Source organism: Sinohyriopsis cumingii, chromosome 13 (assembly GCF_028554795.1).
Source record: "Sinohyriopsis cumingii isolate HCF-2022 chromosome 13, ASM2855479v2, whole genome shotgun sequence".
Taxonomy (NCBI): Eukaryota; Metazoa; Mollusca; class Bivalvia; order Unionida; family Unionidae; genus Sinohyriopsis; species Sinohyriopsis cumingii.
The window spans coordinates 45,094,697-45,216,592 of NC_142973.1; the positions used below are offsets into that span (position 1 = coordinate 45,094,697).

The 121,896-nt window shown below is 36.2% G+C and overlaps 1 protein-coding gene across 1 annotated transcript; it reads right to left on the reverse strand.

The window, feature by feature from the left end:
* Positions 1 to 14,157: 14,157 nt before the first annotated feature.
* LOC149785334 (uncharacterized) lies at positions 14,158 to 118,899 on the reverse strand. The gene is made up of 9 exons (XM_089979228.1): positions 117,858 to 118,899; positions 101,880 to 102,001; positions 65,710 to 65,834; positions 64,153 to 64,610; positions 21,484 to 21,537; positions 19,395 to 19,533; positions 17,349 to 17,464; positions 16,986 to 17,058; positions 14,158 to 16,329 (listed from the first exon to the last, which is right to left on the reverse strand). The coding sequence occupies exons 1-9, from the start codon at positions 117,927 to 117,929 to the stop codon at positions 15,668 to 15,670; spliced, it is 1,821 nt and encodes a 606-aa protein (XP_089835354.1). The 5' UTR covers positions 117,930 to 118,899; the 3' UTR covers positions 14,158 to 15,667.
* Between the last annotated feature and the right edge of the window lie 2,997 nt (positions 118,900 to 121,896).

Genomic DNA, 121,896 nt, shown 5'->3' on the forward strand with positions numbered 1-121,896 from the left:
AAAAGCAAGACGATAATCCTTCCTAATTAAATCTTTCAACAAAAAAGAAAAACAAATAAAAGTGATTAATTTTAAAGGGCCAGCAATTTATTATAGTTATTGCTTAAGACTGCATTGGGATTGCACTAGGAGAATTGATATCGGTCAGCAGCCAGTCATTCAAATGATACTATTTTGTTAGTATAGTACATTCGCAGTGTATCATCTTTCGGTGTTAAAAGAAAATATCGGAAAATCCTCGTTTCAGTGTTTGTGATTTTATGGATTTTTAACGTAGCTTTAACAATTTAGTCATATCGCTACGATGTCTGCAGTGTGGCTGTTTATAGGGATGTCTAGCACTGGAGTATCATGCCGCAGACATGTAGCATCATCTCCCACCCATACACATTATTCCGACAACAAGCAAACCAGCCACAACTCTGACCTCTTAATGCTGAATGCCGAGAGAGGCAGCTTCTAGTACCATTTTTATAAATCTTTGGTATAATTTGGCCAGGGTTCGAATCCGCGACCAGCCGCGTCCAAGGCAGACCCTCTAACCACTTAGATCTCGTTTCTGAGTGCCCATGCTCATGTCTGTTTCGAGATAATAATAATAATATTCCACTTTTTATTATAAGCACTACCGTCTAACACGAACGTTGCATCGGTCAATGTGTGAACATATCCAGTATCTTTTAAATTAGAGATTTAAACTTGAGACACGCAGACAAAAGTAACATGTGAGTGATTTATAAAGGCAAGAGTCTTTGACCACTCAGCCACCCGAGGTACATTATTTAAATTTCCCTGTAGCTAAATAAACCACACGTGTCGATCTGCTGGCCAACAATAAACTATCTCAAAACTTATAAATTTGAAAATTTCTTTTCGCATTTAGAACTCGGAATCATACATCTAATAAATCAGGGGGATTGCAAAAAACGAATATTATGTTTGCCATTTCTGTCATCGAGGCATAGAAGACAAAAATAAATATCTTTGCTAATGCAAAGAATTGAGAACTACAAGAAAATAGTGTATTACTCGTTCTAGTATGCATAGATTTAAAGAATTGATGAATACGTCTAATTCAATACTTAAATTCTTCGTTCCAATTAATGATTTGTAATAGTTTCGATCTGCATTTGAAACGTATTTAGCTGCACCTAAGAACCACCTGAACCTTTTTCTCGTTTTATTTTATATGCTTGAATAACGTATCCTGCTTTCTTCAGTTTGCTTTAATCTGCAGTTCTATGGACAATCGATTCGTTAATATTTCCTCACATTGCGATTTCTTTTTTTTTTCTTCCACGTTTATCAATTTCTGATGGTTTCGCGAAAATTGTCTTTCTCGGTGGTGCTTAAATTTATGGATTGGGAAGGGGTCCTATTATTTTAACAAATGATCGTTGAACTTTAAATTCTTTCAAATTTACAGCAAATACGAAAAACAACAAATAAGCTGTATACTGCATAGCACGTAGTCTGAGAGAAATTAGTTGAAGACGGTGAAACGTCCAGCATGCTTAGCACTAAGCCAACGCCATTCCATCGCATGAGCGTAATCAATGTTTTGCTCATTTATTCACTTCCGGCCGTCAATTTCTCTTTCCGCTTGCATCACATGACTCATGTTCCAATGGTGACTCATTGTTAATGTGTCTTGCTCCTATTACAAGGACATCACCAACACCAACACCAACAGCTGCAGAAGCACTTGCAACAACCACAGCAGCATAATAATAATAATAGACTACTATGAAATGGCTTAATATATTTAGTATGTGGATATATCGAGCATAATTCGTAGATTCATAAGGCGGTTATATTACACGACCAATTCGAATGTTCTCTCTCTCTCTCGCTCTCTCTCGCTCTCTCTCGCACAATAATGGCTGCATTACATTAGAGAACATTGTTGTGCGTTTTGGCCGAAAAATCCAAACTTATGCAAGCAGCAACAATTCTCAAAGTGTGAAAAACGCACAACTTAATATAAATTCACTAAATCGAGTGCCACGTTGTAAACACCTAATTTAATGTTGCCAACTAAGGAATCACGCTTATTACACTAGAAAACTCGTTATGTAATATTGGTTCAATTAATCCTCCCTTTCTGCAAGGACACTTGAAATAAGCATTTATCAGTCATGCCAAAAGTACAATTTTAATTTAAATGAGACCAATGTAAAATAGCGATCCATTGGTGTTCGTTATTTTCTATTTCACATTTCAATTTGTATAGATGGTTTTACGTTGAGCAGAATTTCCCATCATTCCAGGAGACAGTTGCCATACTGTATGGCGGAAACCCTGTAGTTAACAGTCATCCGCTAGTTGCTATTACTCTCAATGGATACAGAGAAGGAAAATAACTCTCGGGTTGAGAAAAAAAAATGTATCGCGATATGTTGGATAAAGTTTCTAAGGTCAGATATATGGAGACAATTCAATTACTGGACGACAAGGACCCGTACGACATAGAGAAAGCAAATGGAATAAAGATTTAACACCATGGCTGAAGGTCACATATCCCGACATTGTGAACTATTTAGTATATACGCAGAGTGCCTACACCTTACAAGAACTTAGAGCTTCAAAATCTTTGGAAGCATATACTTATTTTGTTTGTGGCTGGGTTGTGGATATTGGACAAGTCACTATCAATGGCTGATGTGTTGTGGCAGGAAAGGTAAAACACTCCCAGAGGATAAATTACGCCTGTTTTACAACCGTGAGTAATTTGCGAGAAGAATGGAACAATTATTTCTGGTCATTGTACATGTATGGCAGGTGAAGGAGAAGTCTGCTGTCACATCGGGGCACTTCTGTTTGCAGTGGAGGCTGCTGTAATGCTGTAAAACTACGAAATTCTAAGACAGTAACAGAAGAAAAATCGTACTGATTGCCCTCTCCTGTCCAAATGGTAAGTACTTGTGAACGCTAAAAAGTGAAAAACCACTTAACATTGTTATGTCAATTAAGTTTTTTCCCAAAACTCAGTAAAAGGTCCATTAACCAATCTACTTGGCATGAACTTGAGAGATTGATAAACATGTTCAAGCTTTCTAACATTACATGTCTATTCATAACTCACTTTCGTCCCAAACAAAATAATTAAAAGTAAAGTATAATGTAATGCTTATACTGAAAAATTAAACAATCAGCCACATTTTTACACAGATTTGGAACATAATATTCAGTAAAAAAAATACTAAACAATGACCGCATATAATAAAGTCCATTTGAAATGACAATTGTTAATTCTCATCTTTGAATTTAAATGTGGCTTAAACTTACATCCAGATATCTTAATTTGTCTTCAGGTTCAATCTAAGACCATCCGTGAGATCGACTTCACTTCAGCTAGAACAAAGCAGTCTCTGGGATTCAGGAACAGAACTAACAAGTGAAGAATTGTCAGAACACTTTGCATCTCTTGATTTGATAGGTAACAGGCCTGTAGTTTTGTCTCTTGTACCGGGGTATGCACACAAGTATAGACCAAAAGCCATGGCTAAAAATATCCCACAGTCCTAACTGAACTTTATCAGGAAAAATTTCTTAATGCGAAAAAGGAAGATTTAATGCAATGATGTGAAGCAGTACTTTAGACTTTATGCGTGACACCAGAAGAAAATACCAATTGTGAGTATGACACCAGAGGTCAAAGCAGTAATAAACAGTGGTTTAACTTCAGGGCTGGTCGGGTGACAGCTTCAAGAATCAAATCTGTATTCCATAATACATCAACCAACAATCCATCAAAAAAGTATGATTAGGCAGATGTGCTACCCATCTGCAAAAGGATTCACTTCAGAACAGACAAGATGGGGATGTAACCATCAAAAAACTGCAAAATGCTTATACGTTGAAACCATGAATAACAACCACGAGAATTTTAGTTTGCGTGAGAGTGGACTCGTTATTCATCCCTCTTATCCATTTATGGGAGCCACACCGGATGGTGTATGGGAGCCACACCAGATGATATAGCATCATGTGATATTGCTGCGGTGAAATGTTAGTAGAGATTAAGTGTACATTTTGTGCAAAAGATTCTCCTGTTTCAGATTCCGTTAATTGTTTAGAGACTGTAGATGGACAACTTAAACTTAAAACAACACATGCATACTATTACCAGATTCAGTGTCAATTACTTCTTTGTGAAAAGGAATATTGAGATTTTATGGTATGGACAAATGTTGACACTTTTCTACAAAGAATTTCATTTTATGCTGATTTCTGTAAGATCATGGTGAAAAAATCCAAGACTTTTTTCGGTCAGTAATTTTGCCAGAGTTGGTGGAAAGATCCTATTTCACACCCTTGGCCAGTGCAGAGTCATCAAATATAGTAAAGGGCAACAATCAAGCAACAAGCTTGAATACCACTCAAGCACATAACTGATACGTGTATGTCAAAAGGTTTATGCTGAAGATGAAGATGTAATTGGCTGTGACAACAGTAACTGTCCATATGTTTGGCGACACTTCAAATGTGTGAAGCTTAAGAGAGTTCCAAATGGAGATTGGTATAGCCCAGTTTGCAGAAAACTGCCACAATTTAAGACAAAATAATTTTTCCCAATTTGTCGCAGATAGATAATTATTTTCAGAATTGTAAAAACAAGGACAGAATGTTACCTGACATTATCTGAGCTGCTACAGGACAAAATAATGATACATTATCGTATCAAAGGTTTTACAGTAGTTAAATCATGCTTTGATTATTGTGTATTCACTAATGGAAAATGTCTTCATATTGAAATGTAAATAAAAATATTCTCATTATATAAACTTGTTTTATTGAAAAGGTTCCCAACTTCATTACTTTCTCCGCATACATCGTTGTGATATATATATATATATATATATATATATATATATATATATATATATATATATATATATATATATATATATAAGCAATGCTTTGCTGCACAAAAAATCATATAAAAGGCTATATAAAAGCCCCAATGCTAGGCATCACTATAAACTCACACTGCAGACATCGTAGCCATATGACTGAAATTTATTTTAAACTATCTTAAAAATCCAAACCTCTCACACACGCACACAAACACTAAAGCATCTAAAGTCATGTACAGAAAATTTCTATAACAGCTTCATTTTGACCTTTGAACTTTGAGGGACCAAGGCTGAAATTTCCATGCAGCCCTCTGCCAGTCGAGATGTATTCTTGAGCATTATAAATAAACTAAACTTATGGCCAATGAAGGGTACCAATGATGGAAACTTGTACACAATATGAAACCTTGAGTGACTTGGAGGAAGGAAATAGTGTGATACACAAAATAAATGCAATATATTTATCATTTGTTTAATAAACTAGTCAAAAGGCACAACTGATTCACATAAATTGGTCAATGCACAACATATTGTCACAATTTTATCAATTTTTGGAGTTCTGTCACTTCTGCAATGGACATATTCAGCTGGTATTGTAGTTTGTAAAATGGTGTACATGTTTCTGACAAGACCAATTACTCTTTCCATGTGTATTATGTTGTGTTCAATTTTCCTTGTTGCCTCTAACTCAACGGGTGAGAGCTGAGTGTTTCCTTTTGCGAACGCGGGTATTTTCCCTTCTGCACACATTAATCCCACACTTTCTTGAATATTGAATCCCTTATCGGCAAGTACTAAATCTTCTGGCACAAGGTTTTTTTAAAGAGACCCCAGTTCGCAACTATATATTTGTCTGATACTCTTCCCACCCATCCACTAGAGAGAAAAGAAACTGCACCCTGTGCTGTAATTCCAATCAGAAATTTCACTGTGTTGTGGTGTTTGTAATTTGACCAGGTTTCTGCTCTTGCCAATACATTGGATGGTCTCTCAAGAAATACCCCAAAGCAGTCAATCACTATTGATACTCGGACACCAAAATGTTTTCTGAATTAAATCGGCATTGACATCTGTAACTCCTCTCTCTGGCCACAGAATCAAGGGCTTCATCTAAATATACATTATATGAATGATGTCTGAAAATGCTTTGCTTGCACAGCTGAGAGAAATGTGAAGTCTGTACCCACGGTCCTGCAAACTGAGATTTAGTCAGGGCTTCAATATTACCAACATGAACTTTTCAAACTTACTTAGAGCACTTTTAGAAGTCTCGGGAATATTTGGAGACAGAAACTGGAAAAGTGCCATCAATACAGTGTAATTTAGTCTTGTAAAGTGGTTAGCTTTCTCTGGATCAGGTTCTAACGACTCTGGTGAAATTCTAATTTTATTCAGCTTCTCTTTCAATGCCATATTCTCCAAATGCAAACGATTCAGTTCATCACGCATCAGACGTGTAATGTCAGATTCATTCTGCACCTGTTCTGTCAATAGCCTTTCAAGAGAACCTTTCAAGAGAAATGAACACAGAGGAGCATTATCTGTTTCTTTGTCTGAATCTGGTATACAATGTAATTCATTTAATTGCGGTCGGTTTTGCAAATCTATTAAATATTAAGGAGGGTGCCCAATCTGGATTTGTACAATCGTACAGGCCAGCCATCTTACCTGAAACAATAATATGGTGCATAGAGTACATGTACATTTTGATAACAAAATTTGTGTATCTGATCTTAAATAAATACATTTAAAAGCTTTGGCCTACTTGACTATTTATCTGGTTCTGCCACATGCTCATTACCAGCTGATTAATCAAGACAATTTTTTTTAAATTTCATGGAACAAATATGACTGATTAATATGTGCATTAACTTTGTCATTGCATAATTTTGATCAATCACAGATGTAGATGCATCAAATATGTAAGAACTGTTACAAGTTAGTGCATTTAAAACATTTAGAGTTTACTGATTACAAACATTATTTTTTTTAAATCTCACCCCAACATCTCGATCGATCGATTAGCCGTGTCCAAAGCCAAAGCTGTGTTAACCTAGAATAAAACAAAAATAATGTTTTGTTCAATAATAATTTGCAAGCAATGATATATTTTCCAACACCTACCAGTAATAAAATGACCCGAGCACACCTTATGATGTCGTTTACATGGGTCTGGGTTATATCCTTCGCGATTGATTTGGGCGAGCCAAGTGCACGTCTCTGGGTTGATAACTGTTTTGTTTTTGGTCCCTGATTATAAATGACTCTTGGAATGTCAAAGAAGTGCTGTTGAACGCTTTTTTTATCAACATGGTTTGCGCAACCCCAAACAACACATGAGTTCACCATTGTTAACGCGATTTCGTCTTTCCACTACAAAAGCTCGCCATACATCATGGCGGACTGCGGATTTATGGGTAGTTGTGTGACGTCATCGGAAGCCATCTATACATATATTAGTTTGACCACCATTAGATTCTGCTGGAAAATAAGTTAGGTACAATCAGTGGCGTTAGTAAGGGTAAATAGCCCCCGGGGCGACGATGATTGCCCAAAAGAGGTTTTGGCGTTTCAAGACCTCTGGCGCCCAGGCTTTGTCGCCGCAACAGCTATTGCGGACCCTTACGCCATCCACCCCACACCCACCCCGTTAGTACGCTACTGGCTATATCATGGACGCATTGGATACAGGAATTAGAACTGAGCTGCAAAATGTTCGTGTTATAAAGAGTCAGCTTCAAAGCATTCAAATAAACGTTGTTCTGAAATTCACAGAAAGGTAGCATATGCATACTTCGTTCCAAAATCAGTGGCACAGATTCATTCCAAAACATTTCTTTGCAAGGACATGGGGTCTTATTCGTAATGATAATCAATGCAAGAATCATCGCCACTGTTTGGAATTCGAAAGCGGTCGCCTCTGTCAGGTCGTATGTTATGCACGGTTCCATTTTGTCTGTTCAGTACCAGACCGCTATTCGCTTTCCTCATCGGATTTATGATTATAGTATCACGAAAATAGATGAGCTGCGTGATATGCTACTGAGAAATAGAATCATTTTTTTTAAATCAACAGTTTCCACTGAATCGTTGCAAAGCAGTATCTTATTTAGAACAAAACAAAATACAAAAGACATAAAAACATTCAATCTAATTAAAATCAGATCTCCGCTGTCCTAAGCGAAGATCTGACGACGACCGCTTAAGGGCCATGTTCTGGTGACCTTTGAATTAGCCAATGGAAATGCAGCTTTCAAAAATCTGAAAGTGAATCAAATCGTTCGGTACGATTCTATGCTTTTCATCCACACTGCTCAGTCTCCAAACGCGAAAATACAAGACTTAATCTGGTTGGTTGATAAAATAAACGACTATAGTAATAACACAAGTTACCAGAAAATCACCCCTAAGCTATCGCTGTAAGATATTCATGTATAACAAGTGGAGATCTCATTTTAATCAGATACGAAAATGGGACTTTTCAATGTTATTTATGTCTTGAAATAAAGAATTTAGTTTTGTACGGTTGTATGCATAAAAATAATCATTTGGATTGAAAAAAACAACCAAATATCCATCAAAAAGCAGCCAAAGTGTAAATAACATATCATTTCTTTAAAATTATGCAAAAGTTTGGTTGGCGTGTATTTTTATTCGTTAATAATTTAAGCTGGCACGCTTCATGAACAGTCTTTATGGTGTTATCAGATTCGACGGTAAATATAGAAGATGTGCTTTAACCACGATATGGCGACAGTTATTAAATATAAAAGACAGTTTATATTAGTGAACGGAAAATGCAGCTCATATTCGCATCGCATTAACAAAAAGGCGCTAACCATTAGTACCTATAAGGGCCAGTATATTCGCAATTTTTATCTCGATACGCGATATATAATATAATCAAAGTTTTATGTTTTAACTTATTGACGAAGATGACACTTAGGACCAATCGACATTTTCCATTTATTGACACCTCTTTATTCTACAGAGCTTACAGTGGGAAGTTTAAGTATAATTTTCAGAGATACGTCTGTGTAAAATCAGTTATTCGTGCATAATTGTATTGTCAGCCATCTTTGGTATTCACATAGTCGCCGTACACATCGTTCATCGTCTGTGGGTTCATTATCACAGAAAAAAACATTATGGCTATTTCTGTCCCGGTCATCAGCTGATTATCATTCCGCGATAACAGAGGTGGATAAAAACTATCAATGCAAAGAAAGAAAGACAAAAAGAAAGAAGACAAAAAACTAAAGTTTAGTATCAGTTAACGTGCTAGTTATCATCCAGCATGACGCAAATTAATACACATAAAGGGTTACCGCCCTTTGATCACGATTTTCAAAAATTGCGTTTAACAATACTCACGTGTAACACCAAAGAATGTAAGCTACAGGAGTGTTTCACTTAGAGAAGATCTTTCGAAGTCACGTGAGAGTATAAACTATATTGCTAGTCTGTTGATGAAAATATTTTGTGATTCTGTTTTGAAATTTACTGCAGATGTTTAATAACAAGTTCTATTAGCTGCTGAAAAATCTGTGAAGGCTCCACATTTAATTCATATAGTCTGATTTCAAATAAAAAAAAGAAATATTAGTAGTGGACAGTAGACACGGGTAGGGTAACTTATTTTCAGTCAGTATTATTCATTTCATGTTGAGCAGCTGTGGGATTACTTTAAGGTGAGAATGAAAGCAAAAAAACCAACTCTTAACAAATACATGCATAACTAAAGAAAGGTGTAATAAAACGGACTAATGTTTTTTTCTTCCTTAACGTGCCAACAAGCCTTATTGGATTTGATTATTTTTGTCAGTCTGGCGGATATTTATAATACTTGACTGGGGCACTGGAACATGAGTTGCATACGGTACAAGTGGCTTTTATTTTTCAAGGTAAGGTGTGAAATGCCACTTCCAGTACTGGTCCATGCATATTTTGACAGTGGACCATTTCAAGAGGATATACCATCAGAAAAATACTTCACAACATGTTTTCTCTTTCATATTATGTTTCACATACATCTGGACAAATGAGACACAGGAAGAAGATGTTTTTTTCTTTCATTTTTTATTTTGAAATATTTTATATGATGACATCGAGAAGATTAATATACCTGCACGAGGCCGTAATTTAGACTTGTTAGTTCTGTCGATGATGCCTTGCTCTTAACTTTGACGTCACATGCCTAGCAGGTAATAACTTTCCAAAAGCTGGACGGCGGGTCTGTATTTAATCATTGTTTGGTTTTGAAAGAAACACATTTAAGAAAAAATAAAATAGTATCAGTGGGCATGAGAAGCATGTCGGGAAATCTATTGGAAGCATGGATATTCCTTTCGTGCCGAGCGTCACGTTTGCTAAGACCAGGTATTAAGACATGTATAATTGCAGCGGCCATGTGTTTGATGTCTAAATATTGCCGCGTGCTATAGTTAATACCTTACACAAGGTTACCGTGACACACCAGAGAGCGGAATCTTGAATCGACACATGCGTAGATCGTGCCAACTTGCAGTATCACACCTACATGTTAAACGTTTGTTCAGATATCAAGGGAAGCCCACGGATGAACAGGGCGTGTTCTCATCCGTCCCCACGTGAACAGACAGCGAGAAGGACATTGTCCGATAAGTTTGATTGTATGGGTTCACAGCGACATCCAATCGGAGTTGAGATAGAGGGTGTGATTACAATTTAGATCCGAATGATAACTTAATTTACTCGCAAGCAAAAGGTTATTAGTCGCCTAAACAGATCACTGAGCAAATAGGGCTACTCCGCAAGAGCCACTCGCAATTTGGCGGTAAAACATAGAAGCAGATTCTAAGGAAAGACAAAGGTTCAAAAAAGTCAGTAAGTTATTTGCTCGATTTTTGCAGAATATTATGGCATCATAATTGTAATTATTTGTAGCATATATACTTAATTGTTAACATCATTTCGTATGTATAATTAATTACCTTTGTAGTGTTTCATTTGCATGCGTATTTGAGAAATGGGCTTGAGTGTTACATAGAGAATTATGTAGATTGTTAGCCTGTGGTCAGAATTAATTGTGTAAGTCGCTGTTAGGTTACTTCGTAGAAAACCAGTACATTTATTAATTCATTATGTTAGAATTTATGCACGCCTGAATTGTGAGTTTGGAAAATTGTTTAAGTATGTAAGATTAGTTACCATGGACGTATGGATATATCAGAGCATGGATATTTGAATATTTGTGTACTTTGTATGAGTTGTAATGTAAATAAATGCGTCTGATTGTTGTGATATTGTTTAGTATAATGGGATTAGGAATATGTACTGATGTGACGCAATTTATTGATATATGTATGAGAAGTAATTGATACCGTGCTTTTATTGCAACGTTGTTTTACCATACAATAACGTATGAGCATTTCGATGTGAATGAACGCGTGACCGAAGAAATTTAATAGCCCTTATCTGGTGATAGGATGTGTTTAGTGTGAGATGAGAGGGCTAAGGAAAAAGATTGTACTGTCCTTGTGTTTTCACATGATGCTTTTTAGGGGACACAGAACTTCGGGTTCAGTTGAGTCTCGAGTCTCCAATCGGAGTCCACCAAAGTCTAGTCGGTGGGGAGAAGGTGCATAGAAGGTGGAGGATGGGGAAAAGGAGTCGAGCAGGAGAAAGTGTAGAAGGAGGAGGAGTATAGAGAAGTCGAGGAGAATGAATTTGGAGAACAACGGGAGGAAGAGCATACGGAATTGGGAGGAATAGGAGAGAAGAATGCACAGATGAGTAGAATACAAGGACTGGTGGAAACCTATCTCACACTACTAATCAAGTGAATCAGTAGGCTATTACAGGGTCGAGCGGAAGGAAAGTACTTGGGAATTTTGAATCATTTGACCATTGAATTGTTATTAAATCGTTATTGGTTAAATTTTACTTTTTTGTATTTTCAGTCATTTAACCGTCGGCATTGCTGACTGGGGGTTCGGGGCTGTACATCTATATTTCACTAATTTAACTTCCAACCAAAATCGAGCCTTGGTGGGACTTCCATAATAGTTTGGATAAAATCTTGGGAGCACCCTACCGCAATCCAGCCATAACAACCCTCACACTGAGTATGTGTGGAAATACTACAAAATGAGATATTTATTGTCTTGTCCTTGTTCAGTGGGAACATTTCTCCGTCTTTTCCGTCGAGTTGAGAAGGAGACCACGGATGTAATTTGCCGACATTGAGAACTATATCCTGAACTATTTTCGTTCACATGGAACAATGAAGTGGTAGAAGGTATCACGGTACCAAATGTTTTTCCGTATACCTCAATGCTGATGTTTTGTGAAATATTTATACTTTCTATACTACCTCAGGGTGCATGTCACACACTGTCATAGAGAACAATGTTAGATTGTCAATTTGACAAGGACAAAACCAGGTACTCCATTTCATTTAAGAGATAACTCTTCTGGAACTAGACAGGTGTAAGAGTTATCTAGTCACAACGTACAAATTTTCAAACTGTGTACCACATTTAAAAAAAATATACAAAATATGATCTAGATATGAATCAACATAATCTCACATGTTGGCAAGAGGCTCAACTTTTTTTTTAAAGCCTAACAGAAAGTACAATTCTTACATAATGCACCAATCACAGCTAGCGTTATTCTTTATTTTTGAATGCAATGTTCCCTACACCTTATGTTCCGCCCACCTGGACTTGCGCAATCGGTACCGTTTTACCAGAAGGAAACAAAGTCACAATGGGAGCAATCTCAGCCTTTGCTGCAGTAACATATATGGTGAACTCCTCTTTACGGGAATCACCAAACATCAAATTGATGTGAATTCCATCAACCCCCTCCAATGTTATTTTACGTCCAGACGGAAATGGCTTGTCGATGTTGCGATCGGTCTTGTTGAATGTAGTTGAATCTATTGGGCATGTGACAAGTTAGTTCTGTACCTGTATGTGAGTCACTTAGACCAATCAGGTGTCTTTTTATATATGTAAGTCGAATATAAAAGAGGCTGAACTACTTTCCATAATCAATATATCCCGCGTCTAGCCGCAAAAAAATTAAACGCCACGCGTTCATTAGAATTAGGGCATCATTCATTCAGTGCTGCTCTAAACTACTAGGTCACCTTATGAAAGGATGCATTCCATCAGGCAACCTCTATCACTTCCATGATACGCCAAGAATAAACTCCTAAAACAAACATAGAAAACGCAGAGTTTCAAATAAATACTTCTTAATGATTAAATAATGAGTTTATATTAAAGACGGTGACAACTGGAGCAAGTATTTGGGTAATCTATCGTTTCGTTAAATATATTCATTTGAAAATCGAAACCCCGACACATGTAGAATGAAAGAGAGTTCACCCTAGCTGTATATGGGTCGTCGACCTAATTTATTTTTGGCTTGCGATGACGACGAAAAGCGGCATGATTTTGTTGTCCGAATGGTAAACACAGCTGAATTGGTCACATAACTGGGGACATATTATGGTAAATAAAGCTGAATTGGTTACCCAAATGGGACATATTGTGATAAATAAAGTTGAATTGATTATACAAATGGGGATATATCGTAATAAATAAAGCTGAATTAATTATACAGATGGGGACATATTGTGATAAATAAAGCTGAATTGATTATACAAATGGGGACATACTGTGAATACAACAAAATGTTAATAATTTCATTACGGCATATACCAGAAGGAAACAAAGTCACAATGGGAGCAATCTCAGCCTTTGCTGCAGTAACATAGATGGTGAACTCCTCTTTACGAGAATCACCAAACATCAAATTGATGTGAATTCCTACAACCCCCTCCAATGTTATTTTACGTCCAGACGGAAATGGTCTCCATTCTTGCCATTCAAGTTTCTCTCCAGAGCGTATTTGTAACATATGGTTATGTTTCACACAAATGTTGTAACAGTTGTTGTATTTAAATATACACAACATGTCTCACATTCAATGCGTCTGGATCTTATTCCGGTGTGCTTTTCTACCTACAGGGTGATAGCAAGGACATAAATTATGCTGTTTCGCCGGAGTCATGGCAAACAAATATTTTGTGACGGACTGCTTATTGTCTTCACAACCTTAACATCGCTTTCCGTTTTTTTCTGAGATTCATTTTGCTTTGAAAGACTGCGTTGGATGAATGTTAAACAATAATTTGCAATGGTTGACTCCACAAAATTGAAGTCATGGTTTTGTACAAAGATTCAATATGCAAAACATCACTTTGAAACTAAAGACAGGGATAAATACAAGAGGCAGACAGACAAATGGCAACATAGAGATATATCATAGTCAGTTAAATCTAAAATGGCAGCCATACATAAAAGTGCGTTTTTCATTACTCTGTTTTATCAGTCACGACGTTCCACCTGCTGTATATGTAAGGGTTAATACTTCTAATTGAACCATAACTTTCCCCAACGAATTACATTATTGACACTCGGTTATTTACAGTATTTCGGTTGGATTTCTGGACAATTATACAAAAATTATCATTGATAAATATGAATGCAAACTACCTCCTACATGATGTGATGTTTCCCATACTGGACTTTTATAAGCATGTGAAGTCAAAGAAAGAAAACTTTGAAAATCTTGTTCCTGATTAATGCCACACACACACACACACACACACACACACACACACACACACACACACACACACATATATTCTTTTATAAATCAAACCCACAACTGCAGTCTGCTTAGACCCATATCTAAACTCGCCTAACGAGCACCAGATCTGGGTTCATGTAATTTTGTTAGGACGAATCAGTACAAGAAGAAACATGGTATTTGCAGTTGGATGCTACTAATATGGGAGCATAGACGGTATTTTAGAATTATCACATTTTAACTACAAAATACAGTTTCACAGGCTCGAGTACGGCTTTGTTAAAATCATGTCTTCCAGCATGAGTTGTGTGTGTGTGTGTGTGTGTGTGTAAATATATATATATGAAATGTATGAATTCTTACCAAAATACTTATGTTTTCAAGAGAGACAGCTTTTCATATTGGAAATGTACTCATTTAATTTGGCACTGTACATATATAAAGCTCAGACGTTTCACTTTGCGTTCTAATTGCTTTTTGTATATTCTTAGGATGTTTCATATTATTTAGTGTCATTGAATATATTATTTTTATAACATGAACAATATCAAGAATAATTAATAACAATCTCAGACTTCAATGAATATTTTGAAATCTAGTTGTAACATGAAATTCTATATCCTTAAAACAATACACAAAAAACACATACTTGTGAAATGAAAATTACCATTCAATTCAGCAGTTATTCTAGTTATTCTCTTCTCTTAAACTACTCATATAATTATTTAATGGGACCAAAACCTTAGTCTATTAAACGTAATAGTGATATTTGCATAGTCAGCCTTATTTCCTTATTTTATATCCATTTAAATACCTCTGTGTTTTTTATTATAAAATATAATTCATATTTGTATCTAAGATACAAACTCATTGGAATAAACAAATAATAATGTAACTCATTCATACTCGAACTATTCGAAGATAAATGTCGACGGGTCACAACAAGTAGATGGACAATATCCTTTAACTCGATATAAACTTTCTATAAGAACTTAAATCCATTGCTTAATTTTCAATGTATTCTTGCCTCAGAAAACTTCGAATCTGACTTAAATCTTGCACTTATATTCCACCCGATTCAAAACTGTATTGAGGAAAGAATCGTCCTTTGTATCACAGCCGATATTTTAATTGTCTCCGTGTCATCGTCAAAATTTTCCTCACCCGTCGTTTTTGATTTCGACTTCTTCCGAAGTTTGTGGAGTGACGGAAGTGTCTGAAGTCATTATTACTGTCACAGAATTTCTTGTTCCATGCTTGAAGTGTATCAAAGGTGGGCTACGTTTGTCTTCTTCACTTCTAGTCCTTTCTATGGTAAGCCTCGTTTCCAACCTTACAGATCCATTTCTGTCCTCTTCAAATACACTCGAGTCATTGGTATCCTGTCGGGACATGCCGTTGTTTCCGTTACACATCCTCCTTATGGGGTCACCATGACCTTCATTCGAGGTATCCGTTGAAACAGTATCGATGGTTTCCGTACGTTGCAATTTTCTGTTGTTATTTCCATTCGAATTCTTAAACATGGCGAAAGCGAAAGTTGGATCACAATCCAGTGACAATTGCTTGCCATTTTTAGACTTTCCCCTAAAAAAATCAGTGGAAGATCCCAGAAAGCTTAGTATTCTTCCTTTGTGTTGTTCCATCTTTCCTTCTGGTTTCACTTTTTTATTCTCAAGAATGTCCATGGATTTACCTCGGCGAAGTCTCGGAGTGCCAAGAACTGACCAAAAGCTGCCAGACTTACTAGGGCCAAGGGCTCCAAATGCTAGACTCGCAAACGATCCCATGATGCCTTTCCCGGGCTGCAGTGGTTGGCGCGCTGAATAGAAGAAACATATGTATTTAATTTACAGGATCTATATAATAGTAATGTTAATAAATAAAAATTCTGCAAAAAACCTCATTTGAAATTGAAATTAATTGTTTTCTTTTGAAAATACATACAAGTGGAAACAAAATTGCAGCTATTTCAGCGTGTAATTTGTGTAAATTCGCTGATAGGATGCGCCATATCAATTAGCTATTTGTCATAATTTAAATACTGAAGTGGCAAATATTAGGACAACTAAAAATTACGTACGTTAAAAGGAACGAAACATAAAAATATAAGAACAGGAGACCCTATCTCTTTTGAGAAAATTAGGGTGATGATAAACAGTATTTTAAATAGAACTCTTCTCTACTAGAAGCAATATTCCTTTAATGTCTCATACAGGGACCAAGAAGGGCATTCACTGTCCCCTGGAATTTGCAAAGACAATATTCATAACAGAGCGAATGATTGTTGAATAAGGACCGAACGGTGAATTATAGATTTTCAGATTTTATTTGCCAAATTGTTCGCATCATACATAAAATCCTCTTTAATGAGCAGTATTATTTGCCTTTCATAAATTAAATCTGTCCAAATGTGTAACTTTTTCTCAAATTTCGGGTCTTACAAAATATGCGAATGCACTAATAAAATTTACTTACTTATGGCTTGAAATATTTTCCAATCATCTATGTTTTCGTCAATGCAAAGTTTCTTTAAAGATTCAACTTGCTCCTGAAAAATAACATCATAATTACATTTTACTGAGTATAATGGTTCTCAGCCACCTCCTTCTCATCTGCTGCAGCTAGAACACTATCACTATTGTCGCTACTGCTGCTGGCAGAATTCATTAGTAAAACTAGTCTGGCAACGTGCATGTCTGTTGTCAGCGTAATTTTTCCATAATTTATTCCATCATATCTACAAGGAGGTTATGATTTATAGAGGGATTCAAAAAGTTGATAACATATACAGTCAGAAAAGATATATGAAACTACCATATTTGTGTGGATTAAATTTACCCTGTAATTATCCCGATCACTTTTGAGCATCTTGTTTTCGCTTTCCACTTTCTTTTTTTGTTGGAACAATAGCTTCAACCGGAAATGTTCGTGATCTCGCACCGCCACGACGAGACCTGAATAATGAAAGAGGAAATAATAAGATGTATGGATGAATGGATTCTCGTATGTATGTATGTATGTATGTATGTATGTATGTATGTATGTATGTAACGCTCTAGAGGCCTAAGTGTTAAGACCGTCCGGTATGATGCAGACATCGCAGCGATATCACTCAAATTGTTTATAAGCTACATGACAAATCCAAAACACATGCGTACATACATACATACATACATACATACATACATACATACACACACACCACACACACATACATTCATACATACATACATACACACACACACCACACACACATACATACATACATACATACATACATACATACATACATACATACATACATACAGACATACATACATACATACATACATACATACATACATACATACATACATACACCACTATCTATGGGTATGGTTGATGTTTGTCAGTTTCATTTATAAGATATAATACTGGCATTGCCCATCATACACTTGCTCACGTGAAAATAAAGAAAATAGACACATAGGCAAGACATATGTAGATACAGAGGCAATTGATAATAGATACATAGAAAAGAGATACATATTTTAACATAGTTAATAAATAGATAAATCAGTAAGGTATAAATAGCTACATAGACAAGAGATTAATAAATGCACAGACACGAAATAAACAGATACATAGACAATCGGTACATTTTATAAACACAAGTAGTGAATTCGAATAAAGCGACTTCCGCTAGGACACACCAGATCAGGCGACCAGCAACGTGTCTAAGTTGTAAATTTAGCCGATGATCTCGGAGGTGGAGGACAGGCGCGAGATTTAATAAAGACTGAATGGGTGACTAAGAACAAGACGATTTGGTGAAATTTCATTCTGGATTGGAACAATGGCTGTCTGGAAGTGTTGATCTGGCAAACATTGCATTCTGGATTTGAATGATAACTGCATGGAAGGGAAGATGGATGATCATACTAACTATAAATTTGATATTGTAAACGGAGCTAAGCTCTGGAAATCAGTTGCAACCAAGAAGCTGGCAATTATTTTTTTGGCACATGATTTATCGACATCAGGCTTTTTCATGGAAATGGAAACTAACAGCCAGATAATAAAACAATTTCAAAGAGAGAGAGGACATTCAGTCTAACAGAGTATACGCAGAAGCTGAAGGAGCCGATACAAGTCTCTGAATATAGAATTAATGAAAAATACTCCACACTGATATGATGACAAATTTCCCGGACCGCTCCGGTGTCCTAAGTAGTTAGAGCGTCCATCTCGGATGCGGGAGGTCGCGGGTTCGAAACCCGGCCGAGTAATACCAAAGACTAAAAAATTGGTACTAACAGCTGCCTACCTTGACGCTCAGCATTTAGAGGTTAGTGTTAGGACGTTGTTGTTGTTGTTGTAGGGTTTACCGCCGTTTTTCAGCACAAGATAGGCTATACATGGTGGCCAGTATAAATAGTAGAGGAAGAACCCGGGAAAACCACAAAAAGAACCCATGAGAAGCTACTGGCAAGCTTCCTCACATACCCACATTTACCGAACCTAGACTCGAATCCACGCAGACAGAGGTGAGATGGCGGTGATCCGTAACGGTGAGCGCTTTAGGCCACTCGGCCACTAAGATCCCCTGTAAGGACTGGTCGGCCTGGTGTCAGGATACTGTGAAGGGGGGGGGGAGGGCATCATGTAACGTGTCCTCGGTATGATGTCCCATGTGCTAGACATCACTATAAACTGCCACACTGTAGATATCGTAGCGATCTGACTGAAAAATTGTTAAAATTACGTTAAAAATCAAAATCACACACACACACACACACACTCACACATAAATGGCCGGATCTCAGATATTTTGTACAATGTCAAATGTCTCGCTACTTCGAAACTGGTAACGTGCTCAGTTAAGAAGCCCTAAGAATGACTTACTATTCGATACACGTATAACTCGCCATGGAAGCATGAACGCCAGGATGAACACAAATTCCTGTATGCTGTATATGGACATTTCCTTCAGGAACACCAAATCGACGATAAAGGACACCATCACAACGAAGGCATCAAACACCTGAAACGTAACAAAATGTACAAAGAGACGCGTTAAATTTGCACAAGGCACACTCTCATGAAAAACTGTTAAAATATTTCCTTGAAGATGTCCATTCAAATCAAACTTTTAATTATACAAGTATTGTCTTTCAATATCGTTTCTCACTCCATTTTTTTCTGATACAACTTGAACGTCATATTCTTGACCTGATTCAGATGTATTTTGTGCATAGATTCGTACAGTGACCTAGGTAATTGCACATATTCGGACAACGGCCTAAGTAATTGTATAGATTCGGACAATGACCTAGGTAATTGCATATATTCGGACAACGACCAAAGTAATTGCATAGATTCGTACAGTGACCTAGGTAATTGCACATATTCGGACAACGGCCTAAGTAATTATACAGATTCGTACAATGACCTAAGTAATTGCACATATTCGGACAACGGCCTAAGTAATTATATAGATTCGGACAATGACCTAAGTAATTGCACATATTCGCACAACGGCCTAAGTAATTATATAGATTCGGACAATGACCTAGGTAATTGCATATATTCGGACAGCGACCAAAGTAATTGCATAGATTCGTACAATGACCTAGGCAATTGCATATATTCGGACAATGAATAGAAAATTGCATATATTCGGACAATCACTAAGTAATTGCATAGATTCAATCAGTGACAGTGTAACTGAATCTATTTGGACAATGACCTAACTGATTGCATATATTCGAACAATGACTTAAATAACTTGATATAATCGGACAGTGGCCTATGTAATTGCATTTATTCGGACAATGACATAAGTAGCTGCATTTCGTGTGAATGCTGCTAAAACTATCAGTGGAACAATTATAATTTTGTGATATTTCATTATTTTTTTCTTAATTTGTAATGGGGACCTGTTGCAAAAGGCGATCCAATTTTTGTTAAGCAATAGTTTGGACATATCAAATTTCATAGTGACTAATACGATATATTATGGAATGAAAAGTTTCATTTCAAAGAATTTACCTGATATTTTAGTAATAGCTACCTATCAGAAACATACACATAAATCAATCAGGTATTGATTGATTTGTGTGTATGTGTGTATGTCCGTGTGAGTGCGTGCGTCATTATTCTTTCTGGGACTGAATATATGCCTAGAAGGCTATATTAATATGTATGTATGTGTGTATGTGTGTGTGTTTGTTATCAATTAAAGGAAAGGACTTTCCGTTTGTGGGCAGGAATTTTGCATTAAATATTACTAAATACGTTCCTTTGTCATGGAGGACAAATTAGAAAAGCAATCGTGTTTTTTTTTAAATTCTTTTTTTTTAAAATCGCATTTTGGTTTAATTTTAAGAGTGTGGCGTAAGACTTCATGTGAAAGGTTTCTCACTCAATACAACCAGCAAATAGGCATTTTCTCGGGCAATACCGACTGTACTGCTCAGTCATTATTTCGATTACGTAACTTTGTTTAATAGCTATCAATGACACCAATATCAAAGACAACTAACACAGACGGAGTTAAAGAACACAGAATGTAATTGTTCATCCTGCTCGTTGACATCTGACTACTCCTAATCGTTATGTAAGGAAACAACACACTCGACTGGTAATTTCCGAAGTATTATGATAACTGTAGTATGTGTTACTATTTCGGAGCCGTTTTGAAAATAAGTCTTGGAAAATAAATATACGTCACCCGCTTCTCAAAGCGAGTGTAAAGGAAACGGTACGCCTAGGTCATGCCGTCAAGTAGAAGCAAATATCTCATAGCGAGTGTCGAGGTAAAGGTACACCGATGACACTGAGTCAAGTGGAAGTAAATATCTCATAGCGATTGCAGAGATAAAGGTACACTGAGTCAAGTGGAAGTAAATATCTCATAGCAAGTGTATAGATAATGGTACACCGATGACATTCAGTCAAGTAGAAGTAAATATCTCCACGTAGGCAGCCCTACCTCCAGTTTCCTCTCCAGAAGCTCCTTGCCGAAGCAGACGACTTTCAACACAATCTGCAGAGAGAAAGGCGCCAAAAATCAGAGAAATCAGAACGATACGTAATACAACTCGGTATTCGGCCGTTGAATAATTATGAAATTTAAAAAAAAGAAGAATGTTTATATGTTTATAGTTCTACTAAGTGTCAGTTTAGAAGCATATTTTTTCACTTGTAAAAATTGGCTGTCATAATATTAACATCCAGGGGTGAATTATGGAAAACGGAATTTGAAGAAACGTTGAATTATGGTGGCTGAATCCTCAGGTTGTTTTTCTTTACACAGGTACATATGAAATAGCTGAACACGTTTAATATTTTCTAACACTGTGAAAATGAAACTTGAAGTTCAGGCTGAAAGTTCGAAAACTCGGTAATTTTTAATGAGATTAAAGTTAGAACATTAGACATTTTATGATATTCTGAACTTTTATTACTCTACTTGCTTGCTATTCTTACCAACGCAGATTTACTCCGAATATCACATCTTAATTTGTAGCCAAGAGTATAATCTTGGCCATGACTTTCAAGAATTCGGTCAGGAATATTTGTTCAATAAAAGTGTCCTATACTCTTCCATAAGAGGAAACGTGTGCCCATAGCCCCTACCAGTGACTTTTCTAGTCAACAGTCAGCGATGTATGTCAAACTGGATTGTGAAATTTTTGCAATTTGTGTGTGACTTTTCAGATATCTAACATATAGATTTACACTAATTCACTTATGATATTATTGTAGTTATATTATTATAGTCACTTATGATATTATTGTAGTTATATTATTATAGTCACTTATGATATTATTGTAGTTATATTATTATAGTCACTTATAATATTATTGTAGTTATATTATTATAGTCACTTATGATATTATTGTAGTTATATTATTATAGTCACTTATGATATTATTGTAGTTATATTATTATAGTTCACTTATGATATTTTTGCATTTCACTTTAACCAGAATATTAACATTTATGTATGCAACCCCCAATTTGCTGAGAAAATAAACATCATATATATATAAAGTGCCGTATGAGTGTGAATTTAACAAAGTATGCAAACATGAGTCACTGTTCAAAATACTGGTTATGCTGTCTATGTGTTTAAAATAGCCACCGTCGACTGATCTTTACCACCTTCAGCTCCCGGATTTAGTTCTAAGGGTACATGATATGGGGTACAACGAAACAAGTGAAGTAGTCTTTAAATTTCTCGTCAGGCAAAACATAAAAAGGTGAATTGTTGCCGATTACAAAGAAATTTAGCAGGGCGATTTTAAATTCTGACCAAAAGATTCACAATAGACTGGCAATAAACTAATCAGTATTTTAAAACTACAGTTCCGCCGTTATTATTACAGTACTAAAAGTATAGCAGAAGGAATCCGAATGCTCTCTCTCTCTCTCGAATGATGAGACATTTAGTATGCAAACGTCAACATAAAGCAATATTGCAACAGTACATGTCAAGATGGTACAGAACCAGATGATTCCGAATAGCGTTCTGTCAGTCGATCCCATTACTTACTTGATCGTAGTATAATGCGCACCCGCCAGAGAGCAATATAAACCAAAATCTGTAGTCGCGTAATGCGCAGGGATATCAAGGTCAATGTGGTTATTTCTATCGTACAAATGTCACGATCGACCCAACCCTATCCCTTCACACATCAGCGTTCTCAAATGGCGAATATCAACATTTTCACATTTCCAGGCTGCTGTCGGGATAAAAGAAAGAGCCGTCTTAGTCAGTGGAGCTTCTCTGTATTAATGGAATGACACAGGAGTTGCCTAAATGCAGTTGTTTGAATTTTTTTCGTTTCCTGCTAGGTGCTATAATGTAATGGAAGAAGCCAATCAATCTTAAAGTTCGCCAAGAGTTTTCACTTCTAAACTGTAAGCGAATCGTAAATGTCGTTTATATATGCCAGTGGGAAGAGAAAAATTAATCATATTTCATGCGTTTTAACAACTTTGAAAGTTTAGTTACAATTTTCTTAGACAGATCTTCCATAAATTAGAATAAATTCCATAAACAAGTCGGTCAAAGTAATTGAAAGTTTGATTTATATCTCTAAACTGAATGGGATAGTATGTTAAATCTACAAAACCAGAAATTACTTGCCGTTCCATTATAAATAAAACTGTATCGAGTATTTCAATATCTGAGGATGCTTGTAAATGAAATCACACTTTTCGTTTAAATGCTTCCCCCAGAAAGTATAAAACGAAGTTTGCCGCTTTTCCCTTTAACGAAAAAATTTATACAATGAACGATATATCAAAGATACAGCGTACATAATAAACATATATTTCATTTGTACGTCAAAGCTAATTTATAAAGTGTTGGTATACTATTGGTATATTAAATTGTGATCCGTCCATGGCGCATTAATACGCATACAAAAACATAGTTTCAGCAGTAAACTATTAGTTCTATACTCTCCAGATCAATGATAAATTTCCACTTCTTAATTATTAACATTAAAAAATAAGAAGAAGAAAAAAAGAAGAAATATTTATAATCTCCTATTTCTAAATTACATAAACCTCATCCTTCGAAATCATGAGCTAATTAAACACGACACACAGTTTCATCAAAATCACCCTGCTTTTCCTCCCACACACACTCCCTAAGTTCTGTCTGTCTGTCTGACTCTCTCATGCCTAAAGAAAAAAATACTTGGAAATTTGTGGAGTGAGAGAGAAAAAGAATTTGAGCTAGATGAAAACATTGAACCGAGACCATACAGCAAGTAGCCTACAAGAACATGGGTCGACGTAATGGCATGTGTACACATACTCTCTCTCCCTCTCTCCCTCTCTCTCTCTCTCTCTCTCTTTATTGCAATCGTCGCAAGCTACAGCTGTGTCATTATACATGTTGATGGCCCTATGAATGATGGTAAATGTACAGACAAAGCGAACAAGAGAGGAACGAAGGATATAAATCATCTTATGGTCGCTAGCAATGTTACTTAAAGCATATTAATAACTTCGATCAACTTCAGATAAATTTAAATTTTTGAATTACATCTTCTTAGTTCATGATTTCGCTTTTCCCACTCGTTTCAATATACTTGCCGTTGACTGAATATCTGCGCGTTGTGTGTGTGTGTGTGTGTGTGTCTGTGTGTGTGTGTGTGTGTGTGTGTTTCATTTAGAATTTTAAAGTAGTTTTTAAAAAAATTCAGTCATATCGCTACGATGTCTGCAGTGTGGCAGCTTACAGCGATGTCTAGCACTGGGGCATCCTGCCACAGACATGTAGCATCATGTCCCACCCAGTTTCAACATAGCTTTAACAATTTTTTAGTCAGATCGCTATAATATCTGCAGTGTGGCAGTTTATAATGATATCTAGCACAGGTGCATCAGAGAACCGTTTCACGATGTAGACAAGTTGTACCCAGACAAAAATAAATAATAACACGATCGCATCATGTTTGGAATCATTTGACTACGTTAAAGTAATGAGAATATAAATTAAAGTATAACCTTTTGTGCCAATCATTTCGGCGCTGACATATGTGCCGTATAGTTTACCTGTTTTGAAAATAGAGTCGCTTGTTTACGATGTGTGCAGTGGAGAAGACAATGTCTAATTCTTGCATGGAATAGGATTCCCAAAGTTGAATCGAGTTAATGGTAAGTAAAAACTTTTTTTGCATCTACCACTGTTCTGTAATTAAAGAAGGGATGTATTGTAGAGTCGCAAACATGAGATATTTTCATAGCTATTTTTATAGCTCTTTTCACAGGTTGCACATGAGCTGGGACTTGTCTCAGCAGTCAAAAGTCGCAAAAATCACACGTTTCGGAGCCCATAACTTCATTTTGGTTTAACGCAGAAAAGTCAATGATGGTTTGATGAATAGAAAAATATCTCAGGAGTAAAACAAGCTATAGAGTTTGGTCGTGTGCATTTAAAGACAGAAATAGCAGAAGGAAATCGAGGGTCATGTGTGGAACCAAGTATTTGGAAGTTACGTACCTCCTCTCTTATATAGTATAATAGAGAGTGTACTATGTCAGAACGGGTCATGGGGGTAATATAAGGTATTTTTGTCACTCTGTGTGATTTATTTCCCTTCAGTTATTTTTTTTCTTTTCTTCTCAACATCAAGCTCGTGTTGAGCACCTGTGATATCTAGCACTGGGGTATCATGCCACAGACATGTAGCATCATGTCCCGCCCAGTTTCAACATAGCTTTAAAACTTTTCCAGCTATATCGCTACGATGTCTGCAGTGTGTAGTTTATAGTGATGTCTAGCACATGGGCATCATGCAGCAGACATTTAGCATGATGTCCCACCCAGTCACATTATCCTGACACCAGGCCGACCACTCCTAACACTAACTTCTTAATGCTGATCGCCAAGCAGGCAGCTGCTAATACCATTTTATAGGTCTTTGGTATGACTGCGCCGAAGTTCGAACCCACGACATCCCGCATCCGACGCGGACATTCTAGCCACTTAGGCCGCCGGAGCGGTCTGGATGCAGGTTTTGTGTTCAAGACGCTAACGATGCTGTGTCTATAGATCTCTACTTTCACCATTCAAATCATCTTTAATGTTTGAATTATAAAGGTGTCTTTCTTCTTTTTTTTCATCAATAAAAATGAAAATAGAAGATCAAAACCGGAAAAGAAACAATTTGTCAATCTGCAAAATTGAATGTGAATGGCTGAAATAGGTACATTTTGTAGCGAACACACTGGGCAAGAATGTGAAGAGCTCACCCACTACGTCAATACAGTTTCCTGTAGTAAATCTTAACTCCATTGGAAATACGGCAAGACTGGGGTATGTACATGACGTGTGTGTGTGTGTGTGTGTGTGTGTGTGTGTGTGTGTAAATTGCATCGAGCAAAGATTTGGTATTAAGAAAAACAACTGAATTCTTCGGGCCGAAAAAGTAACGGAAACAATTAATCGGACTGACACGCAACGACTGCAGTCTTGATAACACTTGGATTAATCATTTACCTTTGTTGTGGATGCATTATATGTATTATGTTCCGTAACTCGGCTGGGGATGTTCATGCTGAATACTATCCATCACAATTAAGTAATCTGCAGGTAAATAACTTATAAAGACCATTGGTTTTCAATGGCGTAGTTTTTTATTTCCTTCTGACTGCGTCCAGAGCAACCACACACAGATCAACCTTACATTTAGTAAAAGTCGTGAAAAGAGAGGGTTAAATTCGGCCAAAGTCGTGACCAGACAAAGGTTAAATGTGTCTATCTCTCTATTACTAAAACAATGTTACAGTTCACTTACAGCTGTGTAATCCATATAAAGTTCATAACCTTTTAATGACGCATTGAAAAGAAGGCCATTCTGTATCAATTTGTTATGTCGAAATTCAATAAAATACGTAAAACGCCCTTTAAATTAGTTTCCTATCTTAAAACACAGCTGCACTGATTGTGAGATGATGAAGTCTTATTTGAAAAAAGGTATGTATGTATGTATGTATGCATGTATGATAGATAGGTAGATAGATGGATGGATGGATGACAGGATGGACAAGGTTTAACGGCACATCAATACAATCCTGGATATATCGCATCAAAAAGATAACACAGTAAAGGCAAAAAGTTCCTTGTGTCCTTGTGTTTGGATCAAGTATTACATGGCAACATATCTCCTAATGTGAAGACAGTTATTATTTGTGTCATTGTCTAAGCAACTATATAAGAAATCAGTTATTCTTCGTGTCATTTTCTAAGCAACTATATAAGAAATCAGTTATTCTTCGTGTCATTGTCTAAGCAACTATATAAGAAATCAGTTATTCTTCGTGTCATTTTCTAGGCAACTATATATGAAATATGAAATCAGTTAATTTTCGTGTCATTGTCTAGGCAATTGTAGTTTTCTGTGATTACTTCCATATCATATTGTTGCAACTGCAAATCTGTAATTTCCAACCTAATTTTACTGGCAAAAGTAACAGAATCACACACACACACACACACATATATATATATATATATATATATATATATATATATATATATATATATATATATATATATATATATATATATATATATATATATATACACGTATCACGTAAACACAATCTATATTATATAGCGCACATTACAAGAAGTGTTCGAAAAATATTAAGGAAAAATTGCAAAAGAAATGATATACAGTAGTAAAAATGTTTACATGTAGTCCTTTAAGATAAAATGCAAAGATCTTAAAAACTTAAATATTTGAAGGTTAAAAATTGATAAACTATTCAGGAAGAGCAACTCTTCCAAATAAAGATAATATTTATTCTCACATGTTACAGGGTAAAGAATGGCAATGTCTGTAAAAAGTATTTAAAATAAAAACTAAACGTAAAGGTCCTTAAAATATATAGTCAATTTAAAAAGATATAAGCGCATTCATTTAGAATGTGGAAGATTTAGCAAGCCTAACATCAACAAAAAAAAGGCAGCCAGAGAAGTCGATATCATAACTTGTCAGTCTCGCACATTGAAAGTCGACAAACTTGGCAAGAATGTGCTCCGTTGCCAGTCGAGACTGGTACACTAATGGTCCGTCAATGTATACCCTTCCAGTCGAATGCATGGGTCAGCTCACAGTACCACCTCCATATTGCGATTTATTCTATATTAATTATGCAAATCTCCCACGGTGGATTATATTTCGAAGCTTGTTTGAATAGTATTGATTCGACATATTTTCAAAGCATCGATCGCTGAAGTACTTGAAGTCCACGCATGGATTCTTCCATTTAGAAACAGGTGACTGCATAGCTGCCTTTTCTGCTTTGCAGTACCCTTAGCAACAGTGTGATGACTGGGCAGCCAGAAGTACATGATTTTTCCAGACCGTATAAGTAGATCACGTCTGTAAGGCTTGTGATATTAAGGGATTATGCAATGTGAGATTCTGAAGGTTTTCGGTGTGGAAAGTAAATCGGGATAGATAATGAAAATATTTTAGGGAGTGATTTCAGTACAGTACAATGCTTTAAACACGGCTGTAACGTCTGCGGTAAAAAATACTGTATTGTCGGGTGTGCAAATGCAGCTGCAACCTTGTCTCAAGCCTTGGAACCGCCTGTAAATAGGACCACATTGCCTCAATAATAGACTGTTGTTTTTTGAGTGTGTGTGTGTGTGTGTGTTTTAATGAATCAACTTTGTCCCCATCTTTCGTAGGTCTGTAAATAGAAACACAGCCTCAATATAGAAGGCTATTGTTTAAATGAATTTTGCTCTGAAAATGAGTAGTAGCAGACTTCCTAAAATGGCACAAATAAAATATTATTGAGATGTGGATATTAACCAAAGTTTTGATTCTAACATAATTATGCATTATTGGTAATGTTAACATTGGCAGTTTATAGATGAGGGTAAATTCATATGCCAAGGGAATTTTCGGTAATGGTGTATCTTGCAGAACTGGCAATGATTCATACAGTGTTTCATTTCGACTATCTTCTGCCTGTCTCTAAACTCTGTTTAAGCATATCTGTAGTTGACGTTCAGTGCTAGGCAGCAGTTGACATTCAATAGGAGACAGTAGCTGACATTCAATAGTAGGCAATAGTTAACGTTAGATTGTAGGCAGCAGCTGATGTTCAATAGTGAGCAGTAGCTGACGTTCAACAGTAGGCAATAATTAACGTTCAACAGTATGCAATAGTTGACGTTCGATTGTAGGCAGTATTTGACGTTCAATAGTAGACAGTAGACAATAGTTGACAGTAGATGACGTTCAATAGTAGGCAATAATTGGCGTTCAATAGTAGACAGTAGACAATAGCAGACAGTATTTGACGTTCAATAGTAGACAGTAGACAATAGTAGACAGTAGATGACGTTCTATAGTAGGCAATAATTGACGTTCAATGGTAGGCATACCTTAGAACTTATTGCAGATCAGATGTCATTGACGTATAATAAGCATTCAGTTCCAGGATATAGGCATTTGACTTTGTTGTTCATTTTTATGTTCAAAAGGATGATTGACAATATGCTGTCCTAAAGTATGCCCATCACCTGAGGATAGCTTTCGAAACATTCGTACATACCTCAACGTTGAATTTTCTGTTTCACAAAACTGAATACAAATGTAGGCAGGTCTGGAATAAATACGCTGTTCCCTTTGCTGTGCCTACATTTGCTGTCGTAAGAGTTCGCCAAATCAAAGAAAATGTTTAACTAGATGGTCAATTGTTGTTTTCTGGCGTCTGAGTCCACATACTCAGTCTGACTGGTAATATGTTGGCTTCAAGATACCAGAAGGGTCTGTTATAACTGGAAGGGATATACCGTCTTTTCCAGGATATTGCGTATTGGTATCACTGATGTTTCTAGCCATGATAACGTGAACAGTAGTGTACTAACGGGAGGGGAAGGGAGAGGGAGGGGAGGACGCGGCAGTTGCCCCGGACACCAGAGGTCTCGGGAGCTAAATCCCTTTTGGGCCTTCATCGTCGCCATGAGCACCACTTACTTTCGCTGGGATTATATGGTATTTATTAATTGATTTCCTTGTTGTATTGGCGTTGAAATGTCAAAGACCTTCGCTTGGTTGACTGATGGTTCGCTTACCAACATTACCAAACCATCGTTTGTTGACACATTTAGGGCCTGTCGATGTTTTTGGTATTGCATCCCAGGAACATACTGGAATGTGTAAGTAAATAAGAGTATCGGATCTTCCACGTTTTCAAACTGACCAGTTGTCAAATTTGATTCTTAGAGAGGCTGACAAGTTTACCAGTATGTCTTATTCAGTTTCCATCACTGGCCTAACCAGTGAAGTTTCGGTGTATAAGTTTTTAAATATATTGGAAAGTGGCCGTCACTGCAGAGGATGTCACGAACATTCCAAGAAAAGTATGGTAAAAGAGATGGATCGCAGATGGTCATATCTAAGGATGAACAGAATCATGCGGCAGGATACACTATTTATCATTAATCTTATATTACAACAAAGCCATCCATTTTGTTTCCTTTCTCGCTGACATCTATGCAACTACAAATTGTATGGTCCACGATAACGTCGCAAAGTAGAATACATTGTTCAAGATCAGAGAATGACTATAGTATTCGCACATCCTCCTATTTGTTTTGTACCCCATCCCCTACCGATTTAAAAAATGAAAAGCATCAGTGATATAAAAAAGTGCTCAAAACCTACTCATTTCATTCATCATTTTATAAGTTCTAACCTGATTGTCGCCAGGAGGTTGGCAACACTCAGCTTTTTTGCGTTTCAAACTAAACGGAAACTCAATGTAAACAAGCAGACAGATTGCTCGCTGTCCTCGGGTTTCTAGAATAATCTGTCTCAGTAACATTTTTATCGTCTGCGTTCAATATTTTAAATCTCTAGTCTCAATATTTCTAAAGCAAACTGAACAAATTAACAGGAGGATGTCTTGTTTATATGTGTTCAAAGAGATGTAACTCCAAAATGTGCGGAATTATTGAGACTATTATAGAATGTGTACTATATCACACATGTTGTTTGAAACATAGACCCGCCCATGCAAGTATGGCGACCGTATTGCTAAAGAACACTCCCGTTTGATTCGAAAAACAAATAAGTTGACAGTGTTTGGGACCCCATGGCGACAACCAGGTTAGAAATTATAAATTGATGAAAGTAATGACTAAGTTTCTTGCGCATTTGTAATGTCTTTTAATGGGGGAACGGGTGCAAACAACCGGGAAAGCATGCGAATACAGCAGAGTTCTGGGATAAAGATATACTGAGCAAAATTTTGAGAGTATTATTTATGGACACGTGAAATTTGTACAGCTGTACTGAGATTAATCTGGCTGTAAGGAGGTTTATTATTTATAGCTACAGGAATTCATTTTTGTCAATATTCTAGAAAAGTTGTTGCATGGTCTTAAGTGTTTATATTAAATTGGCCAGGGTCTTTTAAATAACGTCTAACGAAGAGAGACATCTGCTAGGTCATGATTTTAGATGGGAGACTTTAAACCTACTAAATTCCAACACACTATTGTGAAAGATTTTTATATATATAAAAGTGGTGAAATAAGGCTCTTATTGCAGTTTTCCTTGGTGCAATATCTGTGATCTCCAGTTTCCATACTTTCCAAACTTCTGAACTTGTAAATCTACATAGTATCACCAGATTCTTTCGGAAATCTAGGCCACTGTTTAATTCGCTTTTTATTCGGTTTGCAGCAGCATTTCCATTGTATCCTGCATTATGCTGCTCTTTTCGTTGGCCGGATCTAATCGTTTTTTTTTTTTTTTTTTTTTTTTGCTATTGAAACATAAATAAGTACTTGCAGGCTCATTTCAGTTGCACAAATAAGAGACTAAAAGTTTGGACATCATCCTGATTTTAAATCCTACCAATCTCCCAGCGAGGTATAAAACCAGATTAGCTCATAAATTATTGGCAAAGAATAGGGGATGCGCCTAAGGACAGACAGACTAACAAAGAAAGGGTCGTATAGATTTAGTAGAAAATTAGAACGAAAAACAAAACGTCAGGCAGACCCATCTGTACACCGACAGCTAATAGATTCATTTTTCGGATTAAATATAATACGTTATTATATTTCTTGCTATGAAATCAATTATTGTCAGTGCCACTGTCTGGGAAATGATGTTTATATGATTACATTGATATTAGGTTGTTTCGCTGAAAAAACATAATTTCCATTTAGTACTGTCTGTAAACCTTGGCGTCATTCCGTCAAAATCAGTCTGATGTTTTCATTCCGTCACTTTTACTCCTTTCTGTCCTTGTTCGTTTAAAACTAATGTATTGTTTTAAATCTAATATCTTCATGCATTACACTGGCGCCCGCGGGGGGTGAGGGCGCAAGGATTTACTGTGTAGTATATAAATATTTCCCTTTTATTTTGCCCCCCCCCCCCCGCCCAATTTAGGCATCTGAAAGTCGCGATAGTAAGAGCCAAACAATAGGTGAAATTATTATTATTATTATTATTATTATTATTAGACTTTATTTACTCTTGATAAGTTTTTGAGCCAAATGTTCATTTCACAGAGGGTCGAGAAGTATTGAAATGTACAGAATTACCATTACAAATGGTTTTGGATCTGCTCTTGATATATGAGGTAAAATAAATACAGTGTCATCGTCTTTAAACCACCAATCTAAGATCTGTGAGTAGGGTGCCACGGCACGGTGCTAGTGGCATGTCGTTGAATTACGTTCTCTTATGAGTTTCGTGGCACATGAAAATTTAGATTCGTCATGGACTCGCTTGGGCCCTGGCAGGACTAGGAATCAAAGAGGGAAAATGTGTGTGTGTGTGTGTGTGATATTTGGATTTTTAACGTAGCTTTAACAATTTTTCAGTCATATCGCTATGATATCTGCAGTGTGACAGTTTATAGTGATGTCCAGCACTTGGGCATCATGCCACAGAGATTTTGCATGGTGTCCCATCCAGTCACATTATCCTGACACCAGGCCGACCAGCCCTAAAACTAACCTGTTAATGCTGAGCGCCTAAATCTTGGTATAACCTGGCCTGGGTTCGAACCTGCGACCTCCCGCATCCGAGATGGACACTCTAACCACTAGGCCACCAGAGCGGTCCGGGATATGTGTACACTTTAGTTTAAAATAGTGTGTTTCTATAGGTATACTTATAACGAATGAAAGGTCATGATCTTTGTCAGTGGTTGATACTTGGTAAGAATGAAGTAACAAATCGTTTTATTAGTATGGTGAGTTACACGTCCAGAGACAGCGAGAAGGGAGTGTTTTGTACATAAAGCGTGGAAAGATCTTTGAAAATCTAAACTGTCCTGTTGCAGTATAAGGTTCAGTATTGCTTAGCGTATCATGTGTATGCATATACAAGAGTCAGAAGACAGCTTGCTCTCGTATCACAAATTACAGTTTAAAAATCAATTTAGACATTGATATCCTAGAAGTATACTTTGTGTAACAGTATTTACAACAAGAAATTATAAGGTAAAAAAAGATATCCTTATTCAATGACACTGACAACAAGGCATTAGAGTTGATTAACGACTTGGTTCGTCGAGGTTTTGTTTTTTCCGGCCCAGAGTCTCGTGCAGTCGTAGTGGCTGTTTTTACACAGCGCCCCACACCTGCGCTGGTTGGAGACCCGTGACTCCCTTCACTCGAGGTTCGTGTTATCTTTGTACACACGGAGAAGAAAGAGCCTCCGTTTGATTGGCCAAAGAAGGAGCTACGCGAGCGTAGTACAGATTTTCTCTCTATATTCTCCCAGTCACAGTCTCTATATGATAGTCAGACTTTCGTGCTAACCGCTGTCTGCTCATTGCGTTTCTAGGTCAGTAAGAAACTACTCGTTAGAAACGCTGGCAAACGGTCAATCCGGAACTGATGAAGTCTACCGGCTCTGACCAATGTTTATGTTGACGAAACGCCTTGGGAGATGTGTTGCGACGACGCAAAGGCTTTGCTACGCAAGTGGTGTCTACTTTGCATTGCTATTGACATTCATCGCAATGTAGACGCAGGTATGAGTCTAAATGACGCAATGGTCAAATCAGTGCAAGAAGCACCTTTCCACTTAAGCTGCATAACAGCCAGTTTTGGTTATGACTTAAAAGTTTAAACAGCTTTACCCTAATAACCCTTTTCAATTAGAGCCTCCACCACCAGAGATCAGCGACATGCTCAGAGACAAATTGCCTAGCCCTAGAAACGTCGAAGTGACGATTATTCCCGTCGACTCAGCTGACGATATCGTGAAAAATCTCTATCAAGAGCAAGATGACACAAACGTGATCTGCATTACCGTAGAGAAGCCGGAAGATCTTATCCACGACCTGTATCAGTCTCACATTATCAAGTATGGCAGTTTGGTATGTCACAACGTTTTTTGGATGGCTCTTCCGTTCAGGTAACGCTATAACAAGGCTGACTAGGAGTAGCTCGGCCAAGACAAAAATGTGGCTCTGACATAAAGCAATGGCTGCCTGTGCACGGAGCTTGACACAGGCCTCCACCTAGACATTGTCCAGCTAAAGCGAGAACTCTCAGAGAGCTATCAGCCGCTCTAGAACTTCATACGTAACGGGATGCGCATCATGCTACATACGCCTGTTGCTTTGCGCACTGATTGTGTCTGTCGGAGCAGGAGTCACGTGTTTCATTCAACCGAAATTTCGCTTATGCAGGAGGCAAGAGGCGGGGCGCCTCCGTACCAACGCCAATTCACTTTTTATTATTATTAAAGGAAGAATGCTTATTTATTTACTTGCATATTCATCGAGAATTCTTTGCCTAAAATGGTGGCAGGCATAAAGGTATCTAAAATCATGATTACATGCAATAGATACGGTTTCTTACTCTGTATAAACATCGGAGACTCCAACTTCGTATAATAATTAAACTACATAGTTTTCAGCAGCAAAACAACAGTTTAACCATCAATAACTTAAAGTGGACTTATGACGGGGTATTACGGCACGAAACGAGATGCGGTTCTTAATTGATTGCAATAAGGCACAAAATAGTACGGTCCCATAATCGTATTATTCGATGGATCTAACATCTTTTATACAGAGTCTGTTGTTTTACATATTAATGATGGCAATAAGTCCTCTCATTGAAGCGTAAATGTACATGAATCGCATGCCTGTAATATTTAGACATCGATGTCTAGGGTTACATATCAAAAGCAAAAATGGCGTCTATTGGGGCATTACACAATCGATAAGTTCGTTTAGCGCGAAACACAAGCAACCTGAAGCTCCATGTTTAATATATATGTCACGATGGTTCTATGAAAACAAGCACAGAATGTAGAAAAAAAATACATTTGGGAATAAATAAGGTAATACAGGCATCCAAGTTGACCAATTTTGGCGGAAGGTCAACATAACGACCTCCAAGGAAATATTCGGTCCATTTGTTTGTCGATCCGTACGTCCCTTCTTCGACAGAGTAGAATAACCTCAATGTTAAACATTTTAACTTTCCTTTTGTTTCAATACCATCTTATCTCATCTTGCTAGGATTTAGAATATAGACCTGCAGCGGGCCGGCCCAATGGATTTTTGGCTTTCCAGGCGAACTGTGACTTTAACGCCACCCCATAGAGAAACAAAAATCACCTATGTATAATTTTGTCGTCCGTTATAGCGTGGCGTCCTTATACAACCGCCTAGTTCGCCTATACGATCGTGCCAGCCCTGGTGACGTTTTTATGGTTAGAATAGATGACCCCTATGATGTAAAAACAGCTTTGCTCTCCTTTACATTTACAGGGGTTGTTTCAAACTCCTTTTAAAATATTTGTTAGTTAGTCATTTTAGTGAAGTTTAAGAAATTGCTTCAAAAATTAAGTGCTGATTTGCTTGTTCTAATGGCAGCTGATTGACTATTTTTTACCTATTTATATTTACAATAATTTAATATAAGTTCTCTTCTCGGCTTTAAGTTAATTAGAGCAAACGGTTCTTGCTGTGCTCATTTTAAGTCATGTGACCCAAAAAGGGTGCATACTAACACAAACTGTCACATCAACCTTAAACTGTCTTTCTAGCTTAGCTGCTACTAAGCCAGAAGAGCTCAGGTGATGGGCCTTCGTCCGTCTTCCGTTTGCAGTTGTTTGTTAGCTCACCCGTACATAGTACAGGTCAGTTAATATACTACTCCTGGCACAGGCGTCGGCGTCAGAGGGAAGGAGTGGTGATATGGGGGTTGTTTTAACGGCACTATTAACACATTACTAGCTGTATCATACAGAGGAAATGGAAAATATGAGTCTTTTCTATGGAAACTCACAGACAGCCGTCCCAAACTGGCCTGGGTGAGTATCGAACGCACGATATGAGTCCGACACTTTATCGACTAAGATACGCGGCTTCCCTGAACGGATGGTCATATTGACATTGGGCTTTGCTGAAAGAGTTTCTATGGGTCAGGGTACCCACGCTACCGGGAAATCGGGAAATAGTCGGAGAAATGATTTTTTTTTTTCGCGATCGTGAAAAGTCCTTGAAATTTGCAAATATTGACGAAAGTCGGGAAAAAACCAGGAATTTTCCTCCACAACTTGACGCACAAAACAATTACGTAATTGAGTCGTAACTGAACTGATCGTGAGTTAAATTTGTCGAGTTCTAACCAGAATATTAGGAAGTTGCAGTATGGATCATTTGGATGCTTGCCATAAATATATTTGTTGAGACAATCCAAACGCTCAGTTAATTAGATTCGTCCAGTGGCGTCGCTAGGGGGGTACGGGGGGTGCGGACTGCACCGGATGACACAATCTCAGAGGGGTGACACCAAAATGAAAAATTGCAAATTTTACAGAGCACACACTGCTCGGTCTAGTCGGATTTCATAAGCGGATAACAGATCATAGTTAAATACATGACTAGCAGGCACAGCAGTGGCGTCGCTAGGGAGATGAGTGGGGTGCGGACTGCACCGGGTGACACCATCAGAGGGGGTGACACCAAAATGACATTACTAAGGATTCTGTATGGTCTGTTACGGAAGGAGGACCATGGGGGTGACACCATGAGCTATCGCAGTCGAGCATCACAAGAGGCCAACATGGTGGCGTTAAGGCATAGTCGCTTAGCGGATGGGCTAGCAAAACTTAAACGTTGTTAAATCGAGTTATGCCTGCATGAAATTGATATGAAAATTTATTTATTTTCTCAGAAATTGCGAGTATTAAAATCGTTATATCTTTAATCTGCTGAAAGGCGATAAAATTAATGTGTTGATGAAATTTGAGCTGGCACTAGCGATTTCGATTGCTAGTCGCACAAGCACATAGAATCTCACAACCGTCATTTTCAAATATTGTAGAAAAAATATTAACTGAAAGTCGTATACTGGTTGTACTAAAAACACAAAAACGAAAGAGCACGAATTTCTCTATATTTATTCCGAGAGTTATTATGGAGTTTTGATGTATCACGTGACTACCACGTTGACATGTGCTCTCTCACGCAGGGAACCAGACTACTCTGCTTGATTAATCAGACTGGCCAAGTTTCTTGTAGTTGTTCTCGAAATAACTATGTTGAGAATTATATGTTCTTTTTGGTTTATACAAAAGGTATCAGACTTTCATTTAATATAATTGAAATTTTGTACGACGACATTAAAAAGAAGTTTATTATTGATATCACGTGACTACTAGACTTCCGATGTCATTGTTTGAGATTTGTAAAGTCATGTGACTATTAACGCAAATGGCGAGTATCGGGTCAGTTTTCATCTATGCCGAGTTTCGTCTAGTCTGTCTGTCAGCGGATTAAAGACAGAACGATTATAATACTTGCCATTTTTTAGAAAATAAATAATTTTCCTATTGATTTTATGCCGGTATAAGTCTATATAACGTAGTTTAAATTTGCTAGGCCCGCTGGTAAGCTATCTTACGGTGGCGGCAGATTCCAAATTTTTGACATGTAATTGCTCTGAACCCACACTCCATCCTAAAATGTCCAAATGTGATAACCCGGATTAGAAAAATTTCGAATCTCTGAACTGAACTTTGGTGCGAAACTATTACACAGTGACAATGTTGCTTGAAGCATCGGTTTCAGATCTGAAATAGAACGCAGGAGAAATGTGAAATTGTCGTCCCTTTTATTATATATTAAGAAACTATAAGAGCCCATGTATCAATACAGGTTTTGGGACTGGTGTATTGGATTACAAGAAGACAAGTTGATTTTACAGAAAATTCAATCCTTGTTTATACAACAATATATAATTTTGAAGGTCTTTTGTTAAAATTTAAATCAACCCTTTTGTAAATGTCTTTAAATGATGAAGTTTTAACCAAATCGTCTTAAGGAGTTTAGGTTGGTTGAAAAATTTTGTTTGATATTTTATTGGCACACATAAATTCAAGGTTAAACTCTTTTCGTTACAAGATGGGATTCTAATAATTTGTGATAGGAAATGTTTATTTTGTATAACATGCACATATATTGCTCTTTAATTCTTTAGAATTAAAGCTTTGAAAGGAAACAAAATAATGTATGCTTATTATGTTGTTTCTGCGTAGCAGCATAATACACGTCAGCAAAGTAAAGTTAGAATTTGTATTCTGTACATTGAAATGGCTTTAAATGCCTATTTATAGGGATATAGTCAGATTTGTTTCGTGTTACTCATTTTGTGGTTTTCTACATGATCATCTTTTCTGACATATATATTTTGGAGAGTCTTGATAGAGAAACATCTTCAGATTTGGAAAATGCATGTTTCATAATAAAAAATGTTCTTTAATTCTTTTCAGTAAAGTCATGTTAACCTTGAAAAAAATAATTTCATCCTGGAAAAAACCTGGAAAAGACCTGGAAATTTATATTTAGAAAAGCTCGGGAACCATGCATGGATGGTCATAAGGAAGAAGTAAATAGTATCAGGCAAGTCCACACGCACACATGCACCTTGTTAAATTCAAATTCATACGCTGCAATACATTGCAAATGCAATCATTAATGTGTATATACGGACATCTAGATTGTGTAAATACTTTCATGAGAAACATTTCCTCAAGTAATTTCAACCATCAATTTTCACACCTACCCACCCTCCAACAATGAGTGAAAATGAAACCTAAATGACAATGGTACCCATCTAGTATTAAACATAGACCAATCTTATCACATATTCCTACAACGTAATTATTACAGACACAAAGTTGACCAGAACTGCCTTTGAGGTTTTCTTAATCTTTGCAAGTGTCATTTGCAGACTCTTTTGAACAATCTGAAACATTTACAGGCTCTTTTCTATCAATCTGTAGGTGCTATGTTAAAATGCTTACCCTCTTCCATTCTCAGTACTTTCAGTTATTTGATTCAGCAGAGCCCAGGACAGGGGTCTCAAATTCAAAGCACTCTGAGGGCCCCATGAGGCCATTTTTAATGGCCCAAGGGCCGCACCACCTTTGATATCTCTCATGACACCTTGTGATGCCAATCATTTTGCGGGCCACAGGATACGACTTGGCGGGCCGCATTCGGCCCGTGGGCCGCGTGTTTGAGGCCTGGTCTAGAAGCAGCAAGTCAAGGCAAACTTTTACATGAATTAAAATCTCAAACATACATGTAATGAATTGACCTAACCCGATTGACCGACTCAGTGAGAGGAAGCTGACATAATACAACCTTCTCTCGAAGTATGGAAACGACAGGAGTGGATGTCGTTTTCATGGCAAGCAGTGTCATAAAATGAGGAATCTGGCACGGACTTATTCCTAATACTCTCAAAATATCCTTTAAAATTATACGAAATGAAAGTCTCTAAAATCAAATAATATAAATAGAAGTATTGTGGTATTTCCCTCGTTGGAAATCGATTAGCTGATACATTTAGAATAATTCATCCACTCATGTTTTGTGTCTATAATTCAAAACTCTTCTTTACATGTATTGAACAGTTTTGGTGAAATCGATTTCTGAATCGTGTTTGACTATGAATCCTCGAAATATAATTTTCTTTAAATTGAACGAAGCTATAATTTAGGTGAGTGACATAGTGAATGGACACAATGCAATGTAATTTCTGCTCATTTATAAATATTTTATAAAATTCTTCAAAGAATCAAATATTTGGTTTCAGTCACTAAAAACCATTTATAACCATTCATAAAATATATCAGAAGTCCTTCGGTATGATAACCGATGACACCTAAAAACAGAATTTTTTCACTTTTCATCTTTTTCATGAGGTTCTATAATTGAGACCTTATGGGCCCTTGATTATTTACTGAGCTCGACAAATACATTAGGTTACAACAATCTGGAAGTAAAAGTCCTGTATCTATATTTAATTATTTGCCGGGGGGGGGGCCTTAATTTATTTATTTAATTCTATCGTCGTTATCATTTCAATGCAAAAAAATGGAGACGGCGATGCTAATAATTAAAACAAACAAGATGTATTTATTAGTGCCTTGGTGGCTTACAACGGCAAATTAAGGACGATGATAATAACTATTTCGCCGTCCGTATCAATGAAGTACTAGAGGGGTAACCGTATTGATCATTCAATATTGTGAAGCTCGCTATTTTCAAATTATTTTCCTTCCTCTCGTTCTTTGAATAGACTTGCATTCAGGTCACGCAGAAATAATGGATTGAAATACACTAAAAGCGGTTTGTACAGACATTATTTCAGGTCAGGGTGAAGGAACTGACAGCCATTATTTTTCTTTTTTATCTGATGGCAAGGAAAACACTTTTCTTATCATGTTAGTAAATTATGAAAGTAATCAGAGACCACTTCTCAATCCACGGCCTGGCAACCTACCATTAATTTGATATTCTGTGCGGTCCTCAGTTTGGCTGCCAAAGTACATTACAATACCGACTCAGCAATTGATATCAGTATAATAGGCCGCAGACTGGAAGATTGGTCCTTGCTTTCACCGATTGAGATCCTGTGTAATATATTGCTAGTCAAGCAAAGTGATCTCCCCTTCGATACCTAAACTCAAAATAATTAGTTTGACCCACATCATTATTACTATTTTATATTACTTTTTTCTATAAGCTTTTTTCATGAAATTAAAACAAGAGGAAATATTCTAAAATAATATGAACAAAAACCAGTGTCTGATATACAGACTATTAAGTGTTAAATTTGATCATCATCTACATTACGTTGCTTTCATACGGTGTTCAATGCTTTCTTAGTGTTTCCTGTTTCATGTTTAAGAAATATTTTGTACACACAGCACTATAATTATGTATTTTCTACGCATGGGAATGGACATCTCAACGGTCCAGGTCCCCGCCTGAGGACAGTCCATACCAACTGACATTGCCCTCAGCATAAGTAACTATCACTTTTATTGCATTTAACGATATTTTCCGTCATTCACTCTGCGTGTATCGCGATATGAGTAACGTGACATCGTCGGCTGCTATGGATCGGTCCATATGTGAGAGAGTGACTAGTCACTATATTCTTTCATTTGCTCTATATGTCCTGCAACGTGCCATGCGTAGCGTGACGTCGTCTGCTAATATGGACACCGTGTATCTGATCTGGACTGGGTCACTGTCATTAAATTAGAATACTAGAATATTTACCATAGAATAGATAATACTACGTATCAACGTTAAACCAGTATGGTGTAGTTTAACATCTGTGATATGTAACACTGGATTTTAAATACCAGTGTTCAGAGTTGAGTGTTTAGTCCTGGCACTGTCTTTTTCGACTGTTTGTCAGCGGTGAACTCGTCATGAAAATGGTTGAATCCACCCTACAGGTCTTTAAAGTGACAACATTAACTCATCCACCTTCAATGTTGGTGTGCATTGCAAAATGCTAACTAGGTGCTTTGCTATTACAGCACTCATTATGACGCTGTTAATAGTAGTCACGGAATATACCGCCTTATAATTAAGTACGTGATACCTAAAACTGAATAATGAAATGTACTCGCCTTATAACAGGAATCGTGTTATAATGAAGGGCCTTATAATGAGTTAATGTTGTAATAGCACTAGATAACATCTGCATATATTTCTTCAAAGTGATAGTTGCACTCTTCTCTATCTACACGTACCTCTGCGAACATTTTTACGTTTTATATAAATTATGTACAATGGAACTAAAATATTAACAGAATGTGGTTGTTCTTGCTGATTTATCTTGTCCGTCCCAATTACTTATCACATTGTAAGTGTAGTTTTAAAAATATACTTCTGACTAGTTATTAATTGAATTACATCGCGGAGAAGTAAAACAGCAGTATTTAGGTCAGCTTCCGCCGCAATGTACTAATGTTCTAAAGAGACCCATGTCACGGGTCAAACACAACACTGTCCATCAGACATTCACAGAAGTAAACATCCCTTCAACCTATGTCATCGGAAGTGATGCTTACGGGAATTTTAAGATGAATTTTCGCTTCGATTGAAGGTACCTTTTGTTTTAAATTCTGCATTAATCAAGCCTTTCAGGTAAATGATTGTGTGTACCAAAGGTAACTCGACTAATCAATCATCTTTGTTTAGACACTGTATGGCGTGTACTTTCTTCAAACACACCAACCGATCCATTATTTAACAGCGAGAACCCTCTGGTGCAATGTGTATTTTTGTATGAAAGCTCTTCAAAATACCCATACATTAATTAAACTTGCATCGAATCGACTGTTCAGTCAAAATATGGCGGCTCAATTTTCCCGCAATGCATCACTTCCCGTGACGTAGGTTATTGGCTTTGGACAAATAGAACGAAGCTGGGTGGACTGGGGCAAACTGCATCCCTCTATCTCTCAGGGAAAAACTGACTTAACTAACCCACCAAAACTCTGTACTTATTATATGACTCTTTGACCTTATGCCGCTATCCCAGAAAGTATATGTTCGAGCGAAAATGATTGGCATGGCTTTCATAAATATCTGCCTACACCTTTGTCGAAAACTTTGTGTACTCATCGCATACTAGTACCATTAATGTGATTTTTGTATATCTTTAAACACAATGTTGGATGATGACAGTTCTGTAAACTCCGCTCTAGGGATCAATTTGTGATCGTCTGCAATAATAAAGTGTTTATTTGCTAAAATAATTGGGTACTTCAAGACGGTTCAGTGCGTGTGGTTTTGTAACAAAACCTGTGACACATTTAATGTATTTAATGTCCGACATATGAAAGTTTCATGTTTTGGAATAACATGTGCTATTTGAAAACAGATGTTGTTTTGTACATGCTTGTTCTGGGACACGTGACGCATGTGGCAGATGAATAATGATTTGCCATATATGGATTTTGTCACAATATTATATTGATATGTGTGGCCCTGAAGAATGTATGTGGAAAACATGTAACATCTACTCCAGGATTTGAAAGAGCAGAAAGTTCCAGGGATGTGGAGTCTTCCCAAATCAATTCATAAGGTGATGGATTATGTAACAATAAGAAGTAGACATTGTTTTAAAGAAGTCAAATGTCTGCCTAAACACGCTGGCCGGCAGTGGAAACTCCAAAGATTCAAGATCAGATGAAAATAGTCCCTTGTTTTCCGGCACACGTTAGATCTTCGCAAAAAAAAAGTACTTGATTCCTATATTCTTAATCTCCTGAATCGTTTGAATGAGTGACAAATGGTTGCCAGGGTTTATAAACTGAAGTGAAACAAGCGTAAAATAATGACGATTACAGTAAGAAAAACAGTCATGAACGAGACAGATAAACACGCAATCTTTGTCGAAGACTGTATGGCATTTTGCGCTGTGAAGGCTATTACATCTTTATTGATCCTACTTTATTTGAGTGACTTACAAGGACAAGGACATGGTGGACGGGAAATAATAAACTGAGCTCGACTGACAAGCAACAAAATTATAGTGATTTTCTTATAGCCGTTTCCAGACTATCTTATCATTATTTTTTTATGATATAAGTTATGAAAAAGAAATTATTAGATTGATTTTCTGGGCCCATGCCATTAACGTTTTTCTTTCTTGGGGTGGGTGGGTTTCATTTTCTTTACAACTCACTATTTGTATATTTGACATTGTTGAATAAATAACCCTAAGAAAGGGCGGTTTTCAGTTTGTATCAACTTGTGTCCGTCTTCTTATTATGTAGGAAGAGACCACCAGCCCTGCGTAAAAGTACAGAAATAAATGCAGGCTTTCAGATTGTATAGTTGAATTTCCTTGTCTTTCCTCAAGATAAAAGAGATAAAAGAGCAAAAACATAATAAGAGAGAGAGAGATAGATTAGTTTTTAATTAATTGTTTATCTTTTATGAAAAACTGCTGAGAGTACTTTATAATGGCTTCCAGGATTTCGTGGTCTTTTAAACAATTCAAAGGAATTATTTATTTAAGACAGTTATATATTTTACAAAATGCAAAACAATGTCATGGCGAAACTATACGCTGCGATTCAGTACGGAAAACCTTCAGAAACGGAAAGTAGACGAGACACTACAATAACAAGATCATTATGAGGGTAGGAACGATATGCCAACTGTACGAAATGACCTGCTTCGGCTACCAGGGCCGACAAGAGGCGGGGCAACCGGAGATATATACGAGCCCCGGGCCGAAAACCATTTTTTAATTTTATAAAAGAAAAGTTTTGTTTGAACAAGAACTAGGAGAGGCCCGGGTGTTTCTTATCCCTGGGCCCGTTCACCCTCTATGACCCTGTCGATTACAGTAGATTCGGTAATACACTTTGGAATGTCATGAGCGGTACAAAAGAGTACGAAACGGTACGTAAACAAAGGAGCAACCTGCGCGGAAAGGGAACAGTGAAATTATAAAACGAGACCTAGCTAAATGGTATGACAACAGTACGTTAGGGTACATCAATTCACGAACAATCAATGGTACGTGTACTGTAATATCATGAGCGATTCTTATGTCTTAAGGTCCTTACGGGATTCAACCCAAACATGAACGCAAAATCTAAATTAAACAAGAGATCTGCATCAAAACAGAATATTACCACAATCCTTTTTCACCTTTCATAATACGATCACGTTCCATCAGATCGCGCCATAAAACCTTACTCTAAAAGCAGGCCCAGCCCTAGAATGTGCGGAGTTCAAGGCAGCATGCGGGGCCCAAGGCAGCAAGCAATGAGCGTGGGGCCCCAAGCAAACAAACTGCATTGCCTGAAAGCGCGGTGCCAAAGGCGGTTACCTCGTTTGCCTTAGTCTAGGGCCGGGTCTGTCTAGAAGACTGGTCAAAACGCTGAAACTGACGTTCACTTCTTCATATACATGTATACGGAATCCCAAACTTTATAGGACTCACGGTACTAATTCCACTCCAATGGTAAACATATGGAAACACTGTCATATTCAAAATTCAATAACTTAAAATTTATGGGTGCTGATAATGACACCTATAATTTTTCATGCACATCTAACCTTGGTGCAAGCTTATGTGTGGAGAACACCATATGACCCGCGGCAATTTGTTTACATACATGTGCATGAAACACGTGTTATTGATTCTGCACCAAATGAATCAGGTGCTACTTTCAGTATTGAGTACTCCTGAGTCAAGCCTGTAAAAATGCTAAAATTGCATCAGTAGAAATTTGTCAATATTTTTTTTACATTACATATAGGACAAGCTCTCAAAAGATATTTTTCCTAAAATTTTAATTTTCATTATTAACCAATTATGGACCACCAAACCTGTAAATACTCTATCATTTCTTCACCCATTTCTAGACTGGTTCACAGTTCTTCCGTATAATTAGTACCGTGTGTCCTATAACCAGATTTAATTTTTTTTGAAAAAGTTGTATTTTACTCCTTGATATTAGAGCATAATTGTAAGAAAGAATTGGCCATGCTTGTGCATGGATAATAGTGCAATAGCATTTTATGTGATACCAATATCTATAGTTAAATTGCATCCGCATCACATGTTGCTGTGTTGTATTGTACTTATTAATGGCTTATTCTTGTTATTAAAATAATTGTTTTCTGCCTTTGTATCTTCATGTTATCTTTCTATGGCATGCATGCTACACAAAAGAAACACAAGCATGCTGACATCAGCAAGTATGACATCACAGGGTATCAAATTACATGACGCATTGTATTTTCATCTCTCACTGGCTATAAGACAAGTTTTAAATGTTTTAAATTTCAAAATTGCATTTCTTTTCTTGCTGACTCTCACAGAAATAAGATACAGTGCATCCCTATTCACATCAATCAAACAAAACAAATAAGTGTGCCACATGACAGGTCAAAATGATAAGAGGCCATTGCCCTTTTGTGACTAAAACATATACACACACCCATGAAGCATCAAGAGATGCTGACATTCCAAACTTATTTAAACTATCATCACATGTGATTCATGACCCCCAAATGTTAATAAAAAGGTATAAAAGCCAAGGAAGAGTTCCATAAGCTTTATTATACTGAATAATTAAATAACATAGTGCTACTTTTTAGTATAAAACTATGGGGAAGGGTGAATAAGCAAAGAATAGACAGAGTAATTTCTTCAAGCCTGGTAATGTTCCCCACAACGGGGGTGGGGGGAATGTGTATCAACCCAAATAACACATCAGCATGAGGTATGTTACATAAGGACAGCAAGAGACAAATTTGAAAAAGCTATCCAAAGTTCCTATAATGCTGACATTGATGTTGGAGACAGAAAGTGTATGCACAAACTGTTATGACTCAAGCTATTAAGTATGCTGGAGGTGGAGAAATGTGTGAAAAACTTTGCTATGCCAAGACAAGTTCATGTCTCTATGCAATATGCAGACACTGATAAAAATTGTCACTGAATACACTACTTGTTAAATTTAAGTAATAGAATTGAATTGCATATTGAAGTTGTCTAATACATAAACATATACCTACATTTACCCAAAGCTCATAAAAAGTTAAGAAAAAGTCTCAAAATCATTACTGTGGCTACTTTCCACTATAAGCAGTGTTAAATTACTTACTTTTTAATATAAAGCTGAAAAAATGCATACATTATTGAACAAAAGAGAAACAAAGCAAACATTGCAATCACTCAATTACAGTCAAAGGGGAGGTAATACACCTTGAATTGGCAAACCAAATAGCAAGCTCTAATTTACAGCTAAATGATTCCTTACTATTACTTGATGGTAAGAACAGAGCAATGTAGGTTTAATAAATAGCTTTTGTTTCAAATATGAAACCATATTTCTGACATGAAGCTTGTTTTCATTTATTCACAACAACATATATGGTGAAGAAAACCCATATCACTTAGTGCATGCAGTAATCAAATGCTGAGATTTGGAATAATGTGTTCTGAGACCACAAGTTGCAACACCCTGAGTATAAAGGTTTTCTATCATGGGACTTGGTACATGAAGAAAAAAGAGATCTGGTTTGGTGGGAGAGAGCAGTATGTTCACCATGCAGTTATACATCAAGAATGTTTCAACTGTATGAAGGGAGGTTGGGGAAGAAAAACTGCCTGTGTAAAGAATGCAATACAGATAGGACTTTTGCAGACTTATATTGGGAATGAAGGGTTGAAAACTATTATTTTAAGTGAAAATGTCCCTCCCTGCTCCCTCAACAAAAGGAATGCAGAAAAGTTCCAATACTGTTTGCCCAAAAATGTAATGTACCAATATGAGAAACATGCTGAACATAGAATAGGTGTCAAGGAGTTTAATTCTAGGATAAGAAATAAGACCGGTATAATTGATATTCAATGTGACTCGACATATAATAATTCAATTTACAGGTTGAGGCAATGCAGCATGTGCAGTTTTGTGCACAGTCCTTATTTTTACAATGTTCTCTGCTTTGATCTGCTGAGTGTGTCTCTAAAGTTAAATGATCAGTACTGATACATAAGTGATTGTGACATAAGTGGCTTACATATAAAATCTACCCCACCCCACCCCATTTTGGGGAATTATTGCATGTGTTAAATGGTATTTAACCATACAGGCCAATCTATGGGTACCATCATATGAAATTCTGCCATCAGGCCATACTGTGCTCTTTTCCCTATGGCCTGAGCTATATACTTCCACTCTCCAGTGTATAAAACAATCCCCATCTGTCTTTTGTATAGAATTTTTCTCCAAAATCACATGCAAACCATGATAAAAAGACTCCATTATCACTGTCATATGTAAAAACCACCAAATTGATACCCTGGATGCACGTGGTAACCATGGAAACAACAAACTCCTATTATGGTATAGGTCGCATATAGGACTCACGGTACTAATTCCACTCCAATGGTAAACATATGGAAACACTGTCATATTCAAAATTCAATAACTTAAAATTTATGGGTGCTGATAATGACACCTATAATTTTTCATGCACATCTAACCTTGGTGCAAGCTTATGTGTGGAGAACACCATATGACCCGCGGCAATTTGTTTACATACATGTGCATGAAACACGTGTTATTGATTCTGCACCAAATGAATCAGGTGCTACTTTCAGTATTGAGTACTCCTGAGTCAAGCCTGTAAAAATGCTAAAATTGCATCAGTAGAAATTTGTCAATATTTTTTTTACATTACATATAGGACAAGCTCTCAAAAGATATTTTTCCTAAAATTTTAATTTTCATTATTAACCAATTATGGACCACCAAACCTGTAAATACTCTATCATTTCTTCACCCATTTCTAGACTGGTTCACAGTTCTTCCGTATAATTAGTACCGTGTGTCCTATAACCAGATTTAATTTTTTTTGAAAAAGTTGTATTTTACTCCTTGATATTAGAGCATAATTGTAAGAAAGAATTGGCCATGCTTGTGCATGGATAATAGTGCAATAGCATTTTATGTGATACCAATATCTATAGTTAAATTGCATCCGCATCACATGTTGCTGTGTTGTATTGTACTTATTAATGGCTTATTCTTGTTATTAAAATAATTGTTTTCTGCCTTTGTATCTTCATGTTATCTTTCTATGGCATGCATGCTACACAAAAGAAACACAAGCATGCTGACATCAGCAAGTATGACATCACAGGGTATCAAATTACATGACGCATTGTATTTTCATCTCTCACTGGCTATAAGACAAGTTTTAAATGTTTTAAATTTCAAAATTGCATTTCTTTTCTTGCTGACTCTCACAGAAATAAGATACAGTGCATCCCTATTCACATCAATCAAACAAAACAAATAAGTGTGCCACATGACAGGTCAAAATGATAAGAGGCCATTGCCCTTTTGTGACTAAAACATATACACACACCCATGAAGCATCAAGAGATGCTGACATTCCAAACTTATTTAAACTATCATCACATGTGATTCATGACCCCCAAATGTTAATAAAAAGGTATAAAAGCCAAGGAAGAGTTCCATAAGCTTTATTATACTGAATAATTAAATAACATAGTGCTACTTTTTAGTATAAAACTATGGGGAAGGGTGAATAAGCAAAGAATAGACAGAGTAATTTCTTCAAGCCTGGTAATGTTCCCCACAACGGGGGTGGGGGGAATGTGTATCAACCCAAATAACACATCAGCATGAGGTATGTTACATAAGGACAGCAAGAGACAAATTTGAAAAAGCTATCCAAAGTTCCTATAATGCTGACATTGATGTTGGAGACAGAAAGTGTATGCACAAACTGTTATGACTCAAGCTATTAAGTATGCTGGAGGTGGAGAAATGTGTGAAAAACTTTGCTATGCCAAGACAAGTTCATGTCTCTATGCAATATGCAGACACTGATAAAAATTGTCACTGAATACACTACTTGTTAAATTTAAGTAATAGAATTGAATTGCATATTGAAGTTGTCTAATACATAAACATATACCTACATTTACCCAAAGCTCATAAAAAGTTAAGAAAAAGTCTCAAAATCATTACTGTGGCTACTTTCCACTATAAGCAGTGTTAAATTACTTACTTTTTAATATAAAGCTGAAAAAATGCATACATTATTGAACAAAAGAGAAACAAAGCAAACATTGCAATCACTCAATTACAGTCAAAGGGGAGGTAATACACCTTGAATTGGCAAACCAAATAGCAAGCTCTAATTTACAGCTAAATGATTCCTTACTATTACTTGATGGTAAGAACAGAGCAATGTAGGTTTAATAAATAGCTTTTGTTTCAAATATGAAACCATATTTCTGACATGAAGCTTGTTTTCATTTATTCACAACAACATATATGGTGAAGAAAACCCATATCACTTAGTGCATGCAGTAATCAAATGCTGAGATTTGGAATAATGTGTTCTGAGACCACAAGTTGCAACACCCTGAGTATAAAGGTTTTCTATCATGGGACTTGGTACATGAAGAAAAAAGAGATCTGGTTTGGTGGGAGAGAGCAGTATGTTCACCATGCAGTTATACATCAAGAATGTTTCAACTGTATGAAGGGAGGTTGGGGAAGAAAAACTGCCTGTGTAAAGAATGCAATACAGATAGGACTTTTGCAGACTTATATTGGGAATGAAGGGTTGAAAACTATTATTTTAAGTGAAAATGTCCCTCCCTGCTCCCTCAACAAAAGGAATGCAGAAAAGTTCCAATACTGTTTGCCCAAAAATGTAATGTACCAATATGAGAAACATGCTGAACATAGAATAGGTGTCAAGGAGTTTAATTCTAGGATAAGAAATAAGACCGGTATAATTGATATTCAATGTGACTCGACATATAATAATTCAATTTACAGGTTGAGGCAATGCAGCATGTGCAGTTTTGTGCACAGTCCTTATTTTTACAATGTTCTCTGCTTTGATCTGCTGAGTGTGTCTCTAAAGTTAAATGATCAGTACTGATACATAAGTGATTGTGACATAAGTGGCTTACATATAAAATCTACCCCACCCCACCCCATTTTGGGGAATTATTGCATGTGTTAAATGGTATTTAACCATACAGGCCAATCTATGGGTACCATCATATGAAATTCTGCCATCAGGCCATACTGTGCTCTTTTCCCTATGGCCTGAGCTATATACTTCCACTCTCCAGTGTATAAAACAATCCCCATCTGTCTTTTGTATAGAATTTTTCTCCAAAATCACATGCAAACCATGATAAAAAGACTCCATTATCACTGTCATATGTAAAAACCACCAAATTGATACCCTGGATGCACGTGGTAACCATGGAAACAACAAACTCCTATTATGGTATAGGTCGCATATAGGACTCACGGTACTAATTCCACTCCAATGGTAAACATATGGAAACACTGTCATATTCAAAATTCAATAACTTAAAATTTATGGGTGCTGATAATGACACCTATAATTTTTCATGCACATCTAACCTTGGTGCAAGCTTATGTGTGGAGAACACCATATGACCCGCGGCAATTTGTTTACATACATGTGCATGAAACACGTGTTATTGATTCTGCACCAAATGAATCAGGTGCTACTTTCAGTATTGAGTACTCCTGAGTCAAGCCTGTAAAAATGCTAAAATTGCATCAGTAGAAATTTGTCAATATTTTTTTTACATTACATATAGGACAAGCTCTCAAAAGATATTTTTCCTAAAATTTTAATTTTCATTATTAACCAATTATGGACCACCAAACCTGTAAATACTCTATCATTTCTTCACCCATTTCTAGACTGGTTCACAGTTCTTCCGTATAATTAGTACCGTGTGTCCTATAACCAGATTTAATTTTTTTTGAAAAAGTTGTATTTTACTCCTTGATATTAGAGCATAATTGTAAGAAAGAATTGGCCATGCTTGTGCATGGATAATAGTGCAATAGCATTTTATGTGATACCAATATCTATAGTTAAATTGCATCCGCATCACATGTTGCTGTGTTGTATTGTACTTATTAATGGCTTATTCTTGTTATTAAAATAATTGTTTTCTGCCTTTGTATCTTCATGTTATCTTTCTATGGCATGCATGCTACACAAAAGAAACACAAGCATGCTGACATCAGCAAGTATGACATCACAGGGTATCAAATTACATGACGCATTGTATTTTCATCTCTCACTGGCTATAAGACAAGTTTTAAATGTTTTAAATTTCAAAATTGCATTTCTTTTCTTGCTGACTCTCACAGAAATAAGATACAGTGCATCCCTATTCACATCAATCAAACAAAACAAATAAGTGTGCCACATGACAGGTCAAAATGATAAGAGGCCATTGCCCTTTTGTGACTAAAACATATACACACACCCATGAAGCATCAAGAGATGCTGACATTCCAAACTTATTTAAACTATCATCACATGTGATTCATGACCCCCAAATGTTAATAAAAAGGTATAAAAGCCAAGGAAGAGTTCCATAAGCTTTATTATACTGAATAATTAAATAACATAGTGCTACTTTTTAGTATAAAACTATGGGGAAGGGTGAATAAGCAAAGAATAGACAGAGTAATTTCTTCAAGCCTGGTAATGTTCCCCACAACGGGGGTGGGGGGAATGTGTATCAACCCAAATAACACATCAGCATGAGGTATGTTACATAAGGACAGCAAGAGACAAATTTGAAAAAGCTATCCAAAGTTCCTATAATGCTGACATTGATGTTGGAGACAGAAAGTGTATGCACAAACTGTTATGACTCAAGCTATTAAGTATGCTGGAGGTGGAGAAATGTGTGAAAAACTTTGCTATGCCAAGACAAGTTCATGTCTCTATGCAATATGCAGACACTGATAAAAATTGTCACTGAATACACTACTTGTTAAATTTAAGTAATAGAATTGAATTGCATATTGAAGTTGTCTAATACATAAACATATACCTACATTTACCCAAAGCTCATAAAAAGTTAAGAAAAAGTCTCAAAATCATTACTGTGGCTACTTTCCACTATAAGCAGTGTTAAATTACTTACTTTTTAATATAAAGCTGAAAAAATGCATACATTATTGAACAAAAGAGAAACAAAGCAAACATTGCAATCACTCAATTACAGTCAAAGGGGAGGTAATACACCTTGAATTGGCAAACCAAATAGCAAGCTCTAATTTACAGCTAAATGATTCCTTACTATTACTTGATGGTAAGAACAGAGCAATGTAGGTTTAATAAATAGCTTTTGTTTCAAATATGAAACCATATTTCTGACATGAAGCTTGTTTTCATTTATTCACAACAACATATATGGTGAAGAAAACCCATATCACTTAGTGCATGCAGTAATCAAATGCTGAGATTTGGAATAATGTGTTCTGAGACCACAAGTTGCAACACCCTGAGTATAAAGGTTTTCTATCATGGGACTTGGTACATGAAGAAAAAAGAGATCTGGTTTGGTGGGAGAGAGCAGTATGTTCACCATGCAGTTATACATCAAGAATGTTTCAACTGTATGAAGGGAGGTTGGGGAAGAAAAACTGCCTGTGTAAAGAATGCAATACAGATAGGACTTTTGCAGACTTATATTGGGAATGAAGGGTTGAAAACTATTATTTTAAGTGAAAATGTCCCTCCCTGCTCCCTCAACAAAAGGAATGCAGAAAAGTTCCAATACTGTTTGCCCAAAAATGTAATGTACCAATATGAGAAACATGCTGAACATAGAATAGGTGTCAAGGAGTTTAATTCTAGGATAAGAAATAAGACCGGTATAATTGATATTCAATGTGACTCGACATATAATAATTCAATTTACAGGTTGAGGCAATGCAGCATGTGCAGTTTTGTGCACAGTCCTTATTTTTACAATGTTCTCTGCTTTGATCTGCTGAGTGTGTCTCTAAAGTTAAATGATCAGTACTGATACATAAGTGATTGTGACATAAGTGGCTTACATATAAAATCTACCCCACCCCACCCCATTTTGGGGAATTATTGCATGTGTTAAATGGTATTTAACCATACAGGCCAATCTATGGGTACCATCATATGAAATTCTGCCATCAGGCCATACTGTGCTCTTTTCCCTATGGCCTGAGCTATATACTTCCACTCTCCAGTGTATAAAACAATCCCCATCTGTCTTTTGTATAGAATTTTTCTCCAAAATCACATGCAAACCATGATAAAAAGACTCCATTATCACTGTCATATGTAAAAACCACCAAATTGATACCCTGGATGCACGTGGTAACCATGGAAACAACAAACTCCTATTATGGTATAGGTCGCATATAGGACTCACGGTACTAATTCCACTCCAATGGTAAACATATGGAAACACTGTCATATTCAAAATTCAATAACTTAAAATTTATGGGTGCTGATAATGACACCTATAATTTTTCATGCACATCTAACCTTGGTGCAAGCTTATGTGTGGAGAACACCATATGACCCGCGGCAATTTGTTTACATACATGTGCATGAAACACGTGTTATTGATTCTGCACCAAATGAATCAGGTGCTACTTTCAGTATTGAGTACTCCTGAGTCAAGCCTGTAAAAATGCTAAAATTGCATCAGTAGAAATTTGTCAATATTTTTTTTACATTACATATAGGACAAGCTCTCAAAAGATATTTTTCCTAAAATTTTAATTTTCATTATTAACCAATTATGGACCACCAAACCTGTAAATACTCTATCATTTCTTCACCCATTTCTAGACTGGTTCACAGTTCTTCCGTATAATTAGTACCGTGTGTCCTATAACCAGATTTAATTTTTTTTGAAAAAGTTGTATTTTACTCCTTGATATTAGAGCATAATTGTAAGAAAGAATTGGCCATGCTTGTGCATGGATAATAGTGCAATAGCATTTTATGTGATACCAATATCTATAGTTAAATTGCATCCGCATCACATGTTGCTGTGTTGTATTGTACTTATTAATGGCTTATTCTTGTTATTAAAATAATTGTTTTCTGCCTTTGTATCTTCATGTTATCTTTCTATGGCATGCATGCTACACAAAAGAAACACAAGCATGCTGACATCAGCAAGTATGACATCACAGGGTATCAAATTACATGACGCATTGTATTTTCATCTCTCACTGGCTATAAGACAAGTTTTAAATGTTTTAAATTTCAAAATTGCATTTCTTTTCTTGCTGACTCTCACAGAAATAAGATACAGTGCATCCCTATTCACATCAATCAAACAAAACAAATAAGTGTGCCACATGACAGGTCAAAATGATAAGAGGCCATTGCCCTTTTGTGACTAAAACATATACACACACCCATGAAGCATCAAGAGATGCTGACATTCCAAACTTATTTAAACTATCATCACATGTGATTCATGACCCCCAAATGTTAATAAAAAGGTATAAAAGCCAAGGAAGAGTTCCATAAGCTTTATTATACTGAATAATTAAATAACATAGTGCTACTTTTTAGTATAAAACTATGGGGAAGGGTGAATAAGCAAAGAATAGACAGAGTAATTTCTTCAAGCCTGGTAATGTTCCCCACAACGGGGGTGGGGGGAATGTGTATCAACCCAAATAACACATCAGCATGAGGTATGTTACATAAGGACAGCAAGAGACAAATTTGAAAAAGCTATCCAAAGTTCCTATAATGCTGACATTGATGTTGGAGACAGAAAGTGTATGCACAAACTGTTATGACTCAAGCTATTAAGTATGCTGGAGGTGGAGAAATGTGTGAAAAACTTTGCTATGCCAAGACAAGTTCATGTCTCTATGCAATATGCAGACACTGATAAAAATTGTCACTGAATACACTACTTGTTAAATTTAAGTAATAGAATTGAATTGCATATTGAAGTTGTCTAATACATAAACATATACCTACATTTACCCAAAGCTCATAAAAAGTTAAGAAAAAGTCTCAAAATCATTACTGTGGCTACTTTCCACTATAAGCAGTGTTAAATTACTTACTTTTTAATATAAAGCTGAAAAAATGCATACATTATTGAACAAAAGAGAAACAAAGCAAACATTGCAATCACTCAATTACAGTCAAAGGGGAGGTAATACACCTTGAATTGGCAAACCAAATAGCAAGCTCTAATTTACAGCTAAATGATTCCTTACTATTACTTGATGGTAAGAACAGAGCAATGTAGGTTTAATAAATAGCTTTTGTTTCAAATATGAAACCATATTTCTGACATGAAGCTTGTTTTCATTTATTCACAACAACATATATGGTGAAGAAAACCCATATCACTTAGTGCATGCAGTAATCAAATGCTGAGATTTGGAATAATGTGTTCTGAGACCACAAGTTGCAACACCCTGAGTATAAAGGTTTTCTATCATGGGACTTGGTACATGAAGAAAAAAGAGATCTGGTTTGGTGGGAGAGAGCAGTATGTTCACCATGCAGTTATACATCAAGAATGTTTCAACTGTATGAAGGGAGGTTGGGGAAGAAAAACTGCCTGTGTAAAGAATGCAATACAGATAGGACTTTTGCAGACTTATATTGGGAATGAAGGGTTGAAAACTATTATTTTAAGTGAAAATGTCCCTCCCTGCTCCCTCAACAAAAGGAATGCAGAAAAGTTCCAATACTGTTTGCCCAAAAATGTAATGTACCAATATGAGAAACATGCTGAACATAGAATAGGTGTCAAGGAGTTTAATTCTAGGATAAGAAATAAGACCGGTATAATTGATATTCAATGTGACTCGACATATAATAATTCAATTTACAGGTTGAGGCAATGCAGCATGTGCAGTTTTGTGCACAGTCCTTATTTTTACAATGTTCTCTGCTTTGATCTGCTGAGTGTGTCTCTAAAGTTAAATGATCAGTACTGATACATAAGTGATTGTGACATAAGTGGCTTACATATAAAATCTACCCCACCCCACCCCATTTTGGGGAATTATTGCATGTGTTAAATGGTATTTAACCATACAGGCCAATCTATGGGTACCATCATATGAAATTCTGCCATCAGGCCATACTGTGCTCTTTTCCCTATGGCCTGAGCTATATACTTCCACTCTCCAGTGTATAAAACAATCCCCATCTGTCTTTTGTATAGAATTTTTCTCCAAAATCACATGCAAACCATGATAAAAAGACTCCATTATCACTGTCATATGTAAAAACCACCAAATTGATACCCTGGATGCACGTGGTAACCATGGAAACAACAAACTCCTATTATGGTATAGGTCGCATATAGGACTCACGGTACTAATTCCACTCCAATGGTAAACATATGGAAACACTGTCATATTCAAAATTCAATAACTTAAAATTTATGGGTGCTGATAATGACACCTATAATTTTTCATGCACATCTAACCTTGGTGCAAGCTTATGTGTGGAGAACACCATATGACCCGCGGCAATTTGTTTACATACATGTGCATGAAACACGTGTTATTGATTCTGCACCAAATGAATCAGGTGCTACTTTCAGTATTGAGTACTCCTGAGTCAAGCCTGTAAAAATGCTAAAATTGCATCAGTAGAAATTTGTCAATATTTTTTTTACATTACATATAGGACAAGCTCTCAAAAGATATTTTTCCTAAAATTTTAATTTTCATTATTAACCAATTATGGACCACCAAACCTGTAAATACTCTATCATTTCTTCACCCATTTCTAGACTGGTTCACAGTTCTTCCGTATAATTAGTACCGTGTGTCCTATAACCAGATTTAATTTTTTTTGAAAAAGTTGTATTTTACTCCTTGATATTAGAGCATAATTGTAAGAAAGAATTGGCCATGCTTGTGCATGGATAATAGTGCAATAGCATTTTATGTGATACCAATATCTATAGTTAAATTGCATCCGCATCACATGTTGCTGTGTTGTATTGTACTTATTAATGGCTTATTCTTGTTATTAAAATAATTGTTTTCTGCCTTTGTATCTTCATGTTATCTTTCTATGGCATGCATGCTACACAAAAGAAACACAAGCATGCTGACATCAGCAAGTATGACATCACAGGGTATCAAATTACATGACGCATTGTATTTTCATCTCTCACTGGCTATAAGACAAGTTTTAAATGTTTTAAATTTCAAAATTGCATTTCTTTTCTTGCTGACTCTCACAGAAATAAGATACAGTGCATCCCTATTCACATCAATCAAACAAAACAAATAAGTGTGCCACATGACAGGTCAAAATGATAAGAGGCCATTGCCCTTTTGTGACTAAAACATATACACACACCCATGAAGCATCAAGAGATGCTGACATTCCAAACTTATTTAAACTATCATCACATGTGATTCATGACCCCCAAATGTTAATAAAAAGGTATAAAAGCCAAGGAAGAGTTCCATAAGCTTTATTATACTGAATAATTAAATAACATAGTGCTACTTTTTAGTATAAAACTATGGGGAAGGGTGAATAAGCAAAGAATAGACAGAGTAATTTCTTCAAGCCTGGTAATGTTCCCCACAACGGGGGTGGGGGGAATGTGTATCAACCCAAATAACACATCAGCATGAGGTATGTTACATAAGGACAGCAAGAGACAAATTTGAAAAAGCTATCCAAAGTTCCTATAATGCTGACATTGATGTTGGAGACAGAAAGTGTATGCACAAACTGTTATGACTCAAGCTATTAAGTATGCTGGAGGTGGAGAAATGTGTGAAAAACTTTGCTATGCCAAGACAAGTTCATGTCTCTATGCAATATGCAGACACTGATAAAAATTGTCACTGAATACACTACTTGTTAAATTTAAGTAATAGAATTGAATTGCATATTGAAGTTGTCTAATACATAAACATATACCTACATTTACCCAAAGCTCATAAAAAGTTAAGAAAAAGTCTCAAAATCATTACTGTGGCTACTTTCCACTATAAGCAGTGTTAAATTACTTACTTTTTAATATAAAGCTGAAAAAATGCATACATTATTGAACAAAAGAGAAACAAAGCAAACATTGCAATCACTCAATTACAGTCAAAGGGGAGGTAATACACCTTGAATTGGCAAACCAAATAGCAAGCTCTAATTTACAGCTAAATGATTCCTTACTATTACTTGATGGTAAGAACAGAGCAATGTAGGTTTAATAAATAGCTTTTGTTTCAAATATGAAACCATATTTCTGACATGAAGCTTGTTTTCATTTATTCACAACAACATATATGGTGAAGAAAACCCATATCACTTAGTGCATGCAGTAATCAAATGCTGAGATTTGGAATAATGTGTTCTGAGACCACAAGTTGCAACACCCTGAGTATAAAGGTTTTCTATCATGGGACTTGGTACATGAAGAAAAAAGAGATCTGGTTTGGTGGGAGAGAGCAGTATGTTCACCATGCAGTTATACATCAAGAATGTTTCAACTGTATGAAGGGAGGTTGGGGAAGAAAAACTGCCTGTGTAAAGAATGCAATACAGATAGGACTTTTGCAGACTTATATTGGGAATGAAGGGTTGAAAACTATTATTTTAAGTGAAAATGTCCCTCCCTGCTCCCTCAACAAAAGGAATGCAGAAAAGTTCCAATACTGTTTGCCCAAAAATGTAATGTACCAATATGAGAAACATGCTGAACATAGAATAGGTGTCAAGGAGTTTAATTCTAGGATAAGAAATAAGACCGGTATAATTGATATTCAATGTGACTCGACATATAATAATTCAATTTACAGGTTGAGGCAATGCAGCATGTGCAGTTTTGTGCACAGTCCTTATTTTTACAATGTTCTCTGCTTTGATCTGCTGAGTGTGTCTCTAAAGTTAAATGATCAGTACTGATACATAAGTGATTGTGACATAAGTGGCTTACATATAAAATCTACCCCACCCCACCCCATTTTGGGGAATTATTGCATGTGTTAAATGGTATTTAACCATACAGGCCAATCTATGGGTACCATCATATGAAATTCTGCCATCAGGCCATACTGTGCTCTTTTCCCTATGGCCTGAGCTATATACTTCCACTCTCCAGTGTATAAAACAATCCCCATCTGTCTTTTGTATAGAATTTTTCTCCAAAATCACATGCAAACCATGATAAAAAGACTCCATTATCACTGTCATATGTAAAAACCACCAAATTGATACCCTGGATGCACGTGGTAACCATGGAAACAACAAACTCCTATTATGGTATAGGTCGCATATAGGACTCACGGTACTAATTCCACTCCAATGGTAAACATATGGAAACACTGTCATATTCAAAATTCAATAACTTAAAATTTATGGGTGCTGATAATGACACCTATAATTTTTCATGCACATCTAACCTTGGTGCAAGCTTATGTGTGGAGAACACCATATGACCCGCGGCAATTTGTTTACATACATGTGCATGAAACACGTGTTATTGATTCTGCACCAAATGAATCAGGTGCTACTTTCAGTATTGAGTACTCCTGAGTCAAGCCTGTAAAAATGCTAAAATTGCATCAGTAGAAATTTGTCAATATTTTTTTTACATTACATATAGGACAAGCTCTCAAAAGATATTTTTCCTAAAATTTTAATTTTCATTATTAACCAATTATGGACCACCAAACCTGTAAATACTCTATCATTTCTTCACCCATTTCTAGACTGGTTCACAGTTCTTCCGTATAATTAGTACCGTGTGTCCTATAACCAGATTTAATTTTTTTTGAAAAAGTTGTATTTTACTCCTTGATATTAGAGCATAATTGTAAGAAAGAATTGGCCATGCTTGTGCATGGATAATAGTGCAATAGCATTTTATGTGATACCAATATCTATAGTTAAATTGCATCCGCATCACATGTTGCTGTGTTGTATTGTACTTATTAATGGCTTATTCTTGTTATTAAAATAATTGTTTTCTGCCTTTGTATCTTCATGTTATCTTTCTATGGCATGCATGCTACACAAAAGAAACACAAGCATGCTGACATCAGCAAGTATGACATCACAGGGTATCAAATTACATGACGCATTGTATTTTCATCTCTCACTGGCTATAAGACAAGTTTTAAATGTTTTAAATTTCAAAATTGCATTTCTTTTCTTGCTGACTCTCACAGAAATAAGATACAGTGCATCCCTATTCACATCAATCAAACAAAACAAATAAGTGTGCCACATGACAGGTCAAAATGATAAGAGGCCATTGCCCTTTTGTGACTAAAACATATACACACACCCATGAAGCATCAAGAGATGCTGACATTCCAAACTTATTTAAACTATCATCACATGTGATTCATGACCCCCAAATGTTAATAAAAAGGTATAAAAGCCAAGGAAGAGTTCCATAAGCTTTATTATACTGAATAATTAAATAACATAGTGCTACTTTTTAGTATAAAACTATGGGGAAGGGTGAATAAGCAAAGAATAGACAGAGTAATTTCTTCAAGCCTGGTAATGTTCCCCACAACGGGGGTGGGGGGAATGTGTATCAACCCAAATAACACATCAGCATGAGGTATGTTACATAAGGACAGCAAGAGACAAATTTGAAAAAGCTATCCAAAGTTCCTATAATGCTGACATTGATGTTGGAGACAGAAAGTGTATGCACAAACTGTTATGACTCAAGCTATTAAGTATGCTGGAGGTGGAGAAATGTGTGAAAAACTTTGCTATGCCAAGACAAGTTCATGTCTCTATGCAATATGCAGACACTGATAAAAATTGTCACTGAATACACTACTTGTTAAATTTAAGTAATAGAATTGAATTGCATATTGAAGTTGTCTAATACATAAACATATACCTACATTTACCCAAAGCTCATAAAAAGTTAAGAAAAAGTCTCAAAATCATTACTGTGGCTACTTTCCACTATAAGCAGTGTTAAATTACTTACTTTTTAATATAAAGCTGAAAAAATGCATACATTATTGAACAAAAGAGAAACAAAGCAAACATTGCAATCACTCAATTACAGTCAAAGGGGAGGTAATACACCTTGAATTGGCAAACCAAATAGCAAGCTCTAATTTACAGCTAAATGATTCCTTACTATTACTTGATGGTAAGAACAGAGCAATGTAGGTTTAATAAATAGCTTTTGTTTCAAATATGAAACCATATTTCTGACATGAAGCTTGTTTTCATTTATTCACAACAACATATATGGTGAAGAAAACCCATATCACTTAGTGCATGCAGTAATCAAATGCTGAGATTTGGAATAATGTGTTCTGAGACCACAAGTTGCAACACCCTGAGTATAAAGGTTTTCTATCATGGGACTTGGTACATGAAGAAAAAAGAGATCTGGTTTGGTGGGAGAGAGCAGTATGTTCACCATGCAGTTATACATCAAGAATGTTTCAACTGTATGAAGGGAGGTTGGGGAAGAAAAACTGCCTGTGTAAAGAATGCAATACAGATAGGACTTTTGCAGACTTATATTGGGAATGAAGGGTTGAAAACTATTATTTTAAGTGAAAATGTCCCTCCCTGCTCCCTCAACAAAAGGAATGCAGAAAAGTTCCAATACTGTTTGCCCAAAAATGTAATGTACCAATATGAGAAACATGCTGAACATAGAATAGGTGTCAAGGAGTTTAATTCTAGGATAAGAAATAAGACCGGTATAATTGATATTCAATGTGACTCGACATATAATAATTCAATTTACAGGTTGAGGCAATGCAGCATGTGCAGTTTTGTGCACAGTCCTTATTTTTACAATGTTCTCTGCTTTGATCTGCTGAGTGTGTCTCTAAAGTTAAATGATCAGTACTGATACATAAGTGATTGTGACATAAGTGGCTTACATATAAAATCTACCCCACCCCACCCCATTTTGGGGAATTATTGCATGTGTTAAATGGTATTTAACCATACAGGCCAATCTATGGGTACCATCATATGAAATTCTGCCATCAGGCCATACTGTGCTCTTTTCCCTATGGCCTGAGCTATATACTTCCACTCTCCAGTGTATAAAACAATCCCCATCTGTCTTTTGTATAGAATTTTTCTCCAAAATCACATGCAAACCATGATAAAAAGACTCCATTATCACTGTCATATGTAAAAACCACCAAATTGATACCCTGGATGCACGTGGTAACCATGGAAACAACAAACTCCTATTATGGTATAGGTCGCATATAGGACTCACGGTACTAATTCCACTCCAATGGTAAACATATGGAAACACTGTCATATTCAAAATTCAATAACTTAAAATTTATGGGTGCTGATAATGACACCTATAATTTTTCATGCACATCTAACCTTGGTGCAAGCTTATGTGTGGAGAACACCATATGACCCGCGGCAATTTGTTTACATACATGTGCATGAAACACGTGTTATTGATTCTGCACCAAATGAATCAGGTGCTACTTTCAGTATTGAGTACTCCTGAGTCAAGCCTGTAAAAATGCTAAAATTGCATCAGTAGAAATTTGTCAATATTTTTTTTACATTACATATAGGACAAGCTCTCAAAAGATATTTTTCCTAAAATTTTAATTTTCATTATTAACCAATTATGGACCACCAAACCTGTAAATACTCTATCATTTCTTCACCCATTTCTAGACTGGTTCACAGTTCTTCCGTATAATTAGTACCGTGTGTCCTATAGGCTTCGTCATAGACAGTTATTAATAGCCTGCGCTCGCATGCAAGCATGACCGGATAAACAGGTCTCTTTAAAAAAAAAACCCACTAAACCTAGCAGATTCTAATTAATAGAAGAATCAAGTGTCATATTTTTGTTCGACTTATAAACTCATTCTGGAGTAAAGATATGCGCAGCAGATTGGTTTTAAGTTTTACTTGCAGAATGTGTGTGTATTTGTACAAGTTGGCGTACCTATTCTTATCCGTACGCATTCCCGTGAAACTTTATGAATATCGTTGATGTCCATCTGTCTATCCCTCAAACCCGTATGCCCATCTGTCTGTCTCTCAAACACGTCTGTACGTCAGGCAGAATAACTCACCAGCTTATGTTGTAATGACGAGATGCGGACGTTTGGTTTCCGTCAAATGTCAGGGAAAAAAATGAAAGATGAAGAAATACTTGTTCGTCTTATGTAGAGATATTAATCTTTTCAACGGAAGTTTATGCACAGATACATGAAGGCAAGGCGCATAAGAAATACTACAGATGTTCACATCGTCTTACACATTCGTTTCACAAAAGCGTATTTAATATGGATGGGAATGGTTTACAATTAACAAGCAGTGTTTACAAATTAAATGTTTTCTATTAAATAGCATGTGTCTAGTTTGTTATAGTATGAGCACATACAATGAAATGACCAATACCAATATATGCACTGCTTTTCTGGTTCAACTTACCCAGCTAACAAGGATGATGCCGATGGTCATACTCGTACTATGAAGAACGTTGCTTATGGATTCTTCTAAACTTTGGCAATCCGGAGTCCCACACATCTGACTGGAATGTACGATAGGTATAACAGACACCGGGTCCACTGATGATCCATTACTTTCATAACTATCATCTGTCCTCGAATTTATTGCAGATCTCAAACCAGTCTGTAATCCGTTATGATTGGTTGAATTATCGGTCATTTGACTATACCGATGACTTCCAGCCGGCAAGTGCAACACATTATTTAATTTTGGTCCACTTGTTTGACTTGATTTGTGCGTCCAGACAAGTTTTGCTGACAAAACCATTGCATAAAATTCTTCTATGTTGTCTTTATTCAGGTTGATAAATTTATCTGGATAAGTTTCCTGTAGCTTTATGATGAACGCGTTTGCGGATTCAGACGACATTTTTAAAATATCTGAAACAGAGCGAAAGTGTTCAAAACATTTAAATTGATCAATTTTACGTATGTATACAGAGTTCAATGTAACACATTTAAGAATATAGCCATATTTTGTGATATTGTTGTAAAATCAATGATCTCATGGTCAAAATCTTGCCCTATGGTCTTTACCGATATCTAGCAAAGTTATCAACGTTTTAATTTTTAATTCTTTTGCGCGCGGGCGTGTGTTTGTGATCTTACTTTTTAACGTAGCTTTAACAATTTTTCATTCATATCGCTACGATGTCTGCAGTGTGGCAGTTATAGCGATGTCTAGCACTGGGGCATCATGCCGCAGACATGTAGCATCAGGTCCCACCCAGTCACAATATCCTGACACCAGGCCTACCAGTCCTAACACTAATCTCTTAATGCTGAACGCCTATCGAGGCAGCTGTTAGTACCATTCCTATAAGTGTTTGGTATTACTCGGCCGAGGTTCGAATCTGCGACTTCCCCAGGTTCGTAGAGAGCGATCACGGGCCCTGGGGTAAGAAACACCCGGGCCTCTCCTAGTTCTTGTTCAAACAGAACTTTTCTTCTATAAAATTAAAAAGCGTTGCTCGACCCGGGCCCGGGGATATATACCCGGTTGCCTCCCCCCCCCCCCTTCTTGGCGGACGCTCCAATACTTTTGCTTAATCCAGCTTAACCGGATAATTTCATATCAGATAGTTCATCTTAACATTTGTTTTTATAATAAATACTTTCAGCGGATGTGAAAAACTGGCTTAAAACAATTTCGAGCCCTGTATATTTGCGTGTACTACAATAATTTGTGTATCAAATGTTTGATAATCTGTGGTCGTTTCTGATTTGCTTTCTAAGCAGTAAATTTTTTAAGCTCTCTAGTTTTACTATTTCGGTTCTGCATTGACTTCTATTTATTAAAATAATAATACAATGAAAGGATGGTTATATTAATGCCTTTCAAATAAAATTATAGCCGGATTTTATATATCATTAACCCTGGAAATGATGTAATACAAATTTACAACGGCCGACTACACAAGACTGAAGTATTGTCAATTTGTAAACAAAATTAAAGGAATCAGAACGGTTGTCAACTTACCTTTTACGTGATGCAGATCTAGAATTAGTTCCCCTAGAACTAGGGTACAGTCTATAATGGTAAGGGCCACAATAAATAACAAGAAGAATTTCTTCATCAAAATCTTGGAACCTTTCTTTCGCCATCTGCAACAGACAACAGGCAAGTTATGAATAGTTGCAGACATGCCACAATAAAATGGACTGTTTGAGACTGTCTTTTCATTAGCCCCAAGCTTTAACGAGGGAAATTGCAATACTCATTGTCTGTCCGTCCGTGCGTCTCTCCGTTCGTCCATCTATCCTTCTGTCGGTCCTTCTATCCATATGTCTGTCCGTGGTGTATCTACTTCTACACCTCTGGGCAGAAATTGATAACGTTGTATTTTTGCTAACGTTGGCCATGTTCCAATCTGTGATAGCTACAAAGTTTATGTGATATTAGCTAAATTTTATGAAACAGTCTCTCTGGCAACTGCTTTTCTTTTTTCTTTTTTTTTTGTCCACTGTGAAAGAATCATGTCTTGCAATTACAATTCTTTTTTTTAAACAAAAGATGTAATCACGTCATTTTGTTTGCTACTATAAATTTGTCAGTGGGAACCCATACATACATACATGCATGCATACATACACATACATACATACATACATACATACATACATACATACATACATACATACTTACATACATACATACATCGACAGGTTTTCAACCATTGCGCACTACGTTTACTGGAGCAGAGCTGCCCAAGTATTTGTGCAAAAGAAGCAAAATTCATTTTTTTTTCTTTCTTCATAAATCTGTTCTTCAATTTGTTCGTCTGTCTGACTTTTTTTTTCATCTGCAATGAGACATTGATTTAAGACCTCGAGTATGAAACAGAACTTCCGCGAGATAGTAATTACTTAACAATCCTTATTGCTTGGTTTTGCCTTCTCTGCTAAGGACATTATTCATGAAACGGCACATTGGTACCATATTTAGCGTTAAACAGTGTGTAACATTTATGTTTTAACAGTTCGCCAGAAAAGAATTTGGGATGGGAGTATGAGCTATATCAGTAACGAATGTCAATTCTGTTTTCGATTAGTTTATATTATATTTTCGCTAGTGTCCCAGTGCTGCATATTTACTATATGTGTATTCAATGCAGTTCTTTGAGTTCTATTATTTTGACCGCTTTGGTGGCCTAAGTGATTAAAGCGTCCGCCTCGGATGCGGGCGGTCGTGGATTCGAACCCTGGCCGAAATATACCAATGACATATAAAAATCGTACTGGAAGCTGCCTAACTTGGCGTTTAGCATTAAGAAGTTAGTGTTAGAATTGGTCGGCCTCGAGTCTGGATAATGTGACTTGGTGGGACATGAGGTAACATGTCTGCAACATTATGCCCCATTATTGCTGGACATAACTATTACTTGCAACACTGCAGACATAGTAGTGATTCATATCAATGAAAAATTGTTAATGCTAGGTTAAAAATCCAAATCGGACACACACACAGACACACACACGCACTCACACTTTAGTGTTATGATAACATTCTTTGCTCTTTCTATCACATACTTTATCCGGAGTGTTACATTCGTGACAATAAGAGACTCACATAATGGTATATAATAGTGTGATTGGCACAAAAACCAATAAGGAAGGTTATAGGCGGATTTTTGTATCAAAATGTTTTGACATAAGTTACTAACAGCACTAGTGCTTGTCGTAAAGTTGTCAAAACTTTTCTAGGACCCCCACCCTCTTAAAGTAATCATGTCTACATTTCACAAGGTAGCACGCAGACGTTCAAAAGATATGGAATACATATGAGACAATAAAACATCCGAAGAAAATATTCAAACAAAATAAATACTAAGGAAGAAGAAGATTTCGTTAGGTTGTTTTAAGGTACACCGCGACAGACATGTTATTTAGTAGCCGGGCAATTGGTCCAAACCAGCCCATGCACAAATCGTATTAGTCGCCCCAGGCTGGTCCGATGTTAAGATTTCAACTCGCACCATTTTCAGTCTCGAGTTCTCACGCTAACCTTCGAACCACCGCGGCACTAAGCAGAAGGTCAAGAGGTTAAGATATGTAGGATTCAATTACCGCTTCCACTGAAAATCTGAAACGTTTTCTTCAAAAATTGAAGACTGAACTTTAACCCCCCAAAAATCTGCATCGTTCATATTTTGGATTTTCTCAAATGGAACGGTTGTACCCATTTTTTCTCACAACAATAATTGTATGGAACAAAATGTCAATAGGTCGTTGTATAGCTTCTACTTACGCGCTTTTTGTAACTCTCGTCTGGACGAGTTCTTTGTTCAATACTACCTTTCTTGCAATAGCTGCAATATGGACATTTATTTGTGATTCTTAACTTCTTAAAGTTAATTAAACCATTTAAATGATTTCACATAAATGATCCGAAACAATTTCTAACACCCCCCTGCACCACTTTGGTGCGTGTAAACTTGTTACCTATTATTTCTATCACGGTTTTGCTTTTCTTCAAAACGTTAAGCCTTCTTCGCTCTGAAGGCAAACTAAATCGCATGCACGTTTTAGCACCACGGATCGATTCTGCATTGTGGTTCTTAGTTTATGTAATTGCATGATAACACTTTTTCACGGATGTGCTGTTTCCTCTTTATTTCTTTTTGACGATATTAATTCAAATGCAGCAGCACCTGTTCATTTGATGTGGAGGTTCCTTCTGTGTCAGAAAATAAACAACTTTCCCTATTTAACTTCAGGTAATCGAGCTCTAATGAAAACCATTTTATCTTCGTACGAAAAATATATGTACTACTTACACGTTAAATATTAACAAGAGAGGCTGAGCGGGAGAGAAATATTTTCCCAGTGCTCTTCCACAGAATTTGAAGCATAGAAAATCTCATGCAAAATACGAAAAAAAAATATATGTTGGCACAAGTAATCTCGTTTCGCAGGAACAAATCTCAGTTAATTCAGAGTTCATAGTTAGCTGACGCTGACTTGTAGTTTTGAAACATTAGAGTAATTTTATTTAAGTCAAAAAATACAGAACCAGACCGTTAAAATGTAACTTTAGAAACAAATATGCAACTTATCATTTAAACATTTGCTCGATTTAATTTTTTACAAATTTTATCTGTACATGAACTAATTCAATGTTCACTTATCTAATATATCAGAATACACACATGTTAAGAAATTAATTTATTACGCAGGGATTGCCGTATACAAATTAGTCGCAAGAAAGCAAACAGTTATTGATTATTTCACCCATATGCTATTTACACGTACTCGAATCGACATGATGGTGCGTACGAACTAAACAAGTATTGCTATTCCGTATACCGTATAATGCGCACCACTACAACTGGTGCCTAAAATAACAGTTAGTTGCGTACACGATTTGCATTATCTATTCCACCATAATATTCCGTGTTCGCAGTATTTGCAGCAGAAGCTTTCTAATGTTCAGATATTTTTCTGCATCCTTCAGATGAAGTTCTACCAGACCAATATTAAACAAAGGACATTAATGTAGTGACATACTTTCAGCAGAGTACCTGGCCCAATTTGTCTCATAAGGCTGATAGCGGTACGGTTAGGAGGATATAGGATCCTAGGGTATTACTTTCTTATTTCCTCACTTTTGCAGATATACTGGGAATGGTCATGTCCGTGTATTGTTGAATCTAGATCGCTCAAGGTAAGATGGTGTCTTAGCGATATAATAGCCTAAAAATTGAATAGCAGCCCGAGGTTTACTTTTGCGTAACATCGGAAAAGTCTAAGGTTCGTACACACATTTCACACTGCATATCATTTGGTATCATTTAATACCATTATCAATAGTATAGAATATCAAGGGAACTCTATCGTAATACACAAAACACAGTCATTTGACAAAATCCGTCTGATGTGGTATACCTCGAGTCATCTCAGAGTTAGTGGACATGAAGATTCTGAGTGTATGTACCGTCCTGTGGCAGTCAAACTTAACATATGCCAATTTCAATGAATCATTGACCAATCAATACAAACGTTGACAAGGTGTGGGGTGTTACGTAATTAAAGCCACACTATGAAATTTTCAGTATATCCTTAAACGGTTGTACTAATTTTAATGGAATAACTGTCAAGGAAATATAAAGTTTATATGACGAGTTATGTTTATTTTGAACCTTGGGCATGTCTGTCCTGGCGACATGTCAATAATCCTGGAACTATCACGCAACGCGCCTGCCAGTGCATCTGTTGCTTAACAATACCAGACTACCTTAATAAAACCAATGTGGTAGATATCTAACACTTAAATTGTTGAATATATCTACGTAGACATGACATCATTTTAACATTCATTGGATCTCAACACTGTAAATTTGCATCTTTTTCTTCTCATGCGCATTTAAGAACAAGTTATCTAAGACTGTCTTGGTGCCATTGAAAAACCTTGCAAATGTCTCACTGTTCTATTTAAATATGTTTGCCAAAATAGATGTGCCATCGTAAAAAAAATCACTATGAACAGCAGTACCCTATGCCTTCAGAAGAACGACTCAGGTCAAAAAGCATTGTGATTATTATCATTATTATTATTATTATTATCATTATTATTATTAATTGTATCATTATTAATTTTATTATTATTATTATTATTATTATTATTATTATTATTATTATTATTATTATTATTGTGCTTAGTGAGGTCGAGGTCAACGATAGTATGTTAAGAATATTTCGAAACTCAGGAAGGTAATTACTGTGCCAACCTAAAATACTTGGAAACTCAGGGCGGTAATTACTGTGTCAACCTAATTACTTGTTATCTTCAAGATGTATTGAAAGGCTTGGTCTCATTAACAGTACAAGACTTCCATAGAATATCAGATTACTTAATCGGTAGATGGAACCTAAACAGAATTATTTCTGAATAATATCAGGAATACGATATCCATCGTAGTTGATTCTGGTGATTGCAGATTTTGTTTTAACTCAATCGAATCAGGCACTACATCTAATGTCACGAGGGAACTATCGTATTTTGATTGTTGTTTCTAAGAAGTTATCACAGCTAATGTAACTTGATTTCATAATTCATGGGAGATCAAACTAAGGTGATAATTTTTCATTTTACTCTTTACCGTAGCCGATTGTAACTTACGATTTAGTCGGCCATAATCTGAAATTTAGATTCGAGTAAACAATTGGATGAAGATGAGGTTTCGTCTTGAATTTGATCAATCAGCAACTATGTATATTTACATTGTTAGTTAGCTAGTTTCTTATTTATTTATTATATGCTATGGGTGATGTTACATTGTATTGCTGACCTTGTCCAAAATCAGCGACAGTTTTGTAAGCAACATTGTTTACCTTTTTCTGACCGAAAGATATATATTAGGATTATTATCTTAAACTGAGTCAATGACATTGTGTTTACTGTTTTCTTTATTATAATTTTAGTAGTAGACCTTGTAATCATAACTAAGATTTTATCATTAGGTAATAGTTTTGTTTAGAAAATGCTAAATGTGATCTAGATCATGTAGAGGAGCATAAAATATTGTTTACTAGAAACAAATTATTTCTGCAATAACAACTTAAACAGTCTTATTGTTGTGTCCAGTATTTCATTTGGGCTGGAATTTATTTATTCAAACCAATATTATTCAGAGGAAATAAAGAGTGCTCATTTAAAATAATACTCTTGGAAATAGAAACTTATAAATATAGTGAAATTTAACCGATATATTCTTGGATATTATTATTGTGATTCAACACAAGACTTAGCTCATCATTACTATTCAGGCCATCACATGCACATCAACACTGCCAGCGTTGGATTTATTTTAGAATACCAATAAAGTTTATTTGAAACTTCAATTATTATGACTTGTGTTAGAACTTCTAGGATTATTTGGGATTTAATTCGCAATCATTGAAGTTAATTTGTTTTAAATATTTTCACATTGTATTTTAAAGAAATGAATTGTTTATTGAATTTTACCAAACTTGTTGGTTTTCGCTCCTTTTTGTTACTTTGTTTAAGACCATAGATTCGCAACACAGATCTGAAAAGCTTAGACTGTATCCCCATATAAGACATAGTGATGGAAGGGTTTGCTTTTGTTTCATTGCTCAAAATAAACCTCTGAACGTTTTCACAGGAATGAAAGAACATCGAATCGTCAGTCTATCATTATTCCACTTATTCTGGTTCCATTATTGGAAATTAGAATTCACAATGCGCCATCTGTACAAAACAAGAACCGGTGAATGTGCAGTACAAACACTGGCTGCGAGGTATCTACAACTGGATGATGAAGCGTGTCTGCCCATGCGTTATTTAGATAATTACCAACGTTGTGTGCCATGTGACACTAAAAAGTGTTATTACTCTTTCAATTGCCTTTGAATAATTCTGAATGTAGCAGGCTTAGAGAATGTCTGCTCTTCGTTTCAAAGTGATATGTAGCTATCTAAAAAGCATGTAAATACGAGGCGAAAATGAGGCATGGGGTATTTTAAAGCGGTTGTATGGGTTGCAGACCGCGTTTTATTCTGACCCACACTCTCTTCTCTCTCTCTCTCTCTCTCTCTCTCTCTCTCTCTCTCTCTCTCTCTCTCTCGATTGATCGATAATGAAGCATTAAGTTGAAGTAAAGATAACCCCGTTATTAGCTAATATTCGATCTATATGCATAAACAGACACCCAAAGAACAGTTGAGTTTCAAATGTTTCATGTTCGCGAAGACAGCTTCTCTTTTCTCACCAGTGTAAACTTTCTTGAACGACTCACGGTACTAATGATATGGAAAAATGGGAACTAGTCTAGAAATGGGTGAACATAACATAGAGCATATAGGGGTTTGGCTGGCCAGGATTGGTTGATGATGAAAGAAAATTTAAGTACAACAAATTCTTTTGAGAGCTTATCCTAGTTGTAACTGAAAGAAAAAAATAGAGACAATGTGTTAATGATGGAATCTCAGTCCTTTCATAGCTCGAGTCGGTAGGACTCATTACTGTAATCAGTATATGACTCTTTGGTGACGTATTGAAAGCACGTGTTTCGAACACATGTAGAGCGAGAAAATGCCGTGGCTCATATGGTTTTCTCTACACAGAAGCTGTCATCAAGGAATTGTATATACCGATAAATGTAAGTTTGATCATGAGCATACAGAAAGTTAAAGTTCTTGAACTTTTAATATCATGGTGTTTGCATAGTTTTACTATGTGAACTGTATTAGTACCAGTATTAGTATTAGAATCATCGCGGGCAACTGAGAATATGTCTCTGTTCTGTAAAAGTCCTACATAGTTTAAAACAGATGACTATATCATCGTCATGTGTAGCATAAAGTGTCAATCATCCACATAGGGCATCTTTTAGTATCATGCATTTCCATGAATTATTTCGAAATTGTCAAAATTAAGTCCCAAAAAACAATTAGCAAGTATATATTTGCCCGGGCACCTAAGGTGGTATCGTGCAGCATTTGGAAGAGGAATTAGTCTTAAGTTTTTGTAAGATAACTTTCCAATCAGTGTCATTGCATTCACAATTGGATCTGTATGAGTCTGGATGCAGTCTCCGCTAGAAAAGCATTGAAAATGATCATCAATCACTGCACTAACGATGCATCATTCGAGGAGATTAAATTAAAGATTAAATTTCGAATATGCACACAATTTCGCTTTCTAATAACCATTTGAATCTCGGAATAAACTTTGGCATTGAGGAAACACTTCTTATAAACAGACTTTTGCTTAATATATTACTGCAAATACCGCCTAAACAATGTAGCGAACATTTGGATTCACAATTGATTTAAGTATAAATTGTCATTACTTAAAACTTTGATTAAATGAAACCCGAATTATTTGATGTCAGTGGTATGGCAAGTTCTAATATATTAGTTTAATTTAGCCAGATATTGTGCTCCGTCTGATGACACGTCGGCGGAAATAAATCGGAACGCATATACGAATACATATTGATTAGAAAAATAATCCTAAGCTCCTCAGAGGATGAGAAAAAGAATAATTTGTCAGAGTTGCTTTTCACATACGAAACACCTGTCCGTACTCAAATTAGAATTTCCACATACATGCGACTCTGTATCCTTAGAGCCAACCTATGTGCGATTGCATATTCGATTCATTATTTACCAGAATAAGGCACATTGATTGATCTTAAATAAAAAAGGTAAGGTCAGTTCTTTATCTGTTATTTTTGTTTGTCGGTTTTTTAAACGGAGCCATTTTTATTGAAGGAAATAAATGTACGCAAAACGGGAGGCTGTAATCTAAACATATTGTCATTCCACTGTCGTCGGCACGCAGATACTGCTGCGCATATATATATATATATATATATATATATATATATATATATATATATATATATATATATATATATATATATATATATATATATATATATGATGGATGGAGATAGATAGATAGGATGGTAGGTAGGTAGGTAGGTAGATACATAGATAGATAGTAAGAACTCAGAGAACCTGTTTTTTATTGTGTACATAGTCAAATATGAACCCCGGAGCAGATCAGTTTCATTGTTGAACACATTTGCTCTGGTCATACTTTGAAGGTATTGTTATATGTGATTTCTCTACATGAATTAACGTTACCGCCTGTGGGAGATGTATTAGTTCATCGCACCTATTTAACATTTGAAAGATATTTAAACTGATCAATTTAATCCTTTAAGTTTGAAAGAGAGAATTAACAAGGTTATTAGAGGAAAACCGAGAACAATCAAATATGTTGAAGCCCTTCTGCTTGTGACGTATTGTTAAGGCATTGCCATTATTACCTGACCAAGGTCAGTATGAAGTTTTAAATTATTTATTTATTTGACATTTAGGCAAATTGTTTTAGTATTTGCTAGATAGGTTCAAGTTGTGTAATGTTACACTGCATTAGCCAGACCATCACTAGATTGAGCTAACCATGTCATTTAAAAAAAAAAACAATAAACAAAAACACACAAAAATAAAATTTTAATTTGGCTATGATTGACCGAGATGTAAATCTGAGGCAAGGAGGAGGTAACTCTGAGGCAAGGAGATGTAACTCATGCAGGCAAGGCGGAGGTAACTCTGATGCAAGGAGATGTAACTCGTGCAGGCACGGAGTCTCTGTGCTTTTATTTATTATTGTTATTAGTGAACACAAGAACAATATTTACTTTTTGTTCTGGTTCTTCTTTTTTTTTTACAAGTTTTTAAATACCATTCTCATTCACGGAAAAATGTTTTCCGCAGTGTCCTTGAACTTTCGATGATTTCGAATGCCGACAGAAACATACTCTGATAAAACGGCATCTTTAAAAAGACGTTTTAATTTCGCTTTTCTCAAAATAAGTTCATGTCATACAATGAGTTTTGAAATTAACCGCAATGTTATGCAAACAATGTATCCATGGCTACCGATATTAAGGTAAGATCCCTTACTTGAAATGGATTTCGGTAAATGCTATATAGTGACTATATGTCAGTTCGCATTTGTGTAATGAAATAATGGATCAATAAAACCATCAAAATGTCCAATACATTACTGTAGTGTTATTCGACATAATATCTTTCGTATGATACTGTTAATTTAAATGATAGGTATTAAATTGCTATTCCGTCAGTGCGTCTGATCTTCACGATCCCATGTCAATAATAACACAAGAAGTTCCACCAGAGATCGAAATATGTTCATTAATACTGTCGCATCATCTTCCATTATTTAATTTATGGAAGAAGGCAAAATTTACTGGTGGTTCGGTCAGTCTTTCAAGGGTCCTGTTTATAAAGATTGCAAAACGAAGTCAGTCATTCCAAATGATCTATTTGATCTTTGTTATTGAAGGGAATTATTGCGTCTGTAGGCTTAGATCAAATATGAGTTTAGCATTTAATGTCTAAACGTACAACGATGAAGATTGTTATTTTACCTCCCCTTAATATGTACAACGATGAAGATTGTTATTTTACCTCCGTGTTAAACGTACAACTATGAGGATTGTTATCTTTCGTACAACGATGAAGATTGTTATTTTACTTCCGTGTTAAACGTACAGCGATGAAGATTGTTATTTTACCTATGGACAACAATCAATATTGTTATTTTACCTCCTTTAATACATACAACGATGAAGGTTGTTATTTTACCTACGTATTACGATGAAGAATAATGTTTTACCTCTCTTTATACGTACCATGACGACGTTTGCTTCTTTACCTCCCTCTTATATGGTGTTTAACTTGTTGGTTTTAAGGGCCCTTTTAGCACATTATTGTCCTTCGAAAGCCGAGAGGATTGGAATTAAGTGCCTTTTCCAAGGTCACGCCGAAGCAGCCGGATTCACTCTGTGTTAATTGCATCTGGGGTCGGGGGAAGAGGTTATGTATTAGCTTGGTTCTAGCAATACATTGGTCCGATAAAACAACAATTTTCATATTTTCAGCCCTTTTCAAATTGAGTAAATCGTAAACATTGCTTCATTGTCAAGGCGACGTAAATACAAGGCATGAAGAATATTTATCTACTAAAATACATTTCAAAAATAGGTTGGAATGGTAACCAACGTGCTCCTTATGTGGCAACATGATCTCTGACCACTCTGGTGGCCTAGTGCAGTGCTGTCCAACCCGCGTTCCACAGGCCGCATGCGGCCCGCGGGCTGAGTTTAAATGGCCTGCCAGAGCTCGAGCAGTTATATAGTCGATGCTTTTCAGTTTTCTGCTGCGGCCCTCAAATAATGACAGTTTAAACGCAACGTGATGCTAAAATCTGGTTACCCTAGCAACGGAAGTGTGTATACAAAGAAAGTTTTAGTAACGAACTTGAATATTAATTAATGTAATAAATAATCGTATTCCTTATTCTGTGATTTAACATTAAGCATGATTGATTTAAGCTGAAAGATTTTCAATGATTATCCCCCATCCCCAAAGGAGCTATATGATATCGCATTTTACTTTAGAGGATTTTGTTTTCCATCTACTTGTCCCTGATTATTGTTATCAATTGTCTGCGTTCAATCAATTCAATTAATAGTCTGGAGCGTGTTCCACCACTGAAGAACTAAAGAACTTAATTAACTCAAAATAAATAGATTTCACTTTTGATGGCTGTTTGGCCCCATATATTTTGTTTCAACTTTCAATCGATACTAACTCATACTTTTCACCATTGTAGTCATTAAAGCATTTCGTAAACAAGTGTTTTCTCGAAAATCGGTATGAACAAAACGACATAAAATTCTTCATATTTTGCTCTATCCTTTACTGGGAAGTTAAGCACCCGTGCATCTTAGCATGCAATTAACAAGTGTGTGAGAAAACTTAAAGAAGTGTAAGAAAATGAGTAATAAAAGACAGAAATTGTAGCTTGTTTAAAAAATGGTCGAGTTGAAAAAATCAGATCTGATAAGAGATACAAGTAACTGTAAAATCTTGTTAGAAATGACCATTGGATAAACAGAATACCTCTTTTGCAGTTCCTATGTTTATTGGACAGCTGGCAATGCAATCAGGTATTGCCAGTCTATAAATACTTTTAGACGTGAACTAATCTTTACTACTCCAGTCTTGCATACCCAGCATAACCGATAGAGTGGAGAAACAAGGATAATTATTAATTACCCCATTTTGCTGCTTTTCTCTGAATATGTTTAATATTTATGATTTTTCTTTAAATAAAGGTCTCTAATTATATGTTTAGTCTAAGTGAGAAAAGCAATTTCATTAGCCTTAGGATTTTTATTTTTAATATTTATAATAATAATAATAATAATAATAATAATAATAATAATAATAATAATAATAATGATGATGATGATGATGATAATAATGATAATAATAACAACAACAACAATAACAATGCTTTATTCAGTAATTTAGGCCACTGGCCAATATTACAGAATAAAATATAAGCAAATACAATGTGCGCCATGGTATAAAGAAGTTAAATAAGGTGTTCAACGTGCGCAGTCATACACAATCACCTATAATGAATCAATGTATATTATAAAGGTGTTACTACCACTAAGCGTACCATACATCATTCGTATGAGTTGTCAAAGAAAAAAACAAAATGATACAGTAAGAAAGATTTCTTAAAATTAATAAATGATTATGACTCCGGAGGGATACGGATTTGTCTACAGACAAATAAAGATAATAAACATCATTAAAGTTTTTTTGTTTTTAAATGGTCGTAGTCCAGACAAACAGAAACGAAATGGAATTCGTCTTCAACCAAATAAATATTATTTTTTCCGGCCTATTATGTTTTCTTAATCTTACTGTACCTACTCTTCTCTTCTTTCAGCTTGTGCGCTGTGCACAGGGCCGGCCTTAGGCCGAATGGAAATATTTGGCTCTATCATTCACCATGCTCAGAGAGGGACCCATTCGTTAGTAATTTTTAAAAATATATCTGAAGAGAGAAAGTAATTTTAAAGCTATGGAAGAAAATTTTAAGTTCAATATCATATAAAATCTGTTTACAATTGTATTTCCAAATGACGCGCTCAAAGGCGGGGGGTGCGTGTAAATGCGGGGGGGGGGGGGGGGGGGCGCCAAAATGATCAAAATCGACAGCGAAACAGCGAAACGGGTTCAACCAGCACAATCATCGTAAAGTTCGGCTGGTACAAGGACAAAGACCAGGTACTAATAAAAGCACGGAAAATTCTTAAGCGCAACGATAGCTTCAAGCAGGGCCGACAAAGGGGGTGGGCAACAGGGGATATATCCCCGGGGCCGGGCCCGTAAGGAGGTTCGCGTTGAACAACACTTTTTAATTTTATAAAAGAAAAATTTTGTTTGAACAAGAACTAGGAGAAGTCCGGGTGTTTCTTACCCCAGATCCGTGATCTCTCTCTACGGCAGTGATTTCGCGAAGCGATTCAGGAACGAAAGGAAAGCGCAGTATGGTTATATGACTCGATTTAGACGAGAGTGAGTTCGCTTCCATCAAGCTGGACAAGCTGATCATGAGACAACCAATATAAGCCGTATGTACTCGCGTATAAGAGCGACTGCAAACTGTACAGTCCCAGATCTGCCATCGCATAATGCCCAGGTAGATCATGTCTGTGCAGGTTTTTTTTTAAAGGATTAATTAGTAGAACAAATAGTATATGCCCTAATCTGTAGGCGCATTAACCTACGGCAGACCAGATATATGCTGTCTGCAATATGACTTGACTTATAAGCGAGTGCAAACGGTATGTAGGAATTCGAGAGGAGTAACCGTTCTTGTGCGCAAATCTGTCGAGTTTATGAAAAGAATTCGATAAGTAATTAATAACTATTTGAATATTTGTAGTTTTACTATTAAGTCATCAACGTTCCATACTGATCAAGATATAATGACGGCTTTTACGTTTCTCCTGGCTATTATCCATTAAATAATAACATTAATGAATACGGAATTTAATTATTAAGTGAGAAGCCATATCAAATAAAAAGCCAACATGGAAATTCTTAATATTTATTTTCAGAGGCAGAGTTTGCTTAATTTGTAATTCCATCAACACGTGTGTTCTTGAAGAGATTATTTAAAAGATAAACTCCTACATATTTAGCAAAAAAATCTTATCAAAGTGTTTTGTTGATGCAGGGTTTCTTGTAGCGTTGATCTGGATAACTAAACATTTGCCAGGGTTAGATTACTAGTCCCAGGGTAAGAGTCCCTTTCTTTTATTCCAGATCTGAAGCTTATCTTCATCTTTTTGAAAAATATCTATTGCATTATTTAGTTTTAAATATATAGCAGTATCACCGGCAAAGAGTCTCGCCTATGAAATGAAATATTGGTCAGATCATGTGTGTAGACCAAGAACAATAACTTGCCAATAACTCATCCTTTTATTGCCCAGGATGTCACCGGTACTGAAATTGACTCCTCGTCTTACAGCGAAACTTGCCGAGACATGTCACTTAAAAACATGAAAATTAAAAAGCACTTACAGTATTATGAATTAAATCCCAAATAGTTCTAAACGTTCTATCACAAGTCCAAAATAATAGAGTTTCCAATGAATTCCAGTGGTGTTTCGAATGCATTCTAATATCGAATGTGCTGATGTGCCAGCGAAGATATATTCCGATTGAATGGATTCATAATAATTCCAAAATAGAGCTTAGTCCTAAATCAATGAGCACTCTGTAAGTCCAGTGAATAATTAAATAAATAAATCCTCTAAAATTAAAACGTACACAACAGTAAGACTGATTCTACTTTCGCTGTTATGATAGGAATGAGTAACTGTGTTTATCCATATATATATATATATATATATATATATATATATATATATATATATATATATATATATATATATATATATATATATATATATATATATATATATATATATATATATATATATATACACACACACACAAACAGAAACAGATGAGGGCCATTTTCACATTACATTCATTTTCAGATCATTCCAAGGTCAGTTCTCTCACTAGAAACGTAGTAAAGAACACGTAAAACATCAGGTAGGCCAGTTGTTTTACCAAGGGGAATACCGATGTCCTGAACTCAGATCGAAGCAGGCATGTTTACCTTCAAGTGACAATTACCATAATAAATAAACTAAAATCATATACAAATATTAGCTATGTTATATATTGTTATATGATGTTTGCAACGATAACGTTGGAGCGTATGATTTTTTTTTGCATGGTTCACTTTGTCGAAGGCCTGAATGAAATCAAAGACGACAGGATATAGTTACTTCAGCGTTTGTCTGTGATAGGGCCTTATTTATCATGGCAAGTTTGAGAATACATTTTGTTCACAAATTGATTTGTGGCAATATAGGACGGGAACTGATATTTGGCAATATAGGATGGAAACTGATAATGTTGGCAGGTACCATATTTGAATCTTGCAGTCCACTACCTATCGTATGTTGTACCTTTTGCTTACAATTATGCTTGAGAGAAAGAGGTGACTTAGGAAAATCACTGAGTGGAACGGCAAATTTAATACTTATGCTTTTTAAATGTGTTATGTCTTTAAGTTGCTGTTCTTTTCTAGCAGTGCAATGGCTTGAGAGTCGTCATGAATTTGTCTACATAAGTAAAGAATTTCTTAGTATGTTTATTTTCAAAGGCATATGTACTGTCTGGTAATGTTGGTTGGACGAGGTCTTTGAGGAGCCTACCAGTCAACAAGTTCTCTTCCATGTAAACATTTCACATTTATCCATTCTCAATAACAATGTTGTATTCTGTACTAGGTATCTAATGAGACATAATGACTGTTTAGGTCAGGGGTCGGCAACCTACGGTACGGCACGTCAAGACGTTTTGTGTGGCACGCAAAGGGCAGCCAAAAATCTCTATTTTAACAGTGTTACTCACTTACTGGTGGAACGCGCTTGTTCATTTTGTAATTAATCCGGGACAAAAGTGGCACGCTATGTAAACCAGGTTGCGACCCCTGGTTTAGGTTTTATCTAAGACTGATGGACCACAATACCCAGGCAACAGCAATGACGCATACTGCATTTTTATACTGACCCGCCACACTCAGTGCCGACAAGAGGGGGTGGGGCAACCAGGAATATATCCCTGGGGCCCGGGCCGAACAACACTTTTTAATTTTATAAAGAACAATTTTGTTTGAACAAGAACTATGAGATGGGCCGGGTGTTTCTAACCCCAGGGCCCGTAATCGCTCTCTACGCCCATGGTCACCTTGAGTCACAACAGATTTTTTCAGGCTGGACATTTTTTTAATGGTGTCTTCAGTTTTCATATAATGTATTGTGTAATTGTTTCCCTAATATTTCGTTGTGTTTCTTTGGCTATATGAAATTACATCCTTAAAACTAACTTAGCTTCATTCACTGCTGAATGAGAATGAACTCTCTCTACGCACACGCTTCCGTAGCAATATAGCAGGGTGTATTTCTGAGCGGTGTTCGGGTTTCATTTATTAAATAAATATGTAAAATGTTCAGTTTACCGTTGAAATACTTTTTTGTTTTGATACTGGTATTTCCATAACATAACAATGATTTGGTTTTCAGTATATAATAAAATGGTTATTGATTATTACAAAATGTTAGGCCCTATATCATGCAGCGTAGAATGCTCTCGCACGCCCAGGGATAATATGCCACATGACCTAGGGTCCATTATTTTTAAATACTCAATATATTATTATCGACGACGTGTACCATTTGACTATGATGTATAATGGAAGATGTTATTTGGTCACCTCTTATTTTATATATTATTCAACAAAAAAATGCATGAAAGTTATAGATTGTTGTATGTGTAGTGTCTGATATCTCGGCTGGACTACGCCAAATGAATGTTTTTCTTCGGTTGTAATTATGCTGAAGTTACAGAATGTCATCACATCCTTTGATTGCCATTTGTACCGAATACCAGTCAGTCGGTCAAATATCATCCATGAAACAAATATAACAAACCGTTCATGTACTTATAGGTTTGTATCAGTTACTGAAAAGGCATAAGACGCTGAGAGCGAATTAAAGTTGAATACTGTGCATAAAAATTGAAAATTGGAGGAGACAAAGAAAAATGCGCTTCACGTTTTCTACCTGGATGCCACTTGGGTGGTTTTTCAATCTTTCAGTATATGTACATGGAATTCTAATACACAGAACATTCATCAATGTAATCGAAAAATATGGACCAAGGGTATATGGCGAATACAACACGAACGAAAAAGACAGTTCGCTTACACCTAAAATTCCCTTCCTTTGATTAAATGCTGATAGAAGAATTTAATTTTAATTTTAATTAATTTTAAACAATCTCAAGTAATGTATTGAATATTGTTAGTGCTTGTGAAATAATTGCCGCCATAGACGCTACTCGTAATACAGCAGAATGCACATTGAAGCTTTACAAAATCACAACGGAAATGCAGAAAGCTATTAATTCCCGGACAAAAAGGGAAGTAATAAAGGGGGACAAAAACAAATGAACGATTGAATATTCAGTCAGGAAAATCATGGGAAAATAATCTTGAAAAGAAAGTACAAAATGACTTCAATGGTTTTAATAAGAAGCAAAAGAAAGGATCTATCAAACAGTATTATTAAAGAAATTATATTTGATAAGAAAAGCCATCTTGAAGAACTCTTCAATGAACACATTCGAGGGGAAAAAAAGCAAGATCAAAACCCCGTTGGGTTGTCACTGGTACAAAATAATACAAAATATTTTGCTAACATAAAAAGGATTAATGTAAAACAATATATTAAATAAATATTAATGTAAAGATATTTACTAATTCTAACAACAGCACCGTTAATTCTACGTTATAAAATTCATGGTTTTGATGATCCAACTCGCTATTTTTATTTTTTTTAAACAATTTAAAGCGGAATGACATTGTTCAATATTTTGTTGAATAAATGAATTGCTATTACAGAATTGACGCATTGACAACACTTAAAACATAAATCTAAATTACTTACAAGTTTTATCAGGAAGATGTCCACTTCACGGACGGCGTCCTGATCTAACAAAAAGCATTTAAAGCCAGATATCTTATGCGGACCCTGGCCAATCGAACCAAGTATTGATTGTGTGTTGAAAAAGACGTACACCAATAACCTAGGTAAATGAAGACCTACAAGTTTACCGAATGTCAAATATTTATATTGGAGGATTTCGTTATGCTCAACATTTAGTATAAGCAGCGGCTACAACCATACATAGTAAATAGGATCAAAAATGTGCCCCCATTTATTGAGAATTCAAGTCAAAACTTATTTCGTCGAACGTGGATACACTGAAGAAAATAGAATTTTAAATAAATAATTGTGTAGAGTGAAGAACTCGAAAACAGATTTGTTAATGTTGACTAATTTCAATGTCAAACTATAAAATGAACAATAATGTATGAAAAAGAAATTACAAATTCTCTCTTTTTCCGATGACGGAACAATTATTCTTGACGGATCTGAGGAATCAAGGTGTAATATTTTAAAGACCAAGGGCAAGCTGGAAAGATCTCGATGTCAAAATTGAATCCTTCGAAATCCACGATAATGGAAACATGGACCATAAAAGAAAAATACACATTCATCAACGTGCTATAAATGGGACATCCATTGTTAGTGCAAAGCTCTTCGAGCTATGTTCTCTATCGAAAGATAATAAATAGCTAAACTGAATCTTAAGCCAGACATAAATGATTTTCGAACTTGCGTTTAGCAAATATCACAGTAATTAAGTCGCATGCTTAATCGAAAGTAATATATCTTCTGACTGTCTTACCAAACACTCTAACAAAAAACGATAATGAATTGTTACGGAAAATTACGATTTTATGTGTAATTAAAAACGTGATAAAGCCAATAAAAAAATTTAAATGACGAATATAAAGGAAGGCGGTTTTAGACAATTATAAATATTTTTTTTTTTATAAATGCACTGAATGTAAGCTGGATCAAACGAGTAATGGATATAAATCGTTAAGGCATTTGGAAGACAAACTACGAAAAACTCCTAGATGTGTAGGGGTTTTTCTTTTGTTCCAATTTCAAAGGAGTTACCTCTTAAATTATTCAACATGTCGATTTATGCTGTATCTGAAAATGTCAGTTTCATACGATCAACGGTTATGAAGTTTATGTTTCAATATACATATCAAAATATTCCCCTTCAGCCATGCACAACTTCGGTAGTTTCTGTTACTCGAGTCCTTGTCACGTCTGTGTGTGTCTGTGTGCGTGTACGTGTGTGCGTGATTTGGACTTTTAACGTAGCTTTAACAATTTTACAGTCACATCGGAACGATTTCTACAGTTTTTCAGTTTATAGTGATATCTAGCATTGAGGCATCATGCCGCAGACACGTTGCATGATGCCCCACCCAGTCACATTATCCTGACACCAGGCCGACCAGTCGTAGCACTAACCTCTTAATGCTAAGCGCCTAGCGAGGCAGCTGTTAGTACCAGTTTTATAAGTCTTTGGTATGACTCGGCCAGGGTTCGAACCCACGACCTCCCGCATCAGCGGCGGATGCTCTAACCACTGCCGTACCTCCTTAGCGGTCTGAGAGAGAGAGAGAGAGAGAGAGAGAGAGAGAGAGAGCACCTTTTCAGCCCCAAATCCAGTTCATCTTCAGAGTTTCAAAAATATGTTCTGCTGAATTTTTTGTAAGACTATTCTTTTAACGAGGAAATTTAAATGGAGGAAATTTCGATTTGTTTTAATATTTATGAGGAATCGCATTTGTTTCGTAAACATGAGGATAAATCTTAAAATCTGACAGACAATGGGAACATAATGGTAGACGTATCAGACAGCAGCAGCTTGTTTTGAATATGAAATTTCGAAGAATTACATCTTGTTGCATTGCTGTTTAGACTTTTTAATCACTTGGGCACAGGCAGGAAATGTATGTTTACTTAAATCATCACCTTTAAGTTCAAGACATCAATACTTTTTTAAATTAAATGAAAACATACAAATAGAGAGTTTGACAGTTCTGTAGAGTGAAGAGATTTCTGTATAAAACGTATTGTATTTAATTAATGTTAATCTCTGAAATCTGCCCTGAAATTAGCATCGAAGTAGATTGATTGCATTCAGTAAGTAGAGTGTATGTAAAAGTTTCATTTACTGGTTTAGAACATATGTTCCATTTCAGAAAAAAAAATACTCTAGTTTAAATTCACTCAAATATCCCTTATAACGTTTTTAAAAATTCAAATTTAAATTGTAAATCACCATATCTGCAATGCAGACAGACCGATGACGAAACTGCACAGTAATTATCTAGGCCTAGCCCCGGTTATGTGGAATTTCCAAAAGGTTGTACACTATCTTATAGAAAACGCCAAAATGTGATTCGCATTTTTTGTTTAAATAAAACGTTTACATTAAAAAAAATTGAAAAGAACTTGTGAATAAAAAAGGATATGTAATGGCTACAAAACCACATAAGTACTTTGTTCAGAGTAGATAGAAAATACTTGATGGATACGGTGTAGGAACATACGTTTCTACCTGACGACATCGACATATTCATACGCGGTATCAAACTCGTTCTTGTATAGTGAATAGGTTATAGTCTCTAACAAAATCCAAAGAACCTTCTAAGCTACAAAATGGCTCCTAGGATGTTTTTGAACGTGAAATATTTTTGTGTGTATATTCCACTCGTAACTTCCCATGGATGATGGAAGGGTATAAAATAGCACCGTGTGTCTGAGATCTGATTCCAAAGTTTATTAAGAACTCGCTTTCCAGCTGAAAATATGCAATCAAAGCGCCGGGTCGTGTATGGTTGCCCTCTGGCAGCTCTGTATTGGTAATTTGCTGACGCTGAAAACTACGTTGAGCAGGTTTGGTGTGTCGTTCATTTGATGTTGTCGTTGATGATTTGTTAAACGATTCCATCAAGAGGTCACCTTTCTCAGCATTTCTAATGAAAATTTCCGGCCAAGAAAAGGGTCAGTGAACGCAAAATCTTTGTATATGAAGGTTCCATGTCTTTAGCGCTGATAACGAATTGGAAGAATCTTTTCGGAATATAATACAGAACCAAACCAAAGCGCTTTGTCTTCGAACTGCATTTCAGACGAATCTCGGTATTTTATTTGGCTCGTTATACAGACGAATTGATTTTTCAGCAGAGTGGTTAAAACATTTGGTTTCGTGTTCTGCGACACAACAACCGATAAAGGTTATATCGTGAAGAGATAGCACACTGCGTTAACCGGCCGGGATAATCCAAGTCTGGCACCCTAATCTATGGCCAGCCAAATCAAGATTTATTCCAAAATCTAGAAATCTCATAAACTATACGAGATATCTAATAAATTTGATAGATATCTCACAAACTTTATAATATATCCCGTGTACAATTTATTTAAGATATAACGTTTTTAAGTGTTCTGATATAAATTATAAGATAGCTTACAAATATTATGAGATCTCATAAAATTTGAGGTACATTAATTAACTCTGTTTTTAAAATATCTATTTTGCTTTAAAATATATTTTATAAAATAGGTTATGAATTGTATACGATATCTTAAGAAGCTGTATAATATAGTTTGTAAGATATAAAATAGTATAAACAGACTTAATTAAGATATCTCGTACGTTTTACAAGACATCTTATAAACTATTTGTGTAAGATAACTGATATAGTAAGCAATTTTATGCTATATCTTATAAAATATATGACATGTCTTATACTGTTGATAACATATCTTCTATAGATTATGAGATATCTATATATTATGAGATATCTAATTTTTGAATAAATATCAATTTAACACGATATCTTATAAACTTTTAAGATGTTTCAGAAACTATATAAGATGTCTTGAAACGTTTATAACATTTGAAAATATCTTATAAACATTATGTCTTATATATAGCTTATACTGTATTTTATTAATAAAATAAGATACACAGTTAATGAAATACCGTATTTTGGATAATGTTTGAGAGGTACGATCTGTTTCTTTTTAGCTTGACGTATTTCAAAGTTGCTTCGACTAGGAAAAAAGAAATCTACTTTCTAGCATATGTGCGAAAAGTGTATGATAAAGGTGATGTTTTCTCACAAAATACCACTTACGGCAACATTTCTTTTTAACTATTATATTCTCATAAAAAGTGTGTGTTTACGTTGTGTATACAACTGAGGTCAGAGATAGGCTAATTATTACAACTAATTATTTTCTTCGCTGGTGCAACCGCCATACAGTTATAAAAGATATTTGCCTGGGAAATATTTAAGCCTCCGGGGAGTTGACACAACGTTCATTTAGAGACATACCAATTACGCCTTTGCTTTTTGTCTCTAACGATCGTTTGCGTCCAAGAACTGTTATGTGAACAAGCGTGTCTTTGGTGAGTATCAATCGACAATGTCTTTCTTTTACTGACCGAGTCAACATTGTTTCGGCATACCTTTTGGTTAACATAACTGGTGTGGATTCGTCTGCGAATCTGATGTCATCGTTAAGGAAACAGTCTTTTGATGATTTTACACCCGACGGTTCAGCTATGGATGCGGGAGGTCACGGGGTTCAAACCCCGGTCGAATCATACCAAAGACTTATAAAAATGATACTAACAGCTGCCTCGATGGGCGCTCATATTTAAGATCTTTTCGGGCTAAGCACGGCTCAACGTGACAAGTTTACGCAGATGTGATATTTTACTTGAAACGTAGCAGGTTCATTTACGAGTTTTGGAAAAGCGCTACGAACTTTCCACTGGCGCGTCAAGTGATTTCATTTGGCAAGTTAAGCTTAGCAACACCAGATTTTAGTCGGAGAGACGCGTGCTTTGAAGTACATGCCCACCACGGATTGCTTAACCATGTTTAGATACTCGTGAGAAAAGTAATTAAATCGGGAATCTCTTAGTAAAATATTTGTCGGAAAATCTGCATGCCCGTGTCAGCTTGATTGTTTTGATAAGCAAGCACAATGTATTTGGATGGTTCTTGGTGACTGTTTAACCTCAGTGAAACATCAGTGAATACCAGCTTTTACAATATCATCTGTAAAGTGTCGAATTTTGAATAGTATTGAACCTTAAAGCTGAATGTATTAAGCATTCAAATTTTATCACATTTAAGCCAGAAAAGTCTTTGTGATGGGTCACTTCGACCTTTCTACTTTTCTTTCCCTCCCCAGGTCAGTGTTAGACTTGAAAGGCTAGCTTCTATGATTTATTGAGATTTGACCAAGACATTGCAAGGGTGTCCCGAGAAAGCAAACATCTGAGCTATCAACAATAACCGCTTGATAGGAACCCATGTAAAATTATCATTTTCAAAGGGAAATTTATATGCAGCCTAGGTCAGAGATTCTAGGCTATCCAAAAATCTGACCAAAGAAAATTTAGGAACCGCTGTGTACGATTGGTCAGAGTAAATTTAGGAGTACAGTTTGGAAGTAATTTGAATTTAAAGTGACGACCTTGGTCAAAATTCTTTAGTTCGAAAATCCTGAGAGGGGAGACATTTGGCTCCAGGGAAGCCTATAAAGAATAGTGCTTTCCTCGTTAAACAAGAAAAAGGGACCAGGTGGCAGTCTTGTAAGAAAGACAGGTTTTAGTGCTAGGACGCACAATTTCTGAAAAATAACAGCATTAAGGTACGCAATTTCAATTTTTTTACTTAATTTTCTATTTTTTGATTGTTTGTTTTGTGCATATGTGTTTGATACAACTAGGATCCATCCTATGTATCGTTTATTCAATTTCATGGAAATCTGTTGATGCTAGAGTTGTTATGCAATTTATCTCTTTAATTTTACAGTTACTAGTTCATTGATATACTTGACGGATTGCATGCTATCCAAGTTTTCATATGTACAGGGTTTCATATGGTTATATGAATTACTTTCCTTGTTTGTTAAGATGATACTGATTATCGTGAGTTAACCATAATCACATATTTATATCTCATTTTGTAATGTTTAAATAATCTTGTAGGTTAGGGATTGCTGTGAGATAAAATTTTGTGAATTTTTTTGCAACAGTAATCGAGCATGTGGTAGGGTAGGTAAAGAGATATGGTCATATTAGATACACCGCTCACGTGTTAATTTATGGTCGGTCGCTGTGAAGCTAGAGTGATGATCTATCGAATTAGCATATATCATGATCAATATATTATATACCAACTTAACAGTACACTAGTGAAACTATTATTTGATGCCAGCACGCGCAAGATTTTTTGATGAATTGTGAAACGCGGTCTCGCGAATGGGTGATTCGGCTGTGCTTGGTCATAATAGCGTTGAAATAATGAAACCACAATTATGATTTAGGTTAAAACCCACTGACGCGATTCACCGTAACCAGCACTGTTACACATAAAAAGGGTTCACAACCATCGCGTTAACCCCACTCAGAAACAATTAGGTTCGGTATCTGTATGCACTGCGTGAGTTAGAATGCGGACAACGTCGTGCTACTGACCAGGTATGTTCCGTTGATGCATTTACCATCTCGAACCGAATCTATTCCTGCGCAAACAACGTTCTACCATCTGGAACCTTCGGAGACAAAGTCCCCGTCACCACCAAGAATTACATTGGTACACAGTTACCACCAAAATTTATTTTGGGATCTGCGTATGTCCGTACGCATAAGTAGTGATTCTATGAGGATCAATCCATTGCTTGGTGTCCAGAGGAAAAAACATTCTTTAGTGCATTGGTATACACCAGAGTGTTTTTACCATGACCGGATAAGAATTTGTGTCATTTCCAAAAACATGAAACATATATGTTGATGCCGGTGATCCTTTTGCACAACCCCACCCGTGGGACTCCATTTGCTTTCTTGTTATTTACGCTAGTACTTGTTCGGTCGCAGTCCCATGTATTGTTCGATGGGCTTGCCAATCTTTCGGATACTCGTTGGCGTCAAATTCGTTTACAAGCGATGTCTCTCCCATGTCCGCAGAGACATCTTTGGTGGTAACATGCATAAACATCGAATCCGTGTCCGTATACAGCATCCGTATATTATTTACCTATCGCGCCTTGATCTTGTTATAAAAGAATTCTTACGAATTTAATAGTTTTCACTTCTCAAATATCTTTGTTTTGTGCATGTGGAGATAGTCGAAGCGCATAAGGACTTTGTTCTAAGTAAAGACATCAACTGCGATGTCATGATTGAATCGTACAGATTTTTCGAGTGCAATGTTCGAAACCTGAACAGGAAAACTTAAATTGATCCTGGTGATGTTTTGTATTTTCGATGATTGCATTATCTCACGCAGGAGGCAACGCGGATAAGATCGTCGATTGAAAACACCGGTTGTCTTGCTTTTCCCATTTATTACTGTCCTCGGTGGAATACACGCTGGTGCTGGTATAGAACTCGATGGCGGTATGGTTTATACGGGAAAATTTGAACCCGAGTTTTCAAACAAATGGAAAGTATCCATCTTTAACCTCGTCTGCAGTTTGTTTCAAACTTCTCGAGGATCTTTGCATAACCTTTGTCAATTTCATCACCGATGGCCTCCATGTCTCAATAGTTTAAGATTGCTTAGGCACCATCGTGAAACCACAGTTCTGATGTAGGAGATGGTACATGGCGTCCTTTGGCTAACTAACTAGGGATGGTAAATTCCACATTGAGGACAATGTCCAGCTTGAATCCGGACGACAGCCCCGTTTCGCCCACGTGCTGAAACGTTTTTACGCTTTCCTGTTACATATCCGAGAGAAGTTCCACTGCATCTCTGATTGGCTTTGGATGACTGATCGGATATCTTGAAGTTCATGAGAGAGCTTGTGGAACTGGAACATTTATTATTTGTGGACCATACACAACAGTCTAGCCAGTCTCGTCAACAATGGTATGTGCGATACGCCGACATTCTTGTTCATCACCGATCATACATGCAATATCAAATAGCTTGGCTAATTTCGGAATCTTAAAATGTAATTGTGCTGACGTTGCACGAAGTTATCCGACGGTCTGACGCAGCTCGTCAGTGAGTCCTAACAGCGCAAGTGTCTCGGCTTTTCTTGCGCCTCTCTGTTCTTTTATTCCACATTCTCGTGTGGATTGTGTGAACCCCTGACGCGGGCTCCCACGTTGAATTGAAAAGTGATACTCATGTACGTGAAATAAAGACTTGTATTCTTTCTCCCTATCCGTTTGGTGTCATAGAATTACAGCGTGACCCAGCTATAACAAGGTAGTTGGGTCCATGACGTTAGGAAACACAAATAGCTCGTATATATTAAAAACATTGCTAGTCCTTGTTTTGATCTATATCCGATTGTCACTCAACAATTCACTACAATTGTCCCAAGTAGCACACGGATATAGCTGTGTACACGTTACATGTACTTAAATTGGCCTAGATTTTGGTCAGCTGGAGACAGTATTATCTTGTCGAGGCTACCCAGGGGACGAGGCTATTGATAGAGAAATGAAAACTTGAACAATTAAAAGGTTTAACAAACATCTTTGCAAGATACCCTATGAACAATTAACTTGACGGCTATCTATATATGATTTCGAAAGATTGGAAATTTAATTTGCATTTTATTCCGCCGTTGGTAGTGACTGTAAGCATGATTTTTTTCCCCCTGCAAGACTGAAACTTTCATGGCACAATAAACGTGTTCCAGTCACTTTGAAAAAATGCAATAATCTATCAGATGCCATTGCTTTTATCTAAATTTGGTGATGACTTCCTTTGTTGAAAGATTTGTTTTTATTGAAGAATGTAGTTTGGCTTACTTTGATGAAGGGTGCATGTGTTATTGAAGTTAGTGCTAAAAGACAGCTTTGGAGGACCAAACAGATGTCGGTTTCTTATTGCGGCGGCAACATCAAATAATAGTAGAACATCGATTGAGATTTTTTCTCCAATTGTTTAGTATTTGTAAGGAACGATTTGTGCTTCAAAGTTGATAAGTTTTCTTTGGAGTTTGAGCAAAACTATTTTTTCTGGGTACAGTTTAAAAACAAAAGGCCCATTGTAGCAGTTACTTTTCCTGCCTTCCAAAGTTGGTCAATTGTAGCTAGTCCGGTAGCATAGATAGACCAACAAGTAGATCTCCGTTTTTTTATATATTATTTTTGGTCTATTTTTTGGACATTTCTGATGGCGAAGTGATGCTGCCTACCATGCTTGCGTCAGATTTATTTTTAAAACAACACGTCAGCAGGCGATGGTGGTCTATTTTGTTCTGCCAGGGATTACTACAGAACATATGAGTGTTCTGAATGATTTAATTCAATGCGTGAAAAGAAGTGGACATTTTACTTACAGTACTCAGGCCAGAGGTCACAATCAGCGAATTATGATATAACAATGTACTGTTAGGGTGGTTAGTCAATATGAACAATGAATTTGTTTATCTTACAATATATAAATTCCAGTGCATTTTCCATCAACTTTGATGCTTTCTTTCATGGTACCTCTGAATTTTTTCACTCCAAACCCAAACAGTATACAAGTTTAAACAGCCAATAATGTCGGGGGGGGGGGAATCGCCAGATGGTAAATTTTGTCGCCAGTAAGGAAAATATACCGGGATTTGCAACATCAGCGATACCCAGCGTGAACCCTGAAAAAAAAAAAACTTTTACATGCTACTTTTCGTACTTTTAAGAAGAAAAAAGTATTTTTTTCTGTATGGTTTATGTATTAATTTTTTCCAGGTTGTAAAAAAGTAAATGATGTTTTCAGAAAGTAAATGTTATTACGGCATTTAAATTAAATTCTTATATAATGGTGTACAAAACAAACGAAACAATGTTATTGCAATCAGCAATACTGTTGACCAATCCTCTCGAGACTTTTAAAACATTGTCCAGTTTCTTTTCTTTGTTATTGTTACTAAGCCTACAGGAAAGCGTCCGCAAGACCCGCTTACCTTTACCTGACCGAGTGGTCTAAAGCGCTCTTCGTTACGGATCACTGCCATTTCACCTCTGTCTGAGGTGGTTCGAGTCTAAGATTCAGCCAATGTGGGTATGTGAGAAAGCTTGCCAGTAGCTTCTCGAGGGTCGGTGGTTCTTTCCGGGGTTTTCCCGGGTTCTTCCTCCACCATTAATACTGGCCGCCATGTATAGCCTATCGTGTGCTGAAAAATGGCGTTAAACCCCACAACAACAACAACCTTTACCTGACCTAGCCATCGCTCCACTATTTATGCACTATAGTCCATTTCATACCGAATTTAACCGAGTTGCTCCGTAATTATCCGAAGTTCACCGAAGTCTGCATGAAATGTGCTATTATCTACGAAAGCACCTTTCTAATTTTAAGATGGACGACAGCCGTTGCCTTGGTAACTGATCTTCATTGTTATGACATTGATCCTTGAACAATATAAATTAGACACTCAGACGGCCTAGCATTCCGCAATTTATACATTACTTTGAGGTAAACGTGGGAAACACGTGCCGGTGCCTACTTTATGGAACGTTACCAAGCAGAGAACGGCTATTAACAAATAGCAGAACAACAGAAGTACACTTATGCCGCCGTCGAGATACTATCAATCATGTTCTCGTAAACAATTCACAAATTCGATAAAACAAAGAGTAATTGATGTTCTAACCAAATCAGAATCCAAACTAAAGTTTTGAAAATGAGCGCTGCGTGTGGCGAAAGTGACATTGTGTTACATTTCAACACGACAACGAGCATGGTTACACTGATTTATTTTTACCATTACATGATATTACCCATGAGATTATAGCACGGTGGAAGGCCTAAGGTAGTGTCCCGAATAGGCTCACGTATGCATTCTTTAATCAATTGAGAGAACAAAAAACCTGTCTTGGGGCATCTGCACTGAGGTTGTGTCCTATAACTCAATGGAAGTTAATCTGTATTGTTTATGCAAAACATTTTATTGGAAATCAAAAAACTTTTTTATATTTTAAAAAAATCATATTTTCTTACGTGCCAACGTGAAAGTCGCTTTTGTTACGTGCCAACGTGAAAGTTGCTTTAACATTATGATGAATTAATTTTATAGAGAAAGTTAATGTGTAAAAATCAGAAAACGAGCTTCTAAATAAGATGAGGGATGTGCACTCTTATTAGAATAAAAATGTACTCCCACTGGATATTTTGCATGAGTCACTGGAATACTGTTTCTACTCGTTGTAGGTTTATCTCTATATAGCAGGGATCTCAAACTCAAACCACCCTGAGGGCCGCATGAGGGCATTTTCAATGACCCAAGGGCTGCACCACCTTTGTTATCTCTCTCATGACACGTTGTGACGCCAATCATTTTGCGGACCACATGATACGCCTTGGCGGGACGAATGTTTGAGACCCCTAATATATAGTACTGAACTTTACTTACCTGCTTAATAGTTCATGTTATCTTTGAAAACAAAGGCAATAAAATTAGCAAGTAATAATTTATCCTCTCCATCTTTGCTTTTGAACAAGAGGGTGTATCACAGAATGTGTGCTTGCGTCGTTGTAATATTTGCATAGCCTGTTAGAGATGCGACAAAACCTATACACACTTTTCCAATAGCGGCTGAGTTTGGTGGTTAAGCTATTGATCTTTTTTTTTCTTCTTCTTCTGTATTATGATGTATCCCAAAGTTTTTCTTCTGTATTACGATGTATCCCAAAGTTTTTCTTCTGTATTATGTTATTGTTGTTGTTGTTGTTCTAGGGTTTAACGCCATTTTTCAGCACAAGATTTCTGTATTATGATGTATCCCAAAGTTTTTCTTCTGTATTACGATGTATCCCAAAGTTTTTTTTCTGTATTATGTTGTTGTTATTGTTGTTCTAGGGTTTAACGCCATTTTTCAGCACAAGATTTCTGTATTATGATGTATCCCAAAGTTTTTCTTCTGTATTATGATGTATCCCAACGTTTTTCTTCTGTATTACGATGTATCCCAACGTTTTTTATTCTGTATTATGATGTATCCCAAAGTGTGTCTTCTGTATTACGATGTATCCCAAAGTTTGTCTTCTGTATTACGATGTATCCCAGAGTTTTACTTCTGTATTATGATGTATCCCAAAGTTTTTCTTTTGTATTATGATGTATCCCAAAGTTTTGTAATTTATGCTTGGCCTGTAGAATCAGAAAGCATTATTCCTTCATGTCCAGTGCAACCAAACTTCTGTCACTGAAGCAGGGTCATGGTACTTTAACAATTTGATCAATGTTTCAATCAATCTTGATCAAAGAATCAACTTTTTCTGTCGAGTCACAATTCCCAAATCGCTGGACTGATTGTACTGAAATCCAGAGTGTAGAATTAATAAACAATATCATTTTATCTCAGTTCACCCGCGCACCTTTGTTCCTTCACCTGGTGTCAAGAACATTTTGAAAACTTTTCAGATACATCTTTACATAGAGTCATCAGTTTCAAACTTCTGCAATAAAATCATAGGTATTTTTCGTTTATTTCCATACCCCAACACCCTCCCTCCTTACATATTAGAGAACGATCGAGGTTATTTCCAACTCGTTTTAACTTTTAAGTTAACATTGCTGGACATGACTACAAATCTTAAACAGTACGAGAACACAAGAAATTCCGCAGTACGAATGCCTGGTCATTAATTTTAAAAAAAAAGTCTACTGACCAGGTTCCATGAAAGACTCGTGTCAGTAACATCCTCATGGGTCGCACACAGAGCCGTAGAGAGCGATCACGGGCCCTGGGGTAAGAAACATACGGGCCTCTCCTAGTTCATGTTCAAACAAAAAAAAATTCTTTTATAAATTAAAAAGTGTCGTTCGGCCCGTTTCCCCTTAGGGGCCCAGGCCCCGGGGATATATCCCCGGTTGCCCCCACCTCTTGTCGGTCCTGGTCGCACAGTACAGTCAGACCTGGCAGTGCCAAATATATATAAAAAAAACATAGCTTTCTTGGGCACATCCTTACTACATATCTCAAGAACGATACCGGTGTATGATTACGCACTTACACTATAAAACAAGGTATATTGTCAAGATTTACAACGTCTAACTCATTTCAATTTATGAAAGAAGTGAGAGAAGGAAGCACGGAAGCATACTATCCAAGGATACGATGCAGTAATGGGTAAGGTCCCTAGAAAACGAGTACTTGAGAAACATTAAATAGATATGAAAGGTTTCGCTAGTTTTGTATCTGTATCCATACGAGATAGTAGATCAGTATTATTATGTGTGTCCACTACTCAATGGCACCTATTCCAGGATGTTTTTCTGTCAGGTCGGGTCAAATTAGAGAAAGTGGGTTTTTTGTGTGGTTTTTTTTTTTTTTTTTTTGTTTTTGTTTAGAACTCATTTAAAAGTTATTATCTGCTTACCAGCAGCGGATATTTTTAATGGTGGATTGACATCATTCTAAACAAAATTGAAAGATATTTATGTCAGGGTGCTTTCTGCCAAATCTGTTCAGCGATATTTGAGAAATTGTTTAAAGGTCTTCCTCTTTTTAGTTACAGCGGCCTTATTTATTGGCAGATTTTCGGTATTTGAGTAAGATTGAAAGCATGCAATGCCAGGATGCTTTCCTCAAATTCTACTGAGCTTTAGTAAAATTAAACTGAGTTTTGGTCAAATTCTACTGAGCTTTTGTCAAATTATACTGAGCTTTGGTCAAACTCTACTTTTGGTCAAATTCTACTGAGCTTTGGTCAAATTCTACTGAGCTTTAGTAGTCTAATTCTACTTAGCTTTGGTCAAATTCTACTGAGCTGTGGTCGAATTCTACTGAGCTTTGGTCAAATTCTACTTAGCTTTTGTCAAATTCTACTGAGCTTTGGTCAAATTCTACTGAGCTTTGGTCAAATTCTACTGAGCTTTTGTCAAATTATACTGAGCTTTGGCCAAACTTTACTTTTGGTCAAAAACTACTGAGCTTTAGTCAAATTCTACTTTTGGTCAAATTCTGCTGAGCTTTCGTCTAATTCTACTTAGTTTTTGTCAGTTTATACTGAGCTTTGGTCAAATTATACTGAGCTATTTATTGTTTATTGTTTCTTTTTTTAAAGAAGAAGCCGTTTACAAATTTTGCCATTCTTAGTAACAGCTACCATACTTAAAGGTGGATGGGATTCAGTTCAAAAATTGTAAAGACCTCTTTGCCTGATTATTTTCTCAGGGCTAGTATAATTTTGTTAAGCGTTGTTTGAACTATTGTCCTATTGAAATCAACAACTGACTAATTTGATGTCAGACCAAAAACATTTGTATAAAATTAAAATCCCACTTTGCCAGGATGTTTCACGCCAAATTTGGTAATATTTGCTGAACAGTTCTTGACACCAAGCTGTTTCAATGTTTGTGTGTTTCAGTTGTGGCATCCATTTTTATTTGTAGATCGGCATCATTTATACAAAACTGGAACCCTTCATGACATGATACTTTTTGTCACCTTTAGTCAAATTCTGTTGAACGGTTTTTGAAAGTAACTCGTTTACAGGTGTTTATATTTTTAGTAACGGTAACCTTATTGGATGCATAATAGGAAAGACTTCGATGACAATGCTCCCTGTAAAGTCACGTGGAAAGCAGTCAGGTGTTGTGTTTGGTTTTTTTTGAAACATTGTAAATAACAATTTTGAAAGGACGACGGACGAGGAACGAAAGAACATGCCATAAGATAAATTGTTAGCGAGATAAAATGATGTAGAATGTTAATAATCAATGGCGTCAAAGTGTTCTATAATATAAAGATGCACGAAAAATTTGCTTTCAATCAGATGATTACTGAAACTGTAAGAGAGAAAAATCGAAGTATAAAGAAACGACCACCACTCTCTCCCACCCTACCATACAAATTATGTTACGGGACAGATAAGGCTCTGATCAACATACAGATGCACATCAAATTGAATTGACATCCAAAAGTTGTGGTTTGAAAACCAGTCGGGGTGGGGGGAGGGGGACGGGAAATCAGGGGTCATAACTCTTCTATATCTGGCTGTATAAAGCTTCAAATGAAACGGAGGTTTCATTCATACAATGTATAAAACCCCATAACAAATTAAGTTGAAACTTGAACATCACTTGGCAAATTTACGCCACAGGACATAACGGTTAGTATGGTGGGCAATATGTGTCTATAAAGCTTCTAAATAGCACAGTTAGACGAAATGAACTCCTTCTAGGTCTTCTGGACAAAACGCTGCACGCTAAATTAAATTTAAATCTTACAACCCGTAATAGTTTTGCCGCAGAAATAAAAATTAGAACAGACAATCACCGGTCATAACCCCTTTAAATGACGATACAGAGTACTGCAAATCAAATTTTTTTTCAAGGTCTCATCCATATAAACATGCATGTTGTAAGTGCAACAAGTGATGTTCCAATTACGTCACTGTCGAGCACCGGAAACGTTCGCTAAACAGCTGACTATAGCTCTAGTTTTAATCGGTTATAGAGAAATTAAATTCTGCAACATTCCGTTTAGATTTTGAAAAGTAGCCCATATTTTGGAAAGAAGTCTTGAGAACAAATTAATAGATTATACATGGAGTATGTATCGGATACAAAACATTATGATCAGTCGCAAAATTGTATCCTTTCTCAGTTAGGGGGTCAGGCAATCGGGGCCAACTGCTCGTGTAATTGACGAAACATTTAAGCAAACTCATTAACAGGCTTTATCAATGTAAAGACGCAGACAAATTTCTGCTACAACAATCATATTTACGGTAAACTGAAATCAAGGCAATAAATGCTGTAAATCATGACACGAGTCGCTATACATTTTGACACGTATCGCTGTAAATGATGACGCGTATCGCTATAAATTTTGACACGTATCGCTATACATTTGACACGTATCGCTGTAAATGATGACACGTATCGCTGTAACTAATGACACAGAATGTTGAAAACCTTACGAGGATGGATGGATATTCGGAGACAGTAACATCTGTAACCAATGACACAGAATGTTGAAAACCTTACGAGGATGGATGGGTATTCGGAGACAGTAACACCTGTAACTGATGACACAGAATGTTGAAAACCTTACGAGGATGGGTATTCGGAGAAAATAACACCAGTAACCGATGAAACAGAATGTTGAAAACCTTACGAGGATGGGTATTCGGAGAAAATAACACCTGTAACTGATGACGCGGAATGTTGAAAACCTAAGTCCTTCATCTCATCGATATAAAGTCGCATTTATTAAAATGAAACAATTGCTTGTGGAAACCAAAGTTAGGGTTATATGTAATTGGGGTTTTAACTCCTCTAAATAACGAAACAGAATGCTGACAATGCTGCCCAAAAATTAGTAGCAAATACTGAATTCTAAATGTGCTCGAAATCCAATTATTCTCATAAAGTTACCCAATGGAAACCAAATCGTTGACAAATTGATGGTTTCGATTGTCGTTGGGTTCAGTCTTTGCAGAGCACAATTGTGATGAGACCACGTGCGCACCAATTAAACTAGTCCTTTCATTCACAAGTCATTTCGCCCCAAGTAGTTTCATCCCCAGTCATTTCGTCTTCTACTCATTATGTAAACAGAAAACCGCTCCGGTTGCCTAGTGGTTAGATTGTCCGCCTTGGATGCGGGAGGTCGCGGGTTCGAACCCCAGCCGAGTGATACGTATAAAAATGGTACCAACAGGTGCCTAGCTAGGCGCTCAGCATTAAGAGGTTAGTGTAAGGATTGGTCGGCCTGGTGTCAGAAAATGTGACTGGGTGGGACATCATGCTGCATGTCTGCTGCATGATGCTCCAGTGCTAGACATCACACTAACTGACACGTTGCAGACAACGTAGCGATATGACTGAAAAATTGCTAAAGCTACGAAAAAGTCCAAATCGCACAGACACACACGCACACACACATGTAAACAGGAAGGTTACGTGCACCTAACGGATTCGACTCTTGCTGTTGTCACTTGTTTACTGAATGAACTGATGTATTTGACACTTCATTTACATTAGGTTGCTGGAGATGGTGGGAAACACTTCGACGTACGTTACTTATCAAACCGACGTTAGCATACATAATTGGAAAAATACCTGCACATCAAAAGCACACATTCAAAACTATAAGATAAAAAGTGGGAAAAAATAAATTGTCACGTTATTTCATGTGCAATTATTTGTAATTTTGATTTGAAATTTAACAAACTGGACATGCAATTTTGGGGACGAAAAGACTGTGAGAGAAACGACACGTGGGCGACACGAGGCGCGAATCAGATTTTGTGAGAAACGACTACGATTACAAATCAGAGATTTAGACAAAACAATGTAAATTCTTAGAAAGGTTTGATAGAATCTACAAGTTTTGCTGTGATTTTACTTTAATAGCATACCCGGTATATAACTGTCATATTTTTATATGCTCATTTTTGTCTCCGTGAAATTTACATTGTCAGAATCGTACAGTATTTTACGATACTGAGCACCTTGATATTGATTTGTTGTTCTTTGTTGTTCTAGGGTTTAACGCCATTTTTCAGCACAAGATAGGCTATACATGGCGGCCAGTATAACTGGTGGAGGAAGAACCCTGGAAAACCCAGGAAAGAACCACCGACCCACGAGAAGCTACTGGCAGGCTTTCCCACGTACCCACGCTAGCCGAGCCTTGGACTCGAACCCACGCAGACAGAGGTGACCTTGATATTGAAGGAACGTGCACGACACGTGTGTCTAAAATAGTATAGGGTATTAGGAACTACTTTTTAATCAAACCATGTACACTTTATTCTAGCATGATGTCTCATTACGCCGTTCCTGCTGAACGACTCTGTGTTCATTCAACATGGGCCGCCATGTATATATAACAAAGGAACTTATCTCCTAATAGAGACTTGTGACGTCACACTCCAAAACGCCGTGTTCGTACGTTTAATACTCCTTCTTCTGTAACCCTCGGGTATCTTTGTCTTTCAATGTTTGCCAATTGATTCCCTGGTGGCCACGTGTAATAATTGGATATTATAATTTATATCATCTGTAGCCGAAACTACCAAAGAACTAGACATTGTGCAATTTAACCGGGCCATGGAATGGCATCAATAGACGTGGGGCAATTTACTCGGGCCACGGAAAGGCATCACTAGATATGTGGCAATTTAACCGGACCATGGAATGGCATCACTTGACATAGGGCAATTTAACCTGGCCATGGAATGGCATCACTAGACATGGGTCACTTTAACCGGGCCACGGAATGGCATCATTAGCCACTAGGCAATTTAACCGGCCAGGGAATCGAATAAATTACACATGGCTAAAAAAAATATTGTATTCTGTGTAGAATGATCTCATCGAACCGCAAAACGTAAAAGTGGATTAATCGATTTTTTAGTTCCCCGATGTCCAAAAATATTGTTTAGTACTTATGAATGGCTTTTTTAAAAAATGAATGCATTGCTTTGGCTTCTTGTTTCTGGGGTGATTGGATCCAGTTCAAGTCAAACTTGCACCTTGAATGCAACAGTCGCTGATGAGCAACGGTCAATACAAACTCATCAGATAATGTCATTACACTCGTTTTGATTAAGTCGTGGGCCTAAGACACACACTCTCTCTCTCTCTCTCTCTCTCTCTCTCTCTCTCTCTCTCTCTCTCTCTCTCTCCCTCTCTCTCTCTCTTAACAAGTCCACCACGATCTTCCCTTGAGTTGTAAATATTACGTTGGACACAGACCCGACAGACTTACCTGGCTAAGCCTGTCTTTGGAATGGACTCTCTGTCCTTTTGAATCTCAGCCTCTAGTTGATGTTCAAGTTTTTCTACTGAACTGTAGGCCTTGGCAAAAGCCAGCGAGCCTGCGGCCAACATCTGTAATAATAATAATAATAATAATAATAATAATGAGGAGGAGGAGGAGGAAGAAGATGAAGGTTTTAAGTTAGGGATTTTAATTGTGTACAAATGTCAAGACAAATAAACACACTACAGGCCATGAACAGTTAACAATGTCACCATAATATCACAGTTTGGTGATACAAGAGTGTATCAAGTTTTTGGACGTCTTGGTGAGGCAAGTAGAATCTGAAAAGTTTCTTCTGCTAGAAAAGTCAATTCTGTATCTAATTAACGTCAACGTACCTTTTTGCACAATGTTAGAACAATAACTTTCTTTTTTGTAATCAGACAGAAACAAAGGAATTCAACTTTAAGCGCAACATTCCATACCTCTACTTACAGCCCAGTAACTGTAATTGTGAATATAGAAAGAAGGGACTCTGACTGGCAGTATTCATCAAAAAATGTATCTATATGCCAGTAATATATATCAAACAAGGTATCAATAATGTTTTTCTTTGCAGATTTTTCAATTAAGAATACACCGCTCCAGTGGCCTAGTGGTTACAGCGTCCGCCTCTTATGCGGGAATTCAAGTCATATCAAAAACTTATTAAAATGGTTCCAGCAGCTGCCTCGCCAGGCACTCAGCATTAAGAGGTTAGTGTTAGGAATGGTTGGCCTGGTATCAAGATAATGTTACTAGGTGGGACATGATGCTATATGTCTGCTTCATAAAGTCCCATCGTTAGACATTACTATCAACTGTCACACTGAAGACATCGTAGCGATATGACTGAAAAATTGTTAAAGCTATGTTAAATATCCAAATCACACACACACACACACACACACACACACACACAACTAAGAATACATCACTGTCCTGTGCAGTCTAACTTGTGAACGTATCGATATGCAAACTTCCGATATTAAAAAGTAGTGCTGATATAAATAATATAAGCAATTATAATAACATATCAGATATGTATGTTTTTGCCCACAGCTGTAAATGCAAAACATGTTTTAGGCTCAATATTCTCAGAATTCGAGCTATCACCAGTTTATCATCTATACGTGTTGGACAATGTCGAGCTTTCCGAATGATTCATCATTTCCGCCAATCAATCGACATTTGATGGGTGTTTCAATCAAGATTTCTCTTGAAGAACAAACAGTCAGCGTGGAAGGAGGTTTATGACGTATTCCAGAACATTGTAAAAAAAAACTATATCGGTATGCATTTTGTTGTTGTTGCAGTGTATGTTTATAAAGTATTTTGGCAGCGATGTCCAGGAAGCATTTTGAATGAAGCTCACGATGACGGACATGCTAACTCTGTTTATGTGAACATTGGAGATGAATTAGTAGATGATGCATTTTAATACTAGAAATAAAAATTTTGAAGCATTGATAAACTAACAGATTGATGAAAATTCTACCCAGTCTGTAATTAATATGAATTAAGTAATCAGTCTGCAGATAGACGACCATTACCACTGTTGGGATATACTTTTATTCCAGCTGTTATACCTCTCAGGCAGAATAAATCACAAGGGGGTGATAAAGCACTTGATCACTTATTACTCAGTCAGACGCATACACTCACTTACCTTAAAGAACAATTAGGATGCACTCCTTATTAATCGTCATTGGCAATGACTCTACCATGCAACAATCGAACAAAACAAGATGATTAAATAAAGTGTGTGTGTTCATGTGTGTGTGTGTTATCATTCAGATTATTGTTCATTTTTGCCTCGCGTTACCATATAGTTTTCAACAAACAGTTTTCAGCCTGTTACAAATATTTCCTGGAATTCTACGTGCATACGATGCTATCTTGCACAAATTCTTCTTGCATACATATGTATTTATGTACAGAAAGGTTTCATGGCATTTTAGAAATTTTTTAGGAGTTACAAAAGGCCAAAAACAGCTTTGTTTCACGAAAACATGCCTTCTAAATTTCTAACATTTGTGTATAAAAACCCACACAATTTTGAAAAAACATGTACATGATTCTCAAGGTTTTGACCATATAGTATAAGTACGGCTGTGTAAAGTCATGATGGTACTAATGTTCATAAACCAAATCATAGTCTTTACCTTATGCGAATCGTTACCACTTAAATAAAGCAAGAAAATGGGATTAAGAACAGCGCAGCAAGGTGATGTAATTAGGCCTTAGAAAGTTAGCAAAAATGACTTCACAACGCAAACTCGATTGTTGCAATACACTGACAACGAACAGTGCAAAACTAGTATCTAACTAGCCAAAGCGATTTCGACTCTCAATGAGTCTTTTTCAAAGGCAAATGCAAAACATAGACAAGACAAACAAATATAACACAAAAACCATTGTGTTTGCAAAACTTTACATGGCTGTTTCTACAGGAATTGAACCTTTAAATGTGTTATGTCTCAACTAGTTTATTTCAATTTGTTGCAGATGCTGGAAAATATTTTAATTGACCTAGAAATCGATGAGCCATAACTACATATGTTGTTTTATGTAAATTTATGTAAGGACAAATTATATCCAGGATATTTCATTGTTATAGCAGCAATTACAGGCTATTAAGCAAATTTAGAGAATTATTTAAGAGAAAATGTGTCCGCTGCAAAAGATGGTTTTATTTGTGCATGGCTGTCTTTTTCTATTCTTCTTGGTTTAAACCGCTTGGTTTCAATGTTCTAAGGCGGCGTATCCAATAAGATTCCTGGTTTCGGAACTCCAGTTGGGGTTGTGAGCAATTACAATAAGTGTTATATCACTGAAAGTGTCTCCAGGGTAGGAGAAGTTTTCTGCAACCGGGCTTCTGTACAGCTTCTTTGTCATCCAGTCAGATCTATGAAGGATGATCCTTTTGTGTAGCTTTTCAATTTCTCTGACATATTGAAGGCTACAGATCTTACATGTGATGAGATAAATTACATTCTCTGTTTTGCACGTTTTGTTTGAACCATGTATGTGCTCTGGTCACTGTGCTAGAAAATGTCCTGGTCTCTATCATATGTTGACAGGTTTTGCACTTTTATCGCCACAGGAGCCAGATTGATTAGGGTGGTCTTGATTAGTGATTGACGTTAGCTTCGCACTGACTAGGATGTCCTTGATTTTTTGTTTGGTCTTCAGTAGGCAACTACAGGTTTGTTTGGAAGGAGTAACTTTAGTACGTCCGACGATTCCACGATGGTCCAATGTTTCCCAATGATTTTACCTACTTTGGGGATTGTCTGGATGGTAGGTCAGGATAAATAGTATCCTATCAGCCTTTTCCTTCTTTCCATATTTTAGTAAGTCATCGCAGTTTTTTTGTTTAGCCCTTTGAGTTGCCTCTGCAATCAGGTCTTTGTCGTAGCCTCGGTAAATTAAATGTTTAGATAGCTCTCCAGACCTTTTAGGAATGTTTCATCGTCGGAGCAAATTCTGCGTATCCTCTGTGCCTGCCTATATGGGATGTTCCTAATGTCGTGTTTTGGATGACAGCTGGTTAGGAATAGATACTGGTGTTTGTCGGTTGGTTTCTAGTAGATGACTGCACGGAGTTTGTTTTCTACCAGTTTGGTGGTTGTGTCCAGGAAAACGTGGTTGGAGCTGAAGACTTCTGCTGTGAATTTTATTGAAGGATGTAAGTTGTTTGTCTTTGATATGAAATCATCCAGACTCTCTCTTCCGTGTTGCCACTTCATTTCTATATCATTGATAAGGCGTACCCACTGGTATGGTGTAAGTTCAACCGATGCTAAAAGTTGACCCTCCAGTCGAAACAAAAGTCAGAATTATTTAAAAATAGTTAAATATTTATTCCATAGTTGCTATCATAGTGTTTGATTAGACATTTTACGCAGCATCTGCATGCATTAGAGAACTACACAATTGTTGGTTTTGATCTTAAAAAATATGGAAAAAAAATAAGCAAATTTCTGCTTGTTCCACAGTAAATCTATGTTGAGCAGTCATTCAGGTTATGATGAACAGTCACGTGATCACATTTGTGCTTGAAAGAGCTGATTGGTAAGTACCTTGAGATTGTATTGTCTGCTTGTCTTTAAAGCATTATAGATTTTGAAATCTTATTGCCTATATAAAGAATTCTAAAATTATAAAATTCTGGCTTGCTTCAACAGATTTATTTAAGGTACCTCAGAAATAGGCGATGCTCAGAAATGCTTTATTAAGCATTTAGCGCACAGGGCCGATAAGCCATTTTTACAGAATGGAATAATTTACACTGTCTACAAGTAAAGGTTATGAATTATGCGTTTGAAAAGCTTGAGAAATTATACTTTCTGACTCCTTACTACGAAGAGTAGATATTTACTTTGGTTCGCATTACAAAGAGAAATCAAGAAAAATCAAAGTCTAATCGAATCAACTATTAATACCACTATGTATAATAATGGCAGTGTTAACACGTCATTGCAAAACAAACACACAAATAAACATTTGCTGGAGTTATATTTGTGTAAAAAGTCGAGATTCACGTCCAACCTAGCCATAAAATGGGAGGGTGGATCTCTTTTTTGGCTTTGGCTTCGTTGGCTTGTGAGGTGTCGTTTACTTATCACGCCGATAAAATTAGACATAAAAAGACTATTGTTAGTTAATTGTCATGTTGTCTTCAACACTGTATGCTAAACAATCTATCAGCTACTTTCAATTAATAAGTACTTATCCTTAATCGTAGGTACCACTGACCAGTCAAATTGCAAGCTACTTATGAATCGCCTAGACATTCCTCGGACCGCTCCTAACTATCATTATTTCTTGAAACAACAATTGAACTGAAACAACACATCAGATAGAGAAGAGTGATGTTTGCTCGACAGCGGACCATGTAAAATGGAACCAGATGCCATAACCCGGTTTTATAGCATAGCCGCGATTTTTAAGATGCTACGTGCTAAAGTACAACATAGACCCTGAATCCCGTCCATAGAACACGAAATAATTTTGTAACACAATTATAGAAATTAAGATGATCGTCAAAGCGTACCGGCAGCGTTTTTATTTTGAATCCACTCGCATGCACTCCAATGAAAACACTCAAAGGCCCGTGATGTATGCTGAATGAAAATAATGTACTGAGTTGTGCAACAGAGGTGTAGTAAGATATACCGTCCCAGAATATGGAAACTATATGCAAGGCAAGCTCCTCAAGAAAAAGAAAATTGCAGCTAACATGAAATATAATATTCTCTGGTGATTACCGCCCTTCTTCAGCATCGATGGAATCTTGTGTATAGGTTCCACTTGTACAGGAACTGTGATCTGGGCATTACATTTACTTGGTTATTAAAATAATGAAAATCTTTTTATATATTTACCAAAGTGTTAGAGCCCACCACCACCCCACCAACTAATACAGACTAACAGGAAATGCAATTCATCATCTGTTCCATAGCATCAAGCTTTGCGATATTCTACGGAAAAGCAACTTTCCGCATCCGTACATGTAACTAGATTAAGGTCACTGTTTCACTTTTTAAAGATTAAGCCTAATGTTAAAGCTTGTTACTTTCTTCGCAAAATAAGAGGATGGGGGTAAGGCTCAATAAAAAGGGATCTCTTTGTATTGATCAAGCTTTGAATGAAATTTCCATCATTCCACGTCATCGTTAGCTCTGCTTGTCATAAGACGAAGTGCGTTACCTGAATGGCACTGCGTCCGTCCTGCATTCTGGAAGACATATTTCTGACCCAGTTTGTATCCAACTTGAAAAATGGATTTATCAACAATCAATATTGAACTTTTTATCATCTCTCATCTTTTATGCCTTCCACTACTCTCTTCTAACGGTATCATCAGTATCATGGGTACTTTGATTAACATACGTTTCTTTTAGTACTGTTTCTCGTCTTTGTATGCGACATTAGACGGAATACTTTTTCGAAATGGTAATGAAATACGCAGTTCACAATTTAGAGCCATTGCGACGAGAATCAATATGTTTGTGTTTTTCTTTTAACTGTAATAAGACCACATTCATTAGAAACTGTCGTTAACTCCAAACAGCATGTGATATTCGAGTGAGTAAAGCCTCGAACTGAGCTTTCGTTGCTATGATTTTCGTTTTCAGTTTTATCACGAGTAATGTAATTCATAGAATATGGTACATGGTATTAGGGGTCTGGCTGGATCCAAAACTATCGTTGAATATTGTTTAGGGTGGCTACACAAGTAGGCAATGTGTCTGTGGGATGAAACCCCTGCTGGGGGCCCGGTAGCAAAGCCCCTGGAACCTACTGCATTTTAAGCGTTGCCAGTGTAAAGTTTTAACCAACTCTAAAAAAGAAAGTAAAAAAAAAAAAAAATACTCTCGGAAAAGTTACGAATCTTTGGCGCTCGTTATTGTGTGGTGGCGGTGGCGTGTGTATTTATTTACAATACGTATATGTTGTACATGGTTTACTGGCTTATCCAAATTTTAATAAATTATCTTCTGACGAGTGAAGCAAGTTTGATTTATATTCAAGTTGATCCCTTTTGAGAAACTGGAGTTGGTAGTACTAAACAAACCTTCTCATTGATTTTTTTTTCCTATTAAATTAAACGTTATCGCTTAAAACACGTTTATAACGTATTTAGACCAAGTAAACAATAAAAGGAAATCAATCGAAACATCACATATTTTATCTTCCTCAACATCACAAGCACGTGCACAATTTATACATGCAAAAAAAAAACCAGACACTATTTAAATAACACTTGACATGATATGGAACTAATGATCTTAATATTATGACTATCATTGTTAATGAAAGGGATATTTATAATCGTGCAATGACTGATGCTATTATTATATTATTTCCTTTGGGAACTGTTTACCACAGTCGTGTTGTCTGGTGGGATATAGTATCTAGCAGTTAACTTGGTCACTAAATTCCACCAGAAAACACCGTAGGAGGACAGGTCCAGAAGAGAAAGGAATGCTAGATTTAGTGCATTTAATGACGTCATCTGACATCATATAACATTGGCGCGTATTAATGGTACCCGCTGGGACAGTTGTATTGTCCGTTTCCAAATATAATACCAAGGAATCAGGAGGAAATACGTACTTTTCTAAAATAAACACGTCTTTAACCAATCGGAACTCGAGAACGTATCATGTGATTTACCGACAAGGAAATGAAATAATAAACGAATAAAGTTGTTAGTACGTTTCTGTTTCTTTCTAATCATTGTTGATGATTACAAAGTTTATTCAGGAACTCGGAAACAATATGTCCAATGCTTTCTCCTGATAATTGATAATAATTTTTTTTAAGTTGAAACCCGGAAAAAGATGAGGAAAATGCGATTTATTTTCGACTTGTTTACGCACATGTTAGTGAAACAATGACGCATAATTTGTTAATATTGTATGCATTTAGTCTTCAAAACGCCAATATTTTTGTTTTATTTATGTCACCGTATTTACATTAAGATGTCCGTCATAGTTTATGACTTCATTACGTAGCATTTACGTAAGAATTACACCGCAGTTTACAGGATATTTGCACCTGAATATAACATCTGCTGTTGTTTTTTTGTTTGCGAATCCACTCTTCCCTGCAAGAGCACAATTATTCGCATTACAATTGCTCTTAATAATAGATCAAACTGAAGTCATAAAAAGATACCGATGAGAGGCCCATGGTTGAAGATTCTAAATCATATAAAAATTACAATTGTTTATATTCAGTATATTTCAGTTTTTCCCCTTATCTCCGTATATATATATATATATATATATATATATATATATATATATATATATATATATATATATATATATATATATATATATATATATATATATATATATATATATATATATATATATATGTATATATATATATGTATATATATGTATATATATGTATATATATATATATATATATATATATATATATATATATATATATATATATATATATATATATATATATATATATATATATTCATTCTTTACGTCTGAAACGATGTAACAGAAAAGAGCGAAATCCAAGAAGTATTGTAAAATTCAACAAGTAATTTATTTCCCTCCAAAGTGAAAATTTCAAAAGAACTTACAGTATTGTGAATTAAATGCCCACACAGTACGAAAAGTTATATCACAATTTCAAAATTACAGATTATTCCGAATGAATTTCAGTGGTGATCTGAACGAATTCCAGTTTTTAAAGTGCTGATGTACCAACAGCCTTGAAAATCTCCCAAAATGTCTCTAAATGAATTCACAGTAATCCCAAAATAGTGATTTTGTTCTAAAGTCAAAGAGCAGTTTGTAATTCCAATGAATAATTTAAATAAATAATCTCAACTTAAAAACTGAACACAACTAAAACATTGATTACACTAGTCAGATGTTAAAGTAGGAATAAAAAAATTTCTGTTTAATTTTCCTTTATGAATAACTTCAAACACAAAATGACAAACAGGATGAGGGGTATCTTAATTAAGTTCATAAACACGGTAAAAAACAAAACAAACAAAACTTTCTCGAATCTTCTAGGGTCAGAATTAAGATTGTATCTAGAACTCAAAGCCAAGTAAACATGTTTATACTACATGACACTAGTCTTGCAGGCCCATTTCATACCCTTGGCTACAGATAAAGGTTTAAAAAAAGGTCAATCACACACACACTATATATATATATATATTAGCATCGACTATTTTTGTCGGAGTGATGTGGGTGTTTGGAGTTTTCCTTCATTAAAAGCAAAAATATTTTTTCCATAACAGACATGAAATGTACAGGAAGCAAAAATACCGTGTGTAGTATAGCAAACGAAAGTTTGGAAAGGCATGACAGAAAATAAAAAGCCTGAAATTTATTCAGTAAGTCAATAAGGATGTTTCTTCTTAAGACAACAGACACTGTTGTGTCTATTAAAGTACACTTATTGACGGTCTTAAAATAAAATGTTGTTTCTTTTCCGAAATAATTAATTACATAGACTTTAAGTCTGCTTTATACGGGTTGGGTGATTAATCGATATGATTGTAGCTATTTCTTCCACTCATTGTGTAAACAAGATAAGTGTCAATATAAACATCAATTGTTCTACGGGTGCACGAGCCACTTTTCCGATGCAAAGTAGGCACATGGAAATAAACAGCTATACACAGTAAATGAGTCAATAAAATTAGCTTTCATTTTATTGTTCATTTTTAGATGGCATTTTCATTGACACTTTTGTTACTATCCGTACATACCGATGTAAGTGTGTGTGTGTGTGTGTGTGTGTGTGTGTGTGTGTGCGCGCGCGCGCATGATCCAATTATTGATAAGTGAAAGTAGGTTATGAAGTCGCCTATAATTAGATAGTAAAATCGTGCCATTTACCTAAAATAAATTGAGATCATATCTCACATTTCACGTTTGAAGGTATAGATTTTGAAACGCCAGCTGATAGTTTTCAATCATGTGATGAGCCAATTCTTTGGTTAATGTTTAAAACGTATATTCATGGGGTTGTAAAAGGATTCTTGTTGGTGTTGTTCTCTCGGATCTAAAAATATACGCCAAGTTTTCTACACTAATATATGTGAGGCCGCTCCGGTCGCCTAGTGATTAGAGCGTCCGCCTCTGATGCGGGATGTCGTGGGTTCGATCCCAAGCGGAGTCAAAAATGGTACTAAGCGCTCAGCATTAAGAGGTTAGTGTTAGGACTGGTCGGCCTGGTGTCAGGATAATGTGACTGTTATCATTAAAAGCCAAACTAATCTAACACGTCAGAGAGTTATAATTCGTTCCAAGTCGAAATCAAAGTCATGCAGCAAGTAACAGCAAATTTAGCCAAGCTCGCATTCACCAACACCCCAACCTTCACGGCCATGATCTTTACCCATAAAACGATGTTACAAATCGAGGTGCACGAAACCTCAATCGGTAGACAAATAGAATTAAACACTGAGCTACACACACACACACACACACGCACGCACGCACACACACACACACACACACACACACACACACATATACATACATACATACATACATACATACATACATACATACATACATACATACATACATACATACATACATACATACATACATAGTGACCTTTAAACATTATATCCTCTTGAGAACAAAATTCGAACTTAACAAAATAAATTCAGATTCACTTTTCAATAGCATATTGTTCGAGTGCAATGAGACAGTAAGGTTATTAATGACAAAACTACCACATGACAATAATCCACTTGGATGCATTCAGATCACGTGTTCAATCATCAATCCGCATATCAGCGTCTTCAGCAACACAACATCAAATCACGGAATATTATTTAATTGGTTTTTTGAAGAACAAAAACTCAAACAAGCAAACAAACTTTATTTCTAAGATGCAGTAGTTATTATTCACTGTCAGGAATGAGCTTAGAGAAGATTTGCTGTTTTGAACTATATCAATAGTTTGTTGTCTCGGTTTCTGATACGTACAATTTTTCAACTTCTATGATGTCGCCATGTTTGTATCCCTCTACATCGTAAAATCAGTACTACTCCATCTGAAGGTTGTTGTTGTTGTTGTAGGGTTTAACGCCATTTTTCAGCTCACGATAGACTATACATGGCGGCCAGTATTAATGGTGGAGGAAGAACCCGGGAAAACCCCAGAAAGAACCACCGACCCTCGAGAAGCTACTGGCAAGCTTTCTCACATACCCACATTGGCCGAATCCGAGACTCGAACCCACGCAGACAGAGGTGAGATGGCAATGATCCGTAACGGAGAGCGCTTTAGACCACTCGGCCACTCGGGGCCCCCCATCTGAAGGTAGGTGATTGCATGTTTCCGAAGGTGACATCATAACACGATTTTTACTCGAACGTATATTTAAGTGTATCATGATCAAAGTTTTATTGTGCGCATTTACTGAATAATAAATTTTGTTTATGTGACTATAAAGAGCGATTTAGTACTTTAAAAAATAGGTTACAGTCCCTTTTATTTGCCGGTTCCCCTGTTGAAATAGTTTAATGCTCCGGTTCTCCATTCGGTTAACTCTCGATACTATCTAGTACGGTCTTATGTTTAATATTTTGGCACTTCTCTTTTGTTGTTGTTGGTTTTTTTTTTTTTTTTTTTTTTTTTAAGAGCGTAAAGGTCGACTACTATATTTGCAATGTAAAATTGCACAGTACTTTTCTCTTTGAAGTTGGCTTTTGAAACCCGACGCTTGCTAATGACGATGTTTTTTGACAGCAGATGTCATTAATTTCATTTTGGAAAGGCGCAGCCAGTTTGCAAATCATTGTATTTGCATTTGTGTATTATATCCAAAAGCCATAATGGGTAGTCTGCAACACACTCACAAATATTTCCTGCATCACTTATCATGCCTCCCATATCATTTTGACTTATGCCATAAACGGAATTAAGTGTAGCAAAATGGTAAATGAAGGAAGTGATTTGAGGTACTTGTGAGTAAAGTCATTTCCGCTCAATAATGCATTGTCATGTATGAGACTGCAATGGCTGCTCGAGGTAGCTATCCACCAATTTCAAAGATGGACAGGAGATTGGAGTGGGCATGCGATTCAGTATATGCGATTCTTCAAAGGAATAGAAAAATTCTTCCGGAATCAAAGCTTTCAAACAAAAACAAATCAATTGGTGTTACTACGTGGTGTGTATCATTAACTAATTTAATGTAACAACCTGACGTTACAAGTTTATGTCATGGCGATTCTCTTTGCGTAGACTATCGGCGCAAAGAAATGGGAATGAACGAGTCCTTATCTACAAATTTCCTGGTGGATTTCGAGAATTCTGTGCATATTTCTCCGTTTAATTACAGTATTATTTCAAGGCACATGTCAAAATATATTTGTTTTACAATTTAAGTGAACCATATATACGCCTTAGGACTTTTTGGTTCGATTTCGTGTTTAAAGGCACATTAATTCATGATAGACCAGGGATCGGCAACCTATTTTACATAGCGTGCCACTTTTTCCACGGATTAATTCCAAAACGAACGAGCGCGTGCCACCAGTAAGAGAGTGACACTTTTAAAATCGAGATTTTTGGCTGCCCTTCGCGTGCCACACAAACCTCTTGACGTACCATCTTGTGGAACGCGTGCCGTACGTTGCCACCCACTGTGATAGACTATACTGTGCCAAGGCAATGAGTGTAACGTGCAAGGCAACAGAGACACGCCAAGAAGGGCTTCTCAAATTGCTATGTGAGTCTGATCGTGCTTTCCAGTGTGGAAAACCGGTGCAGGATGACTCTATCCTGCTTCACACATTACCTTTATCCTGATTCTTGAACTAGTTTGACCTTCTACTGCGAGTATCGTGTACAGAAAATAGCACGAATTTCCCAATTTCAATCACCACTTAAAAAAACCCCAAGATGAACATTAATTGTAACATATTTGCTACTAAAGGGAGTATTGGTTGAAGTTGTGTTCCACAAACAGGCCGTATCGCACTGATCGACCTAGTTACATGCACGGATTCTTTAGTCCATTTCGAGTTGAAAAGGTTTTATGCTGTAAACGTTATATATATATATATATATATATATATATATATATATATATATATATATATATATATATATATATATATATATATCATATCCTCATTGGTATTTTTGAAGGGTAAATACATTCTAGATCAATGTTGACTCGAGGACTATTTCATTATTTTTGTCTGCCTCGTTTAATCATATCAATAAAAATGAACTTAATATGTTTTACCTGTTCAGATTTGTATCATTATGCAAGTTGTCTATAGTACACAATTCAGACGCTGCGTATTACAATTATAATAATAATTTCAGACACTGCTCTTTAAAATATTACACTGAATTTTTCAGTGTAACCCTAACTTTCAATGCTCTATCTTAGGGTAAGGAAATTTTCAATGGGTGTTCTGCCGTTTGAAAGTTACAGTAGTATTCAGAACACGCCATTTTTACTTCGACCTTCGGTTTTCGTACAGAAATGTGAAAAAAGAATCCAACATTATGCTTTAGTGCAGGATAGAACACTCCCACCCTCGAGATCAAGATGTTGCATCAGACACGAGGCATTGCCGAGTTTCTGACGCAAAATTCTGCCGCTCGGTTTGAATTTTTCTACCTTATACCGATGCATATGATGGATTCTCTTATTCCCGGTCATGTCTGGTTAGGATTCCAACATGCAGACTTCTGGCCGCGAATCCGGAATGCTTACCACTGCCTCAAACAATTACCATGACGAACAAATAAAAGTAACTTCTTTAATGCGTCATAAAAACAAAATTTATTTTCTAAAACATGTACCGATTGTTCTTAAATTGGAAGTATTGTCGAGGATACTGTATGAAGAATCGCCGGTTTTGAAACTTATTTTTAAGAATCTTCGTAGATACACGTCAAAGCGTCGTAGATACATGTAAAAGCTTCGTAGATACATGTCAAAGCGTCGTAGATACGCATAAAAGCTTCGTAGATACACGTCAAAGCGTCATAGATACGCGTAAAAGCTTCGTAGATACACGTAAAAGCTTCGTAGATACACGTCAAAGCGTCGTAGATACACGTAAAAGCTTCGTAGATACACGTCAAAGCGTCGTAGATACACGTAAAAGCTTCGTAGATACACGTCAAAGCTTCGTAGATACATGTCAGATGTAAATATTCAGCTGATAGATATTGCATGAACAAATGGATTTAAATAACGAAACCTGTTAAATCTACAAGCTGTTAATTAATGTATTATTTACCTATATCATTTATATCATACACAATATATACGCATGCCATTTATATTTATTATACATCGTACACATCATGTGAATTGGTATAAAGTTTAAACATCAACGCATATGTCATGTGCACCTGTTTTGTGACCTGTCTGTATTATGGAGTCGCAGTGGCTGAGTGGTTAGCATGCCAGACTGGCAATCGAAATGATGTAGGTACGAATACTATCAATGGATCAGCCCAGTCTGGTTACCGTAGTGTGTCTTTGCTCCAATTGCCTCGGCACTAAATAACCCACCTGTATTGTAAACCAAACACTGACCCTATTACAAATATGTTCACAAACAAATATATAATGTGCGAATTTTTTCTATATATAATTGATGAGTTGTCAAAACCAAGAGTTCATCATGATTCTTAACCGACAGTTGACAATTTCCTATTTTATTTTTAATTTAAGAATATGGGGGGGGGGGGGGTTCGAAGTGTACTACAGCAACACTCCTCTCCCGTATCAAATAAACGGTAGATTATTTGTTCCTACTGACGTCATGTTGCCTGCCTGAAGAGAATATAGTTATTAGCAATGACTTTTGAGTCCTGAAAAAAACACAATACTTTGACAGAAATTAATATGTCATAATTTTCCACTGCCATTGCATGTGCTTTTCTAAACTGTAAAGTATTTGTTCAAGGGGAAAATCTATACATGGGAAAATTTCACTCGTTCGCGTTTTATTTGCAAGTTGCTCATATTTCCAGTTTTGAATATATTGCATTGTCATGTAAATTACTCCGTGTTCGTGACTTCGATTCTAGGAACACATATTTGTAAATATCGTTAAAATATCAAATGTAATTGATTACATGAAATAAATGTCATGAAAATGAAAAGGATGACCTTCATTGCGCAGTTTCTGGAGATAAATAACGAGTTAAGGACACTCGGTGTCTGGGAGTTAGTCGGTAACTGAAAATTATAATGAAAGTAATTTATAGCCCTCGTCTTCTTTGAGTGTCTGAGTTTTTACTGTAAACATCCGTTTTCAATTCCTCTTTACTGCTTGTCAATTTTACTTTGTATATTTTTATTGACTCGCTGTTTTGTAGCTGACATCGAAATGACAGATGTGATAATGGTAGAGATGCCAGTGACGATTACGACGAAAACGATGATGGCGGTGGTGGTGAGGATGATAATGATGACGATGATGGTGGTGATGAAGATAATTATGGCAAAGAAACGAGACAAACGAATCATGCATAATATATATATATATATATATATATATATATATATATATATATATATATATATATATATATATACACACTTATGGTTTTGCACACGGGAGTATACGATTTCTAAGATGACGTGAGTACATATAATATGTAATCGGTCTACATTAATATAAATTTATTGTCTCTGAATACGTATATATATATATATATATATATATATATATATATATATATATATATATATATATATATATATATATATATATATATATATATATATATATATCCACACATTGCATTAAGTATTTGAAGAAGTTAGAACTGTGGACAAACTGTATTGGATAGCAAAGTTACTTAACTGCGTTATTCTCCAGCAGTTTACAGAAATTTAAAAATTAGCTGACTATTGCGGGTTCGAACCCCATCTGCGTCATACCAAAGACTTATAAAAATGGCACTAGCAGCTGCCTCGCTTGGCGCTCAGCATTAAGAGGTTAGTGTTAGGACCGCATGGCCCGGTGTCAGGATAATGTGACTTGGTGGGATATGATGCCCCAGTGCGAGACAGCTCTATAAACTGCCACACTGCAGACATAGTAGCTACCTTAAAAATACAAATCTCTCTCTCTCTCTCTCTCTCTCTCTCTCTCTCTCTCTAACACACACACACACACACACACACACACACACACACACACATATATTAGCTGACTACTGATAAAAGTTAGCATTATTCGATACATTTTTCATATAAAGAGACATATTTACACCCCATTCAGGATGAGGAAAACGAGGGAGAGGGAGACAGAGACAGAGATAAGGACAGAGACAAAGAGTGATAAATGAATGAGAAACAACTAAAGCGATGACGATAATGATCAGGCATAAAATCACACGCATTCTTGGTGAGTAGGAAATAGAAGGTCTTCTTACCTTCAAACTCTCCCCTTCTTTCGGCTTGCCCCATTTCCGTTTTTTAAGTTTCGGGACTTGAAGTGTTGCCATCTTTGCTTCAAGACAAGATGAGAGTTACATCAAATTGTAATCCAAAGAAACAAAATGTACGTATTCAGCGTCAGGTCACTTAGCGTCTATTTACAACGTAATTCACATACCAATTAGCCGTACCAGAATCGGCGAAGAAAGGGAAAGAAATGTAAACCTTGACATTTCAGTACAGTTTTCACCCCCAAAGAAAGTACAATTTTCGTCACATTGAAAACAGCAAATTATTCAATTAAAACTTGCAGGAAATCAACAAAGGTACACCGGTAATTTTTTTCTCAAGTCGATGAAACTATGTAAATCCTTTTTAAAAACATACAAACCGTACATGGAGCAAAGTTTTGTTTATGTTTTATCATCATCTAAATTGTATTCCTTCTCTCACAATTTCCACTTTATCCTCAAATAATGAAATAGAATTCCTTCACCTGGTGCGAGTTCTCCAGAAAGTCGAATGTTCCAAGATTCATTTAAGGCGTTCTTCTAGCGGCGATCTCATAACTGCAGCTGAAGATTGATCCGCACTAATCAAACTGTTGTGAGGCCAATATTTATTGCTATACTTCTAAACTATCTGACGTGTCGATTCTTCTCTTAACTGAACAGAAGGATTTAGTTTTTCTTCTAACTACCTCCTCATCTCATTTCCGGTTAACGTCCTTATGTAACAGTCGTAGTAAAATCTGATTAACATTAATCAAGTAATTCCAGCACAAACCGAAAGCGGTGTTGTTCGCAATGGGTATATCGCAGTACACTGGTTTTGCACTGAACTTGGACGACACGTTATTTGGAAATTCAATAAAAGCAAACAGGAGTCAGCGAAGTTCCTATTCTACTCAGTGCAATAAAACTCTACTTGTTTACTCATTGATAAGCTTTACTGAGCTTGAATTCCAATAGGACTCGCTTGATTGGAGTAAAACACCACATGCCTCCCATCCCTTAACCAAACATTTCCACGCGAAGACAACCTGCAGCATGCGTTCATCATATGTGCATGCTATTAGTTAGGCAAAATGTTCTCATAAAAAAGCATATCTGTTTCGTGAATCTTACACACTGGTCGGTTCTTAAAATAATCAATTCAGATTTGTAATCGCAATTCAGACAAATGAAAAAAAGCTGTTCTAATCACGTCAAGGTGTTTTTCTTTTCTTCTTTTTTCTCAATCGCAGCAACATCAAACTAACTTCTTTCGCAAAGAAACCTTCCGTCAAAGCTTTATTATGGTGTTGTGATGAACGATTAATACTGAGTTTAACAACAATGTATTCATCTCAACTCCTGGAATTATATACTATCTCGTCTATCAACATTAGTTTCAACAAATATCATCTGCCTTTTTCTTAGAAGATTGACCCCTTCCTATAACATTAAGTTAATTTCTAGTTATTTTGTTCTTTTCCTTTGTTTTAGACTATTTCGTTATCGTTGATAGGTTTTTTTTTCTCCATGCCAAAAATATATATATTTTTTCTTGTGCACGATAACTTTTGTGTGTGTTTGTCTCTGTGTATGTGTGTTCTCTGCTTTTGGTATTTTTCCTGCGACTGTTCCAGTTCATCATAAGTACTATCAATGTATAAATTTAGGGTAGGATTAATGAAAGTCAGAGGGCAGATCCAGAAATATTGGCCATGGTGAGCGGTGGGGTTGGCACTAAACAAGTAAGCTAGGGTCTGTGGAACGGAACCCCTGATGGAGACCATGGCGTGAGAAGCCGTCATAAAGGTCCGGCATTTTTTAACCATCTGATTGTAAAGAAAATTTACTTTAGGAAATGCTCCTGTAGTTTTTTCAATTTTTACAGTTAATTTTTATTTTAATTTTTGTATATGTGCACATATATGCATATATGTTTGTAGTTATGTATTGTTATGTATATATTTCTTTACGCACGTGTATTCACACATTTACGTTATGTGTATGTATATGTATTGTGTTGCTAGAGATATATGTGTGCATTGATGCATATTTACAGGCCCAGCCCTAGGATGTGCGGGGCCCAAGGCAGCAAGTGATTAGCGCGGGGAGTTGATTTCATGAAAGCGCGGGACCCAATGCGCTTGCTTCGTTTGCCTTGCCCTAGGGCCACGCCTGCATATTTATATTACATTTTTGAGCTATAATGTCATATATTATTTTTTATGTATTGATTAGTGATCAATAAAAAAGTTCGTGTTGTTGAGATGAATGGGGGGGGGGGGCATCGTCAGCTCCGCCCCCGGGTCCCCTTTAACGAATAGCTATGATATACAAAGTCATTAAACGGTTGACCATTGACATCCCCGACCAACAGCTCCCAGGAGTTCTTTCATCAAATGACGATCCTACAATTGCCTCAAGTTCATTGAAATACAGATATGAATTGACAGATAATATAAACATGGCCGAAGAAAGCCTTACGCGTCATTCAATTAGTCTAAAAATCCTGAATGACGTCAAGGAAATGTAATCCTATAATTGCGTGAGAAGTCAGTTTGCGCGCGGTACATATCAACCAATTAGAATTGATGAAGTCTGCATTAGACCAGTCATAGACTGGTTAAGAGAAGATATTGCTTTTCAAGTTCTGATTGTTGATATTCGATCGACGTGCCATTAATACTACTATGCAAAACTGGAATGCAGATAATAGAGTCTAGTTATTAGGGTATAGATTGCATATATATTAGTGCATCTTATACGGTAATGATATTATCCCCGAACTTATACATCGGAAGATGCACCTTTATCAATACCGAGTGCTTCTCCCTTTGACTTTCTCGTTTATTATATCCCAGTTATATAAGCAAAAACAAAAACAAAACACAAAAATCATTAACAGGGTTTTTATCAAATAGCGGAATAAACATACCAATGATCGTGTACTGTACAATTATTTCTAAATGATTTAAAGTCTGAACAGTTTCCTTCGCTGTGTTGTTAACAAAAAAATTCCGAGCTTAAAAGTTTTAAGAGCGGATGTTTTTCATCATCATCGCCATTATCATCGTTATCATTATTATCCTTCTTGTTCTTGTTCTCCTTGTTATTCTTGTTCTTGTTCATTTCATTTTCTTTCTCCTTCTTCTTCTTCTTCTTCTTCTTCTTCTTATTATTATTATTATTATTATTATTATTATTATTAATTGAAAAGTCGTAAATCTGTGTTGTCTGGGATAATGACCTGATATCAGCTTTAAAAAATTCAAATATACGAGTGTTTATTTGCATTCAGCACATCGTGAAAGAAGATCACGCTGTATTTCTTACTTGTGGTCTGTTTGATTCAGATTATTTATTTTTTTAAATTACATGTTGGAAGTATATACCAAGAAATCGTCTTAAGAGATCGCCTTTGAGAACGCAGATAAAGTGGTTTTTAAAAACAAGTGGTCCTTAGGTAAATGTTTCCTTGCGCATCTAATGTATTTTTCTTTTTGTCTCCTTACTGAGGCGATCTTCAGCACAGGTTTGATAGTACTTTAGTGAAAATATGAGAAATATTATTAGAAGACATCAGAGTTTCTTCTTTATTAGATATATGTATTTTGGGTGTGTTTATTTCTTTATTGAAAAGGGAATTTTTTTATTGGACTCTTTCTCAGATTCATACAAGAGAAGTTTACCCTCAGAGAGGAATGGTTACTCGGCATCTAAAACAGAACAATGTGTCCGACGCTACTGGACACTTGTACGGAAGGTTGTTTATAACATGAAAGCATTGTATCTGGCACTAACAATATCAGGAAAAGAGAACGGTGTAGTCGACAAGAAGTTGTTTTTACCAATGATATCATATCTCCATTCTTACTTCTCTACATGTGTAGTTATGGGGTAGGACAGACTGACCAAATTGACAAAACAGCAGTAATAAAACAAAATTGTTAAAGCTACGTTAAAAAAATCCAAAAGCACACACACACACACACACACACATACTCCTCTATTGGTACTTTTCTATACTACTAATGTCATTCCT

Bases quoted from the DNA above. Each gene is read 5' to 3' on its own strand.
- LOC149785334 (XM_089979228.1), bottom strand. From the start codon at position 117,929: ATGGCAACACTTCAAGTCCCGAAACTTAAAAAACGGAAATGGGGCAAG. The intron at 64,611-65,709 runs GTAAGTTGACAA...GCTCTGTTTCAG, and splicing joins AGATCTGCATCACGTAAAAG to ATATTTTAAAAATGTCGTCT. The intron at 21,538-64,152 runs GTAAGTTGAACC...TTCTCTCTGCAG, and splicing joins GCATCATCCTTGTTAGCTGG to ATTGTGTTGAAAGTCGTCTG.